General features: G+C 41.6%; 3 protein-coding genes and 1 non-coding gene across 6 annotated transcripts in view; 1 reads left to right on the top strand and 3 right to left on the bottom strand.

Moving 5' to 3' along the window:
• The window catches only part of F2 (coagulation factor II, thrombin), a 9,550-nt gene extending 4,976 nt beyond the window's left edge, over positions 1 to 4,574 (top strand). For both annotated transcript variants that reach the window (XM_062495327.1, XM_062495325.1), the window contains 8 exons: positions 1 to 62; positions 425 to 538; positions 817 to 940; positions 1,393 to 1,560; positions 1,892 to 2,065; positions 2,177 to 2,355; positions 3,594 to 3,664; positions 4,387 to 4,574. The exon at positions 1 to 62 is cut by the window's left edge and continues 235 nt beyond it. In XM_062495327.1, coding sequence (XP_062351311.1) covers positions 1 to 62; positions 425 to 538; positions 817 to 940; positions 1,393 to 1,560; positions 1,892 to 2,065; positions 2,177 to 2,355; positions 3,594 to 3,664; positions 4,387 to 4,530 — 1,036 coding nt within the window. In that variant the 3' untranslated portion in view covers positions 4,531 to 4,574. The remainder of the gene's footprint in view (positions 63 to 424; positions 539 to 816; positions 941 to 1,392; positions 1,561 to 1,891; positions 2,066 to 2,176; positions 2,356 to 3,593; positions 3,665 to 4,386) is intronic.
• A 1,437-nt stretch (positions 4,575 to 6,011) lies between these two features.
• CKAP5 (cytoskeleton associated protein 5) lies at positions 6,012 to 49,185 on the bottom strand. Of its 2 annotated transcripts, XM_062495320.1 has the most exons (43): positions 49,113 to 49,185; positions 48,394 to 48,587; positions 47,080 to 47,286; positions 44,434 to 44,605; positions 43,385 to 43,517; positions 43,001 to 43,104; positions 42,520 to 42,633; positions 42,207 to 42,311; positions 39,597 to 39,686; positions 39,330 to 39,494; positions 38,418 to 38,546; positions 37,488 to 37,670; positions 36,505 to 36,618; positions 35,191 to 35,301; positions 33,907 to 33,999; positions 33,137 to 33,322; positions 31,395 to 31,489; positions 30,344 to 30,401; positions 30,140 to 30,265; positions 29,661 to 29,797; positions 29,331 to 29,505; positions 28,694 to 28,807; positions 26,515 to 26,643; positions 25,728 to 25,922; positions 24,955 to 25,090; positions 24,139 to 24,227; positions 22,824 to 22,949; positions 22,000 to 22,149; positions 21,386 to 21,589; positions 20,558 to 20,693; positions 19,522 to 19,715; positions 17,141 to 17,313; positions 15,820 to 15,993; positions 15,264 to 15,384; positions 14,386 to 14,565; positions 13,763 to 13,950; positions 13,285 to 13,369; positions 12,339 to 12,527; positions 12,090 to 12,224; positions 11,486 to 11,569; positions 11,233 to 11,392; positions 9,427 to 9,581; positions 6,012 to 8,243 (listed from the first exon to the last, which is right to left on the bottom strand). In XM_062495320.1, the coding sequence occupies exons 1-43, from the start codon at positions 49,167 to 49,169 to the stop codon at positions 7,989 to 7,991; spliced, it is 6,120 nt and encodes a 2,039-aa protein (XP_062351304.1). In that variant the 5' UTR covers positions 49,170 to 49,185; the 3' UTR covers positions 6,012 to 7,988. The 2 variants fall into 2 exon arrangements, with proteins under 2 accessions (XP_062351304.1, XP_062351305.1); XM_062495321.1 differs by lacking the exon at positions 14,386 to 14,565.
• On the bottom strand, positions 15,105 to 15,215 carry LOC134045877 (small nucleolar RNA SNORD67). The gene has a single exon (XR_009933334.1). It is a non-coding gene; the product is annotated as a small nucleolar RNA SNORD67 (small nucleolar RNA).
• Positions 49,186 to 63,688: 14,503 nt separating the features above from the next.
• Positions 63,689 to 141,155, bottom strand: LRP4 (LDL receptor related protein 4). The gene is made up of 38 exons (XM_062495364.1): positions 140,987 to 141,155; positions 103,161 to 103,307; positions 92,338 to 92,454; positions 90,640 to 90,753; positions 90,078 to 90,194; positions 87,540 to 87,668; positions 87,080 to 87,199; positions 86,823 to 86,948; positions 84,431 to 84,556; positions 83,854 to 83,988; positions 83,565 to 83,690; positions 82,273 to 82,503; positions 81,846 to 82,002; positions 81,271 to 81,488; positions 80,195 to 80,371; positions 79,527 to 79,652; positions 78,613 to 78,821; positions 77,922 to 78,003; positions 77,211 to 77,316; positions 76,229 to 76,430; positions 75,660 to 75,849; positions 75,278 to 75,409; positions 74,503 to 74,643; positions 73,741 to 73,827; positions 73,364 to 73,535; positions 73,119 to 73,281; positions 72,658 to 72,883; positions 70,935 to 71,238; positions 70,428 to 70,646; positions 69,987 to 70,121; positions 69,627 to 69,735; positions 69,148 to 69,292; positions 68,515 to 68,628; positions 68,138 to 68,261; positions 67,110 to 67,177; positions 66,410 to 66,497; positions 65,754 to 65,895; positions 63,689 to 64,024 (listed from the first exon to the last, which is right to left on the bottom strand). The coding sequence occupies exons 1-38, from the start codon at positions 141,153 to 141,155 to the stop codon at positions 63,689 to 63,691; spliced, it is 5,829 nt and encodes a 1,942-aa protein (XP_062351348.1).
• Positions 141,156 to 144,179: the final 3,024 nt, after the last annotated feature.

Here is a 144,179-nt window from a genome sequence, read left to right as displayed (position 1 = left end):
GGGTGCCTGGTGTGCCACAGATGAACCACCCAACTTTGACTACTGTGATCTGCACTACTGTGGTGAGAAGTCTGCATAGGTTTGGGGAGGCACAGATTTGAGGCTATGGCAAATAACAGGAGCAGAGTGAAGTGCATGGCCTGGAAGGGACAGACAAGGATATACATTCACCATGCACATGGAGTCCCATTTGTCCATGTCATGTGTACTAACCTGCCTTAGGTGCACAGCACTGTTACCTCTCTCAGCTCTTTTCCCTGAAAACTCACGCTGGTGGAAAAGGCACATTAAAAAGAGCACTGGTGTTTTAAAACATCATTCCTTCATCACAGACCCACGATGTAGGGAAATGAGCATTTACATTGCTGATAATTATGTCAACTATACTTAAGCCTTTTACCATGTTTGTCTTCCAATTTCTCAGACAGCTCCCTAGAGGACGAGAACCAAGAGTCTGAGGGAATATCAGGACGTTCTACTATTCCTAAAGAGTTCAAAGCCTTCTTTGATGAAAAGACTTTTGGTTCAGGTGAAGCAGGTGAGCAAAAACTCTAGCTACAGAATGTTTGCAGAAGGGCTGTAGAGCTTCTTCCTATCCACTGTCCCTCAGAAACATCAGCTAGCTAAAAGCCATTAAAAGCAGGGGAAGATACTTAAACTCCTTGAGGAACTCTCACAAGTCAATATCCAGTTCCAATCATGGAGCTAGTAAGCACTTCCTTTCTAAGATCTTCCAGCTTTGCATGCTGACTACAGGCTGCAGTTCTGCACCGTGAATCAGGTAGAGTAACAAAGCCAGACTGCTTGTTTTTTCAGATTGTGGCACTCGTCCTTTATTTGAGAAGAAAAAGATAACAGACAAAAGTGAGAGAGAGCTGCTAGATTCCTACACAGGAAGAGTTGTTGGTGGGGATGACGCAGAAGTTGGCAGCTCCCCCTGGTAAGTATTGTCTTTGGGAAATGTGTCTTCAGCTCAAGCAGGTAGAAATAAAAGGGCTTTCCTAGCTTACACAGTGTACACAAGTAACAGGTTCTAATCAAAGCTTCTCCAAGTGGTTGACAGAGCAGTACTAAAATAGCTGGAAAGAAACTCACCTCTTGAATCAAGTATGCAACCACTGGAGAAAGCAAGTGTGTTGGTGTGTTTCATCTTCATGTCAGCTTTGCTAGAACAAAAAAGGATGAGAAACTTCTTCAGGTGAAAAAGATGGGGTAAATAGTCTACTACATAGGATATATATGTCCAGAGAAGACATTTGATAGAGAGCTACTTACACAGTTCCATCAGTATAGTGCAATGCTGTTTGCTGCTCACTGCCAATTCTGCACTTTCTGCATGACACCAGGACCCATTTAGTCCTGCTAAGGGTTTCCTTCCTCCTTATCTCTCAGGCAGGTGATGCTCTACAAAAAGTCTCCTCAGGAGCTGCTGTGTGGTGCGAGCCTCATCAGTGACAGCTGGATCCTGACTGCTGCTCATTGTCTTTTTTATCCACCATGGGACAAGAACTTAAGTACTAGTGACATATTGGTGCGGATTGGCAAGCACATAAGAGCCAAGTAAGAGTGTGAATGAACTGAGAAGGAAGTAGGCTTCCTATTGAAGTAATGAGATACTTTGGAGTTGGGCTGTCATTCAGTATCCAAGGAAATATATTATAACTAACATTACAAGCCTCTCAGTAACAGGATCTAATGGGGCTCTCATTTGCTGCTCTTACTGATCCTGAAGGTTCAAGTGAAAGGGAACAAGGAAGCCTGGTAAATCTAAAAGGGTGCTTCTGTGCAAAGACAGCACTGTCTCAGAGAGTACAAAGCTGAGAGTATCAAACTTCAGAAGACTCTCAAGCTGCTACTGTACAGCAAGTTCTTTCTTTCATAACTATTTCAGATATGAAAAGAATAAAGAGAAGATTGCTCTCTTGGATAAAATCATCATCCATCCCAAGTACAACTGGAAAGAGAACATGGACCGAGACATTGCACTCATGCACTTAAAGAGACCCATCAGCTTCAGTGACTACATCCATCCTGTATGCCTGCCTACCAAAGAGGTTGTGCAGAGGTGAGGGGAGAGAGAGAGAAGGATGTTTTTCTAAGTCAATTTGCAGTAAGAGTGCCAGGCAGGAGAAATATGTTACAATACACTTAATTATACTTGTGCTTCCTTCCACAGGCTGATGCTGGCAGGTTATAAAGGGAGGGTAACTGGCTGGGGAAACTTGAAAGAAACCTGGGCCACTAGCCCCTCTAACCTGCCCACAGTTCTGCAACAGGTCAATTTGCCCATTGTAGATCAAGGTACTTGCAAGGCATCCACCAGAGTTAAAGTCACTGACAACATGTTCTGTGCAGGTAAGTAACACTGGAGTCACAGCCACAACTTGCCACAGAAGTCAAGGGCTCTGAGCTCCTGCTGCGACTCGTGCAGCAAGGTTACTTTCTGATAAATTTGCAAATGCCCTCCACAAAGGATAACTTCCCTATGGCAAGAAAATTTTCAGCTCTCAGAAGACATGAAGGCTGGAGAACTTAAAGCTAGGAATAAATTTTGCCACACCAACCTGTGTCAGGCACTAGTCTAGTTGTACTATGTAGCAGCAGCAGCGGAAGAACTAAGCACGAATAAAATTATCTTTTCACCAGTTCATAGAGCAGTTCAGTGACTTCCTAAATTAAAGGCTGCACCCCTATTATCGTATCTGCTAGCTTGTCTCAATCTTTTGGAGCCCATTCATATTTACAGCCACAAATTTTGAAGGCTCCCACCTTCCTAAATCTCTTCTAGCGTAATACCCTTTTTGAGTGAGAAGGGGACACAGAACTCAATTTACCAAGAGACTATGGATTTATGTACCAGTTTGATAGTTTCTGCTGTATTCTTAATTTATGTAGACTTCATCAGTTCCCACACACAAGCCTTGCAATTTTTGACTGCTGCTTGAAAATTTGTGCTGCTTGCATCTAAACACATGCAATTGCTTGAGTCAGGATGGAAACCAATTACATGAGTGTGTTGAAAACACAACGTTCTTATGGATTCTTTTTCTAGACATGTTTTGAAATAGCTGAGATGCAGACATACATAAAAAAATGGAGACACAGGTGATGGGAAAACACAGAGATACCATCTAGTTCATCAGGAATGAACAAATTCCTCTTTCTCTTCATAGTGAGACTTTAGGAAGACATCTGGGAAAAGCAGAACTTAAGAGTGACAGGAAGCTGAAAGTGGGGACACCAATGTATCTATAGTAAATAGAAGAAAACCGGGATTATTACAAATAAGTTTCTAAGACAAGAAAAGAACAGTAGCTCAAGCTACAGCAGTTGTACAGTGTCAGTGCAACTGACACTAACAGCAATTCTGATGAAAAAACAGGAATGAGAGCACAGATGGTAGTTTCAAGAATGCTGCAAAGACAGATGCAGAGCTAAAATTCTTACATATGTAAAAAACAAGTCAGAGTTGACAGAATCAGCACTCTCATGGGTCCCAAAACATTTATGCCATTTATCCCAAAACTTTAAAGAAAACATGGCCAACACAGCTACTCCCCCTAGAGTCAAATGTCCATTTTTCCTGCCTGTAGGTTACAGTCCTGATGCGTTAAAGAGAGGAGATGCATGTGAAGGGGACAGTGGGGGACCTTTTGTAATGAAGGTATGTTCAAGTTCAAGCTTGTAACACAGAGATAGGTTTGTTCTATGCTGAACTTCATAGTCTAAAAAGCAGCAGCAGAGTTGAGCCATTGCTGAGTGCATGCCCAAGGTAAGCAATGGAGACAAATCCTGCAGTCATCCAGCCCCATTTCTATCCTGAGCTCTCAGCATATTGGGAGATCACCTGCAGGATGCACGAGTGATGGCCAATTCTTAAATAGCGATTTAAGAGTAGAGACAAAATTACTCCAACAAGCTCTGTTGGAGATGCCAGTCTGAATCCAGAAGTAGCATCCATCATTAAACGGGCTGGTACACATCCAAGGTTTAGATCTGAGAGGGTAACCAAGCTGCTAAGCAATCCAGAGCACAAGTCTTATGAGGCATGGCTGATGGAGCTGGGCTTGTTTAGCCTGGAGAAAAGGAAGCTCAGGGCAGACCACCTGAAAGGAGGTTGTAACTAGGTAGCACTCAGCCTCTTCTTCTTGTCAAGCCAAGGACAAGAGAAAATGGCCTCAAGCTGTGCCAAGGGAGGTTCAAGCTGGACATCAGGAAGAGCTTCTTCACTGAAAGAGTGCAGTGAATGCTGTAGCTTAGTTAACATGGTGGTGTTTGGTCAAAGGTTGGACTTGAGCTTGGATGTCTTTCCCAACCTTAATGATGCCCTGATTCTACCAAAGTCTCTTGCTCCCTGTGCCAATCCCATTTTTTTCTTTACTTCAGAACCCAGATGACAACCGTTGGTATCAAGTGGGAATAGTTTCATGGGGAGAAGGCTGTGACCGAGATGGAAAATATGGATTTTACACCCATGTATTCCGCCTGAAAAAGTGGATACGAAAAGTTGTTGAAAATCATGGGCGATAGATAAAGTATTTACCTTGCTTGCTCTCAAGTTTTGCTAAAATGCTCCACTTTAAAACATAACCATAGAAGACCCTGAAGTAAAACAAGTTATAACCTTACAACTTGACAAAGGAAAGTCTTATCTCTTGAAAATAAAAGCTCTGAAACACATCTTCCTTTTATTCATGTTGAGTTTAGTTGCAGTTGGATCTAAGTCATGGCAGCAGCCAGGAGTACCACAGCACTAGCTATACTGCTAATTACCTGTTGAGCTTCAAACAAATACCCCTCCCTTCCATCAGCTATAATCAACAGGTTTTAGACCTCACATAATGGCCTTGTCAGTCACAGCAAACAAGATTATGCCCTTATGCACTACCCCTTTCCACCCTTCAAGACAGGTAATTTTCTGTTCTAATTTTTGGCCTACATATGTACCAGAGATAACTACCCTGCAGCACATGTGGCATTACACAAAACACCAATGTCAAAGGTAAAGCAATTAGAAGCTGTTTTGATCAAACATTGTTCTCAGATACAACAGCTGCATGCAATTCATCCTACCAAGAAATAGCAGCTTGAATACATAAAACCACACTTTCAGTAAGTTCCTACACATCAGGTGGTGCTGGGTCCTCATTGTGCATTTTCCACCTGCATAGCAAGATTCTGAAAGAAGCAATTAATGCAGTCATTGTCAAAGCCTGCAATGGAAGCATCCTGCACCATACCTGTTTGCTTGTGTTATAAAGGTTGTTTAGGGATCTTTCCAAAAACAAGCTTCAGTCTGTCATAAACTCCTCTTTAGCAGGAATTTGTGGACCACTAAGGAGCCAGTAGTACAGCAGGTAAACACAAATTCCTGACCACCCAATTTTGTCCAGCCCAGTTTCCTACTACGACAATCATGAGATATGAAAATTCTCCTTGCTCCCTATGGCACCACATTTCTAAATTTCTCACTCATAGTGCCATAAAGTCACAGAAACAGGCAACAGTAAAATTAGTTGTTCTAAAAAAGTTATTGATCAATTAGTATCTGGCCACCTCCTTTTAGATGGCTCATTTGGGAACCAAGTTGAAGTAGTGAAATTTGACTGCCCAAATAAAGCATAGAAACAAACTTCTCAAAGAAATCTGAAGAACAAAACCTCAACAGCTCAAGTTTCGTGACTGTTTAAAGCCACTGATAACCACAGACATTAAACACAAAGTGTTTAGCCCTTCTAATGTTTAAATTTTAAGCCTCACCCCTTCACTACTATCAAATAATCTGTGATAAAAGAGGGGAAACCAGGACCATACAGTTTCTGGAGACAGTCAATGTTCATATTGACTTGTTACAAACAATACAGAAGAATCATTTTTAAAATTCAGTTTAATGTTATTTAAATATTGTCTGGGCTAAAGATTAGGCTTTATTAATTTATGTGCACAAGTTTTAGTTCAGAACTCCCAGGATATTGAGTCCAACCAAACACTACAAAGACACAGGGCAAAAACTCATTCAGAAAAAACAAACAACTATATCTTCTGCTACTCAATTATTCCTGTATTTTACTTCTGACTCAGCTTCAAATTTAAAATAGTTTATGCAGGTTTGCAGGCATTGCTGTTTTAACATCCTGAGATAATCAACAAATAGTTCTTCAGAATGTCTGCTGAATATGGTAAAGGAACATAGGGATTAATTTGAATGTCACTAATTTTCAGAGAGCAGCTAGTAATTGAGAGGTAGTGGCAGTAACTCTAGTGTCAGCCAACACAAACTATTCACACACTGCCCCAGTTTAAGTGCACAAAACCACAGCACTTACCAACAAGGGCCAAACCTTCACTTGTAACAGAGCTCTGTTCCACAAGTGCATGCTCATTTCAAATTATGAGAGGAGACTAACTACTAAATTGAGGCAGTGGAGCAATGAATGGCATCATAACAGTTAACACAGGATGGGGAACGCTCGCAATCACCTGCTATCACAGTGTGCAAACTCACCATAAGCACCAAGCAGCATTATGTCAACTGCAACCCCAGCCTAGGGGTCCTGTGAAAGGAAGATTTCAGACATCTGCAGAAGCTCTGGCTTAGATCTGGCATAGTACAAGTACTAATTTAAAACCATGTTTTTACTGTAATCAGGCAAGACAGTTTCAGTAGTGGCTCTTAGGCAGAGACTGCTGGTCCACCTAGCAAACAACAAAAGCAGCAGTAACATGGAACAGATCAAAGTCTAGAATAGAAGTGTGCTATTTTAAGCCCACCTGTCCAACTCTAGCGATGGAACAGATGTGCAATTTATGCTTCACAACCAGTTTTCACATGGAAGTGCAGTAGTAAGGTGAAAATACATCACCTCCATAGAAATGAAAGGGCTAGAAAGGATACACAACCTTAAACTTCATTATTTGGAACTCCTGAAAAAGGCTAATCACTCATAAAAAAAAAAGAAAAAAAAAGGGGGCTACAACTTTTGCAGACTAGTTCTATCCTGTGTCTTAGTTACAAAAAGGTAACATCTGATGTTTAAGAGCAAAAAATAGTGAGTGAAGTTTACCTGCATGAGGAACACTGTTAACCAGATGAGTTCAGGATAAGTGAGTCCACTGACTGTACACCACTGCTACTCTATTTCATATCAACAGCAGCAGGATCCCTCAAAGAAAGCTCCCTCAGATGGGACCACACAATCTGGGAAAAGGCATCACAAGGACTAGGTAATTCAAAATAAATATTTCAGCAAATGAAGTATTTTCAAGTTACAGAAACTTATTCCAAAACAAAAAAAAGCAACTATATGAAAAATGTACTACTGCTCGTAGAAGAGTGCAAAGTCTCAGGACTGCACCCAGTGACAGTGTATTGCCACTTATCTTCCTTACAGTGTATTCAAACCCCAAGGTTCATGTCAACTTAATTCAGTTTCTAGATGCCCCGTCACTAACATTCAGGAATAGAGAGTGACCTCTAACCAGCAGTCACTGCTGTTCCTATAGAGGCTGGTATAGTTAATGCAAACTTTATTTACAAAAGACACTTAAATTAGTTACTTCATGCCATGTGTCCATACAGAATAAACAGTTCAAGGATTACATGGAAAAGAATTCACAAAATTAAAAGTGAAATCACTAAAGGTATTCTAAGAGTTAAGAACTAGGAAAAGATTTTAAAGACAACTTTACAAATAAAAACCCCAAGTCATGAGAAACTAGTCTGAGCAAGAGGATGGTTGTTTACAGGTCTGTACACTAAAACTAATACACAGACAGCCTTCTATTATCAGAGATGCTCACTGAGAAGCAGATTATGTACAAATACTTGTGCCACAATGACTCAACCCCCCCAAAATCCACTGTATTATACATAAACCAGTTTGTATACATTAGGCCTAAACGAGGCCATTTAACTATGAAGACTTCTAGTTTAGTAAACTAAAGCTGAAGACAGCCCCAAGCAACAGCAATACCGTCTCTTTGTATCTCTATTTGCGACTGCTTTTTATTCTCTCCAATCTTTTTTTCAAGTCATCAATATTGGCTGCTGCAGAAGAGGGTGAAGCCAGCGTAGTTCCAATGCCAGAGGAATGAGTCTGATTGGAGTCCAGGTCCAGATGTTGGTACTGCTCCCGGGACTCACGCAGCTGGGAGAGCTTACTGTGAAGCATATCTGTAGAGGATGCAACTGTAGGGAGTGTTGGTTTAGAGAGCAGAGACGTCAGAGGGGGTCTGTCTTCCTGCTACAAGGGAGGAAAGTGAAGTGTTAACACATATAGTGCTAAAGGCCATACAAGAAACACAAATTGTAAGCAATGGCTTTTCATCTCTGCAGGAAGCAATAAAAACACAGGAAAGGGAAGGAGCATTATAACACAAGTGGATCTGGAGCAATGAAGTCAGTTGCTGTCAAAGTCAGAACCACGCAAAGCTAATTACAGTAATAAATTCTTATCATCTGATTAGTTAATGTTTAATTTTATGTCAACAGGGACACAAAGAAACTAGTCTTTCAAGATCAAAAAAATTCCCTGCAGATCAGAGTTTTACTGAGGTAGACTGCCAGAGTCTTGAACAGCCTAAATTCTAACACAAAAGAAAAATCCCTATGTGCAACATCAGCAGACAACAAATTTTCTGGAAGAATGGGAAGAAGAAACTGACTGTCAAGACTGAGCCTGTCAAAGACTTAAGTGTCAATTCACTGTTCTTTTACCAAATTATATTCCCATCTGAGTTACTTATCTTGTTACTATCATCTAGGAAACATTTCCCCTCCTCAGAGCTCTAAGCCCATACTCAAATTTGTGTCAAAGGTTAAAACAGTGATGCATCTGGATGACTATTCCTAAAGTGAACATCACTTCTCAAGTGGCTGAATTCAAATTTCAGGAATTGGCACTAGATTCCTAACACACAGATCACTGAACTATAAGAAATTTTGGTCCACAGATTTCCAATACTAAGCTCATTCAGCATTCCTGTACCTCAGTAACTTTACACCCAAAATATATATAAAAAAAAAAAAATCAAAGTTTTAATTCAACTCTCATGGTTGTTTCAGAGCAGAAAGATCTAGAATTTCCACATTATTCATCTCTGAGGTGTTAACAATTAGAGAAAAGTTGTTAGAGACTCACCTTCCCAGCAAGGGAAGATAATAAGGTACAGGCCTGTAGGAACAACCTGCACATAACACAAGCAATGCAGACACAATGGATTGAAATGTCAGCCTACTTGGCCAAGTAATGAAATTAAAGCCATTTATACTAGGCATAGTGACATGCAGTGAGTAGCTGGGACATGCATTATAAATGAAAGATGATAAATTCTGGTTGGAACCTGCCTGCATTTGGATTCTTGAAAAAAAAACGTGCAAATCAAGCACCTCCCCAAGGGATTTACAAGCACTGTCAAGTACAATACCTTTGCGTTGTCAAGGCCACAACGCTGCCTGAGGATTTTTAATCTTTCCAAGTAAACTGAAGGCCCCACTTCCTCCCCATTTGTGTTTCCTATAGATGAAGATACAGTGTGGGTAGACACAGGAACACATGTACCTTCCACCTGAGGAGAAATTCCTGGAGAATGAGGGGAAGGAAAGAGGAAAGTTAAAATTTAAAACATTAGAAAAGTATAAAGCTCTTGGTCAGTTCCTTGAAATAAGAAGCAATGGATGAAGAATTAAGCAGCCTAGTTGCTAATTATTTGCATTTGCTAGTATAGATGTATCTGACCTTTTATTTCTTTACAAAAGTGACAATTGAAAACCAAGATAAGAAACAGAGAAATTTAAGGAATAGCTGCAGAGCAGCTCTAGAAGTGCTGATGCCAACAGCTGAAGAGAACAGTGTGGGGAGAAAGATGCTGATGTGCATCAGCAGTGACCATGATGTCCAGTGGGAGAACTGAGCAGTTGGCAAGTTGGGAAGTATTTGGAGTTGTCAGTCTTTCTAGTTCAGTCATACTTTTGGGCTTACCACTGATTCGAACCCTTCTTTATCTCTCGTTTGTGCAACTTTAAGCTTTTTATTCCAACTCAGTCGCAAAGAGTGATTTCTGGAATGCACATAACAAGGTTTTTAAAGCTTCCCCACCAAAAGGCTAGAAAAGGAATTTACCTGACTAGGAAAAACTTTTCCATTATTAAAAGAACTGCAAATCCTTGTCCATGCTAAGTCTTAGAATTTGTTCTCACTATTTTACTACAAGGGTGTTTAAAATAGATAAAAGGAAAATTAAGGTTAAGCATTTACACCTCACTCTAAATAAAGCACTGCTGCAATATGGAACAGCATATTTGATTGTATCACACTTAAAGTTAGGGGAGTAAAAAAAAAACAAAAACAAAACAACTGTGGCCCATAAATTTGGTTTTGAAAACTCTTGAACTAATGTTTCTCAGATGATAAAAGGCAGAATTTTCTGTCCTACATAGTTGGACACATTCAGGAAGTTCTGAAAGAACCTTGTATTATCCATCTTCCTAAAGGAATCTACAACATAGGGATAGGAGAAGGAGCAGCAGCAGAAAAAAGGCTAGAGTTTCACAAGACACACTGAAACAAGTAAGAAATAAAAGTCAGAGGCAGTTTTGCTAGACTGTATACCAACTCTTACTGTCAGGAAATAGTTTGCCACATTCCTTCCCTAATATTTCATTAGATACTCTTTTATATTTAGCTGCAATGAAGACTAAAACAGACAGTTTTACAGTAATTAACCCAATTAAAAAGCCAACTTATTGGAAAGAGATCACCACAAATTCTGCAGAAATAGTTCATGGTATTCAAAATATGCTTTCCAATTCCACAGAAGATAATACTATTAAAAAGCCTCCTATATGTTTTTACTAAAAAGGTTAAAGGAGAATCTCACAGCTGCTGCTGCTGTTTTAAACCAGCTTTATACTTTGCAGGACCAATTCTTGATAGCAAACATGAAACACAGGCCAATGTTCAACCCACACTACAGGATATGGATTAGAACCACATGTTTGCCAAGCCTTTCAGTTGTTTTCTACATTTACTGTTGTTATAACTTCTGTTTTTGTAAACAAAGAATGCATACTCCCTACAAATGGCACCTCGTGAAGCAACACAAGCAGCAGGAAAATACATGGCTCACCTCAGAAATCCATAAACACATGCAAATATTAATTTCTACCAGGAGACATGTAACTAATTGTTCTCTCTCTGCTCTCAAACCAATCAGTTTTGCTATAACATGTACCTGTAGAAGTAGCAATGCGTCCTTTCCCCTCCCGTTCTGTTTCTATGAGTCTGAGGCCTCTTTCCACATAGCTTTGGAAGAACTGGGAGGAATTTTTCAGGAAGGGCTCAATGTCTGCATCAGAATATTTCTTTTTGTATTCATACAATTCTGCCAGACCCTGGGAGGGAAGAGTTGCTATGTATTACTATGACTGCTGCATATACCATTCTAGTGTACCATGCTCTCTTCCTTGCAGGAATGGGGCACTCACCTCCTTGGTGTTTTCCTTTGAGCCAATCTTCTTAAATATTTCTGCCAAAATATCATTGACTTTTGCTTTCGAAGCCTTTTCTTCCTAAATAAATAAACAAAGAGACTTGAAAAACAAAGTGAATAAAACCAAACAGAAATCAAACAAACTCATAATACCCTCAGACCTGCTAGCTGGATACAGAGCTTCCAAGATGAAGGAAACCTTGAAGTGACCAGGGTTCTACACAGCCACTTTATACAGAGAATATAAGCAAGGACATAATGAAGCTGTAGGACTACTGAGAAGTTAAGTGTTTAAAACCTGTTTTGGATATGGCTAACTTTTAGTAGATCAGATGAAGCACCATGCAGCATAGAACTTACACCACACTTGTGAATTTCCTGGAGAGTACCTGATCCTGGGATAGGCACATTCTCAGGTAAACGCACGCAAATTTCCAAAACAGCCATAATCTAAAATTTTGCTTTAGATCATTTCCATCATTAGTTGCATGTTGAAGACGGAATTACTACTTGATATTCCACAAACACAAAATTAAGTTTGTTTCTGAAATAAATTGCTTTACAACCCCCTCCCCTGCCAACATATTTCCTTTACTTACTATGCGAGAAGCTCCTTTTTCTGTATCCTTATCAGCTTTTCCAGTCTGGTCCATGGAGTGTTTCATTACTCTACAAAGGTGAGCTTCTAGCTCAGACTCATTTTTGTTGTCTATCATTGTTAAGTGATCTAAGATCTAAAATGAGAAAAAAAGGGAATTACAAAAAAAAAAAAAAAGAAACAATAGGAAATACTCTAGAGATTGCATGACCATCCAGTTTAAAAATACACAACTAATGATTGATCTGACCTTGGGCCCTTTCAACTTGCACAGGGTGTGAAGCAGAGTCTTCAATGTCCTAATAGGGAACTCACTCTTACATTGCTTCAGCTTCTCTTTGGGAAAGACCTTCATGAAAATGTGGATGTCTAGCAGAATGCGATCCAGATTGATGCTATTAATGGTTTCCGGAAGAAGACGAACCATTCTCCACAGACACTGGAACGAGAGGCTAACTTAAAGCAAGACAACTCAAGAAAGAAGCACTTGATTACATAAGGAGAAGTTACACAACACTATCACTGAGCCACTTCACTCTGCTGGCACATCATAGAAGCACACAGTGTGTCTGCTGCTCAAGCTATATTTGCACTGGTAAGTACTTTCTCCTTGTAACTGGCTGTGCAGAACCCACATCATTCTTTAGAGCTGATACATAAGTGAAGTGCTCACTTCTCGACCTATAACAAGAGACTGAATGCTTTGTGTAATGAAATTTCAGCAGATAATACACATACGCTATATACACCTACATACAGCACAAGTCCTTTAGGTTTAACCTCAGTAAGAATGCTTGAGCTGTCTTTAAATCATGCCAGTTACAAAAGGGTGTTGTATAGTAAGAAAAGATCATGTTCATGCTTTCAATGCAGACATTTTTCTTATTCACTCTGTCTGTCAAAACAAATGACAGGACACAAGTCAGCTCCAGCCTGGCACTGTTTGAATCCACTGTACAGTGTGGTGCCCAAGCAAACATGCCCAGCAGGTGACTGTACACCTCTGTATGGAGTTTGTATAAGTGTACAAAAGTTTCTGTAAACTATTAACAGGTGTAAAGCACCCTCTAAAGTCCCTATATGTAACATCTAATAAGATCAGCATTACAGAATTTGTTAGAAATATTTCAAATTATGGATACTACTTTTTTTTAAAATTATCTGTTGTAAGTTCAAAATCTCTACTACAGGCTCACCTTCATGACAAGTTCTGAAAACTTAGGAGCAACTTCTAAGTTGGCTGTTGCTAGAAGACTGTCTTGGAGCAAAACAAGAAGAGCACTAGAAGGAAAAAATTTATAAAGGTTACACAGAAAAAGTGCTATACACAAGGAAAAAAAAGACACCAACTCACCAGAGAATACCACACCAGAGACTGAGGTTAGTCTAGCAGTTGTGCAACAGCTCTTTCCTTCTTTCTTGTATGTTACAAGAATTTAAGAGACAGTCTGCTGAACTTTGAAGCACAAAGAGACATACAAAGCTGGTTCGTTTAGCCTGCCTCCAGCTGTGCTGTCAATTCTGATCACAGTCAGTGATAATTCTTTATTAGCCAGCTGGATGATTCTACAGACATCAGATTTTGCTTACAAAATGACTAACAAACTCAGCCGTTCAAGGAACACATGAGAACAGGTAAAGAAGAGCAGTAATTGTGCAGTTTTCATTACATACCTCAAGATGTTGGTCTGGTCAGACTTCTCCAGAACTTTCACTACCAAGAGGTTGACTGATCGGATGACCTGCTCACCCTCCTCAAGATCTTCAACCCGAGAATCCAACATTAATGTAATAAGACCATGCATTAGGTCTTTAAGCACACCAGTGGATGCCTCTCGAGCCAGACTCTCTATCTGAAATAGCTAGAGATTGAATAAAGTGTTAATTTTCTCTGCACATGGATGCTTTAGTATAGGGACTTCTCTAGACTACACCGTCAACCATGACATCTCCCTGTTTCCCACAACAGTAAAAACACCCAAAACAACTATGAAGAAAGTTATTTCTACTAACTTCTGAAGATACTCAGGCCACCAACTCAGCACTCAAAAGGTAAAGAAGAAAGCTTAATAGAAGTCTTAGAGGCTGTATTTTGCAGAAGCAGATACCTTCTTTCCTTTCCTAAATTATCATTTCCTCTCTCTCTCTCAAAAGGTGCACTGATGAGCAGCTGGCAACAAGCCTTCGTAAGACTCAGTAGTAAGCTAACCTAGGTACAGAACAGACATTCCATGCTCCCATAACTTCTGCACAGAAGTTATTTGCTCTTCACCTTGTCTTTTACAGCAAAGCCTTACCGTGATCATACTCCCAATAATACAGCTGTAAAGTCTGACTATCTCATCTTTGTCCAGCTTCTCATCTGCCATGTGTGTATTGTAGATTAGCCGGAGTTGCATAAATGTGGCTATTAGGAATTGGTCAATGTGGCCAGACATAGCTTCTGCTTTGTCCTCCTGTTTGAGTACCTCATCAATCTAAGATTTAAAAACAAAACACTCCAGTAAAGTCAACATAATGCAAACAGTGCAAAATAACAATAATTTAAATACTTTTCTATAGGAAGGGTTTTGCCCTGACCAATCCATTTGCCAAGGCAGTTATATTCTAAGCTTTCACCCAAAATCAGCAGCTAGGAACTTGTATTGCTAATCCAAACACAACCAATTACTGACATTTTAGAGAACTGCAATCCTACCCTGTACATAAATGAAAGCATCAACAGCTGCATTATAGATTCTGCAATTTACAGCTTTATGAAATCTTCTGGACAAAAAAAACCTTCTAAGTAGTTAAAGCCACCCTAAACCCATGCAAAAACTATTGGGGCAAGACAATCCTTTTGGTGAGGATCTCTAAAACAATTTAAATTTAGAAATTAAGTCTCAGTGACTAACTGGCTTTTACGAACTCATAGCACAAATAATTTGGCAAAATCAAAAATATAAGACAGAAACACTAATGAAAAAAGCATTAAGTTTATTCTACATCTTCCAAGTGGAATTTCTATTGCTAAAGCGAGTCAGATGGCCCCTGTGCACTTAATTTTGTCATCAGGGAGATTCTGAGCAGAGCCCATGTCACCTGACATGACTGCTCCACCACAGTGCAACTCATCATCCTCGCAGGTAAAATTCAGGTAGAGTGTGATTAGTTGCTACCTTAATTCACTTACCTGTGTCAGAGCCTGGATGCTTGTATTTATATCACCACTAGCTACTTGGGAAATGACAAAGTTGATAGTAGAAGCCGTGTTACTGTGCATGTCATCAAAGTGTGGGGACACAGCACGGATTCTAAAGGGTTGAAAACAGGATTCATTACTTTTTGGAGAGCTACTTTAATATACACTTAAATAGTGCATTTCCATGATGATTTAGAGACGAGGGAAAAGGATTTCATGCTTCCCTGGGAATTCTCAAGGAAAGAATCATTCCTTTTACCACGTCTACTGCACTACTTGTAAAAACACTGACAATGCATTTACAGACGTAAGATCCTCTAACTAACAAAACGCCTGAGTAGAACTCATGTTTTTCATTAAAAATAACTGCTCTCCAGATTTCAGAAGAGTACAACAGACCTTTGTTTTGCAATCTCTTCAAATCAGCTGACATTACCCTCTTATGAAAACAAGTCTGAACGTAGAAACTAGCATTACCAATTCACCTTCTCAAAATACTTCTTAGGCAGCGCTGATGATTTCACTTAGGAGTTAAAACTAAACTCACTTGGGCTCAGGAATCAAGACTGGCTCAAAGATGTCATCCAGTTTGTGCTGTACAAGTGCTGGCATCTCACATCTGACAGTTCCATTGTCATTTTCAATTTCATCAAGGTCCAGCTGAAATTCCCGTGGAACTGTATGTGTTGTCTCAGAGTGGCTGCCCACGTTGCGATTTTGGCTATAGAAACCAGGAGAGTTTTAGTTTATTATACATACAGTGCTTATTATACATACACAAGACGCAAGAATATTAGCACCAGCATTCACTGGTAGTCCTAAAGTTCTCATACTAAAGCTCAAAACAGGTTTTGCAGTTTGGATTATATTCAAGCCCCTTAACTCCCTCTGCCTTTCCTCTTGTCTTTAATAAAACGGACTCCCGTAGGCCAGAAGAGCAGTTGCTACTTACTTGCCCTCCTAGTTTTTCTTGTAAACCACAAGATGCCCTGTACCTGTGCTAGGAATGCATGGTTTGAGATAACTAGCACAGTTTAGAGTCCTAATAAAGGAATATAACTTGAAGTTTTGAGTGCCATTTCTCACCTTTGGTCTTTTAAATAATGGAGAGGATGCATATGTACAGAGCAACCTCACAAGCTCCTCTAAGCATCCCCACGTGATCTATGCTGCCTATCAGATTTTTCAAGGAAATACTTTAAAACATAGTTCTCAGCACAGACTTGCATTCCAAAATAATGGGCAGCTGGCAAGCAATAGTTTGAGCTTTTTGTTTTGGGTACTGTTGCCCCAGGCTCTACAATTCACACATCCTTGCCCCTTTCTATGCTTTATGTCTGACATAACTAGAACAGGGTCCAACAAATACCAAGTTTAATGCAACACACTGAAAGTTCTCCCAATATTTTGAACAGTTACTTAATGAGGAAATGCCATGTCTGTCTGCAGCTTGATCGACAATCACCTTGGCAGAAACCTGTATTTATGTTTTCTTTCTTTTCTTTAGTTCAGAGACCTATAAATAACCTAGAACTAGCCATGGCAAACCTGTCACCCTCAGGAAGGGATGAGTAAGATAGAAATTGAAAGACATAAGAGCCTTGCTACCAAGGAGTCAGCGGGCAGTACTTACATCCTATAAGTGCGATACATAATTCTGTCCATGGAGAAGCAGTGAAAAAAGGCACAAGACCATTTAGAAAGATTTCAAGACAGACAAGACAAAAAAATTTCAGACATTTAGGTTTATATTATTCAGCCATTTTTCACAACATGCAAAGATGATGATACAAGAACTAAAATGACATTGTCAGACATATTAGCACATACACTATGCAGGCTAGAGACTATAATGTAGTATTACATACTTGAGTTTGGAGGACATGTCCTCAGCTTGTCCCTTGCGCATCATGCTGGCATTGGCGTTGATGCTCTGAGTACGCTGAGGTTTCTCCTCTGCCTGTCTTACTGGAGCAGAAGAGGGTCTCTTGGCTGAACGCTTTATTCTTTCCTCCAGCATGCTCATGTCTTTCTCTGAAAGCTGTAACACCCAATGCTTTCACTCAACCTGAGTTGTATGTGCTTTAGAAATCTCAGTCACCCACAGGATTCACACCATCCTTATCAGTGCAGATTGAAGTTCTCTAACATGAAGGTGGGAACTGTCAATGCTACCTCCTAGCAGCAAACTCACCAGGACACCCTGGACTGTCAGGTGCTATTTCAAGGGCTAATTAACCCATGATGACCAACTGTAATACAGAATACACCTATTTCTAGCTAACATAACTTTCAAGAAACAGTCCATCTTTAATTCAGACTACATAGTCCTATCCCATGTTTGTAATTGTTACACAAGTTGCTGCAAAAACCCCCAACAAAAAAACCCCACCCACCTTTCTATATTCCCTATTAGCAGACCAGGCAGTGCTTTAACACTCTGGACCCTGCCACAGAAACCAGAGTCCTTCTGACAGTTGTCCTGTTCAGTGTACTCATAATTCAATATGAACACCAGATCAGGCAACTTAATGCTCCAACTCAGGCAGTGAAAAGATTCGTATATACCTGCTTATCTACCAGACCAAAGACTACCAATAACTCCATTTGAACAAAAGTAGGTATTACAATTTCATGAGAAGTATTCTCCAGTATACCTATGACTTAGAAACCTTCCTGAGAACCCATAGATGGACCATACTGAAGCTCAGAAAGTCATGGTTAGAAAGGGCTGAATTGTTCAGGTGCTACAGTTTTTCCTTTAGCTTGAAAATTTGAAAGCCATGTAAAACTGAGGCAGAAGCAGACTGCACTACGAACAATAGTTAAATAGGACGGAAATCTAAAATGTCAATTAAAATGTACCATTAACTCTCATGGGAACAGTTACCAGAGAAAATACAAGACACATTAAATTTCAACTTTTCAAGATGCTGGAAGTTAAAAAAAAAAAAAAAAAAAAAAAAAAAAAAAAAAAAGGGGCTGCCTTGTTTCCCCTGCTTGTCATATTCCATAAGATACCCATTCAACAGCTTGTATGATCACTGATTGCATGTGACACAATGCCACAAAGCCACTAAAGTATCTATACATTCTAATCAATTTTACTGCTGCTAGAAACGTTACGAAGACCAAATCCAGAGAACAGAACTGTACAAAGTGATCTAGCTGATCTTGATTCAGATTAGAATTCAGTGTACTTAATTTGATATGCACAGTAACTATAAACACAGTGAACTGTCTTTCCATTGCTGGACACTGGAAACTGAGTTTTTCCACCTTCAACTTTTACTGCATTTTAGATGCTAAGGGCTAAGTATGATTTTCAAAAAGCAAAACAGCATCAATACAAAGCAATATACTACTGACACTTTAAAAATGAAATGCAGTAAGATAAAGCAAGCCAGCCAAGCTTACCAGACTACAAATGCAAAGCAATTGGATAAATTTGGCATTAACAAAAAAGCTGAGGACTTAATAGAGCCCCAACAACTAGCCTTTTTGGCCAAATAAGTTATCCAAATATCCTCAATCAGATGTGTTACTTGTACAGTTGATTGTAACACAAGTTACTCTTTAAAAACAATTTAATACCCATGAAGGTCAACATTTCTCATTTTTTCCCCAGTTTTCTTTTTCATTCAGGCACATCAAGGTTATATACATCTCTCTTATTAGAGACAGGCTGAGAGTTGGGGTTGGGAGCATGCTAAAGAAAAGGCTCTGGAGAGACCCCATTGCAGTCTTCCAATACCTAGAAGGGGCCTTCAAGGAAGCTGGAGAGGGACTTCTAATAAGAGCATGCAGTGATAGAAAAGTGGTAATTACATTAAAAAGAAAGCAGCTAAATTTAGATTGGATTAGAAACTCTTGACTGAGAGAGTGGCTGAGGCAATGAAACAGGATATCCAGACCCTGGAAGTGTTCAAGTGTCTCTGTCCATGACAGGGTGTTTGGACCTAAATGCTTTTTAAGGTCCCTTCCCAAACCATTCTATGATTTCATATATCCTCCCATCTGGGATTAACCAAATAGCCATCAGAGGATCTATTATGTAACCTACAAAATGCTCTTGATGCCAACAGCAAGATGTACCATGACCAATCACAAGCAAAAGAGTGCTAATCCCCTAGAAAAGTGTAGAGACTTGAAGAAAAACCAAACCACCACACCCCAAACAAAAAAATCCCACAAACCAAACCAAGCACAGCACCCTAACCCCCATAAACTTATTTGCAGTTATACTGACATTTCCTATCAGCTTGAACACTTGGTCACCATGGACATTGTAGACAGTCACGATGGTGTTCAGTGCAGCGTTGCGCACAGTGTTGTCCCGGTCACCAATGTGAGTTGCCATTTCTTTTAAGGCTTTCCCTGGAGTTGGCTGGCATACATTCATGCCATATGATTCAACCAGACATCCAAGCTCTTCCAAGCATTCTAAAAAAAAAAAAAAAAAAAAAAAAAAAAAAGACGACAAAACAAAACAAAAAAAAAAACAACAAAAACATATGCACATTCAGCTTTAAAGCTGCTGGGAAAAGAGCCCTCCCAATTCCTGTGTTTCTTGCACAATTTGAAAATTCACTGTAGAGAACTGCTAATCACAAAGCTGATGATAGATATACTACAGGTGATTTATGGAATCAACAGTAAGCTACAGCTGACTACTTCAGCTAGTATCTAAAAGCTGTCAGTCATCCCTCTACACTTCAAGTATTTCCCATAATCATGTATGACCAACATTACAGTTAACAAAACATTCAGTAAACAGCTGTGAGCTTGCAATACTATATTATGTATAGATTTTAATTTTCTGCTTATATCAGGGTAAGATATTCTCAAAGTGACCAGGGAGTTGTTTGAACTACAAACACCACAACTTCATTATAGAAATTACTTGTGGCAAGACAGATGTACAGAGTAGAGACATCTCCTGATCAGATTAAGTGATTCCCTTGGTGAATAGGAAAATAGTATTGTCACTGTTCTCCCCAGCATTGTTTCACTAAGAAAACAAGCCTACTCAAGGAACTCATAATACTCATAGCAACTTGAGATTACTTATTTTTGGAAGGTACAAAGACACCAAAAAATATAAAGCAGTATGATATTACTTGAAAATCTGATCCTTTGAACACTTTCAAAAGCATCTGCATAAAATGCTATGTGCACACAAATCTCACACCCAACCCAACATTCTTATGCTGGATTTTTCAAGATGCAAACCAAAGCAATTTCAAGTACTTTGCACACGTGCAGTTCAACAGGCCATTTCCCACCTGCACGTTGTTTGGAGTTTTTTGATTTTGTCCCCTCCATGATAAAAGGGAACATCTTGCTGGCTGGATAGATGAGACACATTCTGTTCAGAATGGCACGTACATCCTTACGGATGACATCTTTTGGTTCTCCTACCTAATGGAAAATTAATGTTAAAAAAAAAAAAAAAAAAAAGAGATGAAGAAATACAGAATATTTTATACAGTCTCATGATACTTTTGACTTTTCTAAATAGTCTTCGGAAAGCCAGAATCATTCTCAAGGCAAAATCCTATTTTTGTCAATGCCTCTTAAAGGGAAATATGGAATACAGAATCATAAAGTGGAGAAAAGACAACTTCAAGATCAACAAGTCAAACCATTATACCAACACTGCCAAGTCTACCGCTAAGCCATGTCTCCAAGTGTCACATCTACATTATCTTCTAAATACTTCCAGTGATGGAGAATCAACCTCTTCCCTGAGCAGCCTGTTTCAGCAATTGACAACTCATTCAGTGAAAATTTTTTTCTAGATATCCAGTGTAAGCCTCCGCTAGAACATCTTGTGGCCTTTTGCTCTCATTGTATGCACTTGTTACTTGACAAGTACCAACACCCCCCTTCACTACAACCTCCTTTCAGATAGCTATAAAGAGCACTAAGATTTCCCCTGAGCCTCTTTTTCTCCAGGTTAAAAAAACATAGCCTGTTGAATCTCACACCAGCAACCAACTTCATTTAACTCCCTTCACAATAAATTCAGAATGAACACACTACAGTGTTTGACAGTATTCTGCCCTATTCCTCATGAAAAATTACATTAGTTTCTGTAAAACAAATAATACCTTTAGGATAAGATATGGGATGAAAGAGGATGCTTCATTTTCAGTGAGGTGATACTCTTCTTGGCTCAGCAAATTGAAAAGCAATTTAAGGTATTCAAGTGTTTTCATCAAAACACTTGTGTTGGTATCAAAGAACCGCAGGGTAAGCCATTTTAGGATCAAATCCAGGCAGCTGATGACTCCATCTTTTTCACTCTCCAAGTGCTTGAAGGAAGTAAAAAAAAAAAAAAAAACCAACAAAAAACCAAAACAGTTATGTAAATGAAACAAACATACACTGTTCAACAAGAAAATGAATTAAGCTATGTCTGGTAAGAATCTAGATTTATTGGTAGATTGTTAAGACCCACACATCCTCACTTTTAACCTACAGGGCTTTGTGAAATCATAAGAGAAGTCTCTGGTGAGGAAGTTTTCCCTTTTCCCGAGAAACAGTATTAATACCAACTTCCTCACACCTCTGAAAACTACTTCTATGTATGTTTAGGTTTCAACTACACAGAACAATGACCCCTGGCTCCTCAGAGAATTTCTATTTGATTTTAATTTGAGCAGTATCTTTCATAGCAGAGTAATTTTATCAGCCTCATCTTCCACCATAGACCCAAACTCACCTCAATCATAACAGTCAGTGCTTTGTTGTGGTGCTGGAAGTCTGCATGAAACATCTCATCCTGTAGCCATTTGGCCACACAAGTGGACATCTGAGTTTTCAGCTGCTCAATATATTCATCACGGGGCGTAGTGAAATTCCACTTTAACACCTGTAAAAGGCAGCATTTAGAATTCACAGCAAGCAATACCTTTTCTTCCTGACAGATGCTGCTGATTGAACATCTTTTAAATCTGCTTTACAATCTGTTTCCAAAGCCTTCTTATTGCCAGTAAGTAATGAAAAATCAGCAGTGTTTGCTCACTTTTTTACCTGATAAGTTTTCTTCCTATGGACCGGTTAGCCTTATGCCATTATCTTAATAATTATCACACTTAAAGTCATCATTTTTAAGCTCCAGAAAGGCCTACCTACTAGAAAGTTACAAATAACATGCATGTTTTCAGTAATAGAATTTTCCTAGAAATTGCAAAGCGGGGCAGCTCAAAATCAGGGTATTAAAGCAATATTAATAGCAATGTACCCTGGAACCCTGACACTGTACCTGAAAACAACTGACTACGTTTAATGATACTTCACAACTTGAAAAATGTAAAAAAGCCTTCGGATTTTATGACAGTATATTAATGCACAGAATTTGAAAATCAGAAAAGAAACACCACAGTAAGTCCACTACTGATGTATGAAATTCAACTCAAGAGTCAGACTCTAAGAGAGACTGACAGTGGCTAACATGCCAAAACATGTCAACTCTAAATTAAAAACTAAAGAATGCATTAAAAGCCTCCACTTCAAACCTTGCGAACACATCCTGATTTTTCTCACCTTCAGAGCTTTCTCTTCTTTCATCCTCTGCTCCTTCCCATTTGGAACAATGATAAAAATAGGACCTGATTTATCATCGTCTTCCTTCAGATTAGGTTTGCTTAGCACCTTCTTTCCCTGTACACCCTGAAAGAAGCAAGGTATTCAGCAGGCAACACAAGCCATACATATGCCTCAGTCCCAGCAACTGCAAGCATTAGATCCTTGCCACCCTCATGCTGCCTATGTGTACAAGGGCCAGAGAGAAGCTGAAAGAAAAATGTTGATTAGAAGTTTAAAAGTATGTGCTCAGCTGCTGTGGAAGCAATACCTATGACAATGTGCACAGTAGTACCCTGTGAATTATGACACATCACTCTCAACCAGTGTGCTAGTCACCCACACGCACTGCTGAAACCCAACGTGGTACCTTTTTGACAGACTGGCTCTTTGTCAGACTTGAACCGCCCTTGCTGAGGCTTGCATTAGCTTTGGACGGGCGGGCATTACCCTTGGACATACTGTTATTAACACCTGACTGCTGTAAATAAGCCACAGAAAAGAATTTGCTGTGAATGTGTTAAAAGGTCTGGAATAGAAACTCTTAAGAGTAAACAGTTGTCTGACAACAAAGGTCTTAACTCTACCATCAGAGTTCTGACAGAACACTGCATTGAGTTCAGCAAACCTAAAACAGCCTTCAAGGTTTGTTCTGCTCATTCTTGCCATGAATACGGACCTGTATCAAATGTTCGTGTTACAGACAATGGAGACAACAGGACTGTAGAACAATCTGGGTTATTTTTAGTTATATACACAGGACAAACTTCACTATTAACAGCAGAAGAAAAAATACTGTAACACAAAACAGAAAAACCTTACCATAAATTGACTGAAATCAGTTGAGATTTATGTTTTTAAGCATGCTCCTTTCCCTTTTTGCGTTTTTGATTAAGAACTTTTTACCCTTCATACTGTAAGGCAGAGATTAATTTCTTTTGATACATGGGTTCAAAATTAACATTCAAGTGTAACATTGGATCTGGAATAAATTCTCAATGGCACATAATCAAAGAGGCCAAGAAAATTTAGAACAGACTGAGTTGCTCATAAGACTGATGTTTGACAATATGGACTTCAGAAATTTAATAGGTAATAAAAGCGGTAATCACATAAGTGATATAGGAACACCTGTCACTTCAGAGTTCAGACAAGCATGAAGATTTTAGTAAAAGCTGTCCCTAGCAAGGAGTACACTCTTCTATCTACAATACCTTAACAAACCACAGCTACTAACTTCATAAAACTGATTTTTCACAAAAGGCAATTGACATACCTTTGTTTTAGAGGAGAGTCCTCCCACTTTGACTTTTTTGAGATCAGGTTTGGATTCAATGGTGTTAGACCCCAAATCATCAGCAAATGCTGGAGAAAGAGTAGATGATTTGAAGTTATCTAGAAGCCCATTTTAGGTTATCAGATTTCTGTTCTTAGGACATTAAAAAACCTGTTTGTGGATACAATATGCTTGACCACACATGTCTGAGGATTTTAGACCCACTGAAGAAGCACCTTAAATTCCATGTGAGCATACAAAGTCCTCCTAATTAAGATCATGGTATGTCAACCAATTTGTCATTTTTCAAAACAATTTTAAAAGGTAGACATATATACTGTGCAGGCTAATGTCTAGAGCTGTAGTGGCCCTCAACTTGAGCAGGCAAGCTAGCCCCAGCAGGCAGGGCTACTTCTTCAAATCAGTTGTCCTCTAATCCCATCGCACAACCATTTTGGCAATCCTACAGTGAACTACACTGAGGAAACAGTTCAGATAAAAAAATAATGTGAAAACATTTTATGAAAATACTGTATTAAAATCAGGTAAGTATTAAAAAAAGCCTCCCACTTTAGCCCAGCTTGGTTTTAGCTTCAATACCAAGTAGATATTTCAAAGTTTTCAAATAGCAGCTGACAGATGGTTGTGTGGAAACGCCCTCCTACACTGGAAGCTGATTCAAATGCAAGAAAGACCAGAACCCTAACTATGCTGAATACCTCTTCTTCAGTTAAGTATGTTTATTCCTCTAGCATGTCAAAAAGCTTCAAAATTCACCATTTTCTCAGTCATTTCTCAAAATGTCAGAGAGGTTACCTGATGCAGGTTGGAATTTGGCTGGAGCTGCTCCTCCTACCACTCTGGAAGATGCTTTAGCAGGAGGAGCTGGTTTGGCTGGCATGTTGGCTTTAGCTTTCTCAAGCATAGCCAGTACCTGGTCTTTGGAAGTTGGCTGGAGAACAAAAAAGTGCAAAAATTGATAAATTTAGTAATGTCTATACTAATCTTTCCAATACATGCTACTGACAAAACCAAAAGTAGTCTGAAACAATCCCTGTTCTGTTAAGCATCTTGAAGCATGATCATCTTAAAACATAATTGTTCTCAGATACTATTGTTCTGAATTAAAACATCTTCCGATGAAGTTTATTCTGTGAGATCTATGGGAAATACACAACCTAGCAATGTGTCCCAGGTAAGTGGTCTTCAGATGTCACTGGAGTGCCTACTCACCACTCAGGGGTCCATAAGCCAAATCAAACTGCTAGAAATTATGTTAAAATATAAGTACAAAAGCATGGAATGGGATAGGAACTGGTATGGAAAATATCTGTGAGCAGATTTTTTTCAGAAGAAAAGCAGAGTGAATAAATATCAAGTTCTTGACGTAATGAGCCTGTAATGGCAGTAATCATTCTTGAAGCAGAGAAAGCTCTAGCTCACAGCTCCTGATACTATTTTCAGTCCCCCTGAAAATACTCAATTCAGACAAGCTTACATGACTCAAGACAGCATGTCATGAGACTGTGAACAGGACTTAATATTCACTCCTTCAAGATCACATGATCTATTCTCTGTAACAGAAGTACCTTCAGCTTGCCAGTGGCTTTTGCCATCTTCTCAAATCCAAGATGCATCATGAAGAACGGCAGGGCATCCTGTGCCTTTTTGCGCACATCCCCATTTCGATCTTCAAGGCAGGAGTACAGGTGAGGCACACACAAGAGTAAGTCAGAAGGAACAGAACGGAGGGCAGGCAACTTTTCAGCCAACCAACCAAGAAGCTGAAAGATTTAAAATAAAAGCTTTGAAAGAACTGTTCACAGTGCTGTGTCAGCCCATGAGAGTCTGAACAGTAGTCCTTCACATACTATTACATTCTACAATATAAGTAAGAAAAACCCATCCAAACTTTTTTCAGACAATTATTCTTGAACAACATCAACTTCCAAATCAGCAATTACAAAAATTAAAAGTACACCATGTTAACACAAAACCATCTTAAAACTTTAAGCCTGCTCTCTTTGCAGGCTGTTTCTTCCTTCTGAAGGGAACAGAATTACAGCTGCTCATTTGAATGTCTCCAGTTCTGTTCCACAGTGAATTTGAGGGAACACACTAGCTCTTAAAACACCAATCAAAACAGACAGAAGTTTCATTTCAGAGGCACTGAAGTCTAAATGACAGCTACCATGCAGGAACAAAGCTTGTTATTAGCTTTTTGAAGTTCAACAATTTTATGTCAGTACAAATACACAGCTACTTGTTTTTCCATATAATGGTAGCATTGTGTCATTGCAGTCTGAATAGATAAAAAGCCCATAGCACATAAGGTTATTATGATTTAACACAAAAGTTTATTTGGCAGAAGACTACCTCTTGTCGTAAGAAAGGATTTTCTTTTTTGAGCTCTTCAGACAGGTCTTCCCCTTCCAACCACTCTTTCATACCAGTTTGTTCAGCCCAGGCATTCACAGTTGCCAGTGCAGCAGCACGAACATTATTCTGCAGCAAGAAAAAGATTTAAGAAGAATAATCCTAAAGAGGGGTCAGAAGATTATGACAAAGAAGCAATAGTCAGCATCCTATGAAAGCAAAAAGCTTCCACATCACAGGCTTTGAAATCTGATTTTATTAGCAGCTTGAGAAGTCTAAGATTAAAAAAAAAATTAGTTCCAGTGATATCAGCTGCAGCAATCTCCAAATCAGACATGATACTTATTTATCATAATTTTTAAAAAGTAAGTTTAATGAAGAGGGTGAAAGGCTATCTCTAAAATTACTTTTACAAGCTGCCATTCACCGATGATAATTCTGGGACTAACTCTTAAAGAAGCTAAAAAATAATGTTATTGACTTATATAATGCTTTAAAGAGACTGTACATTCATAAATCAAGGTAAGTAGATTATGGACCCTGCTATTAGGGCACTCATTTAGGATACACATGAGCAGAAGTCAAATCAGGAATGAGGGAGCTCTCCAACTCCTACCAATTTCTATCTTTAGTATTTTTTTCCAAACAAAATTTAGAACAGAACCCTCCTTTTAAGCAGCTATTGAAGTTATGAGAAGCCAGATGGAATATTCAGCAACCATGGCTCTTTAAAGTGTTAGCAGTCTAGACATGACTCTATACATACAATACTCTCCTGTAAGCTGAATTTCTAAGAAAAGCTATAGCAGACTCATTTAGTTATGTATGAGCCATATTAAATGCCCAAGTAATATCCATTCATACATATAAACAAAAAGTCAGCATCCTTGCTTTACCAACTTCTTCCACCTCCTATCTCATTGAGGAAAAGAAACAGATCATGTGCTGCAGATAAACACATGCTCAACCTCCCTGACAAGGCCTTGGTTCCCATCACCAAAAATTATCTTCACTCACACTTCAAGCTGATTATTTTCCTCAGCTATTCAGGGGGTCCACTATAAGCATATTGAAGTAGGACCCAAAATGGACCAGCCTCATTTTCAAAAACTTGTCAAATTTGATAAACTAGTTAAATCTTGCACTTGTAGTACTTAAAAATTACCACTGTAAGAGCATTCAAATGAGCATACAATCTTCTGTTAGCATTATAGTGCTTACAAGTAATGGTAGTATTATGCTTTTTAGTAACAGTGTAAGTTAATCACAATTGGTCTTATCCTTAAACCATGTACTTGTAACTCTCCTACCAGTCTGGGTCTCTGAGCAACCTGGTCTAGTGGAAAGTGTCCCTGCCAATGGCAGTGGGGTTGGAACTATATGGTCTGTAGGGTTCCCTTCCAACCGAAAAAGTTCTATGACTCTACAAAAGGAGCTTACTGTTATCTCAGGATAACTGGTGAGTTAAAAGAAGAACTTAAGTCACATAAAATCTCAGTTTAAGACTCAAAGAGAGAACAATTTGAACCAGGAGATTTTTATCTAGCCCTAGAACCAGTCCAAGTTCTTCCATTGTCTGGGACAGGTAGATCCAGCTTTGCTCTTTCTCTACTCACATTACAAGCAGAGACAGCTGAAGTATGCTGTCTTTGATAATTGCCCATGACTTCTGGCACAAGATATTGGCACCTTCCCAAGCCGCTTTACCTATTGCTTTAAATAGCTCTTTCCCATGTCCTAAACTTGATTTTAACACAGCATCCTGGCAAACTCAATGCTGATGTTACTTATACAAACTTCAGTGTCAGTTGTGAATTCTACCTAGAGTTCAAAGGTCTCCAACACAGTGACAAAGACAGCAACACTGTATACTGTAATCCACAGTGATACACTAAAAGTTCTACAAGAAACATTACCAAGCAAACCTGTTCACTGTTTAAAATAGCATACTTTCAGCAGCAGAAAGACACATATAGTCACCACATCCATTTAGAAGCCAGTCTGTTTCACTGGATTTAGTTACAAAGAGGGGAATACATCTGAATATGTATTCAGGCACATATTTATACTTGAATATTGTCATTGAGGCAAAAGCTTCTGAGAAAGTTTTAGCTACCATCCACCTTTCAGGGATAGCTTAGATACACCAAAAGCAAAGACATCTTGACATCTGTCCTACCTTACTATCTCCTAGGACTGTAATGACAGGAATCCCCAAATTTTTCACATATAGTTTAATATTGGGACCCATTGCTGTTGCTAGTTGCTGAAGAATGCTCAGTGTTTGTTGCACCTGCACATAAGGAGAAAGAGATTTGAAATAAAACAGTGTTACAAGCATTTGTGCAAAACCTGCCGGTTACATTGGGAAAAGAGATATTGCTCTATGTTAAGCTTTTTACTTTAGAATGCCTGCTCAATGACACCTATTCCAGGCCTTCAAATTCATCACACCAAAAAACAAAAAACTTCCATATTCTGAGTGAATCGAATTTCAAGTAAAAATACTTTCAAACAAGGGACAATTCACTTTTGTTGCAAATGAAGCAATTAGTCAAATTCTTTTTAAGATTTCCTTATATTACATTCAGAGTAAAGGTAGATTTTCCTTTCTTTTGAAGCATTTTTTAACTAAAGAAAAGGGCAAATATTTTTTTAAGTGAATATATGATTTGGAAACACACCATTCACTGTTTTCCAACTGGTGATTTAAATAACATTGAAAGAGACCACAAAGTAATAAGCAAAGTTCATAAATAATAACTACCTTAAGTTTTAAGCTAGAAACAACTAAAACTGTATTTTGAAAAACATACCAAGATTTTATTGGAGTCATTGAGACGACCCTTCAGAGCAGCTGGAAGTTCTCCTATGTTTGGCTGTATGAACTTTGCTTCATTTATTATGCTTGTCACTTCATCTAGACCTTCCTTTCTGATCTTCCAATTTTTATCCCCAATCTTAGACACTAGTTCTGCCGTGATCTTATCACTGCAAGAGAAAAATGTGTAAAGTGCCTCTTCACTTAATATCTATTAGTATTTAAGTGCTTTAACACCATTGATTTCTGCTTAGAAAGCATTTATAAATGCAAAGCTTGGAATTGCAGTGGAAGCATATCTTCAGGCGCTAGAATACAAACCTACCCAATGTCTGTTCTTGGCAAGAGATCCACAACATCATTCCCAACCTCCTCCTGTTCTTCTTCTTCACCATCATCCACACCTCCCACACTGTGCCTGGAAATGCCACGAGTTGGAGCTGGTGCTGTCTGTCCTTGCATCTGCAAGCAACACAATCAGAAACAACAATTTTACAAGTTTTCATTTGACATTAAAAATAAAACCATTTGTATCATATGAATGCACTGGCTCAGGACAACAGACTTCCTAACCATTACAGTATTCAAAAAACCCCAGGAATTTTTCAAGTTCATAATGAAAAAAAAGACTATTGAGATAGCTACACAAAATTAATTCACAGCCTTTTGTGCACCCTCTTAAAGAATCTGGTTCAACTGCAAGTCCAGGGGTTAGAACACAGTATCACTACAAACTCCAGCTACCAAAGTTCCAAAGTAGTTTTAATGACACTTAGTAGGTAACAAGAGAATTCCACTTCACACCTTTTCAAATTCTGCATCTATCTGAGAGAGAAGGGCAGGCTTCTCATCTTCAAAAAACATTCGCAGAGAAGGTCCCACATAAAGATACATTACTCCCAGCAATGTAATGGCAGAAGTCCTCACAGCCTGCCAGAAAGAAGAAAAAGCACTCAGTCTTCAAATTAAGGACTGATAATTCAGGATTAAGATTCTAAATTTACTCACTGGGTTAGTTGCAGCAAGAGCTGTCTTCACATTACTGATGAAAGCTTTGACATTCAATCTGTGGAAAAAAATATGTCTCCCATAAATAAAACAACACAGGAAACAGCACCAACAAACAAAATCATCACAGTATGTTAAATAAAAAGATACCCCTAGACAGATTTACACAACTAACTTAGATGTAGAAGACATATATACTCTCAAAATATCATCACAGGTACATAAAGGAAGGTTTAAATTCCTGAATCTTCTATGTTATCTGTACAGCTCAAACACTGCTGTCCTAGTAACACATCTATACACATTACCACGCTGCAAATATATTTTTGGGGGGATTTACTAAGGAAGAGTTAATTTCCCAGACGTAATCAATGTCACTATCCATTTAAAAGCAACAAAATATCTTAAGACAGGCACAGTAACAGCCCAAATAATCAAAGTGATACTTGAACTTTTCCCTGCTTAGAGATTCTTTCCTCAGGACTAAACTCTATTACATATGCTTAACCACATCCAGTTAAAAGACCAGCAATTAAAAATTAAGGCATGCTCTCCCTGGTTCTGATGGAGAATTCATTTTTTACTCTCACAACGCCAGACACAACAACAGCTATTTTATTGGTGAAAATTTCATCCACATGGAATCAGCCTCAAAATGCCTCCCAAGGAGGCTAACAGGTACACTGGTATGTACTCTTCTGTAGGTTGTCAGACTCAGTTGTGCTTTTTTTTATTTTGAACTATAAAATATAGCGATCCACCCGGGTGCAGGTATATCCAAGTAGGAGTATAATAGACATGCAAATTCACAGCTCTGTGTCCAGCCCACACATGTAAGTACCTTAAGACAAATACTCTTCAGAGAACATCAAGTGAGGACTAAAGTACCTGGTAATGCAATCACATCCTATCATACTAGTAATGCCAGATACTTTCAGTTATATACTGGAGAGCTGGAAGAACACGGCTAACATCAGAGGTTAAGGAACTAGTTCCAGATTAGAAACATTTTCATTCAAGTTTCTCTTAGGAATTTACTTAAAAGACTTACCCAGAAAAACCAAACTCTTTAATTGCATTGGCAAGCCAATTCAAAGTTTCTGACTGATTTTTAGGATTCTTCTGAGAGAAAGCCATAGCCACAAGCTGGAATAGAAGAGAATTAAGTGTAAACTTTCACTGGCAAATCAGGTGACAAAGCACTGCAATAAATAAAACACCCACAAAAAAGACAGGGCAAAAGAACAGAAAAAGCTGGGGTAATAGAAGAGGAGAAAGCAACTATCACTGCAGCTGGAACTGAAGTGAACCAGAAGTTGCTGTAGTAGTTAAAGGCAGCCAGAAACATCTTTACTATGGATTTGTACCTTCTTTGCCAATATTAAAAAAAGGCATTAGATAATTTTCATTATTACTGTGCCTCTGAAGACCATGAAAGAGATCCTCCTAGAAGCTGCGCTGAATCCCACGGAGGACAGGGAGGTGACTGAGACAGCCAGCATGACTTTACCAAGGGGAAGTCCTCCCTGACCAACCTCATTGCCTTTTATAATAGATCAGTGCAGTTACAGACACCATATATCTGGACTTCCATCAGGCCTTTGACAAGGTCCCCCACAACATCCTTCTCTCTAAATTGGAGAGATGGGGATTTCATGGGTGGACTCTTGTGGATAAGGAATTGGTGGAACGATCACATCCAGAAGGTAGTGATCAGTGGCTCAGAGTCCTGATGGAAATCAATGACAGATACTACCCTTCAGGGATCCATATGAGGACCAGTGCCATTTAATGTCAAACAACAAGACAAAAGGATTGAGGGCTTCCTGAAGGCAAGTTTGAGATGAAACAAGCTGAGTGGTAGAGTTAACACACATGAAGGACAGAATGCCATCCAGAGGGACCTGAGCAAGCTTGAGAAGTGAGCCCACGGAAACCTGAAGAGGTTCAACAAGCCAAGGTGTTGCACCTGGATCAGGACAACTCCTGGCATCAACACAGGCTGGGGGATGAATGGAGAGAGAACATGCCCGAGAGAGCACCCCAGCCCCTCCAAGGAGGCTGGACATGACCCAGCAACATGAACTCACAGCCCAGACAGCCAACTGTGCTCTGGGCTGCACCAAAGGCAGTGTGGCCAGCACGGCGAGGGAAAGGATTGTGCTCTTCTGCTCTAGTCTTGTGAGATCCCACCAGCAGTGGTACATCCAGTTCTGGGGCATTTAACACAGGAAGGACACAGATCTGTTGAAATGAGTACAGAGCACGGCCACCATGACTAAAAGGATGGAGCACTTCTCCTATGAGGAAAGGCTGACAGAATTGTAAATTTTCAGCCTCAAGAAGGCTCCACGGTGATTGTCTCATGGCCCTCCAGTACTTGAAGGAGGCCTCCAACAAAACTTTTGAAAAGGGCATACAGCAGTTGGACTAAGAGGAATGGGTCTGAACTGAAACAGGAGTTATGGCTGCCCCATCCCTGGAAATATTCAAGGCCAGGTTGGATGGGGCTTTGAGCAACCTACTGAAGTAGAAGGTATCCCTGCCTATGGTGTGGCAGGAGAACCTAGATGATCCTTAAGGTCCCCTCCAACTCAAACCATCCCATGATTCTATTTTCAGTTTTAGAGGAATATATATAATTGCTGTCTTGGAAAGCATCTTGAGAGCAAACAAGCCACTTTCACGCAACAGAGAAAAATCAAAGATTTGAGATTTACTCATTCAACTGAAAGGACACCCTACATATTTCTGACTGTATTTACTGAAAGAATACCTTTGCTGCTCACTCACCTGCTCAGCAGTCCATGGCAATTGACACGCTTCTGCTATTGCTGTCATGGCCTCTTTTGCATTAGTTCCACATTTCACATCACCAACCTTGTCTACAAGACCATCCAGCACAACCTGTGCTGAAGTTTTGGAGAAGTTTCCTTTCTGTGCAATTAATGCAACTATATGCAGTTTCATCTGCATCACCTGCAATATCCAAAACAGCAAGAAAATTACTCATGTCTTCATATATTTTAGACTAATTTTTCTCATTCTATATATCTATAGATACATATAAGAACTATATAGATCTGTGGATAAATACTAACATATGCACAAAATTTCAATTTGGATATATATACACATTTGAATATGCAAAAGTACTTATGCACACAGGTATTTTGCAGACACACAGTTATTTTGTGTGATTATGCACAAAAACTGTGTACACACACAATATACAATACTATATATACATACACAACAAATAATACTGAGCTGCCATTACCTAATTTTAGAATTATATACACTCACATGCTTATATATGCACATGTATACATATACATCTAAAGACAATCTTTAGATACCTTAGATGACATCTAGAGTCTCAACAGAAATAAAATCCAATTTGAGAGTTTATATTATAATTGATTACAGACAGAACTGTGGCCACAGTGACATGTACACTTACAGCCTTTTAGCTAGAAACTACTTTACATAAATGAAACTGGACTATTTACGTCCACTGTTATGGACATAAATCTCTACGTTATTGAAGGATAATGTACTACCTGAAAATTGGTTTCTTTCCAACCAGGTTTCTTGGCCAGCATTCTTACTAGGGCTTGGCAAGGCATTTCACTTCTTTCCATAAGCTCAACAGCCTAAGGGGTAAACATTATGTTAGTCACTGGGTCACAAATTACACAGAACTCCAACAGAAATTCTCAATTGTCCTCGAAGTATTTTCTTGGTGCTAAATTAAATTACAGAAATTCTCAACAGAGTAATTTACCTGAAGAGCCACTTTTACAAGGAGTCACAGGTACTGAACCAATATTTAAACTACAGCACTCCCAGCACTACTCCTTTAATGCTCTTTAAAAAATGTTTTAACAGTTGATTTAACAATTTATTTAACAATCACTACTGGACATCCCAACCATAGGAACTGAACACTTAATTAAAAACAAAATCCCCAAACAACCCACCTGCCCCTCAAAAAGCTGCTTTTAAGATCAAGTATATTATGCAGCTTTCATGTTGCAATGACTATACAGCAGAGATTAAGCCTGAATATGATCTTAATTACTGGGATTTAGGTGTTGTTAGGCTTATTCATTCAACTGAAATGGCAGCATTTTAATAAAGCAGACTTCAGCAGCAGCATTTCAATGCAGCCAGTCAATATTTCCTAACTGAAGTCACTCACTTTCCCCACTAAAATACTAAAAGCTCAGTCATGACTGTACTGGTGTATTGGTATGAACTAGTTTTACATCTACAGTTGAAGCTTTTTTGAATGCGAATTCTTGAAGGTCTTCTGATGGATACCATCTGAGGGACATTTGATGGGTTTTTTGTTTTTGTGACTACATGAAGCACTTTCTGCTAGCTGTGAAGACTGTATAAACCTCTAAAGAAATTTTCACTGGCAAGTAGTTGATTATAATCAACTGCTGCCTAACACACAAACAGCAGGAACTAATTTGCAATAGATTTGGCCTAGTTGTAACAAAATTTTTTGCAACAATCTAGCTATCTTTGAGACCAAGCTTTACAATTACTTGGGAGTTGTAAAAATACCTCTTAAGTATCCTCAATCAAAATACAAGTATTTTTGAAAAAAAGCACAACTCTCTACATTAAGGTAAAATACTTACTCCACTGTTGTTAAGGAACTGAAACCATACATGCCATTTGGCTTTAGCCAGTATTGGTTAATAATCCATCTGAAGTGGTGACATACAACTACCACTACTAAGTATTTCAGGAGACTTACCGGCCTAAAAAGCTGAAGAAATTATTAGTTGTTTTCTTTCCCTACTGCCTCTCATCAACTGTTCCAAACCTACCTTCTGAAACTCCTCCATGCAGGCAAGCCTCTCTTTCCAGTTACCACTGTCCAACTGCTGGATACAAGAAGCTGGAAGAACAGCAGCAGCTTTCTCTTCGCATACTTCTATCTGCAGACAGATCAGAACAAGGTTAACACTCCACTAGATCCCTTCAGAAGAGGGCTGTAATCTTTAGGACAGGTAATATACTGAACTGACCCTTTTACTGTGGTGCATTTACACAATAGGAAAAGGGTTCTGCAGTCAACTGAAAGATTTTAATATGAATTTTAGTTTAGGGGTCTTACAGGTTCAGAAAGCTGCTAAAACTGCACTGCAACAGAAAAGTAATCTTTGTAAAGTATGAGAAACTGCAGTCAGTCAAAAATAATTTTGAATACCAACGGTCTGCTTAAAGAATCAAGCAGGTGTAACCTAAAATTAGCAAGGTAATTTTGGATCGAGTCTGAATAAACACTGCCAACAATGAAACAAGTTGGTAGAGCACATAGGAGAAGACCTATCTTCTGTCTCCATTTTAGCAAAATGGAAAATGAAAGTTATTTAGTGATAAAAACCTCCCTTGTTTTACTGGTGTCTGCATCACCTTCAGGAACTGTATTCTTATTTTCTACTATCGAAGTAGCAATATAAACTGGATATACAATAGAAATTTTTCACTCTAAGTAACACTCCAAATGTAACTATAGTTTGGACTGACAGTCCAAAAAACTTGTAGATATATCTCACAATGCTTTAACAGGTTTGTTGTTACTGTTTGACCCACAGATACCTGAGTTTACCTGGTTCCCTACCAAGAAAAGCAGGTAGATGCTCAGCTAACATGCAGATTCATGATTTTTTTTTTTAAATGTAACCTAATATCAACAGCACACAACAGATTTTTATTAGTTCATTTAATTATTACTTCATTTCACTTCAGATTTCAATGTAAACTCCAGAATAATGTATTCTGAGGCTTTTAATACCAGACTCCTTCAGTAAATCATGTGTCCTAAATTACATATGAAGCATCACTGTTTTTTTATCTCTTCCTACTTCAGGGACAACAATGTACCCTGTTATAAAAGCATAAGCATAATTTATTGCTTCCTCTCTTCTATGGCCTGGTGCCAACAACAGCCTGAAGAACATGTGTATTTACCAAATATCCATTTTACAAGACTTAAATTTATACATACTGCTTTCCCTTCTCCAAAAAGGAAACAACAACCTCTGAAAAACTCTGTAGTACCCAAATAATTGATTAACCAAACCTGCAATCTTTGGTTACAGAGGGCTTTGTATTTCTGAGACTAGCAGAATACTCACAGAGAGCTCTGACTCAAAGATTTCTTTGGTCTCAGGACCCTTCTTGCCTTTAGCCCCAGCACCTCCTGTACCTGCAGCTGTAGCTGGTTTGCCTTTCTTTGGTGGGGCCCCGGCCTAGAAAGTAAATGAACAAGTTAGCCAAGATCAAGGAGGCCTCTAGCTCAGACGTCAAAACTGCTGTTTTTCCTACACTACACTTCTATATTCTAATGTCAAAAAAGACACATGTCTGATAGTATAACTGCAGGCAGAGATAAGCCAGAGCTTATTTAATTAATATATTGCTGCTTTTAGACTACTAGGTTTTACAAAACGTAACAGGACTATGAAAGATGAAGAAGGAAAGAATAATATATTTGTGGAAGTTCATGAAATAATGACTTAACCTGTATGTTTTCCTATGGATACTGGTTAGAGATACCAGTCACAAGTTTAGTATCTTTCTCAGGTTATCCGAGTACCAACAGATTTCAAAAATTTTATCTATTCTTCTATTCACTTCCAGGTATACCACCTGAAGAACTAAGGAGCATATTAAAGACCACCTACTGCAATAAATTTCTAAAAAACAAGTAGAATATTAAAGAAATACAGACTAACAGCTCAAATTATTTTAAAATATACAAAAGAACAAACTAAAAACAATGCTGAAAAAATATACAATACTTAATTAGTAACCTTGCTAGTTACAAGAAATCTTGACTTCAGACAAGTATTAATGTATTACTGAGCAGATCTAGTCTTTTATCACTATTTCAAAATCAAAATCTGGTATTAAGATGTAAGTGACAAGACAGTATGTATCACTGAAAACAGATTTCATTACATTCCCATAAAGTCACAGATTACTTTTGCTGTTCAGCTCACCTACTCCTGGCAAAAGGACAGAGATCACTCAGTGGAGGCAGATGTTCAACAGGCCACCTGCAATCTGCACTAACTATTGATGCAGTCACAGACAACTGATTGTCAGAATCTTTTACCTTCACTGCAGATGGTTTTTTCAGTGGTCCTGGTTTGGTCACTGCATCTTTTGTTTCTTTATCTCCCGCAGGTCCTGGAAGAACAGCAGTCTTTCCAGCAACAGGCTTGCCTTCTTTCTTCTCAGCTGCTCCTCCTGCTTTCTTACCATAAACCAATTCTACCTTTTCAGCACACTCTTTAATCTGCCAAGCAGCAGGGGAAAGAAAAAAAAAGTGGGGGTAGAAATAAGCTATTTAGCTACCACAATTGGATGCACAATGTCCCTTTACCAGCAGTGGCTCAAACTTGACTACTGTGGAGAAAATGTGAAGAGTAAGTGGTTTACTTTAACAATTTTGTTATCTGGTGTTCCTTCAACAGTAAGGTTAACCAGTCAGTGGCATCAGCCATCACTATATTGCCAAAACAATTCTCCTACTTCAAAATGAAGTGCATTTATATACAAAGAAAACATTGACATCCTACTGATCCTCATAGATGCTCTAAGACTAAGTCTGAGCACCTTAAACTATAAATCTTCATTCAGTCAACATATACTTTTGCATAAGCTGACAGGTAACAACTTTGTTATTGGGAAGTCTTTAATACAAAATCCTATCTAGTAATAAAAAATTAGACCATACAGTTGTGACCTAAAAGCTTGTTTCAGACAAGGTGTTAAAAGAAAACAACCTCCTTACACCACCAACCAAAACTACAACTAAACATCACAACTCACCTCACAGATAATACAGCCAGATACTTTATGTAAAAATGATGAGATTTTCAGATTCCCTGCAACATCAGTGACATTTAAGTAAAAAATACATCTTCAAAAACCTGTGCTGAAATTAACTACATTCAAGCACCGTCTTCCACCTCCTCCAGCCTAAGATGCATCTTTAATGGATAAATTGAGCCTTTTTTACAACATTTATAACAATACTCACCCGATCAAGCTTTAGTTTGTCTACATCTGCTAGAAATGGATTCACAGCTTTCTCTCCAGCTACTTTTAAGGCAGTGCCTAACGCTTCAAATCCAGCATCTCTTACTTCAGGAGCAGAATCATTGATATGCTGCAGAGAAAAACAATTTATGTCATGTGACTTCTGGGTCATATCTAAACATCTTCCAGATAAATCCCCTCCCCTTATTTAAAATCTAAATCTACTACAAAGCAATCCTTGACATTTCACTACAGAAAGAAAAAGGCTGTTTTTCTCTTCTGTTTTCCTATGTACTGCCCTAGTCTATCTACTCTTTCTCAGATACAGCCATTTTCTCATCTTTTTTTTTTTTCCACAAGAAGAGGTTGAACATTCATACTTTAAACATCATGGAAGTTCATAAAGAGTTTAAAGTTCTGCAATCTTGTTCAAATCTCCATTTTTTAAGCCAGGAACATTGCCTATACCAAGGAAAGGGCTATTTGCAGTTAAAAATACTATACCTCAATATCATTTACACTGATAAATGCTCTAGTATCACTGCCCTGTAAAAGAACAACCATCATTGATTCATATTCATAGAAAACAATAGCACTCTAACAAAAACTTGTTAGAGATGTGCACAAGAACCAAGTAGTAGTGTTTGGGATAATAGTTGCAAATCACTGTCTTAATCTATTACAAACTTAGTGATCCTACAGCTTCAAAAAAGCTAGGATAAAGGTAACTAAATTGTTCCCAACTGACAATCACCTTCATGTTTGACATCAGCCAAAATTGAACCTGTGGGCTACACAGCATGCAAAATCTCTCTGGTCTCTGCATTACCTTCAGGTCTTTCTCCCCCAGCAATCAAAGGTTACATAACAGTGCTCAAGTCAATGACAGAGGAAGCATCAACTCCTGCTTTACCTTGAGAAGTGCAGCACAGAAAGGTTTTAACAGGCTTTTTGGCAGAGTAGATGGCGTGCAGTGTCGGAAGCTTCTTGCAATGAAAAGGGACGTTTGTTGCTTAATTGTTGGGTTTTTGTTGTCCATTACTGCCAAAATATCTTCACTTATGTTCTGCAGCGTGGTCTACAGTGTTGAATTAAAACGTCATTATTTCAGCAAAGAGAAAAGCAAATGAAAATTAGAGACCAATTCTCAGACAATGGGGAAATTTTCTCTCTTACTTACTGTAAGAAAGATTGCATCAATGGCCTCCTGCAGTGCCTGCACTACCTGGGGCTTCTTCTCTTTGAATTTCTCCAGGATTGTTGGAACAACCTATGGAAAAGGCAACAAAAATGTCAACCCCCTATTCTATCAGGAAAGCATGATAGTCTGCACCCTGGTACTTTGCAGAGAAGCCAGTAATTCAAATATCTCCACTGTACCCCTCCAGAAGTACACAAGAGCAGTCTGAACTACTAAGTTTATTCTTGCTCTTCACCAATACTAAACTCATTCCAGTCCCTCTATTAAGAAATACAGATTTTCAAAAAATTTCATAACAAAAGGTAGCCATTCAAATTCAAATAATTACAGATTACGGAATTATGCAGGAATACAGAGCAATAGAATGGAAATTAATGATTGCACAACATAAAGGCTGTGCTCTTGCATTCTAAGAATCCAAGAAGGTATTTAACCTGTCCCCTCTCCCAGCTTTTCTGACAGCACTAAGCACAGCTCATTAAGAAGTCCTCATCTGATACACAGCTGACAAGATCACTATTCTAAAGCAATCTGAATCCTCTCTCCAGCAATATTTTTCAGATCTATCCCCTTGAAAAAAGCACATGTGACAGTAAACTATCCATACTGGAATTTGACAGTACTTTCTACCTAGTCTAGGTGCTCAGTCACCGCTGAAAAAACAAATAAATAAAACATTAAAGGGGGAAAAAAAATGTAGAACTAACTACACTGTAGATATTCTTATGTGCCAGTAATATGAATAGGTCCCTTTTAGTATGGGCTCCGTAACAGTAAGGCCTTCTGTCATTGAACCAGAAACATGTAGATCTCAACTGTGGAAAGCAGACTGTTTTTAAGATTTTCTTAAACATAATAGTTTACAGTTTGTAAGAAGCCAGATACCTTACAGAAGTTATATGCTCTTGCATAACAAAAAATAAATTTACTTTCTATTCAGAAGCTGACTATGGGATCTCAGCCCCTTGTGACACTGTGACCTCGGCTCAGGTGGTATCCTTTTTTGGGCTGCAACCTCCAAATTCCCAGTTCAGACTTAGACACTCCAAAAACTTTCAGAAAATACAGATGGCACCACAAAGACCATCATACATGCTATTGCAGGTACCAGACAGCCCTACACCCTACAGAGAACAAAGTCATAAGGAGGAGATATTTAAAATCCAGAAGCCTCCGTTTGAGAAAATTTTTAGTGTGGAAGTTTGCAGCCATAGCCTATGTGAGGGGGAAAGAAGAAAAATTAGTCCAGGGGTACAAATACAGTCAGAGGTGAAGCTAGCACACATGTACTCAATTACAGTGAGGAGTACAATTCCAGGCATGAATTCACTACTCTTGTTAGAACACAAATTAGCATTGCAGTCCTATATTTAAGTAATAGGATTTATAATCATACAATTCTAGCAACAATTCTGTTTTATAACACTTCAATGCCCACTCTCAGGAGAAGTCTACATCTTCCTCACAAGTAAATAAATCCAGCAAACAAATCAAGTGAACTGCTAAAATGAGTACTGAGGTTATGCAATTCAGAGTTGCCATTACAGCAGTGAAAAAGTCATGTTCTCAACGTCCTTTGCTTGGCAACCACAGAGCTACACTCTTATTTTAGAAGCTTGGCTTTTTCAACACTGACTCTGTAGCTGTAAGGGTTAACCTTCAGAAGCCAACTACAAAACAGATGCAAGGATGTTTTTTATAACTACAGACAGTTTTCAGAATGAAAGTGACTGTCCAAACTTTTGTTCAGAGTTCAGGAGATTTGAATGTTTCTGAAGCAGTGAGATCCAGCAACTTCCCAATTCAGAGACAACACTACCAGCAGCCAGGCACATCAATTCTCTAACCCCATTACTCTTGCTTATCACATGAAAAATTTGTTTGAGCAGCTTAAAGACCACAGTGGCACAGGCTTGAGAAACAAGTGAGAACTGCAACTTACTAAAAGCTCTTTGTTTCTACATCCTGGTTAAGTTTCCCTGTATTCCCTGATATTAGCTCTTGGTAAGAGAAGAGCAGCAAAGTAGAGAACAAACAGCACTAAACTGGAGTACCAGAACATTTTGGTACCAAAAATCTCAGAATTTTTTGCTATTTAAAACAACAAAAACCCCCACAAAACCCAGGCAACAAGGAAACAGAACACCCACCACCTACCATCCCCCAACATTCAAAAAACCCAGCCAACATAAAACATACACCATGGAGGTGTTAGATAGAACTCTGATTTAGAAGCTGTTTTTTCCACTGTGGCCTACAAATCCATTCCTGTGGGGGTACCTCTAGAATGAGGTAACGTAAATAAAGTTCATTTAATGGCAGAATAATTCCATTTTCTTAGTATAGAAGACTTACATTGCAACAGAAAGCTTCATGTTGCTGAATATGAATGAAGAAGGTCCTTTCAAACTTAAGCTACAAAGATCTAGGCAAGTATTTCAATGCTTACTCTTTTAAGGGGTTGGTAAGCATTCCTAATTGTACAAAAGAATACCTTTGATAAATACCAAGGCTTAACAAAGAAAAAGGAAACAGAAAAAAGTGTCCAGCATGAATAAAACCAGTAAAAAAGTACATACTCTTACTTACATGCCCTGCGTACTGTCCAAATTTCTTTCGGAGGCCTGTAGCTAGTCCAGCAAGGCATTTGGCAGCCAAAGCAACTAACATAACATTTGTATCCTTTCCAACAACCTGAAGAGAAATACCAAAACCGAGTGTCAGAGACATGGAAGAATTTCTTAAAATAATCAGTGGGCTACAGATTGGGTTATTTCCACAACTCTTCCAGCTACCAATTTGGTACTTGCGAGTATTATATCAACTGCAAATTTTAAACTATCATACAAATAAATTACAAAAAATACTAAATTATACTAGCACTCTGAGTTTTATTTACTACCTTTTTGAGAGCTTTCACCAAGTCCGCATAGTCTCCTGATTCCAGCTTGGGATTTTTCACCAGCAGTTCAACAGCCTCTAGAGCTTCTTTTCTTTCTTGCCACTTTTTTGCTTCCTGCAGAGCAAGTAATTTATGATAATCTATAAATATAAACAGTTCTAGAGAAGCACGCTTTCCACAAACCTTAGATTAAAAACCTTTATTCCATCCTGGGAAAGCCAAGGTCTCCCTACAGTTCAACATCAGTAATTGCAATGAAATATGAAAAACAGTCCTTTCCCAGGACATACTTCAGCCCCTTAAAATTACAGCTTTCTTGCTACTAAATGCAACTTGAAAATTTATTTATGACAGCCCAAATGTTACTGACACCAGTTTATTTATCCATGGGGCACTAAAGCACGTTATTGCAGAATTGCCCATAAGTCTTTACACTCAGCTATACAAAGAATGAACAGGTAGTACTTAAGTTTATGCTTACTATTTTCTCATAGAAGTCTTTGGGAAGCTTGGAGAGAATTTCTACAGCTTCAAGCAACTCATATGCATCTACTTGTGGTACCGCCTCTTCCTCATCATCATCTCCTGCAACCAGGAGAGAGAAATACAAGCAGAGTGACAAAATTTTGACTAGAGCACCACCGAAGGCTCATTCTTCACAAAGTGCTATCAGCAGTTGTGATTCTGTTATTTCAAAAGACAGATACTCTTTCATATAAAGTTTCTGCCTCAGACACATTTTCTTGTGTAGTGCACTCCACGTTTTGCACCAACTTGAGTAAAAGGTCCTTCACAATTTAATACATCCCTTCACAAACTATATACAATGTACTTGCCAATAGGGTTGAGATATTAAATAGTTTACCTCCATCTGCATCTCCTCCAAGTCCCTGCTGCTGTTCAAATTTTGCTTTCAGCTCCTGTTGGGAACGCAGGAACCTGGTCTGCTTAGGAGCAGCTGATGACACTTTGATCCATTCTTCTTCCAGTTCTTTTAGCTGCCAAAAGGCAAAAGAATCATATCAGAGACATTATGAACATACTCCATGTCAAGCAATCCATTATAGTTTTCCCATTTCAAAGCCAAGACAGCACTACCTTTCACTACTATATTTTTTCTGCCACTTAAGGAGTGACTTCAGATTCACTGTTCACAAGTCTTTAATTAAGTATATCCACAGAAGAGAATATTATTGCAAAGCATTTACACAAGGAAAAATAGAACAATCAGAATGATATGGCCCCTCTCTAGGCACTGTGAAATAAAAACAGCTGAGCATGAAGGAAGATTTCTTTACAGCCATACTATTATTACACACTAAAATTAAGATGAAACAAACATGCTGAGCTACATTTGATGAAGCAGTTTGGGCTTTTTTTTAACCATGCCCTTTTAAAGCAAGCCACTGCTTTCCACCTGAACATAATTAACTCAAGTGGGTAGGAGGACAGGATGCATAACTTATAAAGCTTTAAATTATAAAATATTCTATCAATCTATCATAATGCAATGCCACTTCCTGAAGCGAAACTGTCACATCCTGAGCATCATCAGAATGAGAGGACACAGAGGAAAACTTCAGGAAAAAAGAAAATTGAGAATGCAAACTATTGACCTGAGGACTTTCAGTGCATGGGTCTTTTATAAAAGGGTAACCATTTTGCTACATTCTACTGCTCAATTGCCATCCTCAGTTTAAATATGAGACTTTACCCCACAACTTCATGTATGTTCACAGCAACCAAACATTGTTATGATTTCCTTACAAATGACTAGGAGTGACCAACATTTCAGAGAAAGTTAAATGGAGCTAAAAAAAATACATTCCAATTTTGGCTTTAAGAATGCCCAACATCACAGAATCAGGGAGGATGAGCATCAAGTGTTTGGACACAGAAACACTTCGTGCCTACCTGAACAGAATTTATGTTCTGCAATGGAGGTCTCAAAGCATCCCTTATCCAACGGTAGATCTCCACAGCAAGGAGCTTGGCTTCATCTCGAACAGCCTTTTCCCGAGATTCAAAAAGTTTTGGCAATACTTTAATGATTGGCTTCAGCGAGATGATCTTCGAACCAAATTCACTGAAAGTTAAACACACAGAATAGCATCAGTGTCCATGAACAGGGAGTGATCCACAAATAACTCATTTTTTAAAAACAGTCTATGAAAGTCCTCCAGTGCACATTCAGTGATTTTGTCATTTACTCAAACCATTATGCTAGATATTATTTTGAGATGCTGCTGTAGAATTTAAAGAATATATGCCCTATCAAAATTAACCTCCACACCCATCTTGGAATTACAAAATCAGGCCTCTCAAATTACTTCAAAGCACTTAATGCAATCCAGTGCTTAAATCAGCTCCCTTGCCAGGGGGTAAAAAAGACAAAAGAAGAAAGAAAGTAGTTGTCCTTAGAACAAAATTTGTATGACCTACTTTTTCTTTTTTTTTAAATCAGAATAGAATCTCCTTTGTCTATCCTTGGAAGCCAACTGCAGTAAAAGCATTACTCATATTTTCACTTGTTGGACCAGATAATTATAGTGAGCTTGGGTCATCTTCACAAAAAACATATGTGCTGAAATATGTGCCACTGAAGGAACACATAGAACAAGTTTCCCCAGCTAATCACCCTTCCATGACAGGGGAGTCTACATGCTGTTGCACTTAATACACAAAACTTCCTATTTGAATCACAGATGAATGAGTACACAAGAACTTGCTTTTCAAACTCAAACTTCTGTAGTTCCTAGTCATCATATATTAATGACCTCAAAAGTAATAATATTTTTTTCTGATTCAGAAATATTTCTTCTTAATTCTGAATTAACCTTTCTACCAATAACTTTTTCTTGGATTCTCTCCACCAACTCAAGTTACACATAAAGCTACTAAAAAAGGCTGCTCAAAAACTAAAATCTGTATGTCTAACTTTCTAGAAGTCCTAGTGCACACCATTTTATTTCCGTATCAACTTCTAAAAACACTAAGTATAAAAACCTTCAAAAGGGGTCTTGGAAGTAACACAATTTAAATACGTGAATAACAAACGAGTTACCCAAGAACTTGATTTTTCTATCATGACTCAATAAAAAAGCCTAATGGGGGAAATGCCTGTGAAAACTTATTCCTATCTAATTCACAGAATCTAATCTAACAAGAAATAATAGAAACCTTAGCACAAGATAGAAAATACCAGAAATTAAACTAGTTATGCATTCAAGCTACCCACCTAGGTACAACACAGACAAATGCTATCAATGCAGAAACCTACCAAAGCATAAGAAAAATTTAAGTAGCAACACAGCTCAGATGAAGAAGATGGGAGTTTAAGCCAAGAGGGCTGCATGAGCATTACACAAGTTACAGAGTACATTTGATTTTAACAACACAAAATAATAAAAATACTGCATACAGGAAAAGAAATGTGGCACATTTTACAGAAGTAGTTAGTTGAAAGAAACTAAGGAAGGAGATTATGCAGGTTTCTAATCACACTGCACTGTTAAAAGGACATTTAACCAGATAAGCAATTTAAAATAGCTAAAATATTCTTAAATATAGGACAGCAGTTTCACTTAGCAGAAGCATAGGTAATGTGTTAAGCCCAAAGGTTTATTCTGACATTACTGAAGCCTGACACAATCAGTTTAACAAGGATCATCTCTATGTATGCCTTAGCAAGTTCTCTAAAAGATATAAAACATAAGGCACTCTACACATACATTATACAATTTTCACATGAGTTACTTTTAAATGTCTTCATGAATCCCAAAGTGTTTAACATTAACCCCAAAGTTTTTTGCTTCCTTTACAAAAAACAAAAAAATCCCCACAACCCTAATGGTCAGTAAATTATATTACACAAATACACCAAGTATAAGAATTTCATAAAGCCCAATTTTTTCACTCAAAGGCAGCAAACAAACTTGATATGGAACTAAAAAACAATCTAAATCTGAAGCCTACTACAACATCTTAAATTGGATTTGATTTTTAGGGAGCACTAGCAGCTCTCCTTTTCAATAAAGGAATTATTATATGGACAATAGAAGCTTACTGTGCAATGAGCTTGGTTTTGTTTTGTTTTTTCCCTTTCTTCTAAAAACACACGCTGTGTACCCAATTAGACATGCTTACAACAGTGAGGAAAACAGCAGTTTAAAAAAACCAAACTACATTTTAGTTTTCACATCAGTGAGTTTATCATAGATATTCAGAAGAGAACCTTCACAGTCTGGAACAAGACAGACAAATCTTGCTCTTCTCTCAGTGGCTGGGAAAATGGAAGTCTGGTAAACAGTTACCATGAATGAAGGAGATCCAAGATGAGGCCTGCACAACATGGAAAACTGTCACATCTAACGAATCCAGTGATGCTGTCAACTGTTGCTGTCAAAAAATACAAGTTCAGGAAAGATGCGCTCTACTCAACAATAACAAGGGCCTGCTAAAGACTTCAGCAATAAAATTAGACTCTGCATATTTCTGGGGTGAGGAAAAACAAAGAAGAACACAAAGAACACTAAAAACCACAATGAACTAAAATCTTACCTTAGTGCTTTCCTCAGTGTCTCTATACATGCTACTATGATTTTTGGGTTTTTGTTGTCCAGACCCTTCAATAATTCTTCCTGTATTGCCTCTCCTTTCTCAATTTCTATATACATAAGACATATATCTTCACCCAGCTCTTTTGCTCTGGCCTTTGGCTGATTGAACACTTTATTTACAACTCCAGATGCTACTTCTCCTGTTGTCCTGAAAGACGAGAGAGCATTACTTTTGAACATTCATGTGAATTAAGAGTTCTACATCATTATCCACAGGAAAAAAAAAAAAAAAAAAAAATCACACAGAGCACCAAATACAGATTAAAACCCAACAAGTCTTCACATAAAAGGGGCTATATCCCAAGATAACCTTGAAGGAAGTAACCTTTTCTAAGGGACAAGTCTGTCATCTAGTTTTATAACACAGATCATAGTTAATATGATTCTAATACCAGACTACACCAGTGAAGTGTAGGCATTCTCAAGAGTGCGTTAACATTCTCTAGTTGAGGTACACAAATAAATGTCACATCCTGGAATTATATACGTTGCAATATGTTAACTGTATCAGTACACAATCCCAGCACAGTATTTCCCATATTACTTCCAAGCTTCAGATTAAATAAATCACTAACACCATTTTTAATTCAAGGAGTGTACAAGGTCTAGATTTTCAAACAAAGCTTTGGGTTTATTTGTTTTTAAGTAAGACCTTTATTCATTTCATCAGGTCACAAAGTCAGTGGATCAAAGCACTAACCTGGCCTGTTGTGTGCCTTTATTTCACCCTCAGGCCTATTTCATGGACTAGACAACACAGAAGTACTAAAACACATCCAATGAACAAACTGGCAGGTATGAAAATTCTTATTACTTATGCTGGATGCAATATCACAAACATAACTATATTGTATTTCATGTATGAATTACACAAATATCCTCCCGAAAAAAGGCTACTTCCTGTACAGATAAGACTGTTTCAATCAAATGAGAACAGAGAGTCCAGCTCACAGCACTTAGACCACCATATTAGTGATTCACTTTTTTTGCCACTTCAGATTTTTTTACTAGTGTCTTCAATAGTTTTTTAGAACACCACAAGCAATTTGTGGTAATACGCACAGGGAGGCAATCCACAAGGAAAGCCTGCCATTCGGCAAGTTCTCTGGATTAGAAAACAAGTTCTGCTCTTAACAACAGAGTTCAGAATTGTCAGTGGCCACTGCACAATCTACATTGCAGCTGCACCCCTTCTCAGGGAGAGGCACATTACACTGCCCTAACAGCCTAAGAGCAACAAGAAAAGACTACTTACTTCCCAGCTACATGAGCATTTTCAACATAAGCAAGTGCTGCTTCCAGTCCTTTCAGCTGAGCCACTGCATTGGAGTCAGTCACAAATTTCTTTATCAATCCAAGATACTTGGACCACTCAGGACTCTTTTCATCATCTATCTTCTGGAAGAGCTTAAGGGCTTCTTCATAACCATTTAATCTGGCTTTCCATAGCTGGAAGCAGAAATTGGACATTTAAATGTTGTGCTATTACGACCTTAGCTCACCAATTTCACAAAGCTCTTCAATCATACTTGCAATTATGCTCAGCAAGCTCCCACCTGCAGATTTCTCTTCAGTATCTATATGAGTAACATGCAACAGGACAAAATACTTGTTTTTCTCCTGCCAAGAATGATCTGGATAGAGAGGTGCCAGTCTTCCCCCCTGCTCTTTGTAAGTTCTAGCAACCACCAATGAGGAGGTGGGAGCCCAGCAATAGTTTCAGCTACTGATGAGTAATTTCTCCACATGAATGAGTGTACTGATCAGTGCACAAGCTTACACCATATAACACTACTAAAATCAGCTTAGAGGTTATTCAGCCTCTAGGTTGGATAGAGTTGATGCAGTTTCAGATCTGTTAATACTCACACCATGCATCTGTCAAAATTACCCAATTACAGTGTATTTAGACACAGAAGCACTACAAAATCACCACAAGCAGAGATACACAGCAAGCCAAACCAAAGTGCCTACCTTATGTTCACATTTCTGATCAATGGGCAATTTCATCCACTCACTGTCATCCCCCATTGTAAATCAGGCTCTCTCTAGAACTACAGTAATTTCTGTGGAGATAAGGACAAGTTAGAAAACAGAAAAATACATATTGGGTGTATACATACTTATACCTAAAAATAAAAAAAAAAAAAAACATAACCCCCCCCCGAAAAAAAAAAAAAAAAAAACAAAAAAACCAACCCTCAACCCCCCCCAGTTCCGTAGCAAATCTCATTGCTAACATGCAATCCAAGGTCATAATTATATTTAGATGCACACTTTAAAGACCAGACCACTGGTTTTTTAGCTCTAGAAAATTACCAGAAGCCATTAAAGATTAGAGAGCAGTGCATTTGTAGTATTTCTGACACTACAAGTCTCAATGGGTGAAACTCTTAGTAAGCTGAAAAAGCATGTGGATTATCACTTCACCTAAGCTTGAGGAAGAATGCATTACAGCTGAGGCATGAAACCAAAATGAGTTCCCATCAACACTAAAAACTGACTCTTACTGACACATGCTTTTAGCAACAGGTGTCATGAATCAGTATCAAAAAACAATCAGATGCAAATGTAAGAGGACAGACATTTTAACTTTACAAACGGCAGAACTGAAATGAAGTGACTGAGAACAACAAAACCCATTCTTTCCTTAATTCTGATGTAGCCAGCATCAGTAACTGTCAACAAGAGATCAATTTCTTGCAACGTGTAGGACTCAAATCCTTAGTCATTCAAGTTCCAGTGGTTTCCCCCTTCTCCCTTTCCTTTAGATTAAAATAAGAACACTGACTATTAGGATATGACAGATGAGATCTCAGGCTCAATGCCCATCTCAGACTTATTGTACCATCAACCTGACTGCTCAGAAAATAATAAGAGAACATGTCTGATGCAGAGAGGTCAGCAAAATGAAAATAGCAGCAGCAGTAGAAAGGGCTCCCAGTGTTATTTATAAGCACAAAATCAAACCAGAGAGGGAGTAACACATTTCAACACACCAGGCTGAATTCAGACCAAACTAAAAACTCTATAACCTGGCCATACACAAAAATTTATCACTATGGGCACATAAGTACACAACACTAACAAAATGCTCCTAACAGAAATTCAGCCTATACCAGCAAAGCTGTATACTTTAGCCTACAAAGTATTTCATCTAATACTCAGAGGTTCTCAACAGAAAATTAATCCCTTGAATTAGGGGTGTATTTTCACACACATAAATTAATATAAGCAAGTTCTTCAAAGCCTTCTGTCAGCCACACAACACTAACACATACAGCTAACTCAACAGCAAAATTAAGCTAGCAACAGCATACAGTAAAAACAATCTTTTTTATTCCTTTCTGGATTAGTTAGAAAATACTTAAGTAAAAACCCAACCTCCCAATTATTTAAAAAGAAAAACCATAAGAAACACTAAGAACTGCAAAACCCCTATCTGTTACCAATACAAACAGTCCTAGAGCAAACTACACTAAGCTTGCCTTGAATATTTACAAGTTCCTATGGATGTTAATACTGTTCTCACTATAACTGCATAAGCTATTAGTTTGACCAATGGCAGCAAAACAAGAGTCAGTGTCAGTACACAAGCTGACTACATATATGAACAAGTGTATCCAAATCTTATTTTGGTTTGTCCTTCTCATTTCCTTTCTCATCAAAACAAACAACAATATGGCTATTTTTTCCTCACATCAGCACAGTGGTACCAAGAGTGCTTCTGAAGAAAAAAAAATTTGGAGAGGGCCAAAGAACTGTAAACCACTGAGAAAGAAAGGATCTGCTCACTATGTAAGAAGCAAAGTACACAGAAGTGAGGCTACATAAAACCCATTCTACTGTTAATTCTGTTTCACTTTTTAAATATTCAACTTACTAAAAAACAAAACCTCAGTCACAGCATTCCTCCATGTCAGTAACTGACAAAAAAGTACACTGAATTAAAATTTACAATGACAACAGAACTCAAAGGCCATTCCAATCCCAAACAATCACACAAGGTCAAAAGGGCAAGTGAGTTACTGCATCCAAACCCCATCTGTTTTCATCTGTTTAAACTCCTGCTTATGTTTTCTCTGCCACAACCTCTCATTTGCTCTCTTATCCTTCCTTGAGCCTACTGAGAGATAATGAAATAGAAATCAAGAGACTCCTAATTCATATGCCTTTTACCTATTAAAAAAAACCAAACCACCAAACTAAAAAACCCAACCCACTAAAAACCAAACATACACACCAAAATAACACAAAAAGCACACCCCACACCCAAAAGCAAGATGCTAAAGGCAAATACAGAACTGGAGGGGTGAAACATATCTAACTCTGTGAAGGTGATGACTTCTCTCCAAAAGCAAGAAATGAGACTGAATTCACATGAAAAGCTTTCCAAACAACCCCAAATGGATGCAGGCATGCCCTAGAGTGAACACAGTTTCCAGCAGTAAAATTCCCCATCCCTCAAGTTAATTCTGCAGCCAAGTGCCACCATGAAAGACAGCTTTGCCAGTATAAACTGAGCTTGCATTAGGAATATCTTCATTTGAATGAACCAATATAGAAATAAAAGAGTAGTTCTTCACTGTGGATGCAGGATGCAATAACAAAGAGAAGCAGTAGTCTCTTCCCAAAGTCACATACAGCTTTGCAAAGACAAGCAGAGTCAACTTTATAGAAAATTAGGCAGCTCTGATTCTTAATCAGAAACTTGGAACTAATTCAAGCTATTGCCACTTTATACTTCTTTTCTGAAGAACACATAAGGAACTAATACAAGGACAATAGTTATCCTGAACAAAAACAGGAAGAAAGCATGAGCATACCTGCCAGCAACAGAAACACCAGGATAAAATTTTGGCACTAGCAGTAGACATCTACACTCTGTTTTTTTAGGAAACTGACAAAAGCATGAACTTCCTACTTCAACAATAAAAATAAATATTTCTCTCCAGAGATCTGTTCTGCCAAGGAAAGAATTCTTACTGCAAGACAATCCTCAATCAAGTACTACAAACCTCATTTCAGTTCAAACCCTAAAGTTGACAGCAACTCTATTAAAAAGGCTTGTCCATTACCAGACTAATACTGATTTACAGTTATTTTTATCCTTACACAAAGTGCAACCTCTTGCTTCTACACTAGCAACACGCTAGAAAACCTAGAATTTCCCTTCCCACATCACAATGTACTTAACTTGGGGGGATCACACATAATGAAAGACATGGCAAAGGGAGCTTAACAAGCATGAAAGAGTGTTTCACCTATTTTTTTCAGTCTGGACAACTCAGTTCTCCCACTATTTTCAGCAATTAACATCTGTAATCAGTATTTCAACTACAAAATGGGTTAAGTTGCCTTGTGCACTGAATCTGGCACCTAAAAATAGTGATAAAATTATACACCCCCCAGTAATTTACAAATCCCTTTAGGGACAGAATTTCTCAGGAAATATTCCATGGTCACAGAGGGAAACCTTCTTAAATATCCAGTCTTGCTAGCTTTATCACTGCCCATGTCCTAATGCCAAGATTTTGTACTGTCTAGATCTTTCATTTACCAGAATAAAAGACGATTGTTTCTCTTTTCAATTAAGTCACTGGATTCTGTGGGATATTAGAGTATCCCACATTTGACAAAAACGTTTTTCTTAAAGGCTTCTTTGCAAAGACATGTAAACCTCAAGTCATTACTTCTCAACATCCAAATAGCAAGTGGCCTCATTATACGATAACACAGCTAAATTCTGTTATTACTAGTACATTTGCAGCAATGAAGTGTTTGACCTACATACATTTTTTGTTGCTACAACTTGGAACTAACAGAATTAAGTCTTTCAGTAACAACATTCATTTTGTTAAAACCAGAAAACAAGACCTCTGAAGCAACTGAACTGCCAAAGTAAGTAAGTTTTGAGAGAGACATTTATCATAAAAGTGGTCAATGCAACATTTCCAAAAGCAAGTCACCCAAGAAATCTGTAGTGGAGATGAATAACAAATCTTTCGTGACAGTTCTTGGCAGAGCAAGTTTATATTACGGAACAGCAAGAAAATTAAGACCATCAGGGAAAGAACAAGATCTTTTGAAGAGAGATCACACAAAATGCAGCAGGAGTAGAAAGCATTTACAAGGCAGCACAAGTGCAAGAATTTAAAATGTAAAAGTGAGACTTCCCAAATGAATGTATGTAAGTCTGGAAAATAAATGTATCAAAATATGAAAAAATCATGAGAAAGTATGAAAACATCAAAGTTTGGATTCACCATGCACTACTCTGAACAGCTCTTACTCAAATTCTAAATAAATGCTTTTCCAGCTACAATTTGGAGAGCTGAACTGCATTAATATCATAGTTTACGATATGGGATGCTTACTAAGGAAATGTCTTTACATCATTAACATTCTAAAATGCAATTTCTTTCAAAGCATACGTTCATCAGGTATCACTGTATTTTACTGTGAAGTATCCAGCTTCCAGACCATTTTCTACAGAAGATGTACAATGGCAAACTAGGAAGCCATTTTATGCTAAACAAAACCAGCTGTTTATTGACACTGTCTTTCTCCCTACTCACTTTCACCTATTGAATATTACTGCTGCACAAGAACATAATCAAGTATTTTCATATTTTGAAAGATTCCCAAAAAACACTACTCAAGAATAAATTTTGAGAAATCAAGACAGGTACTTCTAAAGGAAAAATCAGTTTGAAATGTTCCTATACAGTACGGCACAAATTTGGAGAGTATGTAGTTGGATGCCACATGTCAGATAAAATTATACTTCTTGACAGACAGATCTCTGTTAGTGCAGCCACAGTTTTCCCAGCAGAAATAATTATTTGTTTATTTCTTTAATGGCAGTTTTGGGTCACAATTGCTCTTTGGCTCTGTAATGTCAATGTTTCACTTTCTTAGAAGTTTAGCCCAACACAGTGTTTTTGGTATTTGCCAGCCAAACCTTCCCATTAGCCACAATACAGAAGAGCTCGGAAAAAAACACTGAAAACTCAGGTAATCATAACACAATTTTATGCAATTTTAAAGGCTTGCATTTTCAATTGGTAGATGAATTATAAGTTGCAAGATACACAGACTCTTGATGAAAAAATAGAAAGACTCCAGAATAATGACAAGAAAAAGGAGAAATGCATGCTAAAGGGAAGCTACTGCTTCAGCAGCAACAAAATGGCATTCAAAAAGAAACAGCATTAAATTCTCTCTTGTTTGCTCTAACTTGTATGTCCTAACTCACCCCAGTGAAATTTTAATAGCACAAATGACAAGCTATTGTCAGATATATAAATACTTATTTTCTCTGAAAAAATACATTTTAATACATGGCCTCTGAAAGTGACCGGGGCCATTCTTTTCCATTCATGTGAAAGCGAGAGACAATGCAAAATAAAACGACCTTATGTTGCAGCTTAAGACCAAAAGCAATTTGTAACTGCATGGGTAAGCCTGGAGTGAAGCCAGTCTTAGAGAGCCGAGAAGGGCAAAAGGGAAAAGGGTAACACACGGGCAAGTGCACCCACACGCACTGACAAAATTCTACGGGTGGACAGTTGAGAGAGAAAGGTGTCAGTGGGACTGTGCTTGTAAGCTGCAAGCTTGTAAGCCCCCCCATCTCTCAAGAGGTTTCACAAAGCTCAGGCATGAAAAGGCTTATGTGATGTTCTTTAAAAGGACGGCCTGGACTGCTGATGAAGGAAAGCTCCCGCAGAGACATCACTAGCTCCCCTCCTTCTCCAAGGGAAGCTCCCTCCAGCACGGCTTCCCTTCTGCAACTAGCGGCGTCCCCGCCATCCCCAGCACCTTCCAGAAGAGCATCCCCCTCCACTTCTGCCCGCGGCCCCACATGCGTCCCCGCAGCCCAGCGGCGTTTCCCGTTCCGCGGGTGTCTGGCCGCAGGCCGCGGCCGGGCACGGCGAGCAGGCCGCCCGCCCGCCCGGCATTGTCTGTGCCCGCCGCTCCCGCCCCACGGCCGGGTCGGGTCGGGTCGGGCCGGGCCCTGCCAGCGCCGCCCGCGGCCCGGCTGGGCCCAGCCGGACCCAGCCGGACACTCACCCTGACAGCTCCGGGCCGGCTCCCGGCGGCAGCGGGCGGGAACCGCGGGCGGGCCGGGACGAGCCCCTCCCCGCCGCGGGCGGGGCTCGGGGCGCCGTGGCCGCACCTGGGCGGGAGCCGGCCCGCGCCGGGGCCAGACAAAGGCGGGTAGGGCAGGGCAGGGCAGCGCCCGCCGCGCCGCGCTGACCCCGCAGCAGCCCCGGGCACATCGCGATCCCTTCCCACCGCCGCCGAGCAGACCCCGCGGGGCCGGGCGAGCGGCAGCGGGCGCTGCCCGGCCCTGCCGGCAGCTGCGGTGCCGCCTCTCGGCAAGGAAGGGGCCGCCGGGCCGGCGACCAGCTTGGCCTGCCAGGCCTGCCGTCTTCATGACTCATACCCCGAACGCCCATACCCGTCAGAACAATTACTACTCTACCAGAGGGAGCTGCGGTCATACCCGAGCATGCAGCAGACATTATCCCAGGCCACCAATCATCCAGCAATCCCTAACTGAAAGAGGGAGCGGTTCTGAAACCCGACAGGAGGAACAAGGCCAGCCGTGGGGAAGGAGAAACAGTGCCTTCCAAAGGAGGTACGAACGAAGAGCCTGGCACCCTACCCTCCCCGCATTTCGTGCTGCTGCGAGATGTGTAATGACAGCACTCTGGTGAAGCTGATTCATCAGCAATCTCTCTAGCCCATCCTCTGACATTTTGAGATGCCTCTTCTATAGTGACAATAGCAACTGAAGAAGCTAGTATCATTTGCTTCTTCCTCAGAAGAGCATCAAGCCATGTGATGTAAAGCTGTATTTCTCCAGCCATCTTTTTAGCTAGCTGAAGAAAGAAGCCTCTTCCAGGCACTGCCAGCACCAACCATACTTCCCACTGAATAACTGTCCAAGTTAACTTTTCCTACCACCTCACATTACCCGCTGCAGCAGGAAGGCACGAACATGCACAACAGCTTCTAATTTACAACATCTAATATTTGCAGCAATTGAGCTGTCGTAGACAGCCCCCGACAATCACAAGTGCTCAGGTCAAGACACTCTTTATTCAAACAAGCCAGAGCACCACTACCCGGTGCAAGGCAATATTTAGTTTAAACAAAAGGGTACAAGGCTTTTCAATGTCACTTCAGAACTCCACCCATATAACATTAACCACTGGGAACAGTCTACAACAAAGCATCACAGCAAAGCAACACCATATTAGTCTTGGACTGTGTTGTCCTGAACCAACCACTCTGCTGCAGATGCAAATGGCTTCAATGCCATCCTTCTCCAGCAGAGACTTGACAAAATATTTACATTAAATAGTTTACAAACAAATTAGCAATACAAGCTTATACATTTCTTTTATAAACTATATAAGGACAGCTACTTGTAGTGTGAAACAGAGGAGAGGTAGGAAAAAGGGAAACAGATGAATGCTGACCGTGATTTTGAAAGCCTTAATTAAAGGTTTGCAAGCATTTACATCTCTCAAATGTCCTTCCAGTCATGCATCCTACACAACAAAATCCTCCAAATTAGATAATTAAGATAGTTATCTCTACTCCACAAAACATTCAGAGCAGTTTCTAATTGGATGTACTGTTCAAGACGTGCATAAGCAATGCATAAGAGGCAAACAGAAGTGTTGCAGATGACAACTGGGTAGCAAAAGAAAAATATTAAAAAAGGATTGACTGAGGAACATACCATATGCTAAGTACTTTTCGGCTGTAAATTTATCACCAAACACATAGTGAAACCATTTATAGCATTCTACTGAAATTCAGGTTTTCTGCATTGACTATTAAATAGAAACAAGACTCTCCTGTTTTAGCAGACACTGGTATGACAGCACAGCCCCACTGTGGCAGACCATGTCTTCAGAGGCAGCAGCTCAGCTTACATAATTGGCCCATAGAAGTGAAAGGACACGAGCCAGCATGAAAGTTAAGTCCAACAAAATACAAGTCCTATGTGTACAAGAACCAGGAATCATGTTCCATCACCATGCATTCCCTTTTTCATATTAGAATATCAAGGGAGAAGCCTTACATCAACACAGATCTAAAGCACTGAATAACTCACATGCTTCCAAAATTCAAATTTATTTTCATTGTCGCATAATTTTTCTTATAGCAGGTCCCCAAGTTGTGTGTACAACTTTGTTATTTCGAGAATTACTTTCAATACATCTGCAACCATTTTTTTCAGAAACAGTCTGCTGTACCTGAAGGCCATTTTCCAGTAATTCTGCTTTGCTATATCACTCTCTCAATGCTGCTTATAAGGCTCAGCCCTATCACAATTCTTGAAGTAGGAGGAAAAAAAAAAAAAAAAAAAAAAGCAAATTGTGAATCTATAAGTTCAATATGGGGGGGAAGCTACCAAAACAGCAAAGCTTAATGGCCAAGCCTAAGGCAAGAAAATGAAACCAAATTCTAAATTTTGCACAATCAACTGATCTCATGTTGGACACCAAAGAGGAAAAACTATACAGGCAATTTGCACTTAATCATTCTACCTTCTGAGGTGAATCTTTCTCCAAGTTTTACTCCAACATTTGCGACTCCATGGATTCTGAAGTAAGCAGTTTTACAGTTTCAAACTAATAGATTCAATGAAAGCCTATAGCAACACTTTCTTTAATAAACAAGTAATATATCAGAAAGGGCTCCTATTACTGGCTCCCATCCCAACAACTACTTGTCCCCTTCTCACCTGCACAAAGCAACTTGAACTGCACTGCAGTTCAGCACAAAATCAAACACTAAAATCAGCAAAAACCTCAGAATAACGAGTTAGAAAATTGTAAATCAGATCAGTCAGAAAACTGATATGAAAAGCAGATATGATTTTTTTTTTCAATTTTATTCTTGGAACAGAATCCTGGTTTAAGGCGCACACAAGTAGCATTCCTCAGCCTCTGTCATCCGATAAAAAAAACTTCGGGTCTCCCACTGACAGAGGACCAGATTCTAGAGGAAAACCCTCTGTACACCACCTTGAGAACTATTGTCTTTGGAAGAATCACAAGACCGTCTGATTCACAAATCGAACCAAATGAAATGTGGGAAAGGTGCGTGTGCAGACACACTTCTTATCCAGCCCTTCCTCGCATATATTAGAGGGAATTCAACAGGAGCATCTCCTGGTAAGGGGCTCTGGAAACCTTAACACTTAGACCCAACAATAGAGCTACACAAACAAGAGATGAGCTCGCGCCTTTGTTTTTAAGGCTACAATCAGCCCAGAGAATGGTTTTCTTAAGACATTCTAGAGGGGGAACCGATCCTGCAAGCACCCTCAGGGGACAGACAGAAGGCGCCCGGTCCGCATTTCCCTCAAGGGGTGCCCGGTTCCCCCGCCGGCCGCAGTCTCCTGGCCGCCTACCACGGAAGGCCCCCACCAGCAGCCCCAGCCCCACAACGGACGGAGGCGGCCACAGCGGAGCTGCCGAGCCCGCAGCTCCCCCCGGCCACATTACCCCCCGCTTGGCGGGCGGCCTGAGCGAGCTGCACCTCCACAGCGCGGTGCGGTACAGGCCGCGGCCTCTCATCGCTACCAGCGCAATCCTCACGCCGCCGGGCTCTGCGGGTGGAGACCGGCGCAGCCCGCGGGCCTAGGCCATCCCCATAGAGGGATGTCGCGCCGCTGGGACTGCGCCTCCACACGGTCCTCAGGAGAAACGGGAAGGCTCGGGCCTGGCGATGGAAGAAGGCCTAGTCACCCTCCCACGAGCACGGACAGCAGACGGGAAAGGGAACCGGGGCTCAAGGAGAAGGGACAAGGACGGCGAGTCTCACCTGGGCCCGGCGGGTCAGGCCGGTGGCGGTCCGGCGACTGCTCGGCGGGGTTTGAAATCGCCAGCACCGCCCGCACCTCCCAGTATCCGCCTTGCCCATTGGCCACTACCGGCCCCGCCCCCTCTCGCGCCCGCGCCCCTTATTGGCTCGTTTGAATCCGCCAGCTGCAGCGCGTGCGCTCCGCGCGCTCCCGAGACAGCGGTACTGCCGCGGGAGCGCGTACCCGGGCCGGGCCGGGCCGGGCCGGGCCGGTCCCGTCCCGGTCCCGTCCCGGTCCCGTCCCGTCCCCTCTCGCTGCCGCCGTGACCCCGGGGAGGGGGCAGGAGAGGGCTCTGCGGCCGGACCAGCGCCTGCCAGAGGCGCTGGTCCTAAGGCAGGCTGCAGGACCCTTTAGCAAACGGCTAAAGCCTCTCAGAGCTGATGGATTCGGCTTTGGGGAAGATCCGGGTACAGAGGAATGGGCCGTCTCTTGCCTGTGGTCAGTGAGTTTGCAAAAGCGGCAACTCAATAAACGACTGAGAGGGGACCTCTTTAATGTCCATCGGTATCTGAAAGGTGTCTGGGGATGGAGCCAGGCTCTGCTCGGTGATGCCAACCAACAGGACAAGAGGAAACGGGCAGAAACTGATGCACAGGAAATTCTAGATGCGTAAGAAGAACTTCTATACTATGTGGGTGACCGTGCACTGGAAGATGGCCCAGAGAAGTTGTGGAGTCTCCCTCACTGAAAATCACAGGACCTGTCTGGACACAGTCCTGTGCTGCTATACACTCTGGGGTGACCCTGCTTGTTCAGGGAGGTTGGCTTAGGTGACCCACAGTGTGTTCTCCACCCTCACCTGTTCTGTGAACTGTTTTTTAGAGCCAGTGTGTTTTTCCCTCCTTTATTTCTTCACTTCAGCTTTAAAAATTGAAGGAAAAAGTTTTATGGGCAATCAGAATAGAAGGCAAGGGACAGCAGAGTGCCATGTACACAACTGCAGTTAATCTTACACTGTCCTCTCCTCACCATGCCATGCAAGGACCATCGGTTTTTTGAAAGTTGGGAAATTTTTTCATGACCTGACCGAAATGGCTTCTGCACCGTGTTTCAGTTGTGAAACGAGCAGAAAATAGTTATTTTAAATGTTTTAGGTAGTTCTTTCATCAGAAAGGGACAGAATGTGTTACAAGATTGGCACCAGTACTGCAGTGTGTTACTAGTGGATGTTTCATTCATTACTCAGCCTTTTGCACTATTTAAACTCTTGGTTATAAAAAAAAAAAAAAACCCGCAACAGAAGCTTAAACAAAACACCCTACAGAAAGAAAAAGCAGCTCTTCAGAGCTTTATTTTCCACTTGGCAGGGGCTTGAGATCTCTACAGTCCTAATACATGCCAAAATGAACAGCCCTTCTGTTGTTGCCATGTTAAGGGGAGGGGGGGGGGGGAAGTAAGGTGGGGCAGAGTGAGAGGTATTATGAATGTGAAGGAATCTGAAAAAGTGAGTGTAGATATCGGGCCCTTGACTCAAAATCATAGGGGTATAGTGTTTGCTACCATCAGGTTTCTAAGAACCTGAATCTCTTCCCACCTTCTTGCTTCTCTCAAATGAAACAAAGTTGAGGTTCTGTCTGAACAGGTTTGTGACTTCCCCAGTCAAAGAAGAGTCCAAATAACATGTATGATTCACAACCAAAAGCCAGGCAGAGTGGTTAAGAAAAGCTAAATTTATATTAAATTATTGTCAACCCCTAAAATATTGAACACAGTGGTTAATTAACTCCAGAAAATCCAATGTCTCCAGTTGAGTAACGTTAAAACCATTACACAGGAACACATGGAAATCACTGATGTTAGCTCGGGACAGACAGGAGAGAGGTTTGCTTTTTACATAGTAAATCAGTGCACAAGAGATCATCCTCCAGTAGCCTTTCTACATTCTTAACATCCTAAGTGCAACGAGGGTCTTCTCTTCCCCAGAATGGGGAACTATGATGCATCCTCAAGGCAGCATCTCACTGGGGCTGTCTCTAGGAAAAAGACACAAATTTCTGCCCACCTCACTGGTAGAGGAGGCTGTGTGACATTTTATTGCTCCTTTTCACCATTATCATTTGAGGAAGGGAGCAGAGAGCAGTTATGAATGGTTGTTTGGCTGGAGTGTGCAGGGTCTCTCCTAAGAAGCAGCAGAGACTATTGATCAAGGTGGAGATCACAAATACCATGAGTTATTGAAAAGACTGTGTTTTTCCTTTCCACTCCACACTTGCAGACACTCCAGACTTGGGACAGCAAGTACTCTGACAGGCTGGCTTAATCTTAAGTGACAGGTCTGGGCAGATGTTTCCCTTCACTCCTGTCCTACCTCAGGACTTTGGTGCATGGTCACATAAGCTATTGGGAAAAAAAAACCAAAAAAAAACCAACAACAACCCATTCCAAAACCGAAAGAAACCCTGCTCTCCTACAAGTCAGAGCCTTCCTCCCCAACCTCCCCACTCCCAGCCCTGATACCCTTGCCCCTACATATGGTTTCTGATCAAACTGATTCTTCTGCCTACACTTGAGCCCTCTGGTGTTGTCCCTGCATGAAATGGCTTAGATGGGCAGGGTCTCCATGTCAGTGATATGCACTCCTTTCTCAGCTCCCAGTCGAGTCCACACCTCAATTCAAAAGTGCCTCTGCCCAACAAAATCAATGCTTCCAAGGCTGGAGTCAAATAAATAATTAAATTAAAATCTAATTTAAAAAAAGAAAAATAAATCCCTCTGGGAGAAGGGAAGAGTCCCACATTAACGCAGGGAAATCCAAGCCTTAGCTCCAGTTCATTTTCCACAGGAATATACACCAGTCAGCCCAATGGTGCTGTTAGGGACAGAATCTCAAACCATCTAGCCAGGTTGAAGCTGCAACCCTCCTCTATCTACAAAGCTGTCTCTTCTGTGAAAAGCACTGGCAACTGTTGTGTTTTTCAAGGGCAGCAGGCAGGCCTGTTAGTAATAAACAAGGTTCGAGCAGAGTAGGATGATTCTCTATTTTAATCAGCTGAAAAAAATACTGCATGGGAGATGGACCCTCCCCCTACCTCTGAACCATACCCTAGTATATGTTTTGCTCTCTTTACACCACGGGTAGGAATGTACTTGACCTCTTTCCAGCTGATAAAAGAGGTTACAAAGTTTGCAGTGAGAAATTCTTCACTGGGAGGTTCTGCTTCCAAGGATCTGGCTCAATGCTTAATATTTTACCTTGTGATTTGAGGTGTTAATATAAATTTTGTTTTTGAAGTGTCAAGCAGTATTTTCTTTTTTCTTTTTGATCAGATGACAAGAGAATATGAAGAGGTGGCAACAGTCCTTGGGAGCATGCAAGACCCAGCTCCAAATGATGCTCTGTTTTGGCTGCAAGGGTAGGATGACATTCCCTAAAGGATAAGAGTCTTGGAGGCCAGAGAACAACTGAAGCTCATGCAGCTGATGGGAAAAATTATTTGGCAAGGAGAGCTATTTAGTGGTAACAGAAGAACTTAAAGTGCAATTCTATCTGATAAATAACTACTTAAAATGGTCCTTGCAGCTCTCTGATTATTGTCTCTTATTCTAGGTCAAATGGGCTCAGCCTAGTAATAAAGCAGTTCCTAACTGTCAGCACTGAGCACTCCCATGGGAAAGACTCGACCTAGGAATTCTCTCTTTTCCCTTATTATGGTAATCAAAGGTCCTAAAGGCCAAAATAATTGGGACCTTGCAGAACTGGGACTAGTGGGGACCTAGCAAATTTTTCTTTTCTCTTTTTATATATCACTTATGCAAAGATCAGTAAAATTTAGGTCTTGCCGAGATCCATTTGCTCCCATTAACTCTGCAGAACTAAGTAAAATACCAATCTCTTCTTGTCTCAAGTTCAATACTCAGACTCCAGTACCCACAGGATACTGAACAGTTCTGAATGGGCATTTGCTGACTCTTCTTTTTTCAGAGTACAAACATGTTTTAACAGGAAAGGGGAGAACAGGAGCAGTGTCCACTGCCAGCAACAGACACAGTGCTCCAATCTGAGCATTCTTTAAAGTTTTTAGTAGCAGATACGAAAGTTAGCAGTGATGCTCTCATGAAGTGAGTCTTGGTAACTGTGGTTACCCTCTTTATGCATTTACAAGATGACCTAATGCTGTGTCAGCATCCTCTTGAGCCCCAAAGTATATCCCATCTACACCCATCTCTCTCGTGTCAGAGACCCCTCAACACAAAGCCTCCAAGAGTGCTGCTAATGCTGGAATGACTAGGGGTACTTCTGTGGCCAGGAGCCAGCAATGAGGCAGCTCTGCTCTCTTCATGGGCATCGACTGTGAGCTGCATGGCACAGGACTTGCAGGTTGCCAGGGAACAGAGACTCCAAACCAGATTCAGGCCAGACGAGTCACTGCAGAAGTTAATGTGGCAGCTTCCAGGAAAAGGGGACATATAAATAAACCACAAACTGTGAAAATGAGTCAGAAGGGTCTCTGGGTTCCAACCAACCCACCCATCCTCCTTCTCCAACCACAACAACATAGCTGCCCGAGCTCCATGCTGAAAGGCAGTCCAAGTTTCAAGCCCCTTGCAAGAGAGGCTGGTCTCTGTGCCCTTATTTGCCAGGCAGGCAGAGTCCTGTCTTTTTTTGTGCAGAGCAGAGGATAGGGAGGGTACGACTGTTTCCAAAGTCACATGTCCTTTAGACCTCGCTCTCTGTGGAGGGCTTGCGTTGGTGTTTCCAGCCTGTGTCTGGGAGTGAGCCCCGCCGCTCAGGAGTGGCTGCTGCTGTGTTAACACTGCTGCATTCAGACTGTTCTTCCTGTAGCAGCTGCTCAGTTTCGGTGTCATCCAGTGAACCAGAACTAGCCTGGATAGAGACCGTATCCGTCTTCATGCAGACGTGGTCCCGGAGGATCCCTCCACGGGAGCTCCGAATCTGTTTAAGGTCATCCCATTCAGAATCATCACTGGACAAAAGGCATATTCCCTCCACAATCTTGATCTTCTCCTTAGTGTAGCTGTGGTCAGGACCAGTCTAGGGAGAAGACAGATTAATTAAAAAAATATATATCTATGGAAAAATATGGCAAAGAGCAATGCAGAGCTGTAATGAAGACAGTGAAGCAGACAAAAAGCTAGATCTCCATGTAAACAGCCACTGGCTTTAACTGCCATAATGACAGAACCCATTTTAAGCTTTCTTTAGTTCTTTAACACCCCTAGGCAAGCCCTTCCTCTCATTCCAAACTCCACGATCCTTCAGTTTTGGAAGAGGAATGAGGATGAGGCTGGTCTTCTCATTTAACTATACCATATTTATTCCCTGATGGAAGGGAGTAAGGACACTGAGTCTATGACAAAATGAGAAGCAGAAACAGACAGAAAACCTCATGGTAAAAGTAGGCAGGAGATCAATTCTAGGTTTGCAAATCTTTACATCTGAGTCATTCTAGATTCACCTCTCAGCAAAGCACAGCTGGAATACCACTGTTGAGTCTAAGACTCACAGTGACACAGAGGAAGGAGATTGTAGGGAAACAATGAAAATGATCAGAGGCTAAAGGGACGACACTGAGATTAAAATAGCGAAATCTAACTTGGTTCGCTGACAAATAAAGAGCATCTGATCTGCCCCTGAGGAGAAACTGGAGGGGATGGGGAAATATACGTGTGTATATAAAGGAGCATCGGAATTAAGAGAAAAATGGAAAGGATTTAGATTCCCAGATAAATAATCCTGTCTTATCCTTAAAAGATAAGGCCAAAATAGCTTGAAGATTTGGGGAATCTGTTGCATAGTTTTCCTCTGTAAAACAGTAAGGGAAAACTCTCCCCTGCATAAGTCTGTGATCCCAGCCAGAGGAACTAAGTGATCTAACAGGTAATCATAAATAGTCCTAACAGAAATTACCTTTGTACAATATCACTGAGTATGAGTAGCCAAAGCCCAGACCAAAGAATCTGCCATAGAAAATTACTTACACATTCCTGACAGACAGTAGAGCTACTTTAAGGACATAAATGCAGGGTGGGGAAAACCAAGAAAGAACAGTTAGTACAGACAGCGCTTGAGCCACACAGCAGAGCTTGAGTGAGGGAGGCAGGATCAAACACACAGAGTAGTGATACCTGACATGAGGATGTGGACGGAAATCAGAAGAGGGAAGATGAGAAGCTATCTGAGTGATAAGAAAGCTTCTGAGGAGAAAAGAGAGGAGAAACTAAGTGCTCCAAGATATCATATTAAACTCTCTCCATCATGTGGCACAAAGTATGGACCTCTGAAGGGCCTTTAAAATGCTGTATTTAATAAGGGCTCTGGTTTTTTCCCCCATCCCACCCCTTCCAGGCTGTGCACAGGCAGGAGCCACATTCTTGTTACCAAACCCTTTCTGCCTGCCTAGTTCCCCTGGTGACTGTCCAAAGCAACCTTTGTGCAGCAGTTACTAACCAGGACCTGTATCCAAGGAAGACAATTCCAACTGGCTCATGTACTTTGGAGGGTCAGCACCCAGTGCAAATGAAATACAAGACACTGTGGGAGTGGGTAAGAAGCAGAGAACTAAAGACAGGTCAAATTCACTACAGCTCACTGAGGAAGAAGTGCTGCTGGCTGATCTCCATAGCAGTGTGAACAATTCACTGAAGCTGTCCTATGTCCTAGAAGTAAATGCTCATAAGTTGCAATCCTTCCACACAGTGAGGCCGATAATACTCAACAGCAGCTTGAGCTTGGCTCCCACGTCCTTAGCAGCAGCTCTTACCTCTTTCTTGTAGCACAATTGGTTGTACATGGTTGGTTTGGGAATTGATTCAATCTTCACCTCCTGGGTAGATGTCCGGTATGAAGGATTACTGTAGGTTAGGTTCCCCAAGCCAGGGTCCGTAAACTTGGACTTATTATGCCTAGAGGGAGAGAGCTGTCAGAAAAGTCACAGGAACCTACTGCCAGGATCCAATGTTCCTGTGTGCTCAGCAAGTGGATGGCTCCAGTCATCTCCACTGTCCCTCAAAGAGAGAATCCTGTCTTCACCTGGCTCTTCACTTATGAGTCCATTTACTAGCTACCAGTACAGTAAGGCACTGCCATGTAACCACAAAAGCTATCATGGAAGTAACTGGTGAAATTATCTGTCAGAAAGCGTATGAGCTCACACATTTACTGAGATGCAAATTATCTCAAATCCCTGCCCATAACTCATAAGCTCTCGGCAGAAATTTAGCCAATAAGGTTTCAAATAGTAGAACTGCATGACCAACACAGGACTCGAACTTTGCAAATAAAATCATCAAGCACTCTTTCCAGTGGAGGGAAAAAGGACAGGAAATAACAATAAAGATTTAGTGCTTTCAGGGACTTTCTTCTCCTACAACCCAAGAATTTACAATTGGGCAGGAAGAGGGAAAACAGATCACTTACCTGTATATAATTAAAGCAGCAATAAGCAGCAAAATAAACAAGATGCTGAGAAGACCTCCAATAATGTAGCTGACATGCAGTCCTTCTCCTGAAAGTGAATACCAAGGGTAATTTATGCAGTCATTTTATATTTCACTGGATAATACTGACCTTGGAGTAATGCCTAATGATGGGCTTTACCCATAAAGAATTATGTAAACTAAAATGTCAGCACATTAAGGTTTAGCAGAGGGTTTTGTTTGGCTTCATATGAAACAAACATATGGTAAACTTTCCTCCCACCCAGGCCCCAAACCAAGGAAGATCAAGATCTTTGTAATGGGGTTGTAATGGAGGAGTTAGACCCCCTTGCAGATAGGTTACTCCTGCAGTGGGAAGCAATTACCACAGTCAACCATCTTCAACTAAACACAAAGGGGATAGTGAAAAAGAGTATTATTAATGGGAAGAGCCCCATGGATGAGGTATAGGAAGACAGAAAACAGAACTATTCTTCAGACCAGAGTCTCCCAACTCATTTGGAGATGTCCCCATCTAGGTTAATGAACGTCTACAGAGGAATTTTGCTCTACTCAGTGGGTATTTAAGTAATTCAAGAATGAGTTTCAGAAATTTCAGTTTCAGACACTATGGACTGGAATGCCCTAAGCACATCTGGGGGAACATCCCTCAGAAAAGCAACTCAAGAAAAGCAACTCACCCATGGTGGCCAACACTGCCTCGTTGGCACGAGTACACAAGCCTTGCCTACCATCTCTGTCAGAGCAGCTGAATGACAGAAGGACAGTTATTTACTGAAAGTAGAATCAACAGTATCAAAGGTATCAAAAAACAGGAAGGAATGGGCTAACACTTATATCCCTTCCCTTTCCAATTCAAAAACACAGGTCTTCCTTTCTTTTCCTCAGTATTCTCCACCCAGAGAAGAGACAGCCATATACATACAAATATATAGGAGGTGTGCATGGATCTATCAATTATCTGCAATATCTTTATATCTGATTCATTCTAGATTCGCCTCTCAGGTGTACTCATATCTTTCAGGAAAATTTCAGCATCAGTGCTGAAGCAAAAATCAAAATGTCTCAGAGTCAGCATGAAGACATTTCTGTCCAATAAATCATACCCAATAAAGTGCAAGTTTTGCTCTGTAAATAACTCAGCCATATAGTATAAAGCCCCTCTTTTGCTGAGCTGTATAAATAACAGGCTGTAGGGAATTAGCAGAAAAGAATCTCTTAACTACCTTGCATTGCAACTTAAATGTTAGAGCTGCAAAGGTTCTGTTCTGCCCCAAGCAAGCTATCCTGTTCCCAGGGCAGAACCATTTCCTCAGCTGTGTGAGTCTAGTCTGAGATATTTCAGTGAACTGAAACAACAGACTCCTCTGTCCTTGTCTCAGAAACAGGTTCTCAAAATTAGGAGATTCAAAAATCAATCAAATGAATGACACATGGGCTAAATTTTAACACTTCAGTATAGTTAGCCTACACACACATTTCAACAAAACAGACAGAATCTTCAGCTGTTTCTTGCCATCTCAACAATGATCTGCACTATTGTCATAATAGTTTAATCCATTAAGAGCGTGAAATCTGGAGCTAGAATATCCTCTTTTGGCTAGGGATAGGTACATTCGGATGATGGCAACCAGAGGGGGCTTGCATGTGGCACCTTGCAAAAGCTGGCATTTTCACACCCCAATCCCAAGAGAACAAGTACACTTACTTTCCTTCCACTGTTTCCAGAGATGTGAGAGGTTTGGTTGTTGAAGCACCTAGTCTGCCAGGTGGTGTTTGACTTCTCTCACTTATAATGGTTGGTTCTGGACCAAGGGGCACCACACCAGGAACTAGAACAACAGAGAAAAATAAGCAGGACTCCAACTTTGTGGTACAGATGAACAAGTCAGATAGGCCATTTCCAAAACTCTCTATAGCTTATATGAGCAGCCTTCCTATCTCAAATCCAGTCTGCCAGCAGAAAGGACAGAAGAAGGCTCTATTACTCACAATCACTGGCCTTAGTTCTTATTCTTACTGCATAAGCAGTAGCAGTGGCTCACTTATGGAAGCTACTACCCAAGTGACACTCAGTAAACTCACTCGTAGAACAGGGCCGCCCATCTGGTTCATCTGGACATGCACAGACAAAGTCAGAAACCCTGGCAAAGCAGAGGTGAGTGCAGCCTCCATTGTTCACTCCACAAGCATTACTACCTGGAAAGAACAAACAGTTTTCTAAATATGTTACATCTGAACAAAAAGAGCTTCTTTCCTGCTCAGCCAGAAATACTTCTTAGAAATCCAGCAAGTTATTAAGTTTTTGGCGTATGGCCATCATCTGATTACAAAGAAAGTGATGACAATACCCAGACACTGAATTGGATTAGAACAGTCTTGAAAGGAAGGTACTGGAAATCTTTAAACAGAAGCCCAAACAACACAGTTGTAGAGATAAAAAAAATAAAAAACAACTCATATTCTTCTGTTTAAACACAATGTTGGGTGAACAACAAGAAAATGAAACTTGCTAATCAAAGTTTTAAAAGTACACCATTAAGATGTACCTGACTGAAAAGTCATAGGCAGGCAAGGAATGTGCTAAGGGAAGATGTGTAAATAGTTTGAGCATAAAAAAGGATGTCATCCTTACTTGACATCCACAATAGTGCAGTGGTTCCACAGCTCTTTTCCTCCACAATTAGCATTTGCCTGAACCAAGGTCCTTCTATTTACCTGTCTGTCTCTGAGGAGAAACCACAATGATATCCATCAATCCCTCAACATTGGCTAGGACTGTCTCTTTATTCCGCCCAGAGTATTTGTCCACTCTCTGGATAGATTTTGTTTGCCAGTCAGTCCAGTATATCCATCTGTCCTGCTGCTCAGGGAGACAGCAAAGAAAAATCACAGCCATTATTAGCTTGTTTAGTCATGTAGACACAGGATGACCATAAAAAAACCATATCCCAATGGCAGAAGGCCTAAAACAAAGGCCTTTTCAAACCCTTACCCTCTTACTGTAAAGAAGATGACTCTTTACACCCTACAGTTCAGACAAACTTCCTTTGTTAGCTCCAGAGAAGATTTAAGTACTACCCCCTCAGCCTTTTTGGTTTCCTTGGACTGTAACACTTCCCTTTTCCCAAACTCCACTGTACAAACTCATCAACACACCATGGAGAAGAATGGTGGCAGGATGAGAATCTTCTCACCTGTGTCAGAGCAAAGGGATGAGACACCTGGCTGACCAACACTTGCCGTAGCTTGCCATTGAGGTCACAACTCTCTATGCGATCAAGGTGTGCATCCACCCAGTATATCCTGAAGGCACAGGGAAAGAAGTGAGCTTCCATCTATACAAACTCATTTTACTTTCTAGTCAATTATTGGCAAAGACTGTGGAATCATAAGATGGATCAGGAAATAAAAACTAAAGAAGAAAGTCCCAAAACACCCCAAAACCAAACCCAAACCCAAACCCACAGTGCTACTCCAATAAATGAAGTTAAGAGGGCTAAAAAATTTATTACATCCCTTAACCCTATACAAGTATAGGAAAATCTTTCACTGACCTCCTGGTGTCATAATCCAAAGTCAATCCATTGGGCCATCCTAGGTCACTGTTAATCAGGATTTTACGTTCAGAGCCATCCAAGTTTGCCCGTTCAATTTTAGCAATGTGACCCCAATCTGTCCAGAAGAGATACCTGAAGAGACAAAAGACAAATCTAAGAAAAGACCATTTAATTTGGCCTAAGGAAAGTTTTAGTTATGAATGAAACTGCCAGATTCTTCAGGTTCAAAGAAGATAATATAGTTTGTAGCCTTCTCACAGCTATCTGCCCAACCTTCAAATTCACTGTCTGCCTGACTACCACAAGTCACTCAGAGTCAACCCCTTGCTGATAACCTGCAGATTCACATGGCACATCACCTCTTCCTCCTACAACCTCCTCTTTCAGCCTGCTTCTGTGCAGCCTTTCCCCCTGCCCCATCAATAACCCCATACCTACCCTTTCTTGGGAAAGACAGCAATGGCTCGAGGTTCATCTAGGCTGTTATTGATCAGCACTTTCCTGGAGCTTCCATCCAGTCTAGCCACTTCAATGGTATTGCGTCCTGTGTCTGTCCAGTAGAGGTTCCTGGCAACCCAGTCCACTGCCAGGCCATCTGTAGTCTTCAAACCCTGACCAATAACAGTTTCCATATTGCTGCCATTCAGATCAGCCCGCCTGGATAGAAATCATGACAAACGGCAGTGAGGAACAGGTAGCTTCTGGAAAGCTGGATCTACATCAGTCACAGGCCCACTGCATGCTACTACCTCCCTTAATACTTTTCCCCCAGTCTCCAGCAGGTTAAACATACCTTCAGCACGAGTTCACTGATACACATGACGCTGTGTACCAAAGACAAGGTGTAAGTAGTGGTGTAGTGCTCAGTCTCCCCAGTTTACTGGCACACTCAGCACAAGTCACTGGGTGACCTGGGCACTGGCCGAGCAGTTGACTGGCACCTACCTGATAACATCAAGAAATACATCTGTGTAGTAAATCTTGCCATCCACACTATCATAGTCCAGTGAAATGACATTGTTCAGCTCAGGGACAGGTATGTGCACATCTGTGTGGTCACTGGTGTCCAGCGAGATACGACGGATGGAAGCACGGCTAGAGAAAAGTAGGTAGGTGTCTGGAGAAGAGTCACACGTTTGCTCATCTCTCTTCAGCTGGATGCCAGTGGGGCAGGCACAGGAGAAACCAGTGGGGTGAGGTAAGCAAAGGTGGGAGCAGCCACCATTACGAACTCCACATTTATTGAAGCCTTTAGAAGTAAGGAAAGCATAGTTTTAGGATCTCACAGACCAAAGCTTTATTTTAAAGGCTACATACACACACAACTTGCTAGCAGCTGAGTTCATCCTTACTATCCCAGCCTTGTTGAGAATCTACAGCCCTTTGTACAGAGACACTTTCCCTCCCCTTTTTACCGAGACACTCTCCTTTCTCTCCAAGACTCATGGTAGGTATGGGAATGACTGGCAAGGAGAACAGGACAATTCAGAAGAAGAGGGATCATTAGAAGAAAAATCTTAACCTGCATTCCTTGCTAATCATAGTTTTCCCACGGAAAAAGAAACAAGCCAAATGCTCACTGATTTACGCAACTGCAGCTTAACTTTATTACTGCTGCAAGTGGTAATGCTGACAGAAAGATCCAACCCTGTGGGGAAATAGTGTGACAATGCATCAGAGGCCAGGCTGACAAAGAAGCTTCTGTTTCAACTTAGCTGCACACAGTGGCAAGTAAACAAAGGCATCAGAGAAGCCTGCTGGAAGTGCCTGACGTATTAGGGTCATATAATTTTTTTTTTAATTGTAAAGAACCCAGCATACATTTACTAGGAAGGAATAAGCCCAGGAGACAGGTGCAAGAGTAGGAAGAAGGCAATGTGGATATGATGGCTAGACTTTTGGTCAGCTTTAAGTTATACTGCCAAGTTATGCAGTCAAGAGTGACATTCTGCTGTTAGTAACCACAGGAAAAGCAGCACAGTTTTCTGTAGAAGTATGTACTGGGGAAATTCCACCAAAATAAAGCCACAGCACAAAGCAACAATTTCCACTGAAAAGCAAGGAGGCAAGATGGGGTGTTATAGGATCCCCAAGGAGTAACAAAGAATTGACTTTGGCACAGAATAGTTGGACAACATGATCTATTAAGAGCAACTAAAGCAGCAGAGATTTTGCAGACCAAAGAGGCAGACAAGAAAATGAAGCCTAGAATGACTGGGAAATAACACTAGAATTTGAAACTGCATTTCAAAGCAACTGGTTTAAGAAGAATAAGAGTCTTTTGGAGTTAAAAAAGGGACATTGTCCAATATCAGTACAGTCTGGTGAAGTTTAACAAGGCATGACTTATTCAGTTCTCCTAAGGAAGTGTCTCTGCTGTGTGCAAGAATGAGGTTATCAGTGCAAACCAATGAAGAAAATGGGACAACAGGGTCAAAAAGCATGCAGTAATCAACACTAGACCTATAGATCTGGGTAAACAGAAGTGCAAAAATAGTTTAGTTAAAAAGGGAAGAAGTGACACCGTAAAAGAAGGGATCAGAAGAAAAGCTGATTTTTGAGAAGCAACTCTATCACTCCTGCTTTACACCTGAGGACTCTTTCCAATGACAGCTCTGAAGGACTCCCCTCACCACCACTGACACCCGCCAACTGGGGAGCAACTTACCCAGGGGCCGTATCCTGTCAACAGCTTGAATATCCATGAGGCCAGGTAGGTTTGCCCTCACCAAGATGACATTAGCACCAGTGTCCTTGTCAGCCCTGTGAATGCTGCGAGTTTGCCAGTCAGTCCAGTAGATGTAAGAGTCCAGCAAAGTGAGGCCATAGGGATGTTGCACTGGGGACAGCAGGGTGCGGCGGTTCGCGCCATTGAGATCCGCAGCCTCGATCCGCTGCAGGAAGAAGCACAACATCACCCTGTACTCAAAACACTTCTCTTGCTAGCACTTACTGTAGCAAGTGGGAAACAGTTTTGGCAGGTCATGTTATTCAGGTTCACCCTCCCTCCATAGCCCGTATCTCAGAAAATTCCCTTTTGCTCTTTTGACAGCTTGCTCAAGAGCTTCAAAGCAGCCTCCAGGCTACCAAACACCCAATGAAAAACAACACTGAAGAACAGAAACAGACCTCAGTGTGTGCATCAGCCCAGAGCAGCTGGGATCCAGCCTTATCCACTGCCAGTCCATTAGGCCAGCCCAAGTTGTTGCTGATCAACACCACACGTCCAGAGCCATCCATCCCAGAGCGTTCCAGCTTGGCATTCTCACCCCAGTCTGTCCAGTACATATACCTGGGGAAAATTCAGCAGGTATTATGGAAAAGGAGATCAGAAGTCCTGTGTATCTCCTAGACAAACTCTTGACAAAACGAACCCCATTTCATGGTATAAAGCTATTGCCCGAGGGCTGTCCAGGTTCTGCCACACCAAGACTTTCCTCATGGAGCCATCAAGGTTGCCCACTTCAATCCGGTTTGTTCCTGTATCTGTCCAATATATCTTCCTGCCAACAGCATCCACAGCCAGCCCATCTGTAGTCAGCAGACCTGAGAAAATAGAAAAACATTTTGGTCACTGCTTATTCTCCCAGTTTAGTAAGGAACTTCCAGTTTTTCTCTTGTCTATCTTGTAGGCAACTGCTTTAGGCTTTGCTTGCCTTTCCACAAAAAATGTATTCTAGTGGGGTATTGGAGAATCTCTCTTTTCATACTGCATGGAAGCAAGAGGCTCTCAGATCAAAATCCCCCTCACCTGTAGTGATTATGTCCTCAAATTGTGAGCCATCAAGGGCAGCACGACTGATTTTCCGCAATGTGCTGTCTGACCAATAAACCTTTCCTGGGTTGAAGAAGAAAGAAAAACTTGAAAAGGCCCAGAACAAAACAAACCAAATCCCAACAACCAAACAGCAAATTCCTTAATAAACAGATCCAGGTCTTCGATCATCCACTACACCACTCAAAATGGATCCGATTGTACAGGAATAATAAACAGCACAAGATTATTAAGCTAGAGTAATAAAACACTGCAAATTTTCTTGTCCCAATTCTTCCAAAAATAGGTAGGACCTTTACACAAGGTCTGATCTTCACACAGCAACAGAGAATACCCAATACCATCAGCTAGTAGTAGAGTTCCACATCTGACTTCTCAAAATGAGATCATCTACCTTACAGAGCAAAACTGTTTACATCCAGCACATGATGCTTACTATACATGAACAACCAGTCTCAGCTCTACTGTTGTAAACAGCCTCAGCAAGAGGAACTTCCTTAAATCTAAAATGCACAGGAACCCCACTCAATATTGCAGGCAGGTTTTTTTTTCCATATAGTTTGGGTTCTCTGCTTTCCTGTAGGGATATTCCTTTCCTCACTGGAAACAAATTATTTGCAGCACATACCCAAATACACAGCCTACAACAAGATCTGTGCCTGGGTCTTTACTCAGACATTTAGATAAAAGTTACTTGTTGCCTTTCAAACACAGTCAGATACAGTAAGAAGTTCAGACCTTCCTGAGGATCCACTCCAACTGCAATGGTGTTCTTCATGGTGACATTGACTGAGACAACAACATCTGCAAAGTAGGGGATATCCAGAGAGACCATCCGGATGTCCGTCCTTCTAGCAAAGATCAGAAAGCTGGTCATTCCTGCAGAGTAGACAAGGGACAGATATTAGTGAGGAACAACTCACACAACTGAAGGCTTCATTTATCAAATATTCTAGAGGTTACATCCACTTCAGTGGAAAAGGGAAAAGTGTCTCAGACAGATCTCGGCTTATGGACAGACTACAAAAGCATCACTTTATTGAGCATCACTTAACGCTTCTTTACATCCAAGTTGAAAAGCATAACACTTGTAGAAAGAAGAGTTACTTCTGCTAATATGTGGGAAATAGAAGTTAGAAGTCATGTTATTCCTGCTAGGGAGGAAAAGTGGATGCACCATGAGCTGAAGCCAAGTGCCTTCCACTGTCCTCAAAAGAGGGTCCACAGGAGGAGTGTATACAGACCTATTAAAGAATATATCACCTTGTAGTTTAAGAATTCACCTCAATACTAGGGCAAAAGTGTGGGAAAAAAATGTGAAAAAAATGGTTTACTTGTCCAACATAATTTCAAGAAAAATGTCTCCTTCATGAATCCATTTATTAGTAAGTTTCTTCACAGTAATTCCCACTCAAATTTGAAGGTATAGGCACCAAATGGGTTTTTCAAGGCATAAAACAGGTAAGCACATAAAAGTGAAATTTGTTCTCTAACAAGGCAGAGGCAAACTCACCAGGGGAACAGGTCTTGCCATCAGATAGCAGGTTGATCCCTGTAGGGCAAGTACAGCTGTAACCTTTTGGAAGAGGTGCCAAAAGGCACAGGTGACTGCAGCCTCCATTGTTAACTTCACATGCTGTATGTACTATGGAAAAGAGGATGAGAAATCCATGAGCCAGTAGCGCTGGCACAAAAAGGGGATGCAGCAGCTAGAGAAATGCATTCTAGAATACCTTCAAATACCAAGTCAAGAGTTAATTCTCATTCTTTCATACTCCACACAGATATTTAAGACAATGAGGGCTGACAGGTCAGCTCCTTGCAGAAAAAACATGCCACACAGCAGAACCTGAGCAAGCTCTCAGCTCAGTGGGGCTTGGGTGTGAGCTCTGTACCTGGTGGCCTGTGACGGTGGAAAACATGAATATCCATAAGATTCTCCAGATTATCCTGCAGTGTTTCCCGAGACTGCCCAGTCCTCCTATCTGCACTCTGGATGCTCTTGGCCTGCCAGTCTGTCCAGTAGATTCTCTCGCCATAAAGAGTAAGTCCAAAGGGGTGGGGCAGATTGTTCCCGATCAGCACCTGCTCAGATTACCCCCATCGCCCCAAGAAAAGTATTATATTACATATATATAAATAATTTTAAATTTATTTTATATATGTATTTACTTATATATATATATATATGCTAGTGACTATGAAGTCACTAAGAAGAGGCTTCCCTTGCTCCCTTTCAATATCACAACATACAATCACAGCAAAAGGAGAATGACAAGGCAACCTTAGCCCTCAAACTTCCCTCACATGCAGTTTCAAATTGAAGGGAGTTCTTTTCTCCCAGTGAAAGCCGCTGTGTACTTTGATTTGCAAATTTCCCTTTCCATTGAAAAAAAAGAGGCAGGAGCCATCATCATGTTGTGTTCAGGCTCCCAGACCTGCCCCTCCAAGACAGCCTCTTTACCTTCCTATGGCTTCCATCCAGACTGGCATACTCGATGGTCTTCATGCCTGCATCTGCCCAGTACAAGCGCTGTGACTCGTAGTCAATGGCCAAGCCATTGGGCCATGTCAGGTTGGAGGAAATTATCACCAAGCGGTTTGAGGCATCCATCCCAGCACGTTCAATTTTAGGGTTTGCTCCCCAGTCAGTCCAGTACATGAACCTAAGAAGAAGCCCATACAGAAGTGAATGACCACACTTTTTCACTGCCAGAGAAGCAAGGGAGTCTGGTGCCTTCAGGCCCTAGCAGGAAGAAGCATTAAAGTATTACTGTATTCTTGTTCAGCCTTGGGTTCTTGTCATGTACCTAAGATCATGCTCAAATTTATGTACCGTCTACTGCCCATGGGCTGGCCTAATTACAATGTGTAGGAAAAAGTTCAAGAAAATAGGTCAAGGTCTAAAAATTAACTGATTATTTACCAACATACACCACTAGGCCTTTATACTCTTGCTGCATTTGTCTTCCAGTAATCCACTCAAGGAAAGAACAGCACTCCTTCATTCAAGATATTCAACTCCTCTAAAGCAATGGTTGGCAAGCTTTTTCTTATCCACATTACTCCTACCTCCACAAGGTCTGAGATCATTCTTCTGACTGAAACTCTAGTTGATATGCAGGGAGCTTGAATACAAATTCAACATACATGTGAAATAGAGAAATAGAAAATATCTAGATGATTCCATTCTCAATATTTCTGTACCACATCTTTAGTTATTATATCCCCAGGATAAACAAATGAAAACACCAGCCAGCCCCTGCAAGCTCCACAGCACAACAGGCAATTACCTCTGCTTATCTTGTTCCATTAGCATCTAAAATCATGTCTCTAGTTTCAGTCAATAGCACCAATGAGAAAGAAAATTGTACAAAACCAAAAGACCACAAGGTCTTTAGACATGCAAGAATTGTTATATCATCCCAGAAGAAAGAATCTCTTACCCTCCAACAGGGTCCACCACAATATCTCTAGGTCTGTCTAGGTTCTCCCAGATTAGAACAGTTCTCATGGTCCCATCTGTATTGGATACCTCTACCCGATCTGTTCCTACAAAAATTGAGAGAGAAAATAACAGAGATCAAATAGGAATTGCAAGAGCTAAGGCCAAAAAACCTCCATACAACAGTGCATTCTTCCCCTATATCTATTTGTGTTCTTAGTTGGAAGATAGGTAAGAAATCAGGCTTGAAGTGTCACTTTCCATCCTCTCAAGTTACCTCTGTGTCTGTCACTGATGTGAAGCCCTGTATATAATCCACCTCTTACCTAAGCCCCCATGCCATGAGAGAACAGCTAGAAAAGAATAATCTTCCTTACATCTCTCTCAACTATGACTCTCTAGCAGGGAACATGCTCCAAGTATTACCTGCTACACCCCAAGATACACTGCTGGAAGATATACAAACACAAGCTCTACAGCAAGACAACAGTGACGAATATTTTTACAGATTTAGTACTGGTGATACTGCAAAGAGAATCAAACTAAGGGTTGTGCATCAAATCATGCTCATTTAGAAGCACATAACATGAAACTCCCTCTTTTTGCTACACAGAAATAAGACAAATTTGGAATGAAACAGTCCCAGTGGATTTTCAGTTTTCATGACTAGTAAGGAAGACAGAAGTCTATGTAAAGCAGAGGATCCCAGTACCTGCATCAGTCCAGTATAGTTTGTTGGTGACCCAGTCAATTGCAAGTCCAGCTGGACTTTCCAGGCTGGTGTCCACCACAACCTACATTAAAACAAAAAGAAAGAATCCTTAGTGAAATCAGACCTTCGGGAGAAAGCACTTGTCCAATGCACTACCCATTCACAAAGAATGTTAACTTTCAAATGGCAAAAGCCTGAGCAGAGCAGTGCCACACAAGAGAGAGCATGAAGGACTTAGAAGTCCAAATAAGGCTTTTATTTGGAGAAACATCTATTTTTTTGTGCCAGTTCAAACTGCAAATCCAAACTTTGAACTCTGCCTCATTTACAGTACCATCAGCCTAGGAGTGTGTGCAAAAAGCATTCCCAAAGAGCATGACTTTCATTCCAAATGCAGAACATAACAGAGGATTTAATACTTATTGCTTTCAGATTCTAGGGCTACAACAAAGGAATGGACCACAGCCCACAAATCACCATGCTTCGTGTCTCCATTCAAGGGTCTCCATACACCGAACTGTTTATGAAGTACCCAGTGATCTCATTAGTTTGCCAGAACTAGGCAAACTAATGAACAAAATATCCACCGTGAACTGCAGCACCTTAAAAAGTCAGTGTATCCCAGTGGCTTCAAATCTGATGCTCAAGGAGTGTCCTGGCCAGATGACCTCCACACAAGTGAACACTGTACCTCCTGGTTCGATCCATCCCATTTTGCTCGGCTGATTGAGTCAGTGCTAACATCTGTCCAGTAGACATAGTCATCCTTTGAGTCCCAATCTAGAGCCACAGCACTGCGAACATCAGCAAGGGGGATGACATCATCTGACAGGTCATCTGTGTCAAAGCTGATCCGACGGATGTCCATCCTTCGGGCAAAAAGCAGGAACTTGTCAAGACCTGATCAAAGGTCGAAAGGTCTTCTTTTAATTTCTCTAAGTTCAACAATACAATGATAGACAGACAATTCCCTGCTATTTCCACAACCTTAACCATCTACATCATCTCTCACTGGCAGGTCTTGGGTCTTTTTTTTTTTTTCTTACTGGAAGCAAAATATCACTGGGAGAGGATGGGCAAGGGGGGGTCAGAGTGGTTGTGAGCTCTCTCCTGGGGTTTAATCTGAGGGAACAAGGGCAATCATATTCTTCAAAGGATGGCATAGACATCCCTCCAAATCAAATAGCTATTTAAAAATAGCTCTTGAGAATCTGGGAGATAGTTGGTTTAATTCTTTCACATAGCTGCAAACTAAGAGAAATGTGGCAACGATGAGGACTGAATTTTTTGTTCATCACTGACACAGCCATTATGGGAATTTCATGGAGACAATCAGCTGTGCCAGGTAGCATGGCACCAACAACAGCCCTGAAAGAAGAACTAAAGGTGGAATTTGTCTACATCCCCACCCATGAAGCCTAGTGAAGGCAGTGAGATACACAACAGGGGAATGCATCAAAAAGGGTCTCTGGCAGGACCCTTAATACTTCTAATTCAGTCTATCCAGCTGCATTTCCTTGGAAGCAAGTGCTGGTGATGCTTACTCCCACTGCCAGCCCTCTGCCACCCACTGAACATCTGAGCACATGGTCCCACCTCACTTACTCTGGGCACAGGCATGGCTGCTGGTCTTGCGGAAGCCCGTGGGGCAGGCGCAGGTGTAATCCTTGCTGCTCGGCAGGCACAGGTGAGTGCAGCCTCCATTGTTGTCCCCACAACGGTTTCTCCCTGCTCAAATAGCCGAAGACAAAAGCAACCACACATAAAGCAAAGAGTAAAGAAAGGAGGAAAAATACTAGTTGAAGTGTCAAGACCACATGGATATAACTTCCCAATCCAGAAGTTAATTGAAAACAAGGAAACATATAAACTAAACTACTAACTCCATTTTTAGGGCTCAATTTTAAAACGAACAATTAACACAATCCACTTCGAGAGCAGATAATGGCAATTGAAGAGGAGTAAGGGAGGTGTCAGTCATTACGATGCCCACTTGTGATTTTCCCCGTCACAAAACATCTCTTGCATAAGCAAACCCCAAATATTTCCTACTGAAAGGCCTCCACCCCCGGTGTCAGCAGGGGGAGCTGTGGTAACACCCAACTCCGAGGTACCCGGCGAGCGACCTCAACACGAGGGCGGTGGAGCAAGTTCTGCCACAGCCCTGGGCGCAGGTGGGGGTGTATCCGCACTCCGGGTTCAGGCTTTACTGGGAGTGCGTGGCTCCAGGTCTTCTACTGGCTCAAATGAGTCTCTACCCGCTCTGCACTTACCTGCTGGCTGACGCTGAGGATGCAGCGTGTGAATGTCCATAGGGAAGTGGAGTTTGTTGCGGATGATCTCCTGGTTCTTGCCGGTGAATTTGTTGGCACTGTTGATGCTCTTGGTGTGCCAGTCTGTCCAGTACAGACTGTCCTCAAACACGGTGATAGCAAATGGGTGTGGGAGGCCTGTAATAGACAGCCAGTACAGGAATATAATTATGACTCAGGCTAGCAGGGAGACAAGGGAGAGCTCTTTCCACTGCCCCTTAGGCTTCACCACACTCAACCTGTTCAAACACACTTTACACTAATTTAACAGACAATTCCTCTCTGCTGTCCTATAATCATAGATAGAACGTTACAGGGCTGGAATGAACTTTAAAGACCATCTTGTCCCAATACCCCCACCACAAGCAGAGACATGTCCCACAACAACAGGCTGCTCAAGGCCTTATCCAACCTGGCTTTGAACAGTGACAGGACTGGGGCATTTGCAACCTCCCTGGGCAACCTGTTCCACCGCTTCACCACCCTGACAGTAAAAAATTTCTTCCCAATACTTAACCTGAATTTCCCTTCTTTTGATTTGTATCCAGTACTTCGTGTCCTAACACTACAGTTCCCAATAAAGAGTCCCTCTCCTGCTTCCTGGTAGGTTCCCTTCAGATACTGGAACATTGCAATGAGGTCTCCACACAACCTTCTCCTCTCCAGGCTGAACAGCCCCAACTTTTTTTCCACCTATTTTAGGGGAGTGCACTAATCTTCTTATCAACTTTGTGGCCCTCCTCTAGACTTCCTCCAACAGTACCATGTTCTTCTGTTGGAAGCCCAGGGATGGATGAAGCATTCCAGGTGGAGTCTCACAAGAGCAGAAGCACCTCCCTCAACCTGCTTTTGATGCAGCCACATAGGACTGGGGAGCAAACTCCACCCCCCTCAGTGGTGACACAATTCATTCCACAGTGAAAGAACAGGAGACAAGAACAGATGAAGGACCCAGCATCTCAAACTCAGATCAGCACTACGCTAACTCTGTGGTCTTTATTGCAGAAAGCACTCCCTGGAGATAGCCTGTTACTTACCTTGGCTAATAACAGCCTTCCTATTGCGTCCATCAAGGTCAGCCCTCTCAATGACATGATGTTTGGCATCCACCCAGTACATTCGATGTCCTGCATAGTCAATGGTCAGGCCATTGGGCCAGAAGAGGTGCGTATCCGCAATGATGCGCCGATTAGAGCCATCCATGTTGGAATACTCAATGCGGGGAGTGTTGCCCCAGTCAGTCCAGTAGATAGTACTGGAGGAGGCAGGGAGAAACAGCTAGAGAACTTGTGGTTCACATATTGCACCCAACATCACTCCTGATCAGGGCAAAACAGTATCAGTCCCGTGACCTTGAGCATAAGACTGGGTCACAGACACGGGAGAAGTGAAAAGTAACACCCAGCCTGCCAAAATTTGAAGTGCCCAGAGCAGGATTAAGGCTCTGAAGGGTCCACTATTGCCAGTCATGTATCAAACTGTCAGTGCCAACTGAAGACTTGAGGCCCGAGGTAAACTTTGCAACCAAGAATGGGGTTTTCAATGTTCAACAAAAAGCACGTACATGGAGGACTCACTGGGTTTCCCCCTGGTTTCCCATGTTTTCACTCACCCCTCCATAGGATGTAGAGCAATTGCTCGGGGCTTCTCCAGGTTCTGCCACAAAAGCACTTTTCTGTGGGTGCCATCCAAGTTTGCTACTTCAATTCGAGATGTCCCAGAGTCAGTCCAGTATAATTTGTCATGGATCCAATCAATAGCAAGTCCACCTACATACAGGACAGAATTAAACACAGAATGAAACCATGGATCTGCACAGAAAAATAGTTTCTCCTTTTTTCTGTCCACCTCAGAAGAGGCCCAGTTTCTTCTCCTGCCAGCCAAGATTAACTCCACGGGGACACTCACCTCACACCCATTCCATCCAACCTATACCCTTCCTCAGGGAGATGCACTTTGTTCTGAATGCTGGGTCCCCACTTTTCTCCACGCACTCACCCACCCACCCTATACTGTTGTCTTTTTTTGTGAGGACACACCTGGGCTCTCCAGCCCTGTGGAAACCACCTCTTCCACATTGCTACCATTCAGATTGGCCCTCATGATGCGATCAAGCGTGACATCAGACCAGAACACCAGTTCCTTGCTGTGATGGAAGTCAAGGGCAATGGCATTTTCCAGGTTGTTCAGGAGCAGCGTATACTCAGAGCGATGAGGCAACACTTGTCGGATATCAATTCGATTGGCAAATAGCAGCACGGGCTCTGGCCCTAAGAATATGCAGGAAGACAGTATTGGAGTATGACAGATTTGACTGGCTCCTACCTACCATTCCCTCTGCACAAAGTCCCAGAACAGAGTTTTGCAGTACTGGCAGCAGAAATCAATCCCCAAGTGCAAAACACTTCAGAGAGCTGTTTTTACATCTTCTATGCACTGTCCTAACTCAAAGATGAGCAGTTTTAAAACCTTCTGGCAAACATTAACTCAGCAAGAAGTGATCACTCCAGATCCTACCTAAGCCTGCCTCACCTCAGCCTCTGAAACCATGTCACTAGACAGCCACCTGGCAGCTGGACAAGAGTTTCTTTTTCCTATGTGCATTTCCTAGCCACACAAACACACATGCTCTACTACACCACCTACCACAGACAGGACACAGTTGAAATCTGCTTCAGCCAGATATAAACTCAGCAGGTACTTCCACTGCAAAAAATCCTTCCCAAAATATCAACATCCTTTATGGATTTCACTAGGGGAAATCCTAATGAAATCTAAATTCATTAAGAGCAATTTCTCATTCCCCAGCTCCTACATTAGAGGAGGAATAAAGTTAAAGAAGTAATAAAGTATAAAGAAGTAATAAAGTATAGATATCTTTAAAAAAACCCAGCAGACCTCCATACAGCAGCCATTCACAGCATTCAGGATTGGTGACCAGCATCAAGGGTCAAACCACAAGGAGGTGTGATACAACCTTACTCACTGCAAAGGCTAAGACACTTCCTGAACAGAGACAGAGAGCTCGTTTTGTCCCAGGTTCAGAGTCACAAGGAATGACAAAGGACTAGGAAGAGAAGGCAAGCACTGTCTCCCTGGCAGGGAAAGGAAACAGTGTAGTACCTCTCTCCATGGTCAAAATCACACAAAATTTTCACAAGCGTTTTTCAGCAGTGTGGGCATATGTAACACATATCCAGATACTTCCTTTCCTTTACATGTTCATTTGGTGAACAGCACAACGCTGCCAGTGAAGCACTACAAACATAATTACAAGAACTGGACCAACAGACACACACCAGTTGTCTTGTTAGGGTGAACTCCCTTTTACCTAGAGCTTTGCAGCTACGTTTGTCAGGTCGCAGCTCGTAGCCTTGCTCACACCAGCACTGGAAGCCTCCTTCACTGTTGGTACAGCCTTGGCTGCAGTAGCCTTCCTCAGCACATTCATTCACATCTGCATGTTACAGAAAAAGTTATCATTACATAGATCATCAACAAATCCGACAATCTCACCCAGAGATTGCATCTGCTTTCATACTCTGATTTTCACCCTATTGTAACCACCACTTCAAACATACCAAAGCAGCAGAGAGGAGGCTACTGCTCCAAAAACCCACCTTGGCATGATCGGCCATCTTCCAAGAGCCTGTAACCTGTGTGGCAAGTGCACTGTACCATGCCTCGTACCATCTGGCACTTCTGAGCACAGCCACCATTGTTGACATTGCAATTCTCCTCCCCTGTTCGTGGACCTGCAGAAGAAACATATGAAGATGACTGAGCTGAAACCACAGGACAGCTGCTCTTGACTTCAGCTGTTAAACAGCAGTCACCCTTCAAAGCAGGCTGAACAAGAGGGGGAGGACACAAGCTGTGCTGGAAGCTTCCTCTTTCCAGCCAGAGCTCTCCTCTGCAGGCCACAACTGAACAGAACAGAGCTCAGATTAACATGTTTTTAGGACTCAGTGTCTCTGCACACAAATGCTGATACCTGAGATAATTATCTTTTCCCCACCATTCCTCATGTGCAATCTTTAATTGGCAAAACCAACAAGGTCTTTTCCTCAGTCTTTAACTTGCTCCCATTATCACAGGTCAAACTTTCCTACACACATCCTCCAGTAACACCAGATAAGACTCCCACACATTAATGGGCCTCCATTTATGTCTAAGACTGAACTTGGGAGGACTTACGGCAGTTTTGATATGGGCCCTCATCACTGCCATCTCCACAATCATTTGCTCCATTGCACAGCTTCCTCTGGCCAATACAACGCCCATTCCCACACAGGAACTGGTCTGGGGCACACTGAGGGGTGCCTGCAAGAGAAGACAGGAGAAGTAGCACATCAAAGCTTACTGGTGGAACAATAGTCATGGTGAAGAAAAGAATGTGGAACATTTTCTAAGATTTTTTAGAAACTTTTCATATGAGCACAAATCCATTACTTCCTCTTCCCTTGAATTCAGCTCATCTAGCACTCCTTATTGCTCTGCATATTGTTATGCTGATTTGGAGGCCTGCAAACTCTCTGCCACTCTGAGTCCACTGATGCTTTACTATGAAGTTCATCTGAGTAGCTTCTCTTGGAATGACTGGATGGTACTCACTTACCTCCCTTTGGTTCCAGAATCTACAACCCTACTCAGCATGTGCAAAGGACGACTCAGTTCCTTTAATAATCTGATCTGTCACACCAGCATCGCTATGGATCTTAAGCCTGCCTAGGAAGGAACATCTTGTCTAGCCCTAACTGTACTTTGAGGGACTTGAAATGAGATTCACATGCATCCCTGAAATCTGAGCTCAGGCAACAGGACTTCACATGACCTATACGCTTCAACTTCTGCTGTTGGCAAGGAGACTGTACAGAAATCTTGTAAGCAAAGCAATACTGTTTGTAGGGACATTGCTGATCTGATTGTTTCTTCAGCGATAACTGCACTGTCCTGTTGCCTCTTACTTCTTGTACCTCTGGAGCTCACTTGATTAGCAGTCCCTAAATCACCATCCTCTGATAATCTTACAAAGATAATAGGACAATACAGTTACCAGCAGAGGAGCAATCAGATTGGCAGACTGCCTATAAACAGTGTGGAAGAGGGTAGTTCTGAGATTAACAAGTACAGTTAAGAATTACAGACACACCAAGTGGGAACATAAAACCAGACCACATGCAGATTCATTCACTTTTCAGAGCACAGGAATACTGTATATGAAGGATTCTGAAACTTGGACCTAATTTGTCATATTTAACATAAAGATCCTTACAAGAGTTGACTGCCTAGTATTTTAGGAATCTTCTCTATGGCCAATAAAAATATAAATCTGTTCTAAGATCAAGAGGATTTTAACTCTTGCTACAGACATTGGGATTCCACACTATATGGCTTAGATGAGCCAGTACATGTCCTGGAAAAACCAGTTTAATTTTCACCATAGACATTTCACTGTCACCACAGACCTAATGTAGAACTGCACAACTAGCATTACAGTAACTATACCTTGTGTTTGGTTTGACATGGAGATAGTGAATTTCAGTGCCTCTGGAAGACTTGGCTTCTTTCAGTACCTCTAAATATCTTTTTTATCAGGATGAGGAAACAGGGTTACCAGCTTGTCTTTAAATACAATTACTTTTTCCAGGATCACCACACTGATGCTCACAACAGCTGACCAGTCAAGAGCAGCTGCTCTCAAATGACTACGAACTGTGCCTCTCCAGACCCTCTGAGCTCAGCTGTCCTCACAGAATAGCCACTCTTCACTCCCCAACAGCCCCAAAACAAGACATATGGTTTCACAAATCCATTTTGTCACCCCTAAAACCACTGTTCAGAATACACTGATCTAGAAGGATCAGTACAAATAGCTGGGCTCCACTCACTAAGATGAATTCATGGACCAGTACGCTCTACTCCTCAACAAAGCCTATGGGCATCCTGAAGGCTTTAAGGAAAAGAGAAGATTCTAGACATTCCTTGAATCCTACCGTAACACTCGAGTGTGTTGAAACCCTCCTCCTCCCCATAACCACAATCATACAAAGTAATAGCAGTATATGAAATGAATACTAGAAAGAGTAACTCCTGAGCAAGTATCTAATGGGGAAGCAGACACCCTTAATCCTCTAAAACAAATACTTTATTCTTCTCTTCCATTACATGTCCTTTTTGATTGCACTGCCTGCTAGAATTGTTCAGCAACTTCACAATGCAACAGGAGAGCTATCCAGAACTACCTAGAAGGTGTAAGTTAGTATAGCCCATGTGACAAAGATAGTAACTTGGCACATTATTGATGTTTCCAAGTCTGAATGGAATTGTCCCAGAGCTCTGTGGTAATTCACAGTGTAGGGATGAGACAGGAGGATACTTGACCAGAAGACACCTTCACCTAAGTTAGTTTAAGCACACAGACCTGCACAAGCTGGCAAGCATATAAGAGAGCTACAGATCCCACTCTCTAGGAAGGACAGAAACTCTAGGCTGAACTCCCTGAAACAATACAAAAGACACTTTACTACCTACTACCATCAGGATGGAAACTTAATTAGCTGTTAAGCAGCAAGGTAGCAGGTCAAACCTGTGTTCTCACAGTTCTCCTCATCACTGTTGTCAGAACAGTCATCTTCCCCGTCACAACGCCAGGACAGACGGACACAGCGTCCCGACTTGCAGCGGAACTGATCAGCTGTGCACATAGACGTAGCTGAGGGTCCAAAAAAGGAATGTTAGATGAGCAAGAAGAATCAGAAGAGATACAATTCCAAAGCTAATTGTCCCACTGTTTTGCATCCACAGAAACAGAATGTTTCCACCAGTTCCCAGCAGTCAACTCACTGCAGTTCCTCTCATCTGACTGGTCATCACAGTCGAAGTCACCATCACACCTCCAGCCAGCATTAATGCACAAGCCACTGTTGCACATGAACTCTCCAGAGCGGCAAGGCTGGTGAGATGCTGCAAAGATGATGAAACACAAAAAGAGAAAACTCAGACCAGTGTAGCAATCCCCAAAGCTCCTCAGTACCACCCTTACCCTCCATTATTATGGAACTTGGTCCGGAGTAGATTTCTTCTGGAAACTGTAGTAATTCTTGTAAGAAGTGCACTGACTACACAGTTCTCATCACTATTCTCACGTTTCAGAGTTAAACAAAACCTCTAATAATGAAGGAGCCAGCTTATGTGTGAACAATTAGATTGCCATCTACACTGTAACCCTTTCTCCAGCCAACACAAAATGCATTTAGGTATGTAACTCATTCTTGGACAAGAACATCACCCTGTGCTAACTTACAGCAGTCAGATTCATCAGACCAGTCCCCACAGTCATCATCACCATCACAGTGGTAGATGTCCAAGATGCAGCGTCCATATGCACACTGGAATTCCTCCAAGCTGCAGGTGGCAGCTGGAACATCTGATGCTAACAAAGGAATCAAAGAAAAAACATGTGAGGTGACAAGGTACAGTCCAGTTTAGAGGCAACATTCTCAGTCACATAATGGATTGGCAAGTATTCACTGCTGCTTATCTCTGCATGATTTGTATTACAGAGAGGAATGCTGGTTTTGCTTCACTGAAAACCAGGTTAAGCTTATATATAAAGACACTTATGCAGACAATTTTAAAAAAAAGTTCCATAGGATATTAGGCTATAAAGATGGAACTTCTCAAGAACCATTAAATTCTAGAAAAGCAAGTAAGATATGAAGGAAGAATTGATGGGCAAGCCTCAAAAATGATCCAAGAGTGTCACCTTCCATCTTATTCTTGAAACACTATGTCATAGTGCCAAGAAAGTGTTTAAATCATTTAATAAATCTGAAAAAAAGTAGATAGAAACACAGAAAAATAAAGAAACCTTAGGGACAGCTCCCTATAAAGGACTTAGGTGTGTCAGAATGCAAGGTTAAACTAGGGAATTATTCCTTCAAAATTTTAACAAAAATAAGCACTTGAAGACCAAAGGAAGCAAGCAAGCAGCAGGGTGTTCAGGCCAGCACCTCAGCTTTGAGGATTTCCCCCTCCCTTTCCTCTCAAGCTCTGGACAAAACAACCATGCCTATTTAGTAAGGAGCACTGCCAGAGAGATGACCCTGGGCAAAGCCACACAAACTAATGGTCAAGGATTTGCCTACTGCTCTCTGTTCAACAGTACACTAAGTGGGAAGACAAGAAAAATATTTTGAGTCCCACACAACAGAATCTGACACCTCGTACTGGTGTCAGATTCATCTGGAGAATGCACTGTACGTTTCAGATATACAAGTCTCCCAACCGAGGAGTTCTGAATATAAATCTGTTATACAAAAAGGAAAACAAAGACTGAAAAGAAAGAGTAGTCTAGGAAGTCAACTACACCTGCCTCTCTAACCTGAAGAACTGGGCACAGCCTGAAGACATGAACTAAGAGCTTTAATTCAGTAAGTGATAGTGGCTAGATACAAAAATGTGTGATAATGTGTTCCTCACCACAGGAGCCTGAGTGTTTTAGTTTCCTTGGGAAAATGAAGTCAGTGCCTTAAATCATCATGTTGTGTGACATGATGACATACACATCCCCGAAAGAAACAAAAAGAAAAGAAAAAATCCCAGATAAAAAAAAGGCTGTAATACCACCTTGTCCCAGATGAATGACAAACATGATTGTAGATAAGGAAAAGATGACAACTACATGAATGAAGATAAAAGAACAGGAGGTAGCCAAACTGAACTTCTTAGCAAGTAACCTAAAATGTCTTATAGAGACAACTGCCAGCCAGGACTGAAATAGCATTTCAGCTCAGAGAAACAGGGACACCTGGGGCACTTCTGGGTGCCCATCCACTCCCACAGGAGGCAACACTGGAACTTCGCTCTTCCTTTCCTCAGGGTCTATTCATGGCCTTGGTGAAGTGACAGACAAGAGAGTGATAAAAGCAGAGAGCTAAAGGAAAGGGAGAGAGGCTGGCTTTCTCTTAGAGTTCCTTTCCTGGTTTACAAACGTTTGCAGCCCCTGGCTTTCTGCCAGCTCTCATTATCTGGAAAGATAAAAGACAACTCCCCTACACATCCACTCCCCCTGCCCTTCAGGAGTTGGCGGCCCTCATCCCCCTCCCAGAGCCTTTTGAAGTTTCCTGCTATCTAGAACAAATTCTGCAAAATGCCTTTGAGAGCAGGGAGGGGGAAGGGACCACTGCAAGTTCCAGAGACATGGACAGTGCTCACAGACTCAGGAGAGAGGCAGTATGGGTTAGAAAGGGACGAAGACTCCTGTCCCCACTTGCTACAAGCCTGTGAAGAAGGAAACAAGTGTTGTGGGTTCTCATGCCCCAACACTACCACCCCCCTCCTTCAGCATCGGTCACTTGTTGGGCAGTATTCTGCAAAAAGCATTTGTGTGAAAAGAGACTGGACAGGTAGGAGGTGTCTTCAGTGTGCAGTACCTGAGGGTGCTTTCAATAAGCAGAGTACCCCTCCACTTCCAAAAAATGAGTCCACAATCAGACAAGAGGAAAATGAAGCGAATAGTATTCTTGCCTTCCAGCTGCCTTTCAACTCCTTCAGTTTTACAGAGTGCTATATTCAGTAAACCATAAACCTCCTGCTCTGACTCAAGGTCACAGCTATGGGAAGGAACAGAAGTACCAAGGCACAGATGAAGTATGCCTGTGAGGTAACACAAGAGACACCATTTTTTGTCCCCTCTGGGTTAGGCAACAGAAGGTAGCATAGCTGCCAGTACAGACAGAATTAAGTAGTTTTTGATCTCTGCTGCAGAAAACATGCCAAAACCCAAGGCAAGAGCAGGTCCAAAGGGCTACTTCCTGTGATTACATAGGAAAGCACTTACGGCAATTCTCTTCATCTGAGCCATCCTTGCAGTCTGTGTCCCCATCACAGAACCAGTGCTCAGCTATGCAGCTGCCATCACTGCAACGGAACTCCTTCTCTGAGCACTTTCTCATATCTGCAGGGACAGCAATGCAAACAAAGCCTTGGCTTTTTTCAGAGTACCCAGGAAAACACCACACCATCTTCCTGAAGCTCCTAGGGTACCCACAAACAAGACTGTTCATTAAAGCATACATACCCATGTCAGGCAGGGCCTGAGCAAAACCATAATTTTTCACTGAAGTGACACAGAATGCTGAATTCAACAGGAATCCAAGAGGACTTCACAATGCCATGTCAACAAATTAAAGGTCTCAAGTGATTTTTTTTTTTGCCTGGCAGGTAAGCCACATAGCCCAAGATCCTAAGCAGCCAGCCCTCGGAATGGAATATCCCACAAGTTCAGCCCAGAAAAGCCAGCTAGGACCCTTAGCCATGTTCAGCGAATCCTAGAATTGCACAGGCTGAACTCTGCACAACTCCCTCTAAAGTACTGTGAGGGCAGTCTTTACATTACTCACCACACTGTTCATCACTGTTGTCCCCACAGTCATTGTCACCATCACAGTGCCACAAGCTGCGAATGCAGTATCCATTCTGACATGAGAATTCATCTTCCTCACACTCCCTTGGAGCTGCAAGGACACAACAGGGATAAGGTGAAGGTAAGGCAAAAAGATTTAGCTTGCAGAAATGTGTGATGTTACAAGTCAAGCAACATCATCCTCCAAGAACATGGTGATGCTGGAGAGCTGAATCTCCTAACAAATACCAGGAGAGCCACTGGGAGATTTCTTGAGCGTCTCTCTTCCACTCCATTCACACACCAACAGGACAGAAGGCTCTAAATTTGAGAATATAGGTTGAAGGAAGTAGCTGGAATGGAGAGATGAAGCCACCCACTCTATGTCTTTATGTATTCTAGCACAGTCCCAAGCCAGACTCAAGATAACCCTGCACAGAAAAAATGTAATCCATGCCTCTTTTTAAATTAGTTAACAGTCCCTAACATTATCTAACAAATAACTGCTAGTAGTATTGTACTTCCACCTTCTTTTCACAACAATGTCAAAGATGCCTTCAAAGCAAACGACATGTTAACTGAAGAGGGAGACAGAAAATTTGAACTTCCTCTTCTGAACACCTCAGTATTTGCAGCCTCATTCCACTCTCCTTGCCAGTCTCCTAAGGAAGCTTGTCTGCAGACCAGTAAGTAAAGGAGAGGGACTGCAAATTTAGCACCTGAGGACTTCAGTCCAACAGAAACCCTCCTATGATTACTTCTAGTCTGCATAACCCCTCAGGAATCTCTCATGCACAGAACCTTGTCTTTCTTCTTTCATTAGTCTCCAAATATTTTGATCACACCCTCCTCCATGTTGTCTTAGATATGAGGGCATTTAAACCTTTTATGAAAAACAGAAAACCAAAGAAATCCAAACCTACATATCTTTTCCTTTATGAATATATTTGAACAGACTGGAAAGTTGAGCTTACTCCAGCGTTCCAAAGCATCACACAGGGTGCCAACCCCTGAACTTTGCTTCCCCTTTCTTTCTTCAAAAAGGCAGGCAAAGATCAGGGATGTAATGTTCAGAAAGTGAACTCATTTCCATACACAAAATGGACATGGAATACTTTACAGTCAAGAGCTTTATTTCCACATTTTTTCAGATGGGTTTCTCCATCAGAGTCACTCTGGAGCAACATGCACACAACTCTGTGTAGGCAGTATCCCTATAGCACATCCCTCTCCTCAAGGAGACCTGTTTGAAGGGATAGGATGCTGGTGACAGGCCAGCACAGCAGAAAAGTCAGACAGTGGAACCTGAGGCCACAGGAAGTCAGCCAGACATGCAATTCAGTAGGATTTGGCAGGGGTTAGGTGTTTCCACTAACAGGGGAGGGCATGAAGAGCCCAGTTCAGGCAAGTGCTTCATGGGACATTAACTAGCAAGACTGCAGGGCATAAACGGCTCTACAGCTGGATGGAGAAGCATCCCCTCCTCCAAGACAGGCAGCTGAACAGCAAGCCAGGTGCCAAGACAGCAGGGCTTACAGGTACACACATCTGTCACACACAGAATATAGTTTATTACAAGCCAGAGGTCCAATTCAGTGGATAGACTCTTATATTCCTGTAATAAAAAGGGTCAACTTTGCCCAGTCACAGCAGGCAGGCACTGCACCCACCCTCTTCCCTCAGAGAGGTGACTTACGGCAGTCCTGCTCATCAGAGTCATCCTCACAGTCATTGTCTCCATCGCAGACCCACGATCGGCGGATACACTTTCCATTGTCACAGTGGAAGTCCAAGGGGGAGCAAGTGGGCAGCACTGAAAGAGCAAAGAAACATCTCATGGAGCTGCAGCCAACTATCTTCCTCAAAACAAAGTTCTGTCCCTCCTGAGGTAGCAGAGCTAAATCTCTTAGAAATAAAAGACAAAATTTCAAGTCATCAGGAAGAACTGTTCCTTAGAGGGGTGTCAGGGTAAATTTGCAGCTTGGCAGTCTCTCTTCCCCAGAGAAATACTGACCTTTCCACAATAAAGTAGCTGTCACACTTCCCCCAATGAGTTCCTTTTTTCCTCTTTCATCCTTGAGCCTGCTGTCCTCCCATAACTGCACTTGTTTTATAACAAGCAAAATTAAACTATCAACATCGTTCCTGCATGCTTCTCAGGGCAGTCTATCAAGTTTCCATTACAGAGCAAGTTCCTTGGAGTGAGAACTATCAGAACCAATGTTTTGACTTTACAAAGTAACATGCTACAGTGTGTTTCACCATGGGGACTCTGTCAGGTTTTTTGTCTAAGAAATTTGCAAGGAGAAGATGAGAGGCAGGAATCCATTGCTGGGGATAATTTGCTGTACCTCAGGTGCGGACATCAGAGTACCAACCTTGCTCGAGGTTTTCATCCAGAAAGAATGGAAGAAAGGGACAGACATGGGATGATGCTTGCCTACACAGGAGTCTGCTTGCAATGGAGTGGAACCACAAATCCACAGTGTCTGAAGAGGCCTGGAGCCACAAAGCTGGAATTCAAGGGGGAGCATCAGCCTTGTTCTTTCCCCCACAGATGAGAGGAACACTCAACCCCAAGAGGCTTATGCTTTTAAGTGCTGCCAGCTGTGGTAGGCAAGGGGCTGCACAAGACTGCTCCTGACAGGTGTGCTCTCCAAAGAACAGCATTTGCTCGTTGGTGTGAAAGGGTGAGGGCTAGAAAGGCTACTGCCTGAAACCCTTTCATCCCAGCCCAGCTTGCCGACAGCAACTCCCATCTGTCACCAGGCAGGCCAGCCCTTTTCTGCTATGCTGCTACTCACTTTCCTGCCAACACTATCCTGGAGGTGGGAGTGAGAGCTGAGGGAGGTGGGTAAAAAAGGAAGGTGAAGACAGCAGCCACATACAAAAGGAGGATGATTTAATAAGGAGAACAAATAGTCACATTTTCAGTTTTTCCAGCTTTCTCAACCCTCTGTTTCCCCTTGGCCCAGGACTGCTGCCAGTGGCCTGTTAAAGAAGCATAGATTATACATCATAAATCATTCACTGCTCTCCATAGCAAGTCCTCCAACATTTTTCACCAAGAGCCTATCATAAAAGCCCTCCTCTGTAAGAATATATCAGGCCAGATAAATTCAGACTTTCTCTAACGTTCATTTTTATAACCACAAATCTGGTTCATCTTCTCAGCTCTTCCTGTAGTGCGGCAGGCATTTCTATATCTGAGGACATCACTGCAGATGTAATTGCTCTCAACATTCAAAGAATTTGGCACTGGCCCTTAGGAAAAGGTCCTTCCCATCATGTCCAGATTACCCCATGCAGGTATCTATCCATCTCATATCCAGCTACTTCTAGACCCCAGAGGGGTATGAAGGAGAGGGAAGCACAAAAATCTCTATTTTCTCTCTACAGATTTGACAGCACCCTGCTCTTCCAATACCTGACCCCTCTCCTTACACTGCACTTTATCTGGGCTGCTGCAGCAAAATGAAGGAGGAGTTTCCTCTTCTTCCTCAGGGCAGGTAGAAGTAGAAAACTCTCCACTTTCTAAACTCTACTTCCAAAGAAAACCAAGATATTTTTGGACTCAGACGACCAGTCCCACAGATCAGACCTCTCCTCCTAAGCACAACTTCCAACCACTGCACGCTGAGAAAACCTTTCCTGGCCTCAGCTGCAATTTCAGGACTAAGACCATCCTCCCAGCATATGCTTTAGCATGACTAATCACCAAAGAACTGCACAGGAGCCACCTGGAAGGGAATTTGCATGCTCACTCTCCAGGGGAGAATTCTTCAGGCTCCCAGAGGTTAAGCCATTAGCACTGGTTCAGAGCGGATACCATTATCCCACTGAACTGCTGCATCCCTTCATGAGGTAACAGCGTAAAATGAAATTCCACCCCTACAGGGAGCAGTTCAGCCAATTTCATACTCCCCCTAGATAAAAAAATCAAGCTTTAAGCACAGGAGAAGAGAGCAAAACGAGGACTGCCATATACAAAGGAGGACCAAATTCCCCAATCCAGCAGAGAGCAAGTGTGTGCTAGCCCAGACAACACTGGGGTGGGGGGCAGGGTGGAATTAAATCTTCTACAGGTGGTCTTTAAAGGAGCAAGAAAAATCACAAACCCACTTGGGACCAAAAAACCTAAACTAATGAATGAGAGCTGATGTCTCATAGAGCAGAGGAACTGCAAATGGGATCAGGACAAGGATCCACATAAACTTGTAACCTAAATCTAATAATGGTCAGAAACAGACGCTTCAAAAGAAAATGCAAGAAATTCTGGGAACAGTTTTCACATGGGGGTAATCTCTTTCTAATCCCCCTCTTCCTAGCTCTGCCTTCCCAATCCCTTCCTCCCACTGAAAAGCACACTGCTGACACAAAAACATTAATTTTTCCTTCTATTTGTCCTAAGCACATTAGGTTCCAGTCCCACTGCACAGCCCTTTGCTCTAGAGTTGTTACCAATCAGCTCTTCTGTTGGCCGTTTATTACTTCATATTTTGATGAGTTTTAATTCTACAGAGTTAACACCGAGGCCGTATCACTAGCCCACAGCAAATGTTTAGTACGGTTGTAAATATATCCAAAGTATTTGGAAATTCAAAGTTAAGAGGGAATGCAAAAGTTAGGAGGTCACACTTATGACACTCAACCACCAACCACTATGTCTTGTTCTGACACAATGGAACAACTATACAGTCTGGTAGGTGTATTGATTTTACTCATATAGCTAATTTTTAAAACCATAATCAGAAGATAGGTACATGCAATACAAATGAAGCAGCAAGAACTCTTTTCATTGACAGAGGCAGAACAAGACCTCTTCATCTTGCTGGAGGACAAGCTGGATTAGCCTCAAGAAGACTAGAAACTGAAATCCCATATTCTCATCCCAGTTTGATATTGATACATGACCCTGGGACAGTTCTGCCTCTTTAGCCCTCTTCTCCAACCTGTAAAAAGAAGGGTACTTATTACTTTCTGGAACAGTTGCAAGTCCTTGATGGGCACCACTTCCACTGATAAGAAAGCAGTCATAGATTGCAGTAACATGCTTTCACCAGTACTCACAGCAGGATTAGGCTATGCCAACAATAAATACAGTTAAGCCTCAAACCCCCTTCTCTGCTCAATTCCAGCTTGATCTCTCCACATCAATGCAAAAAAACCAGTATTTTCCTAAAAGAGATGAGTAAAGGCAAGTCCCAGGATGGAGTTGAAGGCAGGTAAATGCCCAGACAAACAGGGACTAACTTGCCTCCCCAGGCAGAGCTAGAGGCAGGATGGGGAGCAAACCCAAGGAAGGGGAACCAGTGGGAAGAACTAGGCTAGGCAGCAACAGCTACAGAGAGCACATCTGTCAACTGACAGTGAGCAATACAGAAAGGCCTTTGAACTTCCAACCATTTCCCTGAGCTCATCCCTCTGCATGGTCACACTGGACATCATCCAATGTTTCAGCAAAGCTAGGTCTATCATAAGCCTGCTATTCCTCCCCCTCTCCCAACTCCTATTACACAGGACACTCTTTTATTGCCAAGCAGAAGGAGAAGGGGGAGGGTGGGGGAAAAGGGAAGTTTATAAGGTGAAACACAGACTGAATCATGTCCCACTGTCCTTTGAACACTTTATCCCTGTTGCCTGTGGTGAGCAGGTTACTTTGTACCCAAGGACAGCAAACAACTGGTGTTCAGCGTTCTGGAACACAGAGAGGCTTGAACAATACTGCCTGCTTAATTAGACAAACTCTCATTCACGTGAAGAATGAGAAGTTAATTTCAAAAATAAATACAACAAAAAAATCACACTGCCTACATTAGAAAAGTACAGCCTGACCCTCAGCTATGTTCATACTCATGCATGTGTATAAACATATACATACCCACAAACAGATCTGTTTGCTAAGATCTGCAGCACAGCAGGCAAAAAGTCCAGGGACAAAACCAAAGGATCTTAGTGCACTCTCAGGAAGAAAAAGGAGACATTGCATTTTACTAACAACCATTTTAGAAAATCTAGTTCCAGAATAACAAAATGTTACTGCATTGCTGAACTATATTTAAGGATGTTGCCGGTCAAAAGGAAAAAAAAAAAAAAAGAAAAAAAAATTGAAATACTATCAGCATCCAATCTTTCACAGCCCTTTGATCACAATCACTCTGCCTGAGGGGGCATTGCATTAATTCTGGAGCCTTTTAAAGGAAACACACATACTCCAGGCGCAGTAACACGACAAAGTTGCAGATATGGAACTGTTGTGTTCTCAAGAGAATACTGATCTCTTGACAGGAGTTCCTAGTTCTTAAAACACGATGTTTAGAAGTGAAGTTTCATCTGAGCCATTGAATCTAAGATCAAGACTCATGATTAAGTGAATGGCAGAAGGAAAATTATTCTTTCAAAGTTTCCATTAATTTTAACAAAAGACCTGTGATATTATTGTAACCTCACCTTAAAAATTTTTGTTGTGGGGCTGATGAGCAGGTTATACTGATGGTCCTGTCTGGCAAGGAAGAGACCCTGTACTGGGCTTGAATGAGCTGCAGCTCAACAGGAACTGCGTAGATTTCTTCATGAGATGAGAACAACAGATAATTTTCAGTAATCTTTAGGCAAAAGAAATAAATTTTTCTTCAGTCCCTTCAAATGAAGAAGTATCGTACAAGAGTGCATGGAGCTAAGCAAGCAAGTCTGTGTTCCGAAAAGTAGCACATTTACAAGTAGGATGATACAGATCCAAAATTCAGAGCAAGAAGGCTCTTCTGGGGGATGGTTATGGGGAGATTTGGTGTATCTTATGAGAAGCTATTCATCAGTCTTCAGGCTAAGTTTACTCAGTTGTCCTTTCGCCCTTGCCACAGGAAGTAAGACTCATTCACACCACACAGGACTTCAAAGGGCATGCAGGAGGGCAGAATGAAAACCATTCCTCTGCTTGCATGCGGCTTTCCTTAGGGACAGGCCAAAGCAGTCTCTGCTGGCACAAGGCAGCTGAACTACTCTGCATGTGCTACGAGGGCTTCCAAGCCAGACACTGTCAGCAAGCCAGAGAGCTGACACCAGACAAAGTCTATGGAGCTGGCATGACAGCTGGCAGGTTGCTTATTGCTATTATTACTACAGGATTCTGGCTTGTAAACATGATCCAGAGCAGGAAGCAAACATATCATGGAATAATTGGCTTCCATCACAGCAGGGCTTCAAATTTGCATGGAGAACAATTTCTGTCACAGGTAAGTAGAAGCAGTGCTCTCCCAGAAACAATGGAAAATACCTATGGAGAGGCAGATGTTCCAAGGATACCAACACAAATCTGAGGTGTCTGGGGTGTGCAGAAACAGTGACAGTTGAGGAAAAATCCAGTTGAGTGCAACCAACTCAAGAAGTGGTAATTTGTTCTACAGTGTGCAAAACAATATTAAAAAATGAAGTAAAAACACACCATATTTTAAGAATTTATCTCAAAACTAAAAATATCTTTCAAAAGGAGTGTTTCCCATGTCTGGTCCTGTTTTTCATAGCTGTAGCTCCACTCACTACCAAGTATCTTACTTTTTTTTTTTTACACTACACACTGCATTACAAGCGGTTATTGTTTAACCAAAATGACAGATTATCAATTCAAGGCTAGAAAATTGCATTAATACAGAATTTAGCAAACTCCAATCAACTACTCAAGCATATATGCAGTATGCTGTAAAGACACAGGTACAAGACTGAATCTTGACTTGCTAAAGTAATTTTCACATTTACCCCCAGCCTGTTTCACTGTCTTGCTTTGTAACAGTCCAGTAGTCCAACGTCTTCCCATTTTCCTCTCCTCTTCCCAAGGAAGTAGACAGAACTCACTCTTCTCATTGTATTGGCTTACAGTATACATATGAGCATATGATGCACAAAAGAAGAGTACACTTTAAAAAAGTATGGTTGCAGCTTTACTTCTCTGGAAAGTTTGGACATTCACAGAAGAAAGAATAAAATCCTGTAACTCTAGAACTATCTTGCAGCAGACTTGTGGAAAGGTGGGATTCCTTGCAAACACATCTCTTCACTCTTCCAATCTGAGACATCTACGTGATATTATAATTCCTGCCTATAAAACTCAGAGCTGCACATCCATACAATTTCTGGAAAAGAATCTTAATAGCTTTAGCATCTCAGAAGACTCCATAGAAGTGGTTGCAGACTGAGGTACAGAAGTCAGGAAAAACAACTGGGCCCACTCCAGCATGAAGACTAGCCCCATGGTTTTTGAGCATTTTTTTAAGTAGGCCTTTTGTTTATCTGGAGCATGCTGGATGATTTCAACAGAACAATCAAAATCTTTAGCTCAGTATTTGTATTAAAATAAATTTAATAATTTCAGTCAATAAATAAAACCATAAATCAAGTTCAAAACAGAGAAGCTCAAAATTTCACTCCAACCAGGAAACTTTATGTATATTGCAGACAAACGCCAGGGAAGGAAAAAAAAAAATTAGTGAACCAACTGTTCTCGTGTACTATGTGCATCACTGCTGATTTGTGATAAGCCTAAATTGATTTAAAGTTCAAGTTGCTGCTCCAAGGGGCTCAAACCCCACCCCTGCTCTTGCACTCCTGCTGCCCTGCTTATCCTTGGCACAGTCAGCAAGCAGAGAAAATGGAAGGTTAACTCCACAAACGAGTACACCTTCAAAAGGCTCATGTATGCCAAGATGAAGGGAGGGATTTAGCAACCAACCTGCTCTGGCAAAGAAGCTTGGTGCTATAAATAACTAAGCAAGACAGGAAACAGCACAGACAACTACCACAAACCTGCACTGTAGAGCTGATCTAGTTCTTACAACCTAGGAACAGTACCATACTTGGATTCATAATGAGCAGCCACTCGGAGCAAGATGTATCAGGCTTAAAGGGGTAAGTAAGCATTCCTTGGGCTCCTCCAATGCAACCTTACATCTGTGCACTGAAGTCATGCACTTAAGCAATGGGGTGAAGGATGCTACAGAAATGTTGACTTTTATTTTTGCTTTCTTCTTTCCACTAAATTGCACTCAAGTACTGCTGGCCGTCAGCTGAAAAAGTTCTCTTTGTATCTATTCTACCAGGATGCAATATGTAAAAAGGCAGCCCCTATTCTAGTCCTTCCCTTTGAATCACTTTACTAGTCTGTATAAATGGAGCTCCTTATCTCCCCTTCCATCTTGTCAAGCCTACTGTACATGCTTGTCCTTCTCTGCACATGCTAGCTTTCCTCTATCACTAAATTTCAGAGACCTACAGCACAACTTATATCCAGAATAAGATCACACAATTACCAAAGTTGGGAAAGATCCTCAAGACCGTCTAGCCCAACAGCCAACATATTCTCAAGTGCCACATCCAGACACCTAAGACACTTCCAGAGACCGTGACTTCACCACCTCCCTGGGCGATGTATTCCAATGCCTGGCCACTCTTTCACTGAAAAGTTCTTTGCTAATGTCGAATCTGTACCTTGCCTGGTGCAACTTAAGGCCATTTGCTCTCATCCTTTCACTTCAGACATGGTAGAAGAGACCAATCCCCACCCTACAACAACCTCCAGTCAGGTAGTTGTAGAGGGCAATGAGGTCTCCCCGAGCCTCCTTTTCTCCAGGCTAAACACCCCAGCTCTCTCAACTGCTCCTATGACTTGTGCTCCAGAGCCTTCTCCAGCCTCATTGCCCTTCTCTGGATGTGCTCCAGCCCCTCACTGTCCTTCTTGTAGTGAGGGGCCCAAAACTGGACACAGCACTCAAGGTGTGGCCTCACCAGTGCTGAGTACAGGGAGACAAGCACTGCCCTGGTCCTGCTGGCTACGCTATTGCTGATACAGGCCAAGATGCCATTGGCCTTCTTGGCCACCTGGAAATACACGCTGGCTCATGTTCAGCTGCTGTCAGCCAGCACCCCAGGTCCTTTTCTGCTGGGCAGCTTTCCAGCCTGTAATGTTGCCTGGGGTTACTGTGACCCATGGGCAGGACCTGACACTTCACTGTGCTGAACCCTGCACAAATGGTCTCAGCCCATTGACCCAGCCTTTTCCTCATCCACTAAGTGTGTGTCATCTTGTCATAGAAGGAGATCAGGTTGGTTAAGCAAGACCTGCCTTTTGTAAAACAGTATTTTCCTGGCCTGATCCCTAGTTGTTCTACACATGTTGCATGACGGCACTAGGATGATCTGCTCCATGACCATCCCTGGTACTGAAGTCAGGCTGACAGGCCTTTAGTTCCCTGGATGATCCTTCCAACTCTTCTTGTAAGATTTATTTGTCAATCTCCATTCAACTGGAATTTCTCCAGTTAACCAGGACTGCTGCTAAATGATTGAAAGTGGGCTGGCAAGTTCTTTCACCCTCATTACTTTTTGGTGCAACCCATCTGGACTCATAGATTTGTGGGTGTCTTATTAGCATAGCAGGTTGCTAACTATTTCATTCTGGATTATGGAGGCTTCACTAGTGAACTTTGTCACTGAGTTCCAGCTCAAGGAACTGGGTATCCCAGTTCCAACTGGTTTTGGCATTAAAGACTAAGGCAAAGAAGGCATTAAGTAATTCAGCCTTTTTCTCATTTTCCTGACATTGTCATCTTCTACATTCAGCTAAGGGTGAAGACTCTCCTCAGCCCTCCGTTTGCTGCCAATGTGTTTATAGAAATTTTTTTGTTGTCTCCACTGCAGTGGCCAACCTTCTTAGAAACTGTAAATTTAGAAAGGCAGAAGTCAACCCCAGTTCCCACATTCTCTGCATCACTTTATATACTGTCTCTTCTATGTCGACCTCTATTCTATATTCTTCCCAACCTCCAGTGCCTGAGACTATCAGCAGATTGCTCACACTTCAGTACTGCTTCCTAGTTTGCACAGCTTCTACTCAAAGAGATACAGGTCAAATCTCCTTAATATATTATATCTTATTATGCAAGACCAAAAGGTTCCTCTTTTTCAGGCCACAGAGAGTGACACGATGCATCAGCCAGACACCAAGAGAAGAGCGGATGAAAGTAGCATGAAAATAAATGTTCTTTCTCAAAACACAAAATCTGCCTCTACTTGCAATACAAAGACTTGCCAAACAAGAGGTGACATATTCATCTTTAACAGCCCTTGGTGGATTATACATCTATAAACTTGTCAAATTGCTGTTTGAAGTTTCAGAACCAATGTTTTGTGGCAAGGAGATTCACAGTTCAAGCATACATTGTACGAAGAAACTCTTGTTAGCACTTCCTGCTAGTTTCTATGGAAGATCTTATCTTTCCCACCCTCAAGTCCGACCATGCCTGCTTAGCTTGAAATTTCTGGTGCTGGAAGCTGTTGAATTACAAAGAAAATCACATCAAGAAGTCACTTGTCTAAATCATTACTGAGCCCACAAAAAAAAAAGTTAGAACTATTCCACCAGCATCCCCCAATCTCCTCACCTACCTGCAAAAAAGACCAAACCAAACCCAGAAAAAAAAAAAAAAGGAATATTCTTCTGTACTTAGTAAAAAGGCAGTAAAACCAGCTTAGTTATTGGATATGCCTTATCTCCCCGTGACTCAAGGTCTTCTACGTTGCTCAATGTTTGCAAAATTTTAAAAAAGAATTGAGAAGGAAGGAAATTTTTGCAAAGCCGGGTTAACATCTCCCACATTTAGGGAAGAAGAGATTCTTTAAGACAATGTTTAAAGAGTTAGGAAAGCTCCTTTAGATACAGTAATTAACAGCAGAAACCAGGGAAGTTAGAGAAAGATCCAGCAGAGGAAGATAAATTTCTCTCTCATGTCCATTGACAGGAGCCTTAAATTTTCCGCTCTAGGGCAACTTTTAGGAAAGGACTTTGAGACCAGGCCTTTGTTTCCCACTCTTCAATTGTGACATGCTCTGTGGAATCTGAAGAGATGAGGTAAATAAAGGAACTTACTTGTGTCTACAGGAAAAGAGGCTTTCTCTGTTCATCTCTATCACGCTACACCCACTCAGAGTGATATTTCACATCAGTTCTCACTATGCAGATACACAGTACCTGCAAGGTAATGTCTCTCAGCAGATCCCAAGATGAATGAATGTTATTTCAGTGTTTACCTTTCCCTCCTTTTACAGGAGCCAGGACAGAAACTAGAATGTTACTTAAGAGGGCAGACACCCTCAATACACTTCTTTACATTGCATGTTTTCCATCAATATTTACAGCAAAATCATGTAATTTAATTCAGAGATAGTGCTTTTTCAAGGGTGGAAAAATAAGAAGTACTTTTCTCTGTTCCTCCTCTCCCTCTAGCATATTCATGTCCAACCACCATCTAAAACCAGCTGCAAAAAAAAAAAAAAAGCCGAAGTCGGGCTTCCACTGTGTTTTATATCAGAAGACAATAGCTTTATTAAACTCCAAGTCAGACAAAAGTATGTCATCTACAATCAAAAACTTTTGTCATGCAAATGGTAGAATGGATCTGTAAAACAGGCAAGCACCTGCAGAGACAAAGATATTAAATTTTCTCAAACACAAGTCAAGGAAGGTATTCTTACTGCAGCCATCTTCATCACTGTGGTCCCCACAGTCATTGTCTCCATCACATTGCCACTGAGCAGGGATGCATGTGCATTCACCAAAAGCACTGACAGCACAGGTAAAATGATTACGTCCACAGGAGCACTCTGTGCTACTTGTAATACCTGCAAACAAAGAAAAAAAATGTTTTGAAGAGATCCCATCTGTTTTAGTATAAACATTAAATACAAAGTGACATCAATTTTTCTATGTACACACTATTGTGTATGAACACATCCCTTGACTGAAAAGGAAAATATTCACCCTCCTCACATGCTGATTTTTTTGCATGGTTCCTTCTTTCTACAATACAAACAAATCTAAAGCTCTTAGATAAACAATAGATCATAAGGAAAAAATTACAGAGAAATACCTGGCCCAAGTGATAATCACATACATACTGAACTATTTTCAGGCTTTTTGGTTTCATTGATTTCACTCATATATCTAGGTTATCTGTGATTAACTATAAACTGTATCAATCTAAGCAAAAAGAAAAAACAAGCCTCATAATTTCCGTATTTTCCATTCAAATTGAGAAAAGCAGTATCTACAAAATGGATGTAATAATTCTGGAACTCTTTCAACAGCAGAATTCCTTCCAATGAAGACATCCACTTGTGCAAGTAAAGCAAAGATTTAACTTCAGAGGGGATTCACTTCCTTGAAAAAGGATTACAATTATGTTTCTTCTGCACAAAACTGGCTGAAGAGCTTTCTGCCAGCCTCAGCTGCCTGCTCGCAAATGCTACACTGCAGGTTGCAAGGCCTTAACTACAAACTATTTTCCAAGCTGAACTGAACAAATTGGTTGTGCGATTTCTATTCAGTCTGTCATGGGCATAAAAACCTTTTATTCATTCACTTGTGTCCACTGCAAGTTACCCTTGAAAGGTTTAGTACAAAACATACATCTCAAAATATTACTGAATACAACAGAAAAGCAGCTATCATCTGATATAATAAGGGATAAAGGCTACAAGAACAGGACATGAATAAGGAATGGAAGAAGGCAGAGTGGTCAGATCTTCAGAGTAATTTCCAAGTATGGCCAGGGTAAGGGCTGGCTCACAAGGACAGCAAGTGGGTGATGTAGCCAGAAGGCAACTAAAGCGTTTCATCATATATGCAACATTTCAGACTAGTAGAAATAAACTAACGGAAATTCAGAAGAACCAAAACCACCCACCAAAAAAAAAAGTTTTCTTTTAAAAAGGCAGAACCAGTTGTATATTGCAGTCAAAGCAGCTGCTGTTTAAACTACCTTTGCCAAAGTAATTTTCTACCATTATCCTCAAAAGCACCCCAAAACACTCCTCCCAGCTACTTCAAGCTCCAATACCCCTCTTCTGTTGTAGTACACACGACTGCTATCATTTAGGTTGGAAAAGATCTCTAAGGTCACCAAGTCCAACCATTAACCCAACAATGACAGGTCCACCACTAAACCGTATCTCTAAGTGCCACATGCACACGGCTTTTAAATACCTCCAGGAATGGAGACTCTACCATTCCCTGGGCAGCTTGTCCTCCAATGTTGACAACCCTTTTGGTGAAGAAATTTTACCTAATATCCAATCTAAACCTCCTCTGACACAACTTGAGGCAATTTATGCTCATTTTGTCACTTTGTACCTGAGAGAAAAGACACCTACTTCCCTACAGCCTCCTTTCAGATAGCTGTGGAGAGAGTGATAGGGGCTCCCTGAGCCTCCTCTCCAGGATAAACAACCCTAGCTCCTTCAGCCCCTCCTCTGAAGATCTGTTCTTTAATCCTTTCACCAGCTCTTCTGGCCCTCCCCATGAGCAGCATGGCAGTACAGCTCTGCAACAGCAAAGAAAGAATTAGAGCAGCTGTCCCAGTCTGCAAACTGTAACTTAATCTGCTGTATTGTCAAACACACAGTTCACTTCAAAGCTGCTACTAATATTAGGTTATATATAAGCACACACACACTAAATCTGTTCTTCTCACCTCATTAAAGTTGCTATGTTCCATCATCTATGCTTTGTGATTTTACCATGCTACTGAAATTGTTGGAAGCTGAAGGACACATTATGACCCAGATACCAACACTCTCATGTGCACTAGCTGGTGTCTGTAGAACTGTTATGTAAGCACACTTCGCTTAACTATTTTGAATTGCAACCTTTGCAGATCTAATGGTTTGTGATTTGTGACCTTTAGGGGAACTAACCTTCTAGTCATTATAAATCATGATCTACCCTGGTTTTGCACTTGCCAAGTAATGCACATGATTGTTGGGAAAGCACACCGATTTCAACCTACGAATAGTTTCAGAAGCAAATCCTGGATGGCTAGCCTTTCCCAGCAAAAACAATAAGGTGAATGAAAGCTGGCACACCTGAAGGCAGCAGGAATTTTCTCCATGATTTCAGTGTGAATAGTATTTCACCTTTGGTGTCCCATGATCACTTCCCCGTGCTCAGAGCTCCAGTGACACTACCCTGTAACTGTATCTGTAACAGTAGAGGGTCAGGAAGGATAAAGAAGAGTGGTTTTTTCCAACTCCAAGCGGAAGTGGTGCACTTGGTGTGAGAAGCCTTAGCAGAAGATTTACTCTCTTACCTCAAACTCTCATTAAACACTGGGAGTGTGAGACAGAAGGCTGACCAAACACTCGTATAAAGCTCCAGTGTCACATTTCAATCCGAGATAGTCAGTGGTCCAGGACAGGGTGGAAATCAGTGCTTGCTGTTCAGGAAACTGGACCAACAACCAAAGTGGACATATTTAACTGCACTTCTACACATTATTCTGGAGCAGGAACAACAAAAGGCACCTCTGGGCTTAGTAATGACAAACATTTTTCCTGAAATTTTACATCACATTGCAGGTTTGGACATTTCACTAACTCTGTATTGAAAAATATTTTCACTTTTGCAGGAGGCAAAACCCTGACATATTTTAGCAATGCAACAGACACAAGACAATACAAAAAAGCTTAACAGATATTGCCACATACTGAGCTGAGATCACTCAATTTTCATGGCCTCTCCTGATCCCTCATGTGACCACAACAAAAATTTCCTATTCTCACTTGCCCATGGGTATAAACAACCAAAAAACCATCTTCACTGCAGTTTGCTTCCCTCCAGATGTACAGCAGCAGGATTCAGTAACCAAACAGTTTTCCAGCAAAGGATACAAACAACCTCTAGATTTTAAAAACAGGAAGTCAGTCTAAACACAGGCCTCATACTTAACATCTGCCATCACCTTAAATTTAGCATCATACACTCAGTTTCTTCAGATTCCTTCCAAATATCCTCCACATCTTCATATATATTTGATACATAAAATGTCTCCTAAGGAAGGGTGAGTTGCCCCCACCCCTCTTAAAACAATAGTTAGGATCAATGTAGTTTTGTCTGAAGTTGACAAAGCAGTTGTCATTTCTGGCTGAAAAGCACAAGTCAATCATCATCCTTTTATTTCTGCATATCTGTTTTTTTTCGGGGGGGCGGGCAGGGGGGCAGGAGGGAGCAAGGGCAGGGCTGCTTAAACAGTAGGTTGTTACTCTACTTGCCTCCTAGCAACTCTTCATTAGACCAAACAATACAGCCTCATAAAGCAAAATCTAATATACAAAGCTTCATGTTGCTGATAAGGTCACTTGCAACCTCAGAGTTACAGCCCTGTATTTGCCACAGATTCATAAAAACATTGATAATACAAACAAAACTTAAGTAGACAGGATAACTACAAAAAACAGCAGATTTCTGGTGGAGGGCGAAAACAGTCCTGATGGCATGCTTTATTCCAAAAGAAAGATTCTAACCCACTCCCTCTTCAGTAAAAATAATGACACATGGCAGCTCTTAACACTATTTTCCAGCAATTCAACCTTTGACGGAATGTTGATTCCACATGGAGTCATGCAACAGCCCAGTTTGGAAAGGATCTCAAAGAATCACCTGGTCCAGACTTTCGTGGAAAATGGAGGCAGGATGAGACTATCCAGCACCCTGTACAGTTGCATCTTGAGAACTTTCAGTGATGGGACTCTATCATGTCTCTGGGGAAGTAATGGGCAGGTAGCATGACTGTTCTCACTGTAAAAAGCATCTTTTCTTGAGATGAACAGATTGTTGTCAGTCTCTGGTGGCATTCTAGCACTCTCAGTATTGTATCATATTCAAGTATGGATGAAGTTTCCTCAATGAACAACTGCAAAAGATCCCGGCTTCAATGGTCAATGCCATTCTGCCTTTCCAAATTTTCTTTTATCCAGGTATCAAGAACCAGGTAAGAGAGACTCCCACTCCACACCACCCTGTTGATTGTATCTTTTCCCTTTGATCCTAATACAGAACCTCTTACTATTATTTTTAAAATCAGCAGGAGGAAGTTCACAACCATCAGTTTGTTTGCAACACCCTCAGATTCTTCATGTACCTGTAATATAGGATAGCACAGCTAAAAAAGGGATACTTAAGGATCCCTTAAGTGCTTCTATACTGCAAGGAAAACAGTACCAATAGCTTTAGAAAAGCCAGAACTACAAACAAATTTGGCATTATTTACAGTTGCGGACTGTCCAGCTTAGAATCAGAAGCCTCTGGAAAGAACAGTCATTCTTTTGGTCCAGCACTGGGTAACATATGGATATGGGTTTCTTGCCCTCCATGGACAGGCACCTAATTCTGGCCTACAGAAGACCTTTAATGGAAGGCAGAGATCTTTCTGCAAACCTCATTATTACAAGAGACAGAACCAAAAAATATGATAATACCATCTTTTATAATTTTAACTCTATGACAGAAAAATGATGAAGGACAGAAGGTATAAGTGGATATTAAACAAGCGTGAAAATACAGGACACATTTGACACTTAGAGTAACAAAGAGGGAAAAAGAAATCCAGGACTGTGTAAATGAAACGGAATATCATTAATGAAATTAAAGGATGAAAGGAGAGCACTAGAGTCCTAATAGTGATGGGCATAAGGCTGTAGGGCTTTTCCACGGAGAAAGCATGGAAGGGTACCCCAGATGCATTTTTTAACAAATATGGAATAAGCGTCAGAATATTTTGCCCTGGCTTCAACACATGCAATGAATTTCTTTCCTCTGTATTTTAAGAATCCATGAGCATCTGATGGTTTACTTGGGGTTAAAATTAGTGAATTCTGTAGCATAGTCTTTATTAGCCTTCTTAAGATCTTGCCCACCTGTTGCTAGAATATCTGCATCAGATAACAATTATCCCTTTTCCTCCACTTCCAGGCCAGGCCACTTTTGCATTGCCATCACACACACACCTTGATGAGGGCAGATGCTGGATATGTCAGATAATCTTGAGCACAGTTCAGATAATACACTTTCCTTCTTTATCCAGCACTTCCCTGAATTCCTACAGCAAAGAAGCTTGGCTTTATTTGCTTGCCTGTCTTGAGGGAAAATGAAAATTCTGGATTCCTCTCTTACCCAAATAGCAGTTTCCACTGAAGGAAAAAGTACAGTTAATCCAGCTTTAGAAGAGGGATTTGCTGACCATTGTTTAAACTCAGAGCTCTGCTGGCAGACAGAGCAAAGGCAACATTACAGCACAACAGCCTGATGCCAGAAGGGGCACCATGCACTGATAGAAGCCAACAGCTACCTCTTCTTTTCTACTCCCATTACAGAACCATCTGAAGAAGTTCTGATTGGGTACCCACATGGTCTTCAAGTTGTTGAAGCCTGCCTAGAGTAAGGTTAACATCACTAGGAAGAACAATCCAAAAGTTTCCAAAGCTTTAAACCGAATTGTTACAGTTTTGTTTGAGGAAGTGTGTAATAGTGGTAAGGTTAAGGAAGACAAAAAAGACATAACCCTCAACAAAACCACATGAACTGGAGAAGAGACTTGAGATGTTACCGCTTTTTGGTAATGGAATATGGTGCCTACTTAGGCAGTCTCCAAGTGAGAATGAAAGCTTCCTAGTCCTAGAAGTACTTCTTTCAATTTGAAAAAGCAGGGATACCTCAATCCTGAACCAGCTGGTTCTCAATTAAACATGTGACTGAACAAAGTGCTAGGGAGAGGCACATTATCAAGCACAATTACCTTCAGTTACCATATTAAACCGCACAACTACACACCTGAAACCTCAAAAATGTTACATTTAATATGAGCACAAAGAATAGAAAGCATAAAGAAAACAAATTCCACAGGGCATCTGCTAAAAAGGACCTGAAGAAAATAAGGGGTGCAATAAATTGCACACTGAGTGCTGGTGCAATGGGTATGACCTGAGTTACTGTGAGACTGGAACAGAAGCTATATTTTCAGAAACACTGCATGAGGAAAGAAATAGGAGGCCTTTAAAAACATGCTTGAGTCTCTGGATCCGAATTCTGATCCCAGAGAATTAAAGACCAGCAATCTCACTGGAAACCTCTACCTACACCCAGGGAATAGGAAAGCATTTACAGAAACAGCTATGAAAAAAAAAATACTGAAGAAGCATTTGTTTTGACCAGAAAAAGACCCAAGTATTAAGAAGCAATAGTTAACAGTTCCTTCTCCCAAAACTTTAAAGTCACAAACTAATACCTCTCAATAATCAATGTGACTGCAACTGGGACCCTTACACACATATCCTAACTCTATCTGTATCTTCTGCAGAACTTGACAAAATTACTTCTTCCCCTCTACAAGTGGGTATACTACTATTATGCCAACACAATGTACTGAGGCTTAAAGTTTAATCTGTTTCTACATATACAGAGTCTTTGAAAGGAGGGTGCATTATTATTGCCATGAAAATCTTATTCAAATTGGCTGGGTTACCAGCAAACACAGATCAAAAAAGTCAGCTGAAGGACCATAAACAAAAGATAATGAGAAATGGCAGCAAATCAAGCTGCAGGGGGTAAAGATAGCTAGTAAGTATTATAGGGATCAGCATTAGATCCAGTCCCATTAAATAACTTCATTAATGATGTGGAAGAAAGAATAAATATCAAGTTAAAGGAGCCTGCAGATGATACCAAAATAGGAAATATTCAGCTCCAAACACAACAGAGGAAAAAGAAATAATATTGAAGGGACCTTAGAAGATTAGAATTATGGGAAGGAAATTAAGATTCAACCTTTAAAAAAAATATTTTTTTAAACTAGTGCATCTGGTGGAAATTAATTTGACACAGATTGAACAAATTAATAGAAAAGGCTGCGATGCAGCAATGCCTGGAAAAATCAAGGAGCAATAATAAAAGACTAGCCACTGCTTTCTGTTATGACACAATATGACAGCCAAAAAAATTACTTTAAGCTAATTATGCATAAATGTCACATAATGCAAGAAGAAACTTTCTCCCAATTTGCAGAAATGGGAGTGCAAGATTAAGGCACATACTGAGGCTTGTACAGGGAAATTAAGCAACATATTCTAACTACAGTAACAAAACATTTATCGAAAGTGTGTTATGGCACACAGTTCCCTCAAAACTCCAAAAAGATTCTGTTTGAAGCCTGAACCAACATGGTATATTTTTATTCCCTGCTGACTATTTAGTTCTTGAAATCAGACAAAGGGCATTAACTACAGATTCTGTGAGTTTTTTTCTGAATAGGAAATATATTATCCTGTTTCCTGAGAAACTTCTTCGTTGCCTATGGAAGTAGCTCATGGTGGACAACACATGAAGTCTCAGTATAGAAACAGGAACCTTTCAACCACTAAAGCATGTTAAACGCATCAAAATCTCGGCCTTAAGTTCTTGTCCAAAAGTAGGCATGAAGTATCAGGCTAAATGACAACTATTTAAAAAGGACCAAGGAATTTTAACAGGCGAGGCTAGACAGGAGAAAGCTGTATCTGAGTGACCACATCTGCAGTGTTGTCTCCAGCTCTCAGCTCCTCATCACAAGAGACATGGAGCTCCTGAAGCAGGTCCAGTGGAGGGTTACAAAGATGATTAAGGGGATGAAGAATCTCTTTTATGAGCAAAGGCTGAGGGAGTTGGTCCTGTTCAGCTTTGAGAAGGGACAACTGAGAGGGGCCTCACCAATGTACATCAGTATCTGAAGGGAGGGTGTCAAAGGATGGAGCCAGGCTCTGCTCTGTGGTGCTGAGAGGACAAGAGACAGTGAACAGAAACTGAAGCACAGGAGGTTCCACTCAAGCACAAGAACTTGTTTACTGGGCAGGTGACTGAGCACTGGAACAGGTTGCCCAGAGAGGTTGTGCAGTCTCCCTCACAGGAGATATTCAAAAACCACCTAGATGCAATCCAGTGCCATGTGATCTAGGATAACCTTACTTGAGCAGGGGATTGGACCAGAATACCTATTGTGGTCCCTTCCAACCTGACCCATTTTGTGACTTTTTCTCCCAGCCGATTCTACAGAATCCAGTGCAGTTCTTTCCTGGGAACACCAGAACCACTTCATAAGGACCTGGTAAACACTTCAACTCTAATTTCCAGATATTTTTGCTGAAATGTTACCATACAGTGATACATTTTGCATATTTAATATCCATTAAATGGCAAATGTCCTTTCTGTAACTACAAGGTTCCCTAAAACATTTGGAACTGGCGGGAGAACGCTAGTTTTGTTCTGTAGCTCCACATGTCTGTCAAACACTGCTGACATCCAAGAAACCAAGCACCGTATTAGCCTGCTTCAGACATGTCCTATGTCAACAGAAATAGCCCTTTTTAAAAAGTCTTTGAGCCTTCCAAAAGATGAAAATTTGCTATGATGGTTCTCCCACTCTCTCTACAATGTGTACAAAAGCACTAGATAGTAGGAGCATCTGTTTGTTTTACCAAGAATCTATGAAGGTGCAAAGACCTCAGAAAGCCATGAGCTGCAGTATGCTACCTCTGACATTCTGCTTACCTCCAAGGCTCTAACTGAGCTTCCTGCATACCTTTAACCCACAAATTTATATTTTATCTGTGCACTAAATCATTTTCCCTGCCTTTAAACCTGGATTCCAAGGAACAGGAACATTGTTTCCCATCATGTGAATTTTTTTTTCATGTTACTGTTAAAAGCATGCCTTCAGTCTTGGCATTTCAGTACCTGTAGATCTTCTCTCTCAAGCAGAGAGCATGTCATCCGTTTTATATTATGAAGTGCAGAGTGATACCTGAAGAATGCCATCAAGAAACATGCTTTCCTACTTTTAACATGAAGCAGCATTTTCTTACATAGCTGCAAGCTCCTGTGTAAGTGCATGTCAATAGAGAACTACAGCAAAGAATCCAAGGGACTTACCTCAGCACTAAATTATTTGCCATGCAGGATCATTCCATTCAAGCACATTAAAACAGAAATGCAATACTCTCCACTGTCCACACAGAAATGGACAGAATAATAAAAGGTTACTGCATAACATCCCTTGAGGACATCATTGTCCAACCTAAAACATTGGGGGAATGTTTACCTGGACCACAAGGGCCTGACAGGCAGAGCTACAGGACTCAGACCCTTTCAGAATACACACACAGGCTAGACAAACACCTTAAAATACTACCTTAAGCCTACATCATGCTTTGCAAGAATTAGTCACTTCAGCAACATGAGACACATAACTTTCCATTTCTTTCACTGTGGTGTTGTTTGGGTTTTTTTTTTTTTAAACCCACACACTAACAAGCTCTACCTTTTCCTGTTTCATAAATGTTGCAAACAATTTTCATTTATCATGAATCATGCAGTACACTAAAATTTAGAAAATAATAGCACAACAGCAGAAACATTACCAGGTGACTTTCAAAATTACTAAATTCCAGCTAGAGAAGCAACCTGCTGTTTTAAGCAAATAATCCACAGGAAAAGGGTACTTCTGATGTATTTCACCTAGTACAGTCACCTCTGAGTTTCACTAGCATGACAGCACTTATGAATGAAGGTCACTGAACAGCCAGAAACTTTCTGCTGTATCGAAGTTCATGGAGGTGAAACACTGGACTTTGTTTTCCCAGTTACGGGGCAGAAAATATTGGTATTTTAGGTTGTGTGAGCTTTCCTTTAACTTTTCCATTACTTCATAGACAGATTTCTCTCATCCTTGAAGTAATTATCCTAAAGTGGTCCTTACATTATCTCAGCTACAGGAACACCAAAGGTTTATTACAGTCACAGTAAGGATATGCTCTGTCACTTCTGAGAAACAACCAGAAAGAATCAGAATCTCAAAGCTACTGCAGAAATTCTGAAGCTTTGCAATCCTTCCTCCTCACTGAATGGAGAAGAATGCAAGCAACCTACAAGACCTAATGAAAACCAGCTTGGCATCTGTCACTCATAACTACAACATGAGCAAATAAAGATTTAATTTGAATACATGCATTCCTCCCTCTTCAATTCTCTTATTTTAAGTAATTCAAATATTAACTTTTAAGGCAAACAATCAAAGTACTTTTCCAACATTTATTCTGCTTCTGCTTCCATTCCTGTCATGTCCTCTTCCAAGCCCCAAGCATCCTTGAGATTTCACTGAATTCCTTGCTTCACAGCTGAGAGACACAGCTGTCATCTCACCACTAACTAAATATGAATTGAGCTAAATAAAAAGCAAAGAAAAACTAGCTCCATTTTCAGTTTCATACAGTAGAGATATGCATCCTCCTGTTTGCATATAGTGTTGAACATTAATGGCTTCCAACCATAACAAAGGCTATTAAGGAACCAGTTACAAGCCACAGCATTAACATAAACTGAAATTAATGCAATTTTGTTTTAATCTGCTGGCTGTAAACTGTACTGATTTATCTGCATGAGCAGCTAATATGTCTCGAGGTGGGGCAAAAGAAAAATGAAGCGGTCAAAAGATGGCAGCTAAAAAGAGGAAGCACCACTGCCATCTTTGCTTGAGAAGTTGTGCTCAGAGGCTTCAGGGATCCAAGAAAAACCAGAAGTGGCATTTTTCAATCTGGGTTGCAAGGATAAATGTGCTTCACAAAATTCAGAATCCAGACACTTCCTCACTACAAAGACTACAGGAAAACCCTCTTTCTTTTAATTCAGAAGTTCCTTGAGTTTCTAGCTTCTTCTCTCACACCACTCATCATTTTTGTTAATTACTGCATCAGTGCTTGTCCAGTGCTTTCTGGATTTACAAATTACCCATAACCTTGCTCAGAACAATTTCAAAGCCATTTTTATTCTGTCTTCAAGGTTTTGCCTGGCATTGGCTCTCTGAACTACTCTAAATTAGTCCCACAGGAAATTATCAGCCAGCTTCTTTCATCATTCAGATGCTCCAGGCACTGTAAGGGTATTCCACCCTCCAGAACTTCTCTCCAAATCCCAGAAAACTCTTTTGTTCGTTTAACCTTTTCAAGACTTCTGTCTTGACCAGTCCCAGAACATACCAATACTGACAGCCATACACTTCTTTTCAGAATGTAAAAGTGAAAGCATTGAAGAGTTGTCCTTTTCAAGGAACCTTAGGTTCTAGAGGGACTGCAGTTCTCCAGGCACATGGTGCAAAGAGATCAACTCTGGCTCCAAAAAAGCCCATTTTGGCTTTTGTAGGCTACATTCAGACTCTTCCCATCATTATGGCATGATACAAAAAAGACCAGGTTCCTGGACATGACAGTAACTGTTTTCTTATGGAGAGATCATTTTAAGGAGTTTATTTTGGTCTTCTGTAAAGATGCCCTCATGTTAGCAGTGGAGCATCTGAGCTTTGTAGCTTTCCAGCTCTGCCACACAAGAGATTGGGAAGCCAACCACAAGAGCTCAGCTTAGCAGAGGAGTCCTCCAGGGAAGGGATAGGATACACAATGTGGTTTTGTGGCAATAAGGAGGCAGTAGCTCATTTTTGCAATCCCATAGGCAGGAGGACTTCAAAAGCACAAGCCACAAGATAAATGGAGCTATCTTGGGACAAAGAGAGTTGTTCTGTATTGTTGTTTTCTAAAAATTAACTCCACACATGATATTATGTTGCCCTCAGAGGATGAGGGGCAAAGGGGCAATTATTAACTAGCCAGATTGAGCTGGAAGAACTGAGCTGGGTCTGGCAAAGAGAGAGGTACCACACAACCACAGAGACATCACAGCAACTACGCTGCCTACCAGAGAATTGGATTAACTTAAAAGTAAAAAAGAAACCTTTACCAGCAACATATATATTATATATATATATATATATGCATACATATACACACACGTGCACTCAAAACTACAAGTTTAATGCAAATATGTTTTATGGGCTCAGGTGGGATAAGTTCCAAGAGAACTGCCAACAGGAAGAACAAGAATGTCAGTGCTGGGGTTACTGCAGGGCAGCTATACTGTACATCAGCCCCTATTCAGCCCACCCACATTTGTTTGCTTTCAGGGCAGCCCATGAAGCACCGACCTATACCTCCCACAGCATCTGGACTTCAGACTCCTTTGCAAGACTTAGAACATGGTCATAAAACTCTTCCTCTGCTTAAACTGGAAGTCTCAGGTGCTGCCTCTACAAACCTGCAAGTTCCACGGTTCATTTATACTCACACCCTAGAAAAATTAACCACAATAGTATAAAGCACCAGAGAATCCCTTACAGTCAGTTTCATACTGTTTACATTGGGCTTCACTTTCTATTAAATAATAGCAACAGCACTGAGGCACGCGGAGGAAGATACACAAAAAGCAAAATGGCCCAGTCATGGAACCACATCTTTCTAGGTACGTGTGTGGTCTCTACTATTACAGTGTCAAGTTGCCTTTTTTTACTAATGAACAATTTTAACACCTCTTAAAACGATGAGACACATTATCTTCAATACAGGAGCAAAAAATGGAAGCCAAACAGCACAAAACTGTGAGTATTTGGGTGCCTAAGTCAATTAAAATCAGTAGAAAATTAGACATTTTAGCTATCATTACACAGCTGGCTAAGGGACTTAGACCTGACTCTGAATGTTACAAAATACTCATACCTCCCACCACAGGCAGTCTTCATGCTTGGAAACCTGAGCCTTAAGTGACTTCCCAAAGAGCTTGTGGCCAAACTGAGAAATTAAAACAGATCCCACCCAGTCCCAGTCCACTTCTTAAGCAGAGGCACAATTTGCCCTTCCATACCTAGGTTCTTACCCCAGAGAGCTTATTAAAACAAACTTGAAGGAAATCAAAGCCACTACTGCACAAACATGGAAGGATTTACACACACTGCTTGGGAAGTCAACACCGCCTGCTCCCCTCACCAGTCTGCTCCCCTATGCCATCTGACCCAAATGGTCAGATCCAAGTCCTGCTTCCAAAAAAAGAGGTCAGAGCCAGGCTCCTAAGGGATTCTGGGGGTTCCTCCTGGGGGTTCCAAGTTCCCGTCTTAGCCTTACAATTCTTAAAAGGACAACATTAGAAGGAAGTCCAGTCCTGAGGCCACTGTTAATCTAATAAACACTGGAATTAGATTTCTTCTCAGCGAAGAGGCTGCCCGCCTGATGGCACAAAGCCAACATTTAAATGCTACTGTTGCTCAGAGCCCTAAATTAGTTTTGGATCTGGGGAGTTTGCCTTGAGCTACAGCCAAAAGAAACATAGGAACTGGAGGGAAATTTGTTAAACGTTAACAGAGCTGCAGGAAAGGACTGCAGCAGGACTAGTAGGTGGTGGGGAAGAGGAAGGGAAGCCACAAATGAACAGCAGAAAGAGAAACAAGAATACTTAAGAAGTGACCAAAGAGTAGGGAGATTTTTGTGTAGAAGCGACTCCCCCCGTCCCTCCCCTCCACAGTTAGCTGCATGAACAGAATAATTTTTTAAGTCCCACTTGCTCTCAGGGCTTTTTGCACTACAGTGGTTAACATCTACCATCCTTCTCCATGTTCAAAATACAGAATAAGAATCTCAGGATACTGTCATTCCTGATTCCTTGGGCTACACTGATGCTGAGTTACCATGAAATTTGGCTCTCATCCTTGGCCAGTTGAGAGTCAGCAAATATTTCCAGTATCCCTTGATAGGATCTTGAGAGATCCCATGTTCTCAAAGGGAGTGGTACACAGCTGTCTGCAGGAAAAACTTTTGCAGCAGTCTCTTTTTCATAAATAGGATGCAGTGAAAATAATGCAAGATCCTGTCTGTTCATGCTGTTCTTCATTTTACTGATGAATTGTAGGACTTAGCATAATGCTCTTATTCCTTGAATAATCAAACCCTTGATCTAATAAAAATGTCTACATAGAGAGAGTTTAAAGGTGATGTTTTGACTTTTTTTTTCTTTTCCCAACAGGAATTGAGCATTAAGAGTCCCCCCTTTGACAGCTGCTTCCTGTGAAGGCACCAGGCCAGTGAAGACACAACTTGCATTCTGAATGAAGAGACCAAAGATGAAGGACAAAAAAGGAAGATGAGCAATTTCCACCTCAGAAAGCTCCTATGACAATGTGACCTGTTTAGTGAATGAGTGGAAGGCTCTGGATGTTATCTACATCCTCTTGAGAACAACATTTGACATGGTTTCCCACAGCATTCTCCTGGGGAAAATGGCTGCTCATTGGTCAGTTGAGTGCACTGCTCACTGGATAGAAAACCAGCTGGATGGCTGGGCCCAGAGATTGGTGGTGACTGGAGTTATATCCAGCTGGTGATCCCCAGGGCTCAGTATCGGGCCTGGTCCTGTTTATTGTCTTTTATCAGTCTGAATGAGGGGATCAAGAGCACCCTCAGTCACTTGCAGACAAGTTGTGGGGAAGTGTTGATCTGCTGGAGGGCAGGAAGGCTCTGTATAAGGATCTGGACAGGTTGGATCAAGGGCCAAGGCCAATTGCATGAGCTTCAATAAGGCAAAGTGTCAGGTCCTGCACTTTGGTCACAACAACCCCATGAAGCCCTGGGGGAAGAGTGGCTGGAAAGCTGCCCAGCAGAAAAGGACCTGGGGTGCTGGCTGACAGCAGCTGAACATGAGCCAGCGTGTATTTCCAGGTGGCCAAGAAGGCCAATGGCATCTTGGCCTGTATCAGCAATAGCGTGGCCAGCAGGACCAGGGCAGTGCTTGTCTCCCTGTACTCAGCACTGGTGAGGCCACACCTTGAGTGCTGTGTCCAGTTTTGGGCCCCTCACTACAAGAAGGACAGTGAGGGGCTGGAGCACATCCAGAGAAGGGCAATGAGGCTGGAGAAGGCTCTGGAGCACAAGTCATAGGAGCAGTTGAGGGAGCTGGGGTGTTTAGCCTGGAAAAAAGGAGGCTCGGGGAGACCATTACAATTCCCGGAAGGGAGGTTGTAATGAAATGGGAGTCAGTCTCTTCTTCCAAGTAATAAGCAATAGAACAAGAGGAAGTAGTCTCAAGTTACACGTGGGAAGGCTTAGTTAAGATTTATTAGGAAAAATTTCTTCACCAAAAGGGCTGTCAAGCATTGGAAGAGGCTGCCTAGGAAAGTGGTAGAGTCACCATTACGGAGCTGTTCAAAAGGCACGTTGAAATTGTACTTAATGACATAGTTTAGGGGTGGACTTGGCAGTACTTGGTTAACAGTTGGACTCCTTGATCTTAAAGGCCTTTTCCAACCTTAACTATTCGATGAATTGGAAGGAATGAGGAGCTTCAGAGAGCAAAAAGCAACTCCCCTGTCATTTTCCCAGAGACCACAAAGGACCTTTGTTTGCTCCAACCCTATCTCCACTCTTTCCACTTCTCTACAGAAACATTTCCAAGCCAGTGGGCACACATGTGCACAGGGTACTGTAGAAAAGATAAAACGACTGGAGAGCACACTCATTAGAGGACTTATGTGCCATCCTTTACTGTGCCACACTTGAAGCTAAGCATTGCTGGGGGGCAAGAGAATCTTGCCCCCCCCCCCCCCATCTCCTTGCACTGCAGCACAGAGACCCCTTTCAAAGACTGAAGAGCCTATTTGAATAAATCATCTGTGCTTCTCAACAGAAACAAGCTACAAACAGGGTATTAAAGAAGAAGAGAATGAGCAGAGAGCATTGAACCATGTCCAGACACTAACTCAGATGAGCAAAAAAATGGGTTAAAGAAAACCACAAGTATCACAACATGGAATTTTTTCAAAATTGTAAAATTAAGCCAATTTATAATAAAAATGAGTTTTTAGTCCTAGAAAGGGTTTTCTAAGCATTCTGAAATTCCATCCCATCCCTGCTGAGACAATGTATGTCCAAGCTGCCATCCACTTTCCAAACCAGGCCCCAAATTGAGCTCAGCTACAGCTTTGTTCTTACCCACATTCTAGCACTCCTTTATGCATTTACCCCGTTTTTATGCTCTTCATGTTTCTACCAAGTCCTTTTGCAACATTCCTCAAGCAGTCTGCGGGACTTCACAGGTCTCTTCACAGAATTTTTCCTACTGCCACACTCAGGATTGCACAGAAGGAAAGACAGATATGGGTGGACAAGAGCGACTGAATTCTGCAAAACTATTAAAATATAGCTAGTAACATTTGAGCAAACCCTCATACAACTTCTCCATGAACAAAATGACCCCAAACCCTATTTTCATTCTTCAGTTCCTTTTCTTTCATGAGATACAGTCTGTTTATAGGTCTCCTGCTGTGCACACAACTCCTTCTCCAAATGACAGAAGTCCTCTCTCTCACAAACATGTATACAGAGACTGAGCAATGTTGACTCCAGTGAGGATCCCCCTCCCCCCATTAGCCTTGCAAAGAGTTAAGGCCCGGTCATCACATGCTGGTAGGCTGACAGTTTTATGTCTAATGTCTGTGTGGATTTCAAACTCTCCCTTTAATCAGGTTCCATTGCAATTAATCAGTGGGTTTCTTTATAAGAAAAAAAAATAATAATAATAATAAAAAACAGCGAGCATTCTATTCAGCCCAATTCAATCTGTCCAGCCAAATCTCACGACCAGCTGGAATGCCCCTTTCCTAGCCTGCCCAGCAGGATGCCCAAGAATGGCGTGTGAACGTTTCTCTCTGCTCCTGCTCCAGCGTTAAAATGAACAATAGTCCCTGCCAGTGTCATTCTTCAGCAATTCATCTCTTCCTGTCGCCAGACTCTTTCGTTCCTTCTTGCCCCTTCCACCTTTTTTGTATCAAAAACAACAGCAGATCAGCAGCAATATAATAAAATAAAATTGTATTTACTTGTGAGATTTGAGGGAAGGGGCAAGAAGGGGGTTGAGAACAGCAAGAGCCTCCACCCCCTTCTGCAATGAAGACACCAAAAGGGAGCATTCTCAAGCCCCAGCTGACCTGCTCCGCTCCACGCCTGGATTCCCTGCTGCAAGGAACATCAAATTTGCCAGGGGGGCTCTAGGGGGGACAGGGCCCTTTTCTTCTGGAGGATGTTGGAACTGTAGTTACAGAGAGGCAGTTTCCGGAGGGAAATTAACATGGATCTCAACTCACATTCCCTGTGTTTTTCATCTACAGACCTGTGGCCTTTACTCAACTTTCTCATTCAACAGGGAATGGGTCAAGAGTCTGAGAGAGGCTGCAAGCACAGTGTTACAAGAGACCTGGACCTTCTCTTCCTGCAGGAGCAGAAAAATAAAGGAACTGCCATGGGACAACTCCAAGTAAAAATATTGTATTATATACAAATACACTCCCCAACAGAGGAGGAAATACATCAGGTAATTGAATGCATTGAATGTTCTTGAGGAACAGGTTAACCACAGACGTAGCAGTAAACACCATGCTAGGAGACATGCCCCCAACACCAGTTCTCACTCCACTGAAAGGAAATGAGGAGGCAAGGCCTGGAAGACTTTAGTAAATTTAGTTTCACAGGTGTGAATTTAAAAGGGTTGCTTCCTGGTACACAGAACTGAGCAACAGTCTAGCAAAGGAAGTACCTTATGCAGCATGCTTCAGAAGAAAAATCCAGCTGCTATTGATTACACAGAGCATTTAAAATCCATTATAAACAAGTTAGAAAAAGCTTTAATGAAATCCCAGAATTAAATTCACCTGCACAGCTTCTGCACGTTTATGGCACCACACAATCTCCATATTATTTGCAATGCAAACTCCTGAACTCAATGCACAATTATTATACGGTATTTATTTCCAGAACAGTCAAGCAATCCATAAATACAGATTCACCTTCACATCTTACTTCTTTAAATGGTATGATCAGCTCTGTTTTCCAGATCTGTGACAGACAGAGTCCCATGACAAAAACCCAAGTGTCCAACTTGTTTCTAAGTGTCCAACTTAAAAAGCCAAAGAATGGTTTGCGCAAGGATTGGATGCTTCTAAAACACTACAGAAGGGGAGTAACGCAGGTGATATGAAGGGAAAACACAGTGCCAAACAGGTCAGCCTTCGGCCTCTCAAACTAGCAAGTCCCCTTCTTCTAAGAAAAAGGATGGGCTACAGAATACAATATGAAAGACAAAGTTGCTTTGTGGGTGAGACAATACAGGAAAGTGAGACTTGGGAGTAAAAGGTACAGGCTAGATGTATGAGCTAGACAGCGGAAAAGAGAGCACAAGGCAGTGTCCCATCTCACACCCACTACCCAGAACCCTCCTTCCACCCGCCCACATTCCCACATTTCTTTCTGTCTCTTAACAAGCTTCCCTACTTCTATAATCTTCAATTCTCTTCTGCTACTCCTTCCTCCTAAACTTTGCTTTTTTTATCTCCCCTGAAAAATGACCATAAACTCAAACTCGGTCCAGATCAGATGCCAGCACAGTCCCTTCTCTCTATCCCACAAGTAGAAATATACAAGTTTAAGCCAGGTGCAAGCTGATGGCAAAAGAATAGCTCTTTTCCATCTGCATCACTTAGCTACCAAAAAAATTAACCCTTTAAAATTACCTGGAATAATTTGACAGGCAGACAGGTTGTATTGTTTGGTATTTGACATCACACAGCTGTACAGTTCCTGCACGGATCCCTTGTGGGATGACAGACTCAGCTCTCCGTGCTATTTCTCACATTGCAACACAATCTTCAACACTGCTTTGTGGCATGCAGAAACAGCCTCCTGCAGCTGTCTTCTCCTCCTCCTCCTCCTTGTGACCTGTAGGCCAGCAAAGAAGCCCTCAGCCCACAGGGCAGCCTCTCAGAAGGCATTCTCTGGACCAGAGTCTTTCTGGAGCCCTTCGCTGGGAACAATAACTGGAGCAGAGCTCCTGGGTAACTCAAGCCTGTGACTGGATAGACAGTGTCCACCATAGTGAGCACAAAGAGGCTTTTGCTGGCAGCGTTTTTAACTCCTACTTAGCACATACAAATACTGATTGTAAGTTTTTAAAATACTAGAAATATTTGAATATTTGCAAAGTATTTACAACTCCATTATTCATGGGTGAATTTCAGAAACCAAATCATCCTTAAGTTTTTTCTGATATTTTGGACTGAGGTTGTTTTGGTTTTTTGTTGTTTTTTTTTTTTTTTAATTTCTAGCGTATGAGAGACTCTCTAACATTCATAAACTTTTCTATATTATGGCAAGGTTTTAAACATGGAGGGGGGAAGCACTCTTCATCCTTATTCTCCAAACTGACCAAGTCATTTCTAACTTCAGTTACACAGACAGTTTTAGGCAGAAACTCTTCTCTCTTCCTCAGGTTTCAGCCTGGAAAGTTCAAAATTTGTGACACTTAAATCAACTGCAAGAGAAAATCAGATGGATTAGGCTTGGTTCCTAATGCACCAACTCCTTTCCTACGTTTCATCCCCCTCCTGCTCCAGAAGCATCAGGAACTTTCTTTATAAAATCCAATGCACTAACACAGTCAAGCTGAACTCAAAGCAAATGTTCTCAACTTATGCTTCATTTAAAGACTTAGACTTCTATTTTAGTTCTCAGGACAAACTGCTCCCAAAATTTTGTTTGTTTTTCCAGCCACATTAGCTGATCTAACTAAAGTTATTCCCTTTTCCTACAAACCTTGCCTCACTAGAAGTTGTGATGGTCTATGGATAGGATGCTTCTACAAATACTGTATCATCAGTAATAGAACACAAAGGGCAGTCACCAGATGCTAGTGAGGGTAAGGGTGCTTGAACATCTCCATAAAGGCAGATGTTACTCTATGTTCTTTTTACTCAGGTCTGTATTTGGCCTATTAGTAATTTCTTCCTACAAATAAGGTTTCATATTATGTGCTCATCTCCAAATGAAAGGTAAGGATATGCCATATTTAAAAGGATTGGTTATATTCATGCTGAGAATTTTACTCCCAGCTTTACCACTGCACAGTAGTCTCAGTCATCCTATATATGGCCTTGGAGAGAGAGTCCAGGAAGCTCAGTCTCCATATGTGCAGCCCCTAGTTAAGCTCAGTGTGAAGCATCTGTGGAACCATGACCTTAGAGCAAAAGCATTCCTTGTTCTGGGAGAACAGTGGTAACTGACAATGGTAAGCACCTCCTGCCCAAATTCAATTTCTTATATAACACACCTAGAAAAAGGATTATACTTCTGGTATCATTCCTAGTGTAACACAAATATCAGGTCTAAGATGACATTTGAACCTTTAATACACATGCAACACAGCTTAACCAACTTAAGAATTTAACTCCAAACCGTAGGAATGCCAAGCTTGCTGTCAGACATGCAGAGGTGGAAAGCAATGTTTAAACGAGGTCACCTGGCTTATTTTATCTCGTAATGCAACAGAGAAGTGGGTTCACATGATCTCTTCTTGACCCAATCAAGCAGTTTCATGCTGTTTAGGTATCTCCACTGCATCTTTGGAAACAGGAGACAAAACCAGCACATCACTATGAGCCTACCTATCTATCCCAGGGCTATAGCAGTGGGTTCAAGCAACATCCAAGGCCAAAAACTATCAGATAGTGAAGGTAAATAATTTGCTTTAAAGGGACATCACTTTCCAATCTGGAGCTGCGACCCAGATCAAATAAACTAGAAATTGAGAAATAATTCACAGGTAATAGAGAGAATAGGAAATCAAGCATAAACCCTACAGAACAGCTAAGCAGAAATAACCTAGACATAACTTAGCACAAAAAGAACAAGCTGTACTTTCAGTCTATACCAACAGTTTGGATAAAACTACATAGAAAGGGCTTGTCAGCTACACTTCCTTCTTAAAGAAAAACAAAAAATTAGACCAGTGGAGCTGAAACCACTATGTGTTGTCTGCCTTAATCTCCCTTTTCCTTCAGATCCAACACTGATGCTCCCCAAACCCTCTCTAGCTTTAGCATGGATGCTGACAAAGGTTCATTTTAGAAGCCTGGACCACAGAAGCCAGAGGTAAATCTGTCCACCCATATCTATTTTTGTCTCCTTTGCACACAGAAAATTTCTTTCACCCTCCTACCTCTCAAAGCCATCTCACCCTCCTCCCCTCAAAAGCGATTAAGGAAAAGCTGTAGAAATATTTGCCCAAAGCTGAAGCCTGTTGCTGGGCTCAGCTGTATTGTTGGTAGGAATACACACAGCAAACTTTCACTGTGAGGAGCCCTGCGGGACTCCGGGCACTTCGGGGAGGCTTTGTGCGCCCAGCTCTGCATGTGCTAGCCAGACTATTGTGAAAGGGAAACAGAAAAAGTGTTACAAACCCCAATGCTCTCCCACTGTCATCTCCCCCCACCTCCCCATGTGCCCCCCTTCCACCAGCCACCACCTTCCCCAAGACAAATCGAGAGGGGAGGGGGCCACTGATGAAGAGACTGAAAAGGCTTCCTCAGTTAGATTTAAGGCAACAAGTCAGGGCTGCAAGGAGTCCTTTATCCAGCAGGGATGCCTCCCACTGCTCCAGAGCTGGGCCGAGCCGGGATCCTGGGGGCCAGCTTTCTGAAGGCTGCCATTGATTTGTCACTGATGATAAGTGAGGCGGAGTCGTTCCCACCATCGCCTGCAGAGGGAACGACTCCCACAACGCCCGGCAGGGGACAGGGGCGGCAAATGAGGAAATGCAGAACCCAATGGTTGAAAAAATCCCAAATGGCTATTTTTCCTCTAACGAGCTGCAACAAAAAGGAGCATCCGTGCTGAGACCGAGGCAGGGGACAAGAGGCAACAGTACACAGGGGCAGTGCGGTCACTCATCAGTGGACAAACCTTCCCGGGAGAAAGAGCAGGGGGATTTCTCCAGCCTTAGCCTCCTAAGGGCCTCACAGTGCCAACTCGGTCAAACAAAATTCCTTCAAAACCTCTCCAGCTGCTTCCTTGCCAATAGCTTTTAAACCTGTTCTATTTACATAGAGACACTCTTCTCTCAAGCATATGCTGCTGGAAACTCGTTCTTCTGCTTTTTGGGAGGGGAAATCTTTTCTCACAGTACTAAATAAATGAGAGAGGCTAATGAAGCACCATGTCTAAAAGGTGAATTCCCAAAGCAACAGGAGATCTTAAAGGAGCACCAGAGCTCCCCCAGGGAACATACAAATAGAGCAGCAGCTGCCTGGGCAAGACCAGATGCAGATGGGTGAACTGAATGCAAGACAAAAGGTGAGGGGGAGGAAGGCTGAAAGAAAAAAAAAAAAAATAAATAAAAATGAGCAAAAGAAGTAATGATCCTTGGCCTTTCTGATGTAACTAGTTAGAAAAAAACATCAGAACTGGTTCAACTTGCATTATAAAATGTCTCTCTTGTGCTTCAAGATGCTGAGCACGTCCAGGAGTAAATAGGACACCTTTCCTTCCTTTGCCTGCCCTCAGCAAAAGCCCTCAGGCCCTTCTGCCCTGGCCAGGCTGAGGCACACATGCCTTGTAACACAGCCTGAAGAGCAAGAGGCACATCTCGAGAAGGAAAAAGAGTCACGCCTGCAGCTTCCTTCCAGTTCAATCAGACTAGACCCAGCAATCCAGAGGATCTTATCTGGCAATACATTACCTCAGGACACTTGTGCACAGTTCCTAAAGCTCCAGTTTATAACCCAGCACGCTAAAATAAATGGAAGTTGTCAGGCTGTAAACTGTGACATTCAGCAATATTTTACCTCATATTCAGCCACTCAGAGGCACAGGGCGGATCACTGGCAATAGTAATTATTTCAGATATTCTACGTTAAATTTCTTGGTATACAAGAGAGCACAGCCTCCACGGACCCATAAAGATGGGGATGAGCACAATATCATAACCTTAACAGATAAAATCCAGTCCAAAAACTTCATGAGTTTAAACATTAAAAAACCACAAAAAAACCCCACCCAAAACCTCATTCATATTTGGGAAATAGTCAGCAACCAGTTAGCTCAAAACACAGGTTTAACATGCTTCTTTCCAGAAATATTACTAACCAAGCAGCCACATCCTAAACCAAATAAAGCTTTTGAGCAGTCCTAAAGTGCAACCCAATTAAAGCCCATTAAAGACCTCTGCCTCCTAATAAGAAAGGGCTAAACATCTCCTGGGCTTGATGAACTAACCACTCAGACCACTGCCACTGCTTGGGGACCTGGAAACAGGCTTATGTCCTTTAAGACCCCAGCTTGCACACCCGAATAATCTCAACAGCTACATGAGAAACAGGATCCGCAAAGCCAGTTTCAGATAGATTCATCTCTTAACAGTCAATTTTGATGCATCTGTTGCCAAATGGAGGGAGGGGATTCTTTCATGTCTAACAAAATGCAAACTCAGGAGGAATCTTCACCCACAGCCAAGTTCCTTCTGTGGTCCCTTCCTTTTAATGTGCTGCCTGTTTTCACAAAACTTCTGTTCTCTGGGACCAGTTGTTTTGGGTGAGAAGATATGCACACATATTGAAATAACCACCGCTTCCATACAAAAGCAGGATAAAGATGCCTGCGGATTTTTCTCATGAGAATAGTCTGTATTAACAATATTATTAAGAAGTGTTTCTGATACTACTTCCTGGACCAAGTTCCAGGATTTGAAGTGCCTATCTAAATAAAAGATTCCTCATAAAGCTCAGAAACCATTAAGCAGACACATCGTTCAGCCTTGGAAGAAGAATTTTTCATACTTGAAAAGCTTTTAAACTCTTCTGTGTCCCCCATGCAAGCATACTTCCTTTTGCTAGAACCATGATCTCAGGGCCAAAACCCATCAATAGACAGTGTGATGTCTCCTGTCTTACAGATGCATTTACCACAGTGACTCAAGAGCAATTTTCCTTCTGTTATTCCATCATACTTTGGCGAGTAGGGTACAACAGACAAGTTAAGTTTAATCACGCTTTTAAGTGAATTTGTGGGCATTGCAAGACATAATATCATTCAGCCAAATATAGAGTACTTCCTCTGATTAAAGAGCAACCCAGGCACATCAGTGCTATAAATGCTACCTAAAATGACTGGATAACAACAGAGAAGTGACAGAACACAGGGCTACTTGTCTACTTGTAGCAGAGTTTTATCTCCGGTAATTACAGTCTACCTTGAAAAGTTCATGGGAGCTTTTTCAGTTAAATACAGACTTTTTTTCCCCCTCTCTTTCCAATGCTAAGTGGAGAGTTGTTCTTTTCAATAGTTGCGCAGTAAAATTACCCTTTCTTCAGTCAGGAAGAAAAAAAGAAGTATTTCTGACAGGGAAAAAAAGACCTTAGTGTGCAGTTTATATCTTGACTAAATTTGCTGAATTTTTCTGGTATCTTATGCTACCATTCCCAGACACGATAAGAATATAGCATTTACTCCCACGGATTAATCTCTAAGTAAGAGCATCTGGTACATTTGGACTTTCAGACAACAAGCCTTGACGAGTCAAGATCAGGTCAACTTAAGTCACAGTACCCAACTAAGTTATACAGCATTACAGTCATGACAGCACCCATCTCATCAGCTTCAGAGGCTGAGCTCAGTTAGCTTCCCCATTTCCTGGTCCTTTATTCTGAGGCTGAACATGGTCCACTAAGTCCAGAGTTTGAGAAGCTTGCTTAGAGTTCCATTACTCTCCTTTCATTTTTTTTTTTTTTTTACTGTACATTATCAAACAACGTACAATTACAAATAGCAACAGCATTTGGGAAATCATTCCCATACCTCTCCTTAAAACTCCACGAACACCTGGCAAATGGAATACATAAATAATGATTTAGATATCAAGGCCTCAGAGGAATATGTCTGTTTTCCATTGGGAAGATAAATTTTTCTGTCCTTCATGCTGTAATCTAGTTTCTTGATATCTTTCCCAGTATCCCCCTGAAACGAACCTTCTTCTGTGCACAATAAGCAAGTGACAGAAGGCAGTCTTAGTTAAATATAAGTGGTAACACAACTCTCAGATTCTCCAGAAACAGAATGATATTTGCTCAAAATGAGAAAAGCTTCAGGAAGGTGATTTTATATTCATTAGTTGTGCTACCCTAAAGAGCTCTTAGCCCTCCTTCTCTTACTGCCAGCCTTACAACCCCCACTAACTGGCATCACTTTGTGCAGCCTGATTAAAAAATGGAGAAGCAAAAGTGGCACAGTGGGCAATGAGCTTCAAAAACATGCAAACTTGAAGGCTTCATCTTCCAATTCCTCCTCACCCAGCCCTGTTTGATTCCTGCTGTTACTTCACTGTTTGCAGAACCATGGCCTCAGAGGCAAACTGACAGAAGTAGATGGGGTCATTTCCTGTTTAAGGCTTTACAAATATATTTACTACACTGGGTCATGAGTGATTTTCTTCTTACAGTCTGCTTACCAAGTATTTGTACATTTGGAAGTAGGATAGGCACACTACTGTGCTGAAAATTCTTATGAAAAGGAATAAACACAGTGAATTAGATCATTCTACACTTAAGTAAATGTTTAAAATATAACATTCTAATCTGGGAAAAACCCACTGACTTCAGTGTGCAGAAAAAAAAACAGCTATTAAGCAAGGAGTCACCATAGTTAACTTCTTTATCCTCAAAAAAGTCTGCGAACTCCAAAATAATGTTGTCAACTCTCCTGAGAGAAAAGTAAAAAAATTCCAGACCTAGCCATTAGCACACCTGGCCCAACAACCATAGGGAATCTTTATGTAACAGCTTGCAAAGATGGCACTTCCAACCCAAGTTCTGTACAGCTGATCTCCAGGGGGTGCAGGGAAAAACACTTGAGCCGTTGGGTAAATACAGCCACTGGAGCCAATCGGTATTCACAGAATTCTACCCAGCAATCTAGCTTGCTGCTACAAAGCAGCAAAAAGGAACATTTAATAATTAGGTAAAGTTGGCCACAGCTAAACTATCCTGAATCAGGAATCTAGGGTTAAAACTTGGATTTCTAACCAAGTTCAGCTTCTGTTCTCAAATTTCTTGACCTTTGTGATCACATGGTTAAATACCATTTTGTAATCCATCCTAAGAGATGCTACAGTCAGGATAGGGGAAAGGGTGGGAAGAGTCATGGACACAGAACATATTTTTATGAGCTGTGTTTAGACATGATGCTACTCATTAGACTAGTGCCAACCGTTTATTGAATATGCTGGCAGATAACAGGAACATGCACTATCCAGGACAAAAAGAGCAGCTAAATCCTCTTAGGAGGACACATCTGAGAATAATTTTCACTCCCGCAGTAACAGAGCTCAGAAACAACAAACGTCTAATTGTGATAATGTTTTTTTAATTTGTGCAGTGATTCAGAAGAGGAAAAAGAACAATTAGAGAAAGGCAGCTTCAACAGAAAGGCAGGAAGAAGCATCACCATACAGACTAAAAGGCAAAGCTGAAGTAGTGCCTCTATCTACTACATTATCAGTATTTCACTGGGGGGGGTTTCTCATTATTTCATACATCTGTCAATTTACTACATATAGAAATTATTAATTCTTCAGAGCAGGGAGTGTCTTTATTGTATGCACATGCTGCAAGTAACCCTGTGAAGCTCCGATTTCCATTAGAGTGAATCTTTACATGATCCAATTGACAATTCATGTGTAAGATTCATCCTATGTACATCTTTCCCTTCAGCCTGCCACATATTCATTCAGGGAGAACAGGAATGGCCATTTAGACAGCTTATGTTTTCCCACAGCTAGCTCTGTCTTCTTGTGACTAACCAGACACTTCTCATCAGCACTGCCATTTCCATGTCAGCTCAAGAGGAGAGTGAATTTTGTGCCTTCTTTTGTGTGCAAGCCCAGGCCAGGCTTATCAAACCACAACGTCACACTACATTAGTGGAGAGTGGTGGGGAGAGCAAGCAAAATTCTGATCCAGAGTCTGCGAATAAGGGTCAAAAACCAACTCTCTGCTAGACATCAGTCATTTAAATGGCAAGATTAAGGAAGAAGAATCAAGGCACTAGCAAGGCGATAAAGCTTTTCATATTCAGCTTGACCATTTCTCTGGCAACAACTCACATTAGTCTGTGGCAGCCCAACTAAAATAAGATAGTAGGTCTTTTCTTCCAACCCTACTGAATAGAAGTTTCCACCACAAAGGTTATCACCAATTAATGTACTGCACCAGTTGCAACATCTATGGTTTGATCTTTCACCACATTTGGATGCTAATACAGCACTAAGACTGTCATACAAGTAACAATAAAATAAAGAGGCCTATGCTTACATGAGTCACAGAAATTAAGTCTTGGGCTTGAATTCGCACCTTTCCTTGTTTCTAGGGAAAGCCTTTCCAAATTGCTATCAAGGCAAAGCAAAGGAGCAGCAAGTCAGTGCCAAAAATATGGTCAGTCTTACCTCACTCTGTCCCTTCCATCAGGTCTATACTGATGAGCTCACTGAAGAGCAACTCATTTCAGATTGCCAATACCACACAGCCTGTGGTTTCACCATTCTGCAGGCCAGTTCTGTGACAAACCAGCAAGCTGTACTGATTCATCCAGCAGACATCTACACAGACCTATCAAAGGGACAAGGCGGTAAGACTGCTCTCTGGGGCAACCCACAGTTACACCAGACTGGGTGCAACAAGAAACCACACCCTTGGGCCGAGGAAGCCCGGCAGCTGGAGGCCAAACCACACATACTGCAGGCTGAGAAAAATTCTCAGCAGTGACAACATCCCAGCATCCCCACCAAAACAAACTCTCTCAGAGAGATATCAAGCTTACTAAAACAAAAGGCAGCAGCGGCAAAAACTCCTCCAATTCTGCTATTCCAAAACATGGGCTTTCTATTACCATAAAACTGTATTTTGATGACAATATTTCCTATAAAGCAAGATTATACTAAACCCTACTCCAAATCAGTAATGTGCCCTTATTAAGTCATTTGGAGTTGCATTCCTAGTGCCACCTGAAACAAGTCATCAGCTGTGTCCAGGCAAACCAGACATCCACGGTCCAGCCCACTGTTTAATTGTTTTAAGCAGTGTGTTTAATTTACCAAGTTTAAACAGGAGGAGAAGACTAAATTGATCAATATAAAGGAACAGAGGATTGGCAAAATTGAATTCATGATCCTTAAGTCATGTCTTCTAGGATCCTTGCAAAAGACATGGATCTGCAGAAAGGCAAGTGGGTGATAATTGGGGACAGTTGGAACATTGTTTATTTTCTGCTAGCAAAGACAGCAGTTCAGGCCCCTAAGGATAAATCAAACTTCTTAACCAGATGGAAGACATTTCATTTCCAAACATCATCCATACAACAATGGACCACAGAAAGAAAGGAGCCAATTCACAACAGCAACAAGAAAACAAAATTACTAGAGATTGTAGAGATGAGTTCTCATCAAAATCTGCACTTGGGAAGAGCCTCATGTTATATCAGAACTCACACCACATCCCACCACAATCAATTCAAGGACACTTTTATTGGCAAAACAACCTCTGCAAGTGTTACCCACATGTAAAAAGCAGCACGCTTGAGTTTCTTCCAGAACTAGATTCAACATATGAAGGGCCTGAATCTATCAAGGTTTTAAGAGAAAGGGATACATGGCATGGAGTCCAAGGATAGAAATGAAAATGTTCCAAAGAATAACATTTTATTTCTAGTAAGGTAAGTGTTCCTTGCTGTAATATATTTTATCTTTCACTCAAGATTATGAAATTTTCTTAGAAGCCTCTCCTTTTACTTCTTATTCCAACATTTATTGTTTATAGTATTCTCCTTGTATCCTACTTGCAATCCAAATTGCACATGCCAGCGCAGTATTTGGTAAGTCTGACTTGACTTTGCACATTTCACTTGACACTAGGTGCCACAATAACTTGTGGCAGTCTAGCTGCCTAGCAGGTTCAGACTTCTTTTTTCTGCTATAGAAATTTGTGTTCTGGCTTAGATTCTGACTAGTTTCTCATATGAATTGTGCATTAAATAATTTGCTTCCCAAGCCTCAAAAAGGAGCGTCAAAATCCATAAACAATGTTTTCATAGGCATGGATAGCATTTTCATTTGGTTTCAGCCTATGGCTCTTTTGTACTTTCAGGTGGAGAGAATGTTTGCTGCTTTGGATGAGACTGCATAAAAAGAATTGGTTTTGAGCTCTGGAGTTTGTTCTTGTGGGAGTGAAACATTTAATTTACTCTTGATTAGTATAGGAGGAAAATATCAGCACTGTATTCAGTTCTAATGGTTTGAACAGCTCAAATACATCCTCCTTGCTGGGGCCACTTACACAGCCAGCACAGCCACACAGAGCCTTAAGCATGCAAAGGCTCCCAAGGATCATTACTGTGGGGCTGTGGAGGGTCTGTGCTGTCTACCCACCTTAGCTCAGTCCCATCCCACAACAGGTAATATTCTCCTGATGGAGTTACTGTCATTTTGCTCCTGTGAGCCACTCCCCTTCTGCTTGTCTCTAAAGGGCATGGAGCCATAAAGCACATACCTTAGAGACTTTGGTATGCAGCCTGCACAGTCAGAAAAGCTGGCTCCTTAGGCTACCTGGTCTTCTGGGTTATAACTCCAATCGCCCTCTGTCCTCACAACATTTCAAGAAGCAGTTTTAGTATTGCCACCACATTTAGTTTAAGATCTTGACACAGGATGCAAAGAATGTTGTTATGATGTTGTTCAAGAAAATACCCAAGACAAACCCAGATAACACTCCATGCCTTTCCCAGATTAACCTGCAGGACCAATGCACTGCAGTATATTAGCCAGCAAACGTAGGTGTTTTGGCAGCTGTCCCAGTCACTTAATCGAAGCCTGAGCTCAGAGGCTGTTTTGCCTGAGTGGGGAAGTCAAGATGTACATACCAAAGATGTCATCTCTGCCTCATTCCCTTCCTTGCACGAAGGCTTCTGTCTGAGTACTGCTAATTTTTATCCTACGATTGATGAACCATACATAGGTCTAATTTGCCCTGTATCTCCCATTATTTCTATATTTTAACTGTGTTAGCTTAATTGGGTACACAAGGTGAAAACTAAGTGGGGTTTTGTCAAGAATTTAAAGGAGGCAAGTGTCTGCCACACCTCTTTCATGCCCGTCTGTTCTAAAGCATCTCATCACAAAAACTGCTCATGGGTCCTTTCTCAAAAAATAATCATTTGAGTTTCTCTTATTCTTCCAGCATACATATTACCATCATCAAGTTTGCTTCTCCAGCACAACCAAGAAAAAGTTACCACAAACTATCACAGGAATCGTCCATTTATTTTTTTTTTTTAGACATTCCTTTCAATCTTAAAAGTTTGCTCCCAGACTTCTGAAGACTTCAGGGTGAAGAAATAATCATAACAAGGCAAGAAAAGAAGCACCAAAAACATGCTCAACATTTTCTAGGGACAACTGACTGGAAAACTTAAGCCTAAGCAACTTGCTTATTTTGTTCTAGTCTGGAATTTGCACTAAGAGCAATGGAAGATTACAGCTCCTCATCTTCCAGTTCACAGAAGGCAGGTCACAAACAAGAGAAACCTCAGAGAAATAACAGGCTTCTCCTGCTAGTGAAAAAGCTGCTTCAAGCCCAAGTTTGTATTTAAAGGTTACAGAAGTCAGGGAACACCAAGATTGCTCTTGCTTGAGTACTGGTAGCATAGAAATTACTCAGCATAACTGTCAAAGATGCAAAGACGACAAATCTGGCCTTCTGAGGAGTTGAGGCACAGGCAGGGGATTCACCTGCTTCCCAGATAAAAGGACCTTGTGCCTGGGGAAGAAAAAAGAAAACAACAACAAAAACAAACCCCCTAAAACCAACAACTAACACCGAAAAGGTCTAAAGGTCTTCTGTTGTTTAAGGTAATGCAGATCCGCATTCTTCCATAGTCAAAAATGCAGTGAACAAAGGCTTACAGACAGTAGTGATTCATGAGTGGTGACAATTCAAACTGGAACACATGAGGTTACCACCCTTGTGGTGGAGATAACTGCTCGGCAATCAGCTCTTCATGAGTCAACACCCTCTTACAGCTGCTGTTCACTGGATCAGGGAAGAATGCAGAGGCAGCCTTCCTTAAGATAGCAAAGGGCCATAACCACACCAACAAGACAAATCAGTCCTTCCCTGTTCCCAAGACAATCCTCAAGAAAATTCCCCTCACCACTTCATTTCTGCATGAATACAGCTCTGAGTTTGACCTGCTCTTTCCTTGTATTTAACTTAGGTCTGTTTGCAAGGCAATGACTATTCCTCTTGAAGGACTCCTGACCCAGTCTCTTTTACTCCTGCATCATGCTTTCTAAGATTTAGACACTGAAAACTTCTATTTGAGATCCATGACAAAAATGCAGCTAATCCTCTAGCATTCCTACTTATCAATGAATATTCTCTCCTCTTTCTTGGCCATTAAAGTCTCCAGAATGGCAGCCTCTAATCTATCTCCCCTTTCCCACACCACAAACTCTCTAGTTTTCCCTCACAGACAGACTCATTATGTTTTTCCCCACGCAAATAGGTACTATGGTGATTAAGGCCCTTTTCTAAAGGCAGCACAAATGACTGGAATGTCCTCCAGCCACAAGAAACTCAACTCAGGCTCTTCAGGAGTAGCAGGCTTCAAAAATCACAGTTACAAGAATACAGTCTCTAAGGCTCCAGAAAACTAATTTTTTTAATTTGTCAAGCCCGAAGAAGTAGCAAAGTCTGAATAACAAAGAAAGAACAGCAGTAAAGCTGGCCTCCTCTTAACAAATGCAGTTTTTCAGAGAATTATCCTACCTCCCGGCTCATCTTCAGAAGCTTGGAACAGAAGCAGGAAATTACAATCCCAAGACTTCCCTCCTTTTTTTCCCCCACCCTCAGAATTGCAAAGAAAGGATTTGACTGTTCAGCAGTTATGGAAATTCAGAACTAAAACTGGGTGGGAGCAAAAGGAAAAAAAAAAAAGAAGAAGGAAGGTGTGTCTTTATTTTATTCTAACCCTAGATCCCACGAGACAGTTCTGATACACGGAATGGCTGCACCTTAAGGAAGAACTTCTCCCAGCACAACCAGCTGTCACCAAGTCAAATGAACTGACGGAGCTGGAGATTCAGGCTAAAGGAGCAGAGTGTGTATTTCCCTCTAACCCTGCACAGTCCCAGAATGCTTCTTACAAGCCTTTCAGAGAAGAAGGCTGAGAACATCAGGTGTCAATGTTTTAGCTGCTTACAACAGTGACTCACTCTTTCATACAGCAATTCTTAATGGGGAAAGGGAAGAGAAGTAGCCTGGTTTTCCAGGAAAAGAGTAATTTTCTGCCACCAGTCTTACACTTGTTTCTATATCCAGACTTCTTACCAAACACATAGTAATCCCTATTCTCACTTCATGCTTTTGTCCAAGCAATTATCTCCAAAATTCTAGCTTCTCACTTCAGTTTTGCCCTCCCATTTTACACACTTTTCCAGACAATACTGCCCTTCAAAATACCTTCCTGGGCATCCCGCTCAAAAATCCTTCTGGCTTATGTGTTACCAAGACTGTTTGCAGTGGTGGAATGTGGAATCTGTCAGAGGTGGTGATGGAGCTATCTCATGGGTTCACCATCTCAGTGTTCTGCTAATAGTCTCCCTTTCCACCTCTGACCCCATTGTTAGGCTCCTACTATTTTATAAAATACCACTCCATTAGGTCAGGGACTCTACTGTCACAGATTCCTAACAATTTGTCACATCCTCCTTTAAAGCATTAGTAAAATAAGTCTTTCCCTGTCTCAGCAGTTAAATTATGCTCAATGCTCATCTTCACTTTCCAAATTTCCATCTTTTATCCTACCTAATTCACAACTCTTTCTGCCATCAGATCCTACATAATTACTCCACTTGAATTTCCTTACACAACTTTTCCGTTCCTTTGCCAGCTCAAGTCTTTGGCTCTCATTTCCAAAATGCCTATTTTTGCTTCTGTTAATATCTATATTCCTATATCCCTTTACCTTCTTCTCATGGTTTACACTGCTCTTGCATCTGCTTCCTCATCTTTATTTACACAGTTACCAGCTTTAAGTAGCCTTTGATGCCATCTCCTACCCAAAACCTCTCTTTGTCCTCGTTCTAAGAAGTGATTGGCATGAAAAACTTCGGAAGCTTTTCCCATTAGACCAAACCCAAAGGAAATTTAATTAGAAAGCAATACCATTTTAATATTGACCTTATCTATCCCAGTAGAATTATCACACCCCTGATCCTTATCAGATTCTAGCTGTCCAATTAAGACTATAAAGCCTTTGGGGCAAACATAGCCTCTTCCTTCATGCTACACAGAGCCACCTAGACCAATCCTTAACTTAAGAAAAACGCCTTGGAAAATCAAAGAACTTGATTTTACCAAGGGCAACACCACTCCACTCCACCAGTTACCAGAGAAGTTAAAAAGTCCTCAATCTTTGAAACTTCAAAATGCAAGAATAGGGTTCCCCTCAACAGAAATAATGTCTGACCATGTCTGAAGAGAGGAGCTGGATACAGAATGCACTGAAAAGGTTTTTCCATGGTATCTCTAGCTCCTTCCTGCCTCAAATCTCCAAAGCCATCACTTATCCACTTCGAAACAGCAGGAGAGTCACTTCTTTTTTCCTCCTCTCTCCAGAAGGAGCACAGCCGAAATAAACCTCAAGTGATAAATTATGCACCACTTTTGTGTGGCTGCCTCTTGGCCAGACGGGAAATTTTTCTCCCAAAGCCTTTTGTTTCCAGCTTTGATCCCAGTGTTGGATCCGCTCTGTTCAGCTTTCCCTCAGCATGGAGGTGAAGGGAGAGCTGACACAGGCCAAGTTCAGGCTTACTGCAAGTCACAGTCAGATCTTCCATTAGCCTTCTCCCCTCCCCCTTTCCAACTGGAACTCTCCTTGAGTTTGAAAAGATCCTATTAAACATTTTCCAGAGGGCCTTACAGAGGATACATTATTTTGATGGATGCTGGGACTAAAGGAGGAGGATTTCTAAGTACAGTGAAATAATGGAGTTTGTTCTAATGGGTTTAAGAGATGCCCGGGGGCACCAAGTAAGTTCCTTCTCTGCAAATCAAAAACACAGAAGACCAGAAAATGGAGCCGAACAACTGAACGCCAGGAAGCGGGGAAATCGGGCTCTATTTAACTGCTGCTCTTGGTTACAGCCAACTTTAGGCTGCTTGGAAAAACAGCACACACACATATCACTGGCACAAACTTAACAGGAGAAAACAAAGAGACAACAGGGGTCAAACTGGGGGTGGCAAATAGGAGAAAGATGGAAGGCTGGGTCCCCACCCCCTACCAGAGAGTCGGATCAATTATCCTTGAATACTAACAAGATTTCTGATTAAAGAACTGCTGCTATGCAATAGAAACAGAAAGCTCCAGCAGCTGGGAGGGGCTGTCAGGCAGTAACAAAGAGACACAGAAGACTATGCCCTGCTAGGGCATATGGAGGAAGTCACCATGCTGGTAGCCAGGAGAGGGGTCTCCCCTGCCTGGAGTCATGATAAGGTCTCACTGGTAGATTATACTGGTCATATGCTGGTAGATTTAACTCCAAGAGTAAAACTGCACCTTGACACTACAGAACATGGGGTCTGTTTTCAGGTAAATATATTATCTACTGGAAGCTTTGCTGGACAACAGTTCTTTACACAACCCCATTACTATAGTACAGGAAGGTGAATCCTATTCTAACTCTAACCCATTTAGGGAAAAAATCCAGTGCTTTTGACATCTGAGTACTGCAACACCAGAAAGTTGCTATCAGCATGCCACAGCTTGAGAAAAAAGACCTGCGCTGTCTTCAGTCATGCACTTTTTGACAAACCTGCAACTGGCAGTACAAACACTGAATATGCATCTACATTACTGTTCTTTAATCCTAATGGTTTGTGACTGCTGACTGGTGGCTAATACCAGAAGAACTTAATCACCTAAGAACCTCATGACAAACAGAGTTTCTGTTACTACTTTCCAACCCACAGGTGTGCTAACATGCTTGTACCAGAATGCTTAATACATCTCATATCATCAGAATTGGGCTCATGACACTTCAATTCCCTTTTTTAATTTGTCTTCTGTATTAAATTATCTAATTCCCTGATATGAGGAATTTCAGTTATTCACAATTCAGTACTACAAAAGTCAACAAACAGCAGCTCCATTTGATGTTAATAAAGTCTTCATGAAAACTCATTTTCCTGTCCTCACACAGCGAGTCTCCTTTCATTTAGGCTCACAACAGCCTTGGAGATTTGCTGCTCACAGAAAGAATGACTGCAGCTCAAGAGTCCCACAGACTATATGCACAGGCTGGAATGCTTCAGCATCTAACAGACAGTTCTGCATAAGAGAGGCAAAAAAACATGCCTGGAAAGCTGAAAAACCTGAACATGAATTCACTCACAACAGGAGGGCAGTCAAATACTCCCAGGTAACAGTCTCAGAGCAACCAGATATACAGCATAAATAAACCACAAGTCTACAGGATAACAAGCCCCTGGATCCATACGCTTACTATCTTTAGTACAGGGAAATGGAAACCTACAGACAGAAGAAAGAAGATATTCAAGGAGCAATACAATGCCCAGTTTTCACTCAGCAGAAACAAAATAAATCCCATAAAAGGGTAATACTTAACCTAACCTAACAGCAATGGCAAAGAACCATTGGCATCACAGACACAAAAGTAAGAGCCTAACCATCACAAACATGAGCTTCGTGGATGACAACTACATTTAGTGTGTTCTGTCATGATCTGTGTGAAGCACAGCTGCTAAATACAGTATGCCATTTAAGGGGGCGAGTTTGTTGAATGCCAGAGCTCCAGCTCTGGATGTTTTATTAGATAAAGCCAGGCATCTTAAAAGATGGTCAGTTTAAGCCTCCATATGTACTACCTGACTATGCAAACCCATACAAAAAAACATCACAAATGGCTAAGTTAGAAATAACAGCAGACAAAAGAAATTAAGTATCCACCTTTCTTTTAATAACACTTTATTTACTAGTTCACCCTTTCGAACAGAGAGTCAGTAAAATTTCTGTGGTTTTATGATCTTTTAACCATCAGCAAGAGAAATGCAAGTATTATTAAAAAGAGAAATAGTCACAAGCAGCAAAGGAATTAAATTAAGCTGCAGAACATACACTTACTAAATAAACCTATTTTTAAAACCTTGACTGGTTTATAAGATAATATCTCTTTATCAGCTTTTATAAGTGTTATGAAGCATACATTCTATTGTGTTCGACAGCAAGTTGCATTCTAGGGCAAATGGAGTTGGCCTTGGGCAAGAAAATTTCTACTTCACTTCCCACATTTACAAAACAAGGATAGTATTTGCCTATTTCACAAGAATGCACGAAGATTCAAGAGCACTATCAGACTACAGATCATTCTCATAGAATTAATGTTTTAGCTATTTTTAATGTTAATTTCACTAGTCTGGAGAGCATTTACAAGTAAAAACAACATACAAATCACTTAGATTTCTTTTTCTAGTTAACATACAGCAAGTACTGCTTTCTGTTTTGAACTACAAACAACTGGATAGTGTTTATATCTAACCACTTCTTCTTTTGTAACTTCAAGGAATACAATGTAGAAAAACAGCTACCAGTTTTGTGAAATCACATTTTGTGTCCCAGAGGAAGAGAATACCCCTCTTCCAGGTTCACAAGATACTCTGGAAATGCAGGCACTTTACGTAACTACGCACCTATTAATTTTCTTACTGCATACACCCACACTCCCAAGATACAAGAAGAGTTTCTCTATTGCAGAAAACAGTGCTATAGCATGCAACTGAAAGCTTCTAGAAAGAGACTAGAAAACTGCTTATACACACTAAATACAATAATAATGCTAACTTCATACTGGAAGATTTATGCTATGTGCTTTTCCGCTATGTTTTAGTAGACAGAATTGTCAAAAGCAAAACAAAAAAAACACCACTTGTCACCACCTGCAGCATACTGCTCTTCATTTTAGAAATATACAGAATGCCACTCAGTGCCATCACCACTTTAGAAAACAGAAAGTCCAGATAATTCAGGGTAATCAAGAGATCTGTGAATATCATCCAAACTGATGATCAGCAAACCCTGGCAGTCTCAGCACACCCAGGAAGTAGAATATTATCAGCTCCAAGTTGACAATAAGAAAATGGGTGCTTTGCACTTGGCTAATAGCTGTAGAACCAATAGCAATGCCAAGCACAAGCAGTGGAAATTGTGATTCCCACTGCAAAATACACTTCTACAGAAATAACACATTCAGGTTTCCAACAATAAAATGTAGTCAAGATGTTTCAGAAGTGAAGGTTTGATATTAGGTATGTGTTTTTCTGGCAAAGCTCCAGGAGCCAGAACAGCGAACACATCAGCCAGACAGGTTCTGTGACATTCTGTATTTATATTAACACGGACCATCTTAAAACCAGGTCCTTCTTCACTCCAGCCACCAGCAGTGCATGACATTAGCATTAAATTCCCTCTCTATACCTATTTTTATCTGCAATGCACTGTTCCAAGAACTCAAGATACTTGCAGACCTCTTTCGCTGGTTTGGGTTTTTTTTGGCACAGACTTCTCCAGTTTGATCTGCCACTATCCACTACAAAAGAGTCAAAGGTCAGTCTTGCAGACTTGTTTGCTTTAAGTTCTCCTGCACTGAGGCAGAGTAGCAAAAGACCAAGTCTTACTAACAATTTACCTGTTCGGCATCGCAACTTCCACGGATGCTTTGTGACAGTTACGCTGCACACCACCCCGCAGGTATTTCTAAGGGACAACTTTGAAAATTTTCTAGATAAGTGGAAGAACACTGATTCATCACAAATTTTGGCATTTTCTCTGCCACCTCCATCCTGGTATCGCCTCATGTTTTCTCTTGCTTCAAATAGGAAACAGATTGCTAGAATTGTGTCCTTATTGCAAAATTGTGTCCTTATTTCCTTATATTTTGATGGAGGAAAGAGGATATTCACTTCTGGAAGCAGCTAGCACATCCAATCATAAACTTACAGTCATCTATCTGACAAGAGGATATGTGAAAGTGCACTGATGGGAAAACTGCTTCAAACAAGCTGCCATAAAAAAAAGCATCCTAGAGACATCAAGGAACAACCACCTACTAGCAAACTTGCATTTTACAATCAGACATCCCCCCACATGGCTGTTAACAGCCCAAACACATTAACTAGGAGCACCTGGGTAACAGCCAAAATAAAACACATCCAGATCTGTACCTACACTAAGATCTATCTTTTAGAACCTTCTCACTCCTAGAGGGCAGCTAAGTATCTGTGTGGCATTTGGGAACTCAAGAGTACTTCTGGCTCCTAAAAAGCAGGCTTTCTGATAGACGGAACTACAGCCCTCTCTAGTCAATCCAAGCTGGCTTTGCACATTCTTCAAAGCTGCCTGCAATTAAGTTTCTTGTTAGAAGAGAAATAATATTACTTGAAACCCAAACTCCCTATGATTGCGCCTCAGGGGCAATACATGTAGAATGATAGAGGTCAGCAGCACTACTGCAAATGCTTCCTGTAATTTCAGAGCAGCACAGAAGAAAACGGATGGGTGAAATTATACAGCAGCTGCCAAAGCAGTGAAGGGAAAGAAATGAGGTACGTATCTCCTCTCCATACCCCTCCCCCAAAAGCCTTCTAACTCTTTTCAAACAATTTTGCGAACCGGTTAGATGTTTTCTTCTCCGCCCGGCGCGCTTGTAAAATCAAGAACCACCGCACAAGACGAAGAAACAGCAGATGCCAGTTGATAGAAGAACAATCTCTAAAAAGCTAAAGGTTTCATTGCGAGCCTTCGTGGGAGTACCTCCCGGCTCGCTAAGAGCACAGCGAAACCCTCCCCTCGTCACTATTTTTGGTACTCCTGCTCCAGCCCCGCTGTGCCAGGGCGCTGCGGAAGGACTCCCAGTCCCCGCCGAGGCGAGGCAGGTAGCCCGGGGCGCCACGGCGCAGCCGGGCTGTACCTTTAAGGGGCCCGTCGCGGCGGGTGCGCGGCTGCATTCCTGCTCCGGAGCGGCGGCTGTCCCGACACGCCGGGCACGGCAGCCTGCGAGGCAACCTGCGCGCCCGCCCCGGCCCGGCCCGCCGCTCGCACCGCGGGAACAAAGCCCGCGCCCGCCGCCGCCAAACTTCCGCGGGGGGCAGCGGCCGCGTGGGCGCTGCGGGCTCTCCGCTGGGGAGAGCCCGCTGGCCAGGGCAGCGCCTCTCCGCGACCCGCGCTCCGGCCTGCCGGGACACTCCGTCGGCTCCAGCCCGCCGCGCCGGGACGCGGCGAAGGCGAGAGCCCCGCGTCCGGGCGCGGGACGGGGTGCGGACAAAGCGCGGCGGCTGCGGGGTGGCGGCGTAGGGCAAGGCTCCCCGGCCGGCGGTCGCGGGCAGGTGAGCGGCGCGGCCGGGCAGGACTCTCCGGTCGGGCATGGATCGCCGCCGCTAACACCGGGACCGCAGCCGGGCCCCCCGCGCTGCCGCGGGGCAGAGCTTGCCGCGGCAGCCGCTTACCTCTGGAGCGGAGCAGCGCTCCTAGCAGCACCAGCAGGAGCTGCGGAGGCGCGGGCAGCAGACAGCCCCCGCCACGCCGCCTCATGGTGGCAGCGCCCCGGCCCCGCGCCCGGGCCGCCCGCAGCGACGTCGCGGGCTCCTCCTGCGCGGAGCACCCCGGCACGACCGCCGCCCGCTCCGTCCGCAGCCGCGGCAACTCCGGGGCCGGGGGCTCCCTCCCCGCTCCGCCCGCCCAGGCCCGGCCCCGAAGGAGGAGCCCCGCCGGGGCAGCCCCCGCCCCGCTCCCCCCAGCGCGGAGGCACTTCGCAAACTTTCGGCGCGGCAGAGGCCGTCCAGCGGCCGAGGCTCCACGGCGGGACACGCACCTCCCTTCCCCACCCCGTGGGGCCGTGGCCCGTCACTGCGGCGAGACCCCTGGACTCGCCCAGAGTCCCAGGACACCCTCAGCCCTTGCCCCGGGTACGACTCCCTCACCGCGGGCGGGGAAGCCCTTCCTAAAGCGGCCCCGGTGCTCGGGGGCCGTCGGTGTCGGCTCTCCCTGTCCCGACACCCGCAGCATCGCCAAGGAACATTGCTCCGGGCTCTCGGCTGCCCGCGGCAGGGCTGCCCGGTATCCTCCGGTCCCAGCGCGTTGCCACCACTTCCCGACTGTGCCAGCTAGCTGTACCCGGGACAAATTTCGCAGAGCCCTTCTCTCCGTCCTGTCCCTGTTTGCCCAACTCCCTTCGAAAGGGAAACATTCACGAGCCTTTTGCCCAGCATGCATGTTGCTACCTATGAGAAACGTCTGAATTTTCCCCCCGTTCGTGACAACATTCTGCTAATTGGTGTTCTTACAGCCGCGGTGTCCGAAGATAGGTAACTACGCATGAAGCTCAAGTATCCTAAGAAAAGATACAGGGTAATTTCCTGCAGGAGTCGAAATTAACACTTAAGACAATTGGCTTATATGCCTTCTGTTCTGTGCTGCGTTAAAAAGCAGATGGGCTTTCACTGGAGATCACCCTCAGAGCCAGTTTTATGATCCTTTTGGCATGATTTGACATTTTAATACAGAAGGTTGACAATGCAAGGAACTATTGTTAAATAATTAATCTCAGTTGATTTCAAAGTATTAACTTGAATAGAAGACCGACTCAGATAGTCTAAACCCTTAGACCACAGGGGAAGATGAGAATTTTGTCAAATTGATACCAAAGGGCCAGTAATAGAAATGGTCTTATTTAAAGCCTTCTCATCGATTAATCCAGAGGAAGCTGCAATTAATCCCATCCTTTTAACAATCACAAGAGTAAGAAAATGGCACAGCATGTGATTGAGAGAATTATGCCACTCCTATTAATTTCATGTAAAATGGTGAAGACAAGGGTTATTATT

The sequence above is a fragment of the Cinclus cinclus genome, chromosome 6 (genome assembly GCF_963662255.1).
Source record: "Cinclus cinclus chromosome 6, bCinCin1.1, whole genome shotgun sequence".
Lineage (NCBI taxonomy): Eukaryota > Metazoa > Chordata > Aves > Passeriformes > Cinclidae > Cinclus > Cinclus cinclus.
Note: the sequence above shows the minus strand (reverse complement) of the source record. Positions and strands in the feature narration are given on the sequence as shown.

Bases quoted from the DNA above. Each gene is read 5' to 3' on its own strand.
- LRP4 (XM_062495364.1), bottom strand. From the start codon at position 141,155: ATGAGGCGATACCAGGATGGAGGTGGCAGAGAAAATGCCAAAATTTGT. The intron at 78,822-79,526 runs GTAAGTGAGGTG...ACCTTTGATCAG, and splicing joins CAGCCATGCCTGTGCCCAGA to GTCTTGACAAGTTCCTGCTT. The intron at 75,850-76,228 runs GTAAAGAGGCTG...TAATCTGAGCAG, and splicing joins TGGATGGAAGCCATAGGAAG to GTGCTGATCGGGAACAATCT.
- CKAP5 (XM_062495320.1), bottom strand. From the start codon at position 49,169: ATGGGGGATGACAGTGAGTGGATGAAATTGCCCATTGATCAGAAATGT. The intron at 39,687-42,206 runs GTAAGTAAGAGT...CCTTTTCCATAG, and splicing joins TTGGACAGTACGCAGGGCAT to GTTGTTCCAACAATCCTGGA. The intron at 29,798-30,139 runs GTGTGAAGTGGA...TGTTGCTTGCAG, and splicing joins TAGATGCAGAATTTGAAAAG to ATGCAAGGACAGACAGCACC.